Source organism: Phaseolus vulgaris, chromosome 6 (genome assembly GCF_051622355.1).
Source record: "Phaseolus vulgaris cultivar YP4 chromosome 6, ASM5162235v1, whole genome shotgun sequence".
NCBI classification, from domain to species: Eukaryota; Viridiplantae; Streptophyta; class Magnoliopsida; order Fabales; family Fabaceae; genus Phaseolus; species Phaseolus vulgaris.
The window spans coordinates 35,363,321-35,504,841 of record NC_143503.1 but is presented as its reverse complement, the minus strand read 5'-3'; the positions used below and the strand labels follow the sequence as shown (position 1 = coordinate 35,504,841).

The 141,521-nt window shown below is 31.7% G+C and overlaps 17 protein-coding genes across 45 annotated transcripts in view; 8 read left to right on the top strand and 9 right to left on the bottom strand.

Moving 5' to 3' along the window:
* Window positions 1-493, bottom strand: part of NAC025 (NAC domain containing protein 25) — a 1,894-nt gene extending 1,401 nt beyond the window's left edge. Inside the window, exon 1 of the mRNA XM_068640858.1 lies at window positions 96-493. Coding sequence (XP_068496959.1) covers window positions 96-288 — 193 coding nt within the window. The 5' untranslated portion in view covers window positions 289-493. The remainder of the gene's footprint in view (window positions 1-95) is intronic.
* An 11,789-nt stretch (window positions 494-12,282) lies between these two features.
* LOC137833183 (putative 2' cyclic ADP-D-ribose synthase BdTIR) lies at window positions 12,283-13,443 on the bottom strand. Its single transcript, XM_068641543.2, has 2 exons — window positions 12,525-13,443; window positions 12,283-12,422 (listed from the first exon to the last, which is right to left on the bottom strand). The coding sequence occupies exons 1-2, from the start codon at window positions 12,971-12,973 to the stop codon at window positions 12,326-12,328; spliced, it is 546 nt and encodes a 181-aa protein (XP_068497644.1). The 5' UTR covers window positions 12,974-13,443; the 3' UTR covers window positions 12,283-12,325.
* Window positions 13,444-24,757: 11,314 nt separating this feature from the next.
* LOC137832610 (disease resistance protein (TIR class)) lies at window positions 24,758-30,346 on the top strand. Of its 2 annotated transcripts, XM_068640857.2 has the most exons (9): window positions 24,758-25,212; window positions 25,319-25,495; window positions 26,187-26,314; window positions 26,522-26,574; window positions 26,657-26,706; window positions 26,801-26,953; window positions 27,509-27,738; window positions 27,968-29,700; window positions 29,823-30,346. In XM_068640857.2, exons 1-9 carry the CDS (start codon window positions 25,148-25,150, stop codon window positions 30,036-30,038), a joined length of 2,805 nt encoding a protein of 934 aa, XP_068496958.2. In that variant the 5' UTR covers window positions 24,758-25,147; the 3' UTR covers window positions 30,039-30,346. The 2 variants fall into 2 exon arrangements, with proteins under 2 accessions (XP_068496958.2, XP_090159330.1); XM_090303204.1 differs by lacking the exons at window positions 24,758-25,212; window positions 25,319-25,495; window positions 26,187-26,314; ... (1 more) ...; window positions 26,657-26,706; window positions 26,801-26,953 and adding an exon at window positions 27,146-27,206.
* Window positions 30,347-31,340: 994 nt separating this feature from the next.
* On the top strand, window positions 31,341-35,119 carry LOC137832609 (uncharacterized). The gene is made up of 10 exons (XM_068640856.1): window positions 31,341-31,529; window positions 31,857-31,956; window positions 32,101-32,289; window positions 32,397-32,492; window positions 32,585-32,711; window positions 32,785-33,769; window positions 33,874-34,039; window positions 34,144-34,308; window positions 34,406-34,558; window positions 34,667-35,119. Exons 2-10 carry the CDS (start codon window positions 31,891-31,893, stop codon window positions 34,865-34,867), a joined length of 2,148 nt encoding a protein of 715 aa, XP_068496957.1. The 5' UTR covers window positions 31,341-31,529; window positions 31,857-31,890; the 3' UTR covers window positions 34,868-35,119.
* Window positions 35,120-46,114: 10,995 nt separating this feature from the next.
* On the bottom strand, window positions 46,115-48,120 carry LOC137832608 (polyphenol oxidase, chloroplastic-like). The gene is given in 2 exon segments (XM_068640854.2): window positions 46,115-46,382; window positions 46,385-48,120. Coding segments are annotated over 2 exon segments (1,800 nt in total). The 5' UTR covers window positions 48,108-48,120; the 3' UTR covers window positions 46,115-46,305.
* Window positions 48,121-54,745: 6,625 nt separating this feature from the next.
* LOC137832624 (stem-specific protein TSJT1) lies at window positions 54,746-56,495 on the top strand. The gene is made up of 5 exons (XM_068640890.1): window positions 54,746-54,982; window positions 55,085-55,367; window positions 55,507-55,747; window positions 55,895-56,015; window positions 56,177-56,495. Exons 2-5 carry the CDS (start codon window positions 55,159-55,161, stop codon window positions 56,362-56,364), a joined length of 759 nt encoding a protein of 252 aa, XP_068496991.1. The 5' UTR covers window positions 54,746-54,982; window positions 55,085-55,158; the 3' UTR covers window positions 56,365-56,495.
* Window positions 56,496-58,971: 2,476 nt separating this feature from the next.
* Window positions 58,972-60,527, bottom strand: LOC137832607 (uncharacterized). Of its 2 annotated transcripts, XM_090303974.1 has the most exons (2): window positions 60,156-60,527; window positions 58,972-60,071 (listed from the first exon to the last, which is right to left on the bottom strand). In XM_090303974.1, exon 2 carries the CDS (start codon window positions 60,024-60,026, stop codon window positions 59,280-59,282), a length of 747 nt encoding a protein of 248 aa, XP_090160100.1. In that variant the 5' UTR covers window positions 60,027-60,071; window positions 60,156-60,527; the 3' UTR covers window positions 58,972-59,279. The 2 variants fall into 2 exon arrangements, with proteins under 2 accessions (XP_090160100.1, XP_068496954.1); XM_068640853.2 differs by having other exon boundaries at window positions 58,972-60,261.
* Window positions 60,528-66,494: 5,967 nt separating this feature from the next.
* Window positions 66,495-73,854, bottom strand: LOC137832623 (proline-rich spliceosome-associated (PSP) family protein). 2 transcript variants are annotated; one of them, XM_090304100.1, is made up of 19 exons: window positions 73,488-73,852; window positions 72,767-72,886; window positions 72,554-72,682; window positions 72,389-72,451; window positions 72,153-72,260; window positions 71,969-72,002; window positions 71,561-71,638; window positions 70,907-70,999; window positions 70,716-70,802; window positions 69,615-69,716; window positions 69,409-69,528; window positions 69,234-69,296; window positions 68,389-68,528; window positions 67,599-67,680; window positions 67,453-67,511; window positions 67,305-67,350; window positions 67,112-67,203; window positions 66,956-67,025; window positions 66,495-66,860 (listed from the first exon to the last, which is right to left on the bottom strand). In XM_090304100.1, exons 8-19 carry the CDS (start codon window positions 70,943-70,945, stop codon window positions 66,789-66,791), a joined length of 972 nt encoding a protein of 323 aa, XP_090160226.1. In that variant the 5' UTR covers window positions 70,946-70,999; window positions 71,561-71,638; window positions 71,969-72,002; window positions 72,153-72,260; window positions 72,389-72,451; window positions 72,554-72,682; window positions 72,767-72,886; window positions 73,488-73,852; the 3' UTR covers window positions 66,495-66,788. The 2 variants fall into 2 exon arrangements, with proteins under 2 accessions (XP_090160226.1, XP_068496990.1); XM_068640889.1 differs by lacking the exon at window positions 71,969-72,002 and having other exon boundaries at window positions 73,488-73,854.
* A 1,919-nt stretch (window positions 73,855-75,773) lies between these two features.
* Window positions 75,774-78,458, top strand: LOC137832622 (putative polyol transporter 4). Its single transcript, XM_068640888.2, has 2 exons — window positions 75,774-76,321; window positions 76,908-78,458. The coding sequence occupies exons 1-2, from the start codon at window positions 76,114-76,116 to the stop codon at window positions 78,269-78,271; spliced, it is 1,572 nt and encodes a 523-aa protein (XP_068496989.1). The 5' UTR covers window positions 75,774-76,113; the 3' UTR covers window positions 78,272-78,458.
* A 2,343-nt stretch (window positions 78,459-80,801) lies between these two features.
* Window positions 80,802-82,546, bottom strand: LOC137832621 (alpha 1,4-glycosyltransferase family protein). The gene has a single exon (XM_068640887.2). The coding sequence runs from the start codon at window positions 82,461-82,463 to the stop codon at window positions 81,207-81,209; it is 1,257 nt and encodes a 418-aa protein (XP_068496988.1). The 5' UTR covers window positions 82,464-82,546; the 3' UTR covers window positions 80,802-81,206.
* Window positions 82,547-83,229: 683 nt separating this feature from the next.
* On the top strand, window positions 83,230-88,149 carry LOC137832604 (NADH dehydrogenase [ubiquinone] iron-sulfur protein 8-B, mitochondrial). 2 transcript variants are annotated; one of them, XM_068640850.2, is made up of 9 exons: window positions 83,230-83,359; window positions 83,659-83,721; window positions 84,070-84,148; window positions 84,703-84,756; window positions 84,854-84,945; window positions 85,029-85,142; window positions 85,718-85,785; window positions 85,863-85,974; window positions 87,832-88,149. In XM_068640850.2, exons 2-9 carry the CDS (start codon window positions 83,668-83,670, stop codon window positions 87,925-87,927), a joined length of 669 nt encoding a protein of 222 aa, XP_068496951.1. In that variant the 5' UTR covers window positions 83,230-83,359; window positions 83,659-83,667; the 3' UTR covers window positions 87,928-88,149. The 2 variants fall into 2 exon arrangements, with proteins under 2 accessions (XP_068496951.1, XP_068496952.1); XM_068640851.1 differs by having other exon boundaries at window positions 83,353-83,572.
* A 2,521-nt stretch (window positions 88,150-90,670) lies between these two features.
* On the top strand, window positions 90,671-94,247 carry LOC137832603 (clathrin light chain 2). The gene is made up of 3 exons (XM_068640849.2): window positions 90,671-91,145; window positions 93,304-93,457; window positions 93,546-94,247. Exons 1-3 carry the CDS (start codon window positions 90,781-90,783, stop codon window positions 93,969-93,971), a joined length of 945 nt encoding a protein of 314 aa, XP_068496950.1. The 5' UTR covers window positions 90,671-90,780; the 3' UTR covers window positions 93,972-94,247.
* A 718-nt stretch (window positions 94,248-94,965) lies between these two features.
* Window positions 94,966-98,568, bottom strand: LOC137832602 (putative serine/threonine-protein kinase). Of its 2 annotated transcripts, none has more exons than XM_068640848.2 (7): window positions 98,273-98,568; window positions 97,885-97,981; window positions 97,604-97,716; window positions 97,056-97,266; window positions 96,705-96,942; window positions 96,318-96,471; window positions 94,966-95,428 (listed from the first exon to the last, which is right to left on the bottom strand). In XM_068640848.2, the coding sequence occupies exons 2-7, from the start codon at window positions 97,955-97,957 to the stop codon at window positions 95,129-95,131; spliced, it is 1,089 nt and encodes a 362-aa protein (XP_068496949.1). In that variant the 5' UTR covers window positions 97,958-97,981; window positions 98,273-98,568; the 3' UTR covers window positions 94,966-95,128. The 2 variants fall into 2 exon arrangements, with proteins under 2 accessions (XP_068496949.1, XP_068496947.1); XM_068640846.2 differs by having other exon boundaries at window positions 97,885-97,990; window positions 98,273-98,516.
* A 4,459-nt stretch (window positions 98,569-103,027) lies between these two features.
* Window positions 103,028-119,591, top strand: LOC137832618 (mediator of RNA polymerase II transcription subunit 16). Of its 23 annotated transcripts, none has more exons than XR_016521842.1 (17): window positions 103,028-103,548; window positions 108,189-108,257; window positions 108,973-109,061; window positions 110,304-110,416; window positions 110,769-110,870; window positions 111,393-111,483; window positions 112,670-113,263; window positions 113,515-114,133; window positions 114,249-114,328; window positions 114,517-114,575; window positions 115,306-115,542; window positions 115,861-116,032; window positions 116,432-116,949; window positions 117,107-117,283; window positions 117,703-118,068; window positions 118,421-118,787; window positions 119,214-119,591. XR_016521842.1 is itself a non-coding variant. In XM_090304097.1 (16 exons), the coding sequence occupies exons 1-16, from the start codon at window positions 103,355-103,357 to the stop codon at window positions 118,611-118,613; spliced, it is 3,651 nt and encodes a 1,216-aa protein (XP_090160223.1). In that variant the 5' UTR covers window positions 103,135-103,354; the 3' UTR covers window positions 118,614-119,591. The 23 variants fall into 23 exon arrangements, 5 of the variants coding, with proteins under 5 accessions (XP_090160223.1, XP_090160224.1, XP_068496970.1 ...); XR_016521840.1 differs by having other exon boundaries at window positions 103,135-103,548; window positions 118,467-118,787; XR_016521850.1 differs by having other exon boundaries at window positions 103,135-103,548; window positions 114,493-114,565; window positions 118,467-118,787.
* A 1,902-nt stretch (window positions 119,592-121,493) lies between these two features.
* LOC137832620 (stem-specific protein TSJT1) lies at window positions 121,494-123,256 on the bottom strand. 2 transcript variants are annotated; one of them, XM_068640886.2, is made up of 5 exons: window positions 123,118-123,256; window positions 122,718-123,015; window positions 122,306-122,546; window positions 122,041-122,161; window positions 121,494-121,865 (listed from the first exon to the last, which is right to left on the bottom strand). In XM_068640886.2, the coding sequence occupies exons 2-5, from the start codon at window positions 122,924-122,926 to the stop codon at window positions 121,681-121,683; spliced, it is 756 nt and encodes a 251-aa protein (XP_068496987.1). In that variant the 5' UTR covers window positions 122,927-123,015; window positions 123,118-123,256; the 3' UTR covers window positions 121,494-121,680. The 2 variants fall into 2 exon arrangements, with proteins under 2 accessions (XP_068496987.1, XP_068496986.1); XM_068640885.2 differs by having other exon boundaries at window positions 122,718-122,979; window positions 123,118-123,254.
* Window positions 123,257-126,890: 3,634 nt separating this feature from the next.
* LOC137832601 (acetolactate synthase 3, chloroplastic) lies at window positions 126,891-129,253 on the bottom strand. The gene has a single exon (XM_068640845.1). It carries the CDS (start codon window positions 129,122-129,124, stop codon window positions 127,178-127,180), a length of 1,947 nt encoding a protein of 648 aa, XP_068496946.1. The 5' UTR covers window positions 129,125-129,253; the 3' UTR covers window positions 126,891-127,177.
* A 5,320-nt stretch (window positions 129,254-134,573) lies between these two features.
* On the top strand, window positions 134,574-136,500 carry LOC137832617 (CBS domain-containing protein CBSX5). Its single transcript, XM_068640866.2, has 2 exons — window positions 134,574-135,108; window positions 135,385-136,500. Exons 1-2 carry the CDS (start codon window positions 134,753-134,755, stop codon window positions 136,187-136,189), a joined length of 1,161 nt encoding a protein of 386 aa, XP_068496967.1. The 5' UTR covers window positions 134,574-134,752; the 3' UTR covers window positions 136,190-136,500.
* Window positions 136,501-141,521: the final 5,021 nt, after the last annotated feature.

The window sequence follows — 141,521 nt, the reverse complement described above, 5'->3', positions numbered from 1 at the left end:
AATTTTGCATCACAAACCAAACTAATCAAGGAAATATAAAAGTGGGTTTCATGCAAGGAGGAGAAGACAAGGTGGGGTGTGATAAAGTTTCATACTTGGGAGTTCCCACGGATCGAACTTGTAGAGATCAACCTCGGCGATGATGGCAACAGGAAGAGGAACAGAGTCTGCTTTTCTCTTGAGGTAGTGAACCACTAGTTCCTCATCTGTGGGGTGGAACCGAAACCCCGGAGGAAGATGAGGGTGCTGATGAGTGTGATATTCTGAAGATGAACCCATGCTATTCATGGTGATGGTCACGGGTCTAGCTTCAAATCTCTGCTACAATTCTCATGCATACAATAAAGCAACCTTTGTAAGCCTACCTTTTTCTCCAGATTCCCTTGTTTTGCTCTCTTTCTTTACTAGGCGTGAATGAAGCTTAGGTACTAGCATTGAATGAAATAAGGTTGAGAGGGGGAGGCGATGATCGCATGACGAGGATTCGTGTTTTGTAAGGGTAGGGTTGGGTGAGATAAATGTACCAAAGGGGTGCCCGTGAGATTTGTGACACGTGGGAATCGAGGGTGGATGGTTCAACACGTGTACGGAGAACAGCAAAAAGTGATCACACAGTCTCTTGTCAAACACGTGTCTTTGGCTTAGACCAGTGTTCGTGCAACATGTAATGAATATTTTCAATTGAGAAAAGAAAATGAAGAATATTAAATTATACTATTACATGAAAATGAAGTGAATTGGGACCATAAGATTCGTGATCCATGTAATAATTTCTGGACAGCAGCAGAGCGAGGAGAATAAGGATGGTTGTCTGTTTCTGTGAGGAGGGAGTTTGGAACTGCCATTACACTTATGATGTCATGCTTTTGTTATGCAGACAAAACCCAACGTAGCCATGGCCCACACTGTTCACACAATCAAGCACAGTCCCCAACTAAAGCATGGAGAGAGAGAGAGAGAGAGAGAGAGAGAGAAAGGTGTCACGTGCGCACGTGCTCTTCTACCTGCGCCGTCTTCATTTCTTCTTCTAAAACTTTGGTAGGATTGATGTCATCACTAGGCTGTTAAAATTAAAATGTGTTTACTTTAGTTTGAACAAGGTTATAAAATGGGTTTGTTTAAGTAAAAATTTATTATATGCATTAAATCAAGTTATTTTTCATCCCAAACGTGTTTAAATTAAACTGATTTAAATTTTATGGGTCGATGTTATTCTTAGTACTAATGTTTTTAATAACTAATGACTAATATTTAATCGTGAATTAGTTTTATTTGATTAAAATATTAGTGGGTAATTATTAAAAGTTTGTGTGCAATTACTTAAAAGAGAAAAGGTGGGCGCCATAAAACCATCACTTTTATACAAGTACGAATCGTATGGTGCCAATAGGTGTGGGGCTTATTGCAAAGTTTGGTTTATTTCAATTATCTATAAAGAAACATTCAGATTAAGATTATTTATATGTACAGCGTGCGTGTAAAAATAAGAACACTTCGATTAGCTATGAATATTGGTATCAAAACCAAAAAATAAAACTAAACAATTTTCATGACAAGCAAGAACCCAAATATAATTTTCATTTTCATTTTGTATTGATAAAATAGATTGAATCTTTATTTTGTTCTAAGATTATCTATACTCAAATACAATATTAAAACTTTGCATTAAAAAAAAGTTATTATAACGTAAGCTAGTTGTATTTCTAAAACCCAACACTTGAATATCTTAGTTAACGGCTTAATTTTAATTTAAGTTCTATATATTTTTTATTAGACATATGTACAATTTATATGTTCTTGAAGGTAAAACTTTATAAAACACATTTATAAATGTGTATTAATGTATTAATTTGGTACCAGTGGTAAAATTTAGTAAAATTTAAAAAACTTTCGTTATAACTAAGGTTAACGAAAGTCGGACGTTTGGTCTTCAAGGTTCAACAAGTAAGTTGAAAAAGGGATGGAGAGAGCACGACTCTCCCATTACAATAAAGTCTCACTGAAGTTCTTCAAAGTGTTCATCGACAACAAAGCTTCCACTCAGTAGAAATCGGAAGTCTAAATGGTCGGTTCTCTAGACGGTCTAGCAATCTCTCAGTAAAATGGGATGTCCACGTCACATCACAAGTTAGGAACATTAATTTTGGTTAGGAGTTATAAAGTGTGATTAAACGCTCATTGGATATCTCTTAATCATTTTGACTGGATAAGACCCACTAGAACACTATAAATAAGAAAGGACTTTCATAGTGAAAGGTAACTTTATTTTGAAGCCTGAACTAAATCACCTAAATTGACTTCATCTAACTTGAGCGTCGGAGTATCTTTACAGGTATTCCATCCTCTCAAACATCTAAGAAGAACAACCGAAATTGAAGAAAAGACACGAGTAATTAATTGGAGACATTCAGTCTCGGATAAATTGTAAGAATAACTTTTAACATCGTTAATCGATTAGAACCCTTGTAATATATAATATATAGTGAGAATTGTTTTATATATATATATATATATATATATATATATATATATATATATATTATACACAAATGTTAAACCTGAATTATTAGATTGTTATTTTTATGAAAAAATTAATTCAAACATGTTTTTTTAATAGTAATTGGAGACTCCTAAAAACAAAGTGCAAATGATATATACTTAAACAAAAATAAGAAGAATTAAAATGAGGGTATATAATGAGTGGCCAACACAAGATATTTCCTGGTGAAACAGAAATTGATGGGAGAAAATCTGAGAGAGAAGATGGAGAGGGTGACGAAAGAAGTTGAATGGGTTTGAGGAATCTATAATTACATATGGAAAGTGTGAAGCAAGGTATTCAACCCTTATCTTAAAGGGTATAAAAGGTGATGCTTTTAAACTACATCTGCTTCTCAGGATTATCAATTCTTAAATTAACACGTATTCCATGTGAATCTACACAAATATAAACTTACACTTTCTTCTACTTTCCTCATATGTTTTCAAACATTGAATAGACATGAAAACAATTACTAAACATATCACAAAAAAATCCATATACTTATTACATTAAGATTTTGAATTATAAATAATGTTAATACTTTATACATCCTCCTTAAAGAAATCAACATACTTCACTATAGAAAGAAAATAGGCAAAAATAATATTCAATTTCTACAATATATAATGCGAATATAATGACTTTTAACTAGACAGTGGAATAAGTACTTTACACCGAATATGATGATTTCTTTTTCTTCTAAAGCGAATATAAAGATTACGCAAATACTTCCTCGGAAAATCTAGATAAAGTAAAACTAAAGAATAATAAACTCTTATTTCAGTATTAAAAATGCATAAAATTATTAAATTAATAGTTGAAATTGAAAAAAAATAATCATAATAATCAAAATTTAAAATATTTGTAATAAATTTAAATAATAATGTAAAAATATATTTAAGAATAATTAAATTTTGAAATTTGAATTAAACAATTAAAGACTAATCAAACTATATTACAAGTCGTAGCAAACTTGTGATGAAGTGGTATAAAATTCGAATTTTGCTTTGAATATGATGTAAAGCATGATGAAAGATCAATATTATAATCATATTGTCGATAGTCTTAATAATTGTTTATAGAGATGAATTATTCGAATAATATTATTATGGTTAAAAAAATTATTATTATAATTCTTCCTAGAACTAAAACTTTAAAAGTTGCAAATTAAGGACAATGACTTGCCATGCTGGGTTCTATAATGCTTCGGCTTATCAGCATATTTTTCACTATTCATCTATAATTTAATGTTATAACATAATTAAGAAATATAATTGTTTCTTATTTTATTATGAGAATATTAAGATTATTGAGCAGGGTTAATACTAATGAGTAATATTTAACTTTTTAAAATTGGATACATGTTTTAAATTAGAGATATAAGAATTAAATTGATATATTCACATATATATATATATATATATATACTTTTCAAGTATGTATAATATAACTAAAATTGTTATAATAAATATTAAAAAATTCAGTATATCATAAAAAAATTCTTAAGAATAGTGAAAAGTTAGAATTATCTAAATTTAACTTGAAATCTTACAAATATTTGAACGGTTTTGATGTATAAACAATATTTTTTACACTTATGACGAATTTCTTCCATTGTTGATGTGTTTAATTATTCTTTGTGATAAAAGTGTTAGAGATCTCACATCGACTAGAGATTAGAACATTTCATTGTATATAAGTGAGTGTAAACCTCAATCTCATAAGCTGGTTTTATGGGGTTGAGTTAAACTTAAAGTACACTTTGTAATATCTTATCAGACTCTTGACGTCAGGGATTGTATCCAATCAATTATTAACCAACATACTAATATTTTTAACTACATGTAACATTTTAATTAAACAAAAGAAACATGGAATAAAAAAATAATTTTAATCTATTATTGAAAAATAACAAAATATAAAATTTAATATATAGTTGTATAATTTTAAAAAATTAATCCATTTTTAATCGTTGATATGAAATGTCGTTAGAGTCTTAACGCAAGTATATATATGTCATTTTAACCAACTCTCTTATATAATCCGTAAAAAACGAGTGGATACAATATAACTCGATACAAATTACTAAAATTTAAATTATTTTCTTTAATATTATTTATTATTTTCACATTTTTTTTGTAATTACTTGTTTTAAAAATGATATTATTAATAAAATATTAATTATATAATTCATTATCATTTTATCCATACTCAATTATATACTTTAATTCATGCAAATCTTTCTCATCTTGTTTATTAAATTTAAAGAGATTGTTTTCTCGTTTTTTGGGTTTATTCATTCTTCTTTTATGTACTTTCTCTTTAATTCTTTATTAAGTATATATTTATTCTTTCCCTTTCTGCAAAAGCAAACAGATCCTGTAATTTATTATTTACTACAAATAAGTAAAAAATATATTATAAACAGGATATATTCAAATATATTTAAAATAAATTTATATTCATATTTATAAATATATGATATTGATAAAATAATAAATAAATCAATACACAAATAATTATATAATATAATAGTAAAATATATAAAAATATAATGCAAGTCACGAAACGAAACTTATCGGACCGCATTTTAGTTCACAAAAGGTATAGATTATAGGCCTATATGAGCTCATGGACTTCCATCTGGACTTGTTCCATACTCTTCTTTTGGCAATTTCTCTCTGCACCATATATTTTTTATAAGCACCTATCATAAGTTTTTAAATTCAACTTTGTTATTGTGACGTATTTACGTATCAATATCCAGAAGTCACATATTAACACGTCGATCAACATATTTATTATAAATTAAAAAAAGAAAAGAAAACACAAGTCATTGACTCTAGATTTTGAACTTTCGAATTCATCTTAAATCCTTGAACTTATGAATTTTTATATCCAGAATGTCTACAGATAGTGGAAGTAAAAAATTAACTATAACCTTTTGAATATAAGCATCTATGGATATAGATATTCGAAAGACACAATTTGAAAAAACTTATTGCATCGCATTATGTGTCAATTTCCACAACCACAATTCTACTCCTCCTCCGTGTTAGCTTTCTTGACTTCAGAATTCAGTGGTGTGTGTTGGATACTGTTGTGCCTTAGGGGTAAGGATGGGTGTAAGGGTTGATGTAGGAGAATGCAGTGAAAAGCTAAATTTTATTTTATTAATATACAATATACATTTTACATTGTTCATTAAAGATCCACATAATATTTAAAAATGATATGAAGCAGGAGAATTATGGGTAAAATAACTGATACCAAAAAAACATATGCTCTCTCCTAGTATACAATCCTTATTAAACAAAACACTTTTATTGTTGCTAAGACTTTATAACAATATAATTTGGTTATAAACGTATTTTCACCTCACTATAACAACGTACTTAATAAATATTTACATTATATGTTAGTTTAGAAGATGAAATTATGACGATTTCTTTTGTTGATAATAAGAAAAGGAAAACAAACAAGGAGAGTTACAATTTCTAATATGCCATTTATGAAAGATTTATTCATCTCACATTCAAAATATACACATTCATAAATGGAAAAGTTAGACTAACCTAAAATTAATAAAACTACATTGTTCTCGATAAATTATTTCCAATAATATAATAACTTCTTTTCAATAATAATGGGTTAATATAATCGACGAATTTTAAAATATAGAAATTTACAAAAAAGAGTAGTAATAAAAAAAACTCTCCATATCATTTAATTAATAACATAAAGGGTTGAATGTTTTAAAATAGAGTCTTCGTATATTTATTATCTAATTCTACATTACAATAGTTAAAAGTTTGATTAACAACATTGATATTAAGAAAGTGATTGCTAGAAATTGAATCCTGCCACTTGCTGTGGGCTTCTTCCTGGACTAGGCCTATGGGTTGAAGTAATTAAATTGGGCAAATCCTCCGTGCACCTCCATATAGTCTCCTTCCATTAGGCAGAATCTCCCTGCACCATATAATTTTTTACCTACACCCAACACTACTATGTGAAATGTCTTGTGTGCCCTTAATAAGTTATTTGAATGAAATGTCTATTGTATCCTTAATGAAATAAAATCTCCTTCTACAACAATGCATTCCCTACACCAACCTTATGCACCCAACTACCTAAGGCACGACGGCACTCAACACACGTTTGTAAGGCACGACGGCGGAGAGGAGGAGAAGAACTGTCGTTCATGGAGGAGGAGAAGAGTTGTCGTTCACGAAAGAGGAGAAGAGCTGTTGTTGTGGAAATTGCGAGTGTAGTAAGTTTACTCAAATTTAATGACTTTTGGATATCTATATCCAGAAGTGTTTTTCCTATTCTGAACGTGCATGAAAGTTATAGTTAATTTTTTGCCTCTTATATGGATATCGTATGTTTTCTGGATGTGAAAGTTTGTAAGTGCAAGAGTTATGGATGGTTCTGAATGTTGAAATCCAGAAAGAAGTCACTAACATATACATTTTTTGTTGTCTTATCTCAGAACAATTTACAGTGAGAGTAACGAGAGTAAAAATGAAAGCTTCCTTCCACCATCACAACAACCACTGCACCAGCACCAATTCCTCTATAGCTAAACGCACACCAAACACTCAATCCTCTATAACTTTTTTCATAACAAAGAGGAGAAAGGCAAAATTGGGTTTAAAATGTTATGTTGGGTGCATATAAAAAATGATATGGTGTAGGAAAAAATTGCCTTTCTTTAGTTTTAACACTATCCTTCTTTTTAAGTATGTTGAAGAGTGTAATGTTTTTTTTAGTGGCAGTGGTTGCTTGTGATGGCTTGTGATGAATGTAGGTAGTTGAAGTAAGTTTTATGATGTTTTTAGTGATAGTGATTGCGTTTTTGTTTGCTTTTTATTTTTATTTTTTTGAAAGCAACAAAACCCAGAAAAAAAACCTGATAAGATGCAACAGTGGAGTGCAAAACTCAATAAAAATTATTTTTGTATTGAAAAACATTAAATATAACAAATCTTCTTATCAACCCTCTCACACATGCTTAAATGATAAAATTACTCTATCAAACCATATGGTTGAAGAATAATGAAAATGTTGCGACTGGAAAGAATATATGGAGGTGTAGCCGAGATAATTTAAAAAAGTTATGTTATACTTCATTTAAAGTTATTTAAAAATTTAAAAAATGTTAAAAATTGACATTTCTCATAAATTGAAGACAATAATTTTACACCTGCATCCAATTATTTTGAAATATTAAAATTACTTTTTATTTTGAAATTAAAAATCTAAAATTAAAAAGTACACTCTAAAAAAAAATTCATAATAGATTTTTGTGATAAAAAACTAAATTCTAAAATAGAATTAAAAAAACAAAATTACATGTGAAAAGAAAAAGAAAATTAAAATCAAGAAACATATTGAAAATATAAAAAAGTATTCCGTAAATAAAAATCTAAAAAAATGTATTCCGTAAATATAAATCTAAAAAAATGTATTCTAAAATATTAAATGTGAAATTACACCCTTCACTCTTAGGACCGGTTTGCTTCAAGGGAAGTACTGTTCACGATGATGGAAGTGCAGTGATATCCCTTATTTGGATCAAGTGATATGCATGAAAGTGTGAGAAAGGATATCCACATGAATAATGAAAATAATATTCCTCTTATATGCAGAGATTGTTGTGGAAAGACACGTCAGCATTGGTGATTTTCCCAACTTACCACATATTTTGTTTTGACATGCTGAAGGCAAAGGAAAAATAAAAGGGATAAAAAACAAATAAAAAAAGAAGATAAAATCATATTACAAAACAAAAATACTAGGTATATTTATAAAAAAATAAAATTATTAAATAAAATTATAATAAAATATATAATCAATTGTGAATAATATATAATTGATTATGTATATAATTTCTATAAATTAATTTTTTAAATATTATTATTTTAATATTTATATTATTATTATTATTTTATTTTAAATAAATATATTAATTAATTTTTAAAAATATAAGAATAAATTTGTAATCTTAATATTTTATTAATTAAAAAAATTAAAATTTTAATCACACTCGTCACATCATTTACAAATTTATTATATTTATAAAAAAATTTCATGTTCAAATAATGATAAGAAACTAATGTTTTTTTTAAAATAATTATTCATCGAAATAATTTACAAAATTTTAATTAACTCAAATTCACACAAAAATATTTCATATTTCATTATTCAAATATTTTTAAAAACAAGGATAAATTTATAAACTTACATTTTACACTTTAGAAAAATTTAAAATTTCCCCACAGTCATTCCATCAATCACAAACTCCCATAAACTTTTTTTATAAATCCACTCTAGCATACCCCAATTTAAACAACCTCACTTTCTTCACATCCACTCCTTCAAATCTTCACACATCCACTTCCCAATCCAAATACACTCTTAATTAAAAATTAGAGAGAATAGTTTAAGTCTATAAGAAAATTTAGGTTGGAATTTGTTGTATAGAGGAAAGAATTGACTAAACTGAAAATAGGAAGAAATTTTCTTGCAATTCAATTGAGTGAGTGAATCGAATGTCAACCACCGTTGTGTTTGTCTTTGCGCGTTGCTCCTATTTCTGTTACTTCTTCTGCAAGCTATCGCGTGTCTTCCATTTTCACATTGCTACCATTATCTTCTTCATTCATGAAACAATGTCTCAGTAGAGTTTTAAGACCTCTTTTTTCCTTTATATTCATTACCCAGAAATTAGTATACGATCAATTTTTTTTAATATAGAGAATGATAGGTTATATCTTAAAATAAATATCATTATTTATAATAAGTTGGAACAAACTCCTAAAAATTTTGATAAATTATATCATAGTACCAGATGACTTAAGAAACAAAAAGATAACATCATAGAGAACAAATAATAACAAATATTCACTTCTCACTAATAATAACAAAGTTTCAACTTCAAAGTTTTAGAAGATTTTTTTTTTTTGGAATTTATATAGGCAGTATACTTATTAGTATAACATTACATCAAATTTGTCAATCATTGACTTTACATCTTATATTATCACTTTACCAAATAGTGTAAATTGTGGGGGAAATTTTAATTAATTGGTTTGGATGTTTCTAAATCACTTTAAATTAAAATATTGAGGCATGTCAATTGATAGTATATTTCTTAAAAATCGTATACATGAAATTACTTTATTTTTTACTATTTTCAAATTTTAAACCTTAAAACAATTTTAATTTTCAGTGAAGCTAATTACAGTAAGAATATATAAAAATGTGTGCATTTTGTAATGATATATAGAGTAGTGTTTCAAAAAGCAAATGAAAAATATTTTCTTTATAAAAACTCTATTAATAGAACAAGTTTTGAAACAAGTTAAAAAAAAATAAAAATATTTTTTTTCAAACATAACACATTATATATACTTAAGTTTGGTTTTAAAACTTTTTTCTATCGTCAGGTTTTAAAACTAGTTGAATTTTGGTTTGATTTGTACAAGAATGTGTATGCTTTAGTTTGCATTTTTTTTTTACAAGAATGTGTATGCTTTAGTTTGCATTTTTTTTAAAGAGTTACTGCAATTACTACAAGAAACCATTGAATATAAATCAATTTTAGAAACTAAAAATAATTAGTTGCTATAATGACTGAATTAAAAAATATTTTAGTTTTTAAATTAGTTTCTAAATTGATATCTAATTAGCTACAAAGGTTTTTCTACCAAATTTAGAAACTATTTAACCATAGAAACTAATTTAGAAACCAAAAAATATTTTAGATTCTAAATAGTCTCTAATTTAGTCACTATAGCAACTAATTATTTTTCTGTTTCTAAAATTAATTTCTATTTAATAATTTTTTTTAGTGTATGAAGAATTTTAATTATTTAGTTTTGTTTTATATATTTAAAAAATAAATAACTGATGTTTCATGATGAGTATAATTTTATTAATACTTAATAACTTTCATCATATAGATTATTAGAATATAATAATAAATAAATTAACTGTTTTAATTAAGATTTATTGGTTTATTTGAATCTTAATGATTATTTTTTATTAATGTTGTGTTTATAGAGTAAACGGATAATGAATCAAATATGCAAAAGATCAAATTATTTTTTTACATAAAAAAACAAAAGCAAATATTTGAGAGAATTTAAGCAAAGTAAAAGATATTTTCTTCATTAACTAGGAACTGAATCTTCTTTACTATATCTTCTACATCAAAAGTGGTGTCTCCACTATGGAATGTGAATATGCTTGTTGGTTTGTGTCCTACTTAAGGAGAGACATGGAAACACATAGTAGCTATCATATATAAATTTAATTAAAAAAAATATTTTAAAATAATAACAAATAAATGTATAGTATATATGAAAAATTACTATTATATAATTTTGGAATAATAATTATAAAAAAATGCAAACAAAGTACATGTATCATTATAATTTTATTTTTTGGAGACGATTTTTCATTATTCAATATTTTTCTTCCATGTATCATCATGTATAATTTGATAGTTAGGATTGATATTATTATAAATAGAGTAACATGACTTTACAACTTCAGAATCTTGAAACACTTGTATTTGAAAGAGATTTAACAAATAAAAAGTTTACATGTAAAGAAGTAATAATGCTACATCAGATTTAGATCTATAACATCATTTAACCTTATTGGAACATATTTCAACAATTAAAAGAAAGTGAACATACTTTACGTTAGTAAATTATCGTTTAACAATGTACCTAAATTTTTTAGTTTTCAGTGCAATGAAGCACACAAATCTTAAATGAGTAATAATAATAATAATTAAAAATATATATAAAATAATTAAATATTATAAGATTATAATTGATGTAAAATATTTTAAACAAATTTATTATGTTTAAAATTTAAATATTAAAATAGATCTCAACGCTAATAAAAGAATTAACAAATCTAATATTCTTTTAACTCAACAAATTATCCATTAATATTGAACGAAACTTAATTCTAATAAAACCAAACAAAGTTCATGAGTAATAATAATATTTAAAAAAACACAATACTATAAAACAATTCAATATTGTAAAAAGGTGAATTATGCAAAATATTTCAAAACAAATATATTATTTTTCAATTCAAATATTATAAAAAAAACAACTATTTAAATAATCAAACATATTTAATTTTATGATAACGTAGTAAATTACCATTTAATATTTAATATTGTATAAAAAAATTAATTTCCAATAGAATCAATAACATTTTGTAAATAAATAATAATAATAATAATAATAATAATAATAATAATAATAAAAGTAATTAAAAATACTATAATGGAGAATATATAGAATACTAGGGGAAAAATGTGGGTAACAAACTACAAATTATTGATTTTAACCTTGAGATTTGTTACAGATGTCCTATAAATCCCAAATTATGGGATGAAAACGTAAAAGGGTTAAAGCAAATTGCTGTCATAAAAAAATTAAATAGACAAAGCACCAAAAAAAATTAGAACAGAGATGATGAATGAAATAACTTTGTATTAATGAATCAATAAAAGAATGATACAAATGAATTAATCTCAGAGCACTGTCCCGTGCTTCTGTTGAATCAATTTCAATAATTTTTGTTTAAAAAAAAAAAACTATCTGAAGGCTGATCCCAATATTAAGCGAATTCAGGCCACAGAATTTGAGTGATGTTAAAGATAGCAGCTTAGCTTATGGTTATTTATATACGAAAAAAATGCAAATTTTATATTGTGGTTATATATCCAACTTATGAACATTGAAGCGTTCAACGTTGCTTCCTCGCGTGCTTCCTTTCTTCCTCTACCTCCAACAAGTTCACGATCACCGCTTCCGAAGCATTCCTTAGCAACTTTGACCAATCCCTGAAAACAAAAATCACTTCAAAATTAATAAAAAACCCAACTTCATTTAATATGATCCATTAACCCAAAGAGAGAGATGCATATGAATGTGTATAGATTTACCCGTTCAAAGAATCAAACGTCAATCCCACGGTGTTCTTTGCTTCTTCAAGTGCGAAGGCGAACCTCTGAAGCTCCATCGGAGGGCACGTTCCGTTGTCCTTCACCCTCAGTTCCGAGGGTTTCACGTCGTAGAAAATGGGAACGACCCTTTTGTTGGACTCCATCAGAAGAGCGAGCTCGTGGAGGCAGAAATGGGAGTCACAGTAGCGAGGAGAAAAGACGGCAACACCAACCTTGCAACCTAGAATGCCTCTATCAATGTTGTGGAAGAGCCTGTCCCCGGGTTTCATGTTCATGCTGTCCAAAAACGACCTCACTCCCATCCTCGTAAGATTATCGTACAGCAACCCCGCAACGTTCCTCTTCGTGTCGATTCCACGGTGGTTGATGAACACGTCGCATGCCGGGCGACCCATTTTCGCCATCAACTTGGCTGGTAAACGCTGCATGGCTCCTTCCACCACCTAACTCAATCACCAATAATTTGTTTGCTTACAAAACTTTTGTTTCTTTTGTAGAGAACCGAGACTTCAACTAGTTATGTACTTATATTTTGTTTTGTGCGTTGGGGGGGAGTTTTTAACGTAGGCAAGATCTGAGAGACAAAGATGGATGTGTATAAAGTATATATATATATATATACATATAGAGAGAGAGAGTGTGTGTGTAAATTTTGGAGAAAAGGGGTTATGTTGGACTAGAGAAAATACAAGGTAATTGAAGGGAGGAGACAGAGAACAAAAAGAGTAAAAGCATTTGAATTTTCTGGCTAACTAGGATTAAGATCTGGAACTACATTTGTTCCTTCAAACACGTAAGTACGTATCCGTAGTTTTTTTGTCTTTGTTTTTTGTTACAAAGTATCGGGGATTTTGTATTAAAGAAAAACATCGAGGATCTCGGCTACACTAATCCTCTGACGTGGTCATTCTTTTACCTTAATTTTGATGGAAATTTAGGGGTTCTTTCCTCCACGACCCTTTTAATTAATCATAAATATACTTATAAGATATTTAATTTCTACTTTATATAACGTTAAAAATGTACTAGCAATATGTACAATTATTCAATTCCTATCTTTTACTCTCATATGACTCAGTTTTAGTCATTTTTTTTTTCAAAGTAGATTAGTGGTAATCAAAATATGTTTAATCAATCCGATAAATCAGTTTTTTTAAGTGGTCCTATTTAATTTTATTGTTTTTTTTTCTGATAAGAAAAGTGATAATCAAAATATGCATTTATTGAAAACATAATATATTTCAACAAGTTTGTTTTAAATAATGTTGTGAAAAAATTCTTAATAAAAGGAAGATGTATAAGTTTAAGAGAAATATATTCTTTAAGATTGATTTTAAATATGTTTTTTTACTATTATTGAATTTATTGAAATTTTTTTTTTTTTGGAACTAATTAACTTTATATTAACAATTTCCTTTTTTTAGTTTTTAATGCATTTTAATTAATAATAAAATTTGTTACAAAATATGTTATTAACTCTACTTTATTGTTAATTAGTTAAAAGTTCAAAATATAAAATTTTACAAACAAAATTATTACATTGTTGTGATCAAAGCAAATATTTTTTTTAAAAAAAAAAACACTACAAAAAATACAAACCAATTTTAAAAACAAAAAATAATTAGTTGCTATAGTAACTAAATTAGAGACTATTTTAAAAATTAAATAAAAAATTGATTTCTAAATTAGTTTCTATTATTGCTGAATGATTTTTAAATTGGTATCGCTAACAAAGTTCTAACTACCAAATATTTAGTTTCTAAATTTGGTAGCAAAAATCTTCATTGCTAATTAGATACTAATTTAAAAATCATTTAAGAATAATAAAAACTAATTTAGAAACAAAAAAATTTTAGTCTTTAAAATAATTTCTAATTTAATCACTATAAAAACTAATTATTTTTTTTGTCTCTAAATATTGGTTTCTATTTCATGATTTTTTTTAGTAAAATCGAATATATGTTATAAAAAACAATTTGCTCGTGTTCACTATGTTAAAGTTTTATTAGTGTATATAATTCCTTTTTTTTTCAGCACTGTATATCATTCATACGTTAGAATAATAAAAATATATGTTGAACTTTTCTTTTGTTTGCTATCATCATAAGATTTATAAAATATAGTCAATAATTTTAAAATGCTTTTTTTTGGTTACTAATATTTTAAGTGAATTACTGAACTTGCGTTGACCGTTCTGATTTTTGTGAAAGAAAATGAATTTTTAAAATTCCCTTACCCAGTTATTGATAAATTAAAATAAACTAATATAATATGCACAATGTTAAGATAATCAAATATAACTATTAATGAAGTTGTAAATGATAATAAATGATAAGATATGCCAACTGCAGATGTTAATAATGATACAAAAGTTAAAAAAAAATTAAAACATGGGAATCTCCAAGTATAGTATTAGACAACTTTTACTATAGAAAGGTAAAAAGAGTAATTAATTTCTTGTTGTGATTACACTAACTTCCAATAGTAAAAATATTACTTAACTTTCGTGACAGAGCTAAGTGTGAAATCTTAAATTTCTAACTGAGATCAATGCTTGAAATGGAACTTTTTTTTTTATGAATGCTTGAAATGGAATATTATGTGGCTGTTGAACACTTTTTTTGAATACTTTTTGTTGAACTTTCTACTGTGGTCAAGTATTCATATTTGGTATCCAAAAAACCACGACATGTAGGACTCAATTGTTCCTTATATTTATTTATTTAAGTTTGAAATTCAGGGGCAATACCCTAATAGTTTAGAGCCAAACAGTGTAAAGACTAAAAACGACTATTATAGTAAATTAAAATGTATTAGGTATTGAGCTTAATTATGTTATGAAGAACACATTGATCGTGAATATTTTTCTCTTTTATTTCTTACATGATTTTAAAATACGTGTGAAATAACGTACTTTTCGTAGAGCCATTGGACCAAGGTGATATATATGAGGATGCAATCAACATCAGTTTTTGTTAACACTATAATAATATCAATTATACTTACTAGAATGTTTTATAATCTTTAGTTTTGTCTTATTGTTTAAAAGTTTATTATGTAAGTATGAAATATACTATCTTGTTCCCACTTAAAATTTAGGGGTTGTTGTTACTGAATAATTTCCCCTTTGATTAGTGGAAACTTCAGACTCTGAACATTTTAATTTTTTCTTTTCACAAGAAAGTGAACAAGGGCATGCTCCTTTTCAAAGAGCTAAAGAATTTCACAGAAGAGTTCTATAAAGCTAGATGATGAATTGCAACGTTTTAAGATATATACAAAAGTAAAAAAAAAAAAAAACTGACTCATACATAGTACGTAATTTTTTAGATGTTTTTTTTATCAACAAATAATAAATAAATTAAAAAATACACTTTAAAAATATTTTAACCCTCATATATATGCTTACTAATACATATACACATACATAACAAAATAAGAAAAAAAAAATTGATGACTAATGAAGACCTACGCGACAGCAAAAGGGGTCTACAAAACATTGAAAACATGGCATCTACATCAAGTATCAAATTAGATTTTTGGTTACACTAGATTTTTCTGTACCATATTAATTGAATTCATAAATGACTTTCTTTGAGAGTGAGATTTAATACGCTAAAATATCAAAGTGTTGCGAAACTCGATTCAAACGGTCAAGTAATGATTAATCTAAGCTTTTACTCATTATACATTTGAATTATGGTTAGTCGTTAAATTTCTGATTTCATAAATAATTGAATACTTCTGTATATAATTCTAATTTCATGGAAAACTAAAGTTCCAATCAAGATATATAATAATTAACTCGCTGGTGGGCTGTTGTGGGTCCCAATTAATTAGGTGTTTAACTTGGTGGTTTTGTTTTTTTTTTTATTTGTTTTAACAAATATAAATTGAGAGACTGAACTATAATTATTATAGATAATTTTAAAAATAAAATATAATTAATTGTTATATTAATTAAATTAGATATTATTTAACATATTAAAAAAATTATTAATAATTTTTAAATTGATATTTAATTAAAAATCTTTCTATCCTTATTTCTTAATCTCCATTTTTCTTTATTTTGCATATGTTAACTCATTTGACCTAGTCCACCTAAGAGAATTTTTTTTTTTGATATTTTTAATGTATAGATGAACAATATTTGTTAGCATTTTATACATTGAGAGATAATGAAGGAGTAAATATGACAGATTTTATTAAGCAAAATCTCTCAATCAAGATTAGTCTTTTCCTAAACTTATTAAGAACATTTTTTCAAAAATAATCCTCCTAGGATTATCCCCAGTGGTAGACTTAAATATGTAAAGGTTAGATTCATTATATTGTAATTTAATATTTTCTAAAAACCTATGTACACATTGTGTTGTATACTTGAGTCTCCTAATTTATTTTGAGGAAAGTAACCTTAAGTCTTTAGCTAAATTTATATACTTTTTATGGTTGTTACATTACAAGAAAATCATGAAATAGAAATCAATTTTAGAGACAAAAAATAATTTTTATAGTAATTAAATTAGAATCCATTTTAGAAACTAAAAAAAAAATGGTTTCTAAATTAGTTTCTATTATTGTTAAATAGTTTATAAATTAGTATTTAATTAGCTACCAAAGTTTTAACTACCAATTATTTAGAAACTAAAAGTTTTTTTAGTCTCTAAAATAGTTTCTAATTTAGTTACTATAGCAACTAATTATTTTTTATCTCTAAAATTGGTTTCTATTTCATGATTTTCTTATAGTGTTAAGACATTTTGCATGTTTTTTTTATACATGAACATGGTATTGTATACAAATCTATATTTACTTTATCTTGTCCTACCTTCACACTCTTTTATGCATTTATTTTTTAGTGATCTCCCTTAGTGTGTCATATAATTATTATCCTACTAGTGAAAACAAAATAAGAAGTCAGAAGTATCCTTAACTTAACTCATTGGATGATTAAATTTTTGGATTTAACTTCTATTTATTAATATTGAAATTGAGGAAGATTCCAACATTTTCTCATTTATTTAATATTGAAAATGAAAATTTAATTTAGGTGATTTTTTTTTAGAATACAATAATTATTATGCATTTCTATTTTATACACATAAATACAAAATAGCACTACAAGCAAAACATGAAATAAAAATCAATTTAGAAATCATTTAACAATAATAGAAACTAATTTAAAAATCAAAATTTTTTTAGTATCTAAAATGATTTCTAATTTAGTCACTATAGCAACTAATTATCTTTTGTCACTAAAAAATAGTTTATATTTCATGATTTTCTTGTAGTGTAATATATATAAATATTTAAATATATTTTAATAATAATGTCTTTTACTTATATAAGAAATGAACTCAGTTAATTTTTTTTCAATCAGAAAAAAAAATAAAAAAAATGAACTCAATTAATATTAACTATTAAACCACAACTGAGTACTTTATTGTAATACTTCTGTTATTGCAGTTGCTACATACATGTATATAGTTTTAACAGATTAACTAATAATAATTAGGCAAATCAATATACAAATCACGATCAAATCCATAAGTTAATAAACTTTATTAACGTTATGAAATTATAAGTGTTGACTAAGAAATAGCAATTAGTATCGACGGTGACAGAAGACGTTCACGCGAACAATAAATTAAGAATAATATTAAGGTGGGAATAGAAAAAAAAGATGAAATTGTATAGAAATTAAAGAGTGGTGAGTGAAGATTCTATTTGTTTACAAAGAACAAGGGAAAATCATAGTCAATATAATTGAATTTGAAATGTGTTCTAGTCTTCAAGTCACGTTGATTTCCATTTACATCTTCTCCTGCTTAAAGAATTTCAATTTGGTAAACGATACGTGTTATGTTATAGTCTTTTAAAAAAACACCACGTTTCTTAATTTTTAAGTCTTAATAACGTTAACCCTTTCGATATTAATTAAACATTGTATGAGTTTGAATTCAATCACACAATTTTGTGTGTTCCTTTCTGAATCCAACAGGGCGTGTTGATATGACTTTTCATAGCAAAATGAATGCTACTAATTCTGAGATTTCCCTTTTGCAGCACCACATTTTAAAACGTGTTTTCGCTTTCAAGAACACACTTAAATTGTTTCATGATGACGTTGTGGTAACAGTGATGAAATTTGAAGATTATTGTTTGGGTTTTGATTGAAATTTGGAGCAAAGATTGGAATGGACTTGTTCGTGCCCCTAATTTGGGTTGTTTTGTCTTAAGTTGAGCTGAGTATTGAAACTGGCTCAGCGAAACGGCACACTATTGAGACCATTCTTTGGTGGTAGAACACAAACTCCCAACGTTTTTGAAAGGTTCAAATCAAACAAGTAAGCGAGTCAAAAGAACCGTTCCACCCCGTTTTCTTCACTATTTACGCAAATCAAATCAATAATTATTAATTAATAATTCACTATTAACTCATTTTATTTTCATCTATCTTCTTATTATGCTTTAATTTGGTGACCTTTGTTTCAACGACCAAGTCATGCCTACAATACAACATAAACCCAAAATATTTTTTACTTCTTAACTAAAATAGAACTTTCCTTTCCCTTCGACTGTGGAAATTTATTTCAACTAAATTCTTCATTAACTTTTTTAACAAAATAAAAAACGAAATTTAAATTAATTTAGATAAATTTTTTTAACTTATACATAAACTAATTATTTTTAAAAAAAATCTCATATAAATGAATTTGCGGAGGTAATCTAAGCCTACCTGTATATACAATTTAACCTAAATAAGATAATTATATATGTAAATACTTTTTAAATTTCACCTATTTTTTTATTTTCATCATTTACTCGTTACATTTATTAATTACTTTTTTTGCATTTCTCTTGCTATCGTTTCCATCTATGTCAAAATATATAATATTAGTTTACATTTCGGACATTTCCCTTCGACAATAATATAACGATGGCTATATTTATTCGACTGTAAACTTAAAATAAATTCATATTTAAACTATTTTTTTTTACCGCAAATCATATTTAAATTTTTAATAAATAGTTTGGGAAATATAATAAAATATTTGCCTTTCATTAAATTAAATATTGATTATGTTATATGTTATTTTATGTTCTGGTTAAATAAATAAACCAGGCATGCTTGTCTTTCATTTAAATATTTATTATTATCATTTTCAAGAAAACAATAAAAATATATACGATTAGATTTTAAAAAGACACGTGTTCTTCATAGTGTGTGCCACGTTTCACTTTTAATTAAATCCAATTTTGATTTATTTTTGTTAGATTTACCTATGTTGACATCTGTAAAAAAATTTCTTGAAGAAAAGTGAGAGACGAGTAAATTTTAAAAAATACACCTGTGCTTCTCACAGTGTACCATGTTTCACTTCTATTTTTAGTTAAATTAAATTTTAATTTATTTTTGTTGAATTTATTGTGTTAACACGTGTAAAAAGTTTTCTTCGAAGAGAAATCTATTTATAGTATAGATAGATATGAAAATAAAATGCTACTGATTTCTTTCTAACAGTAATGTTGTAAAATGATTATTATAAAAATAATATTTAAACAATGTAAGATGAATTATACTTAAGAATGCATTTAACCGGTAAACCATATATATTCAGCAGGTAATTTATTTCACCAATGATTTTAGACATTCACCCAATAATTTTTGGAATTTCAAAATTGTCTCTCATTTGAAATTAAAATTTCGGAATTAAAAAAAGAAATTCTGAAAAGTAAAATCTAAAAACGTATTCTAATAAAGAAATTTGAAAAAAGTACATAATATCTTAATCATTTCACATTAATAATTGATTTTGTTGGGTGCAATAATCAATTCATATTCAGAAATGTGACTAGTTCAATAATACACATGACATGCGTTTTTGAGTTCGCGTTACCCACCTCTCCGTTCTCCTTTCCTTCAGATCCAAACAAACAAGTCAAAGAGACTATTTTATTATTTTAATATAATTTTATCTCTTAATTATTGAAATGAATATTTTTTATAGAAAAATTATCAAGAAAAGAGATAAATAATTTCAATTCAAATACATTAAAGTAGTTACATTTATACATAAAGTTATGTCAACTTGTCACTAACTATCCACTTTAATAAAATTTAAAAAAATTATTTATTTTGATAATTAAAAGATAAAATTATAACCATTCGTTTCAAAAATGGAATTCTGAATTTTACATTTTGAACGAATTATCTTTTTGAAATCATAAATTTTACATGCAGATTTATCAAAAATTAATTACCCACAAAAATTAGTGATGAAAAAGTAGACAAGCATTACCAATAACACGTCCATAATGTAAAAAGTTGATATTTTGAAATAATTTTCCCACATATGTAGATAATGTATTTGCAGATACATTATATTATTTGTAGATAAATTATTAAAAAATAATTTTTTTAGTTTGTCCTTAATATTGTTTTCACCGTTGTTACCCTGAGAAAGTTAAAGATGTAAAATATTTTTCCATCGTTTTTTTTTTTCTTCATACACTACATTATTGTTTTATAATAACTGTCGTTTACAATCATGAACATGCTATAATTTCATCGATTTCTTTATATAAATGAAGATAAATGTTTAAAAAAAAATATAAGATAATAAAAGTTCACATAATTTCTTCAGTTCTTTCTTTTCGCGAGTGATTTCATAATAAAATTGTCTCACTTTATTATTTTTAATGAGTGATTTACGAAACAGATTACCAAATGAACTTTTGAAGACAAAATACCATAATAGAGAAGATTAATTCTTAGATAAGCAACTTGCTTGAAAACTATTTTTGACAAGACCTCTGTTTTTTGTCCACATATTTTCCACGTTTTAAATGGATTATTCTCTTTATACACCCCCATTCCACTGTTTCTGTTTTATGGGTATTTCTTCCTGCACCCTGTCAAAGTTTTCTCTACCCCATCACTTAAGAAAAATGACTAAAATACTTATTTAATTTCTCATTATTCTTGAAAGCTCTTTTCAGAACATATTCCGAAAATTTTATTTCGGAAAATAGTATATAATACGCTATGAAAAGTTTTTTCTAAAAATTCTATTTCGAAAAACATTTTCCACAAATATATTTTATAAATTTCAGAAAGTATGTTCCATGATCATTCTGGAAAGTTAATCCAGAATCATTTAAAAAGGGTAAAACAGTCTTTTCAAAATTGATGGAGTGAAAAAAGAAATTTGTTGGAGTGCAGGAAGAAATATCCTATTTTGTCTTTTGAGCCCATTTGATACCTCATATCTACAGATCCAAATAATTTTAGAGAATAATTGATGACTGTTTCTTCCTGCACCTCCATACCTTCTTCTCTCACCTCCATATATTTTCAAATTTTTAAAAATGCCCTCCTATACTATTCCGAGTTACGTAATCCAGAAGTTATTTTTCATATGTATGATTAATTTTCGAATTTAGCTTCCGGATTATGTAATCCGGAAATCTTTTTTCAAATGAATTTCCAGATTACATAATCTGGAAACTACTATATGGGGTGACATAAAAAGGATAAAAAGGATAAAAATGTATTTTCATGTTGTGTATGGAGTTGTGTATGGAGGTGACAAAAAAAATATGGAAGTACAGGAAGAAATAGTCTAGAAGGACAAATTTTTCCTACACCCAATCTTTTTGAACTGTTCTCAACACAGTTTTAAATTTTCGAAAACGTTCTTCATTCAAAATGAAAATCCGAAATTAAAAGTTTTTTTTTTCTTTCCTTCAATCTTATTCGTCTTTAACTATATTCTAATTATTCTTTCAAATATCTTCCTTAATTGTATTATTTTAAATTTTTTTTGTTATTAAAAAAATATGTAAATGCAGAGAAACTTGTTAACTAAAAATAATATCCACATCACTTTACAAATTCTTTAAGATTTAGTTAAGATAAAAAAATGAAATCATTACAAAATTTTACTTCTGGATATAGGATCTTATAGCCGATATTTTTTGTCGTGAATATTTATTAGTGTGTCCAAAATCTAACATGAAATTTACTATTTAATAAACTGGTATTTATATTTCCTAGTGCATATAAGTCATATTTAAAAATAACTTCTTATGATAATTTTGCACTATGGTGCAGTAGTTAAAGTAAAAATAATTTTGAGACCAATCCCATTGAATCTATTGAAGTGTGTGCGTTAATGTGACCCTACATATCGGATTATTCTAAGGGTAGAGAAACCAAATGCATATTAAACTCTAATAAATTGAAAAAATAAATATGCTGAACCTTTTTTTTTGGCCATTTGTTGGTATAATTTTCTGAACCATCCATCAACTTCTGAAAATAAAGACAGGCATTTCCAGTTTTCCAAGGTTGTCAATTATTGGAAGTAAAGCAAATATTGCATTTTGCACATGTTGTGATTCTGTCTGCAAGTGCATGGTTCAATAACTATGATATGAAAACCACAGTGTTTGTTATGATTTAAACCACTCAGCATATTGATTAAAATCTCTACTTAAAGATATTTTAACTAAAAATCTTATAACGAAAGGAGTGCATAAATTAGGAAAATAATTTATAATTAATGAGTGTTAAGAAAAAAAAAAGAGAATTGCAGAGGAAAATATCCATGGCTTGGTCAAGTTGCATAAGAAATTTTGTCGCCTTGTTTTAGAAGGTGTTGATGTGAATGTCACAACACAACACAACTCATGGAACCCCACACATGCATTTTGCCTTTTTTTCCAGCTAAAGTGAGCATTCCAGCTGTTTGATAGTTGGCTTCAGATCAGATCCACCTCCTTTTTTATTCAACAATATCATCTCACACATTCACCCCTTTATTCTTTTCAACCATTTTTTCCTCACTCCTGTATTCCACACACTAATACTCCAAATCATTAAGTTGGGTTTTGTGTTATTTAATATTTCAAGACTTTATAGCACTTTTGTTAAATGTTAATTACAAGCTTCTTAACTTAAGTATAATATTTTACATTTTAAAATGAAATGAAATCAGCAAGTTGCTAGTAAGAAAATCTTCAATAATTCAAACTCAAATTCTGTAAGATGAAGTTAACAACCTAATCATCCTTGTATATGATATTGCAATAATGATGAAAGATATAATTTGAAATGATGAAGCACTGAAAATTGACACCTAGCACAGCCCACCTTGTACTGAAAATATATGCATAAAAAACATTTGTTTTGTCCTTAATGAAAACTTAAAAAAACTAAAGAGGTAAATGTATGATCAAAAGACAAAGAACTGTTTTGTCTTCATTATTAATTTTTGGTTTGTCGTTAAAAAATTGTCATGGTTTAATGTGAGGCTCCTATAGAGAAAAGAAAAGAAAATAATTGTATGTTACTGTGGATGGTTCTTTAATAAGAGTCTCATTTATTAGGTGAAGCATACATAAAATTCAACTGAATAATCTTAATGCAGACAACAATGGCACAGAGAGAGAAATGGGATTCAATTTGAAGAAGAAGAAGAAGCCATTAAATCCGAGGAACATATTCTTTCTCCAAACCTATAATTAATGACCTTCTTTAGCAAGACCAAACGTGACCCACCAAACAGCGGAGAATGCTTCCAATAATGTCTTTTATCAAATCATAATCTTTTGGAAACTCACGCCCCCATCTCTCTCAACTTTCAAAACCCAACACAAACAAATAATTGCACGAGTTAAAATTTCGATTAATTGCTATCAAACTATGAATAGTAAAATAAAATTAAGTTTTTATAAAAGACCAAAATTTATAAACCACACAACACAACTTATAAAATTTATGGAAATTGTTAGTTTTTTCTTGTTAGGGAGATGGACTTAGAGACCTCTTGAAGTCTTCATCTTTCTTCTTTTTTTGGGTAGGTTGTTAGGACTATACTGAGATCCTTCTCGCCTTCGTGTTATTCTTTCGATTCTCGGTTTCGGATGAATGCCAAATGGGGGAGGTACCTGTAGAAGACCCTCCGACGCTCAAGTTGGTAAAAGGTGTTCGACACTCGGATAGGTGTACAGTAATAATGACGGACATTGTTCCTTGGGATGCGTGTTATTTATATTTTTTAATGGACTTAACTGATTGGGCCTGATTAGTGGAATATATCACACTTATGGTTGCATATGTAATTATTGATGGTAGTTTAGTTTCACTGATCTTGATTTGAACATTAATGGTTATATGTGTCGATCTTCTTAACCTCTCGATCGGTTAGAGCGTCCAAGATACTCGGTCGGCTATGCCAGTACAAAAATTAAACTTATTAAAGAATAAAGGAAAAATATAGCAACTTATTAACCTTTCTTCACACTCTTTGATAACATTTTGATGAGTTTATCTTAGTTGATTTTTGTGAGTGAAAAGAAAGGAGTTAGATACGCAGACAAAGCAGAAGGTGTCGCTATGGCATGTGATGAGGGCGTTGAAATCCTATAATATTATTGCCCCACTTCGCACTCCATGTGCCATGCTGCACTGCATTCCCCTCCTCTCTCCCAAACCCTTTCTCTCACATTCACACAACAACAACTAACGTTCTTCTTCTTCTTCTTCTTCTTGTTCTTCTTCACTTCACGAAACATCCATTCCCTTATGCTCTCACATGGCTTCCAATTCCAAGGCCATTTTGGATTATGCTTTGTTTCAACTCACTCCCACCAGAACCAGGTCACCCTCAACCCTTTCTTTTTCCTTGTTATTTGCTCTAAACAACTCTTACTGGGTGCTTTTCTTTTGCATCTGTGGTTGCTTAATGTTCTTTTTTCTTTTGCAGATGTGAGTTGTTAGTCTTTTGTGGAGGTGCTAATCAGAAAATAGCTTCTGGGTTGTTTGAGCCTTTCGTTTCTCATCTCAAATTCGTCAGAGATGAGATCTCCAAAGGTGGATACTCCATTAAGCTTCTGCCTCCCTCCAACTCTGCCTTCTGGTTCACCAGAGCCACCTTTGAGAGGTGATTGCTGCTTCTATCGATTTTTTACGTTATCTTTTTTGGCCTCTATAAGTGATTATTATCAATCTCTTCTTTCATCTCAACAACTTTCCTAATGTTTTCCAATCAAAATTGAAGATCCCGTGAATCAATACCTTAATAATTGAAGCCTGTAATGTGACATAATTGAATGGGAATGGTATGTAAAGAACTTTTAAATTTTTATCACACAATTAGTACAAGGGGTAATCATTTTCCACTCAGATTACTACCATGGATATATACTTCTTCATGGACCTCTGCAGCGCCAATGATAATAGAGGTCACTTTTTGTTTGTCCCTACTAATTATTATTTTATTTGACACCCATCAACTTGTTTAGTTAAAGTACATGATATTGTCAAATCAGTGATTGATTAACAAATTGCAGCTCTTGAATGATAGCTCGTGATTTAATAATCGATTTAGTTTACGTGGTTTTTATAAATTTAGGGAAGAATTTTTTTGGGGGTGGGAGTTATTGAAAACTAGGACTCAGTTAATAGAGGAAGGACTCTGGAAATTATAAAAAAACTCAGGATTTTCTGTATTTTTATCTCGTGTTCCTCCTTTCAGGATCCACATTCATCCAATTTAAGATTTATGATGCTGATTTTGCTCACTTCAGTTTTTGTCTTCTCTCTTTCCTTTTGGGGTGGGGTGTATTTTGCAGATTTGTGCGTTTTGTCAGCACACCGGCTATTCTGGAGAGGTTTGTTAGCCTTGAAAACGAAATTCTTCAGATTGAAAGTTCATTTCAAGCTAATGCTTTATCGATGTCCAATGCAACTCCTGATGAAGGTACGGTTGGAAGCTGCATCTTAAACATGTTTTATGGATATTGCTGCATGAATTGCTCAGTGTTAGGTGCTATAGTTAAATTTCAACAGCTGTACTTATTAAGTCAAACGACCATGAGGGAATGAAGTATGTGCGCATAATATTCACACCTAATCATCCGTTGCTTAATTGGAACTATTTTCTTACTAAAATTTTATTGTGTATTAGGAATCGTGCCACAAAACAATGGCAACACAAGGAGGTTAAGTGATTCTGCGAAGGTACTTAATTTCTTAAAGAAATGTTAGAATTACTTAATAATCTCTGATTTATTTTCTTAATTTACATTTTGTTTTGTTTCAGTTAAATGATGTACTCGAAGGTGTTGAGATCAAAGAAGAGGAAAGCTCAAAGTAACTGTCTCTCTCTTCAATGGTTTCTGCTGATGAAATGTTATTTTTATTTTTAAAAGAATTTCCTAACACTTCCTATTGCTATAATGGTAAGGGTTTCCCTGCATCGTCTATTGGAATCTCGAATAGCACTACTCCGGAAGGAGCAAGCAATGGCTTATTCACGTGGTCTTGTTGCTGGATTTGAAATTGACAGCATTGATGATCTCATATACTTCGCAAATGCATTTGGAGCAATCCGATTAAGGTATGAACTGGAACTAGTTCTTACTTGTACACCGTCAAAGGGAAACTTTAGTCAATTCAATTCTTACTCATAACATCAATGCTATTTTTCCTGCCTGTTTTTGTAAAGTGAGTTTATTTTCCTCAAAAGAACTTTCCCCTGCTTTGCCTGACTTAAAATTATTTTAACAATTGACCCTACTTTGTAGATTGTGAAATTTCACTTGTCTAAGGGGATCCTTCTTTTTGCTATGGAGGTTCAACTACCTTTGGATGTCAGTTCTCTCATTCCTTATTTTTCCAAGGATCATTGAGAAATGAGAACCTATTCTTGTGAATATTTTAGTTTCCTTTAAACTCTAACTGTCATCCTGTATGTCACACGTACTAATGGACTATGCCATACCACCATATCAGACTAGGGAAATTTCTGCAAAACGTACCTGTTTTCTTACTATGAGATATGATAAATCATTTAAAACTAGTAACCTATGGTTGTGGACTGGGAGATCTTGCCTCATTGACATAAGACCTTTAGCTTCAAAATCAACTCAGTCTTGATATTCAATGTATGTAGGGAAGCCTGCATTAATTTTAAGGAATTATGGAAGAAAAAGCATGCAGATGATCTTTGGATAAAAGAAGTAGCTGCTATGCAGTCAAGCTTGCCACCGGCACTCTCATTGTCTGGATCATCAGGAATTATACTGGCAAATGATATAACCGCCAATGACCAGAATAGCGTTGCTTCTGGTGACGGAAATGTACTTTCTGAAACATCAAATTCTACTTCAAACAAAAAAGAAGGTAATTTTTTCAACCCTTCCTTTTCCTTTACCTAGTCTATATTATGTATTTAGAAATTTACAGAAACCTTCACCTCCAAATCAAATCTCAGAAATTTAAATTTGATAATCAGAAATCTGCTTACATAATGATGTCTGCTGGATGTCATAAAGCCATATTAAAGAGAGGATATAGATATCATTTACAAGCCATACAATGTTTATTTAATATCAATGAATGTCATGTGCAGATGTGAACCTGGCTACTCCAGATCAGAAACCTTCACAAACAGCAAATGTTCATATGCCAATGCCCTGGCCTTACAATGTGCCTCCGTATATGTATAATCTTTCGCAAATGCCTTCGTACCAAGGATATCCTATGAATAATATGCAGACTGTTCCTCCTTACCTTCTACAGAATTTGCAATGGTCTTCTGACCCGGGAGTGAATCAGAAACCATCATCAACCAAAAAGGATAAATCCCATAAGAAAAGGGCAGATGAATATGAAGAAGACCAGCAGTCAGAGTCCAGTGATCCTGATTCTGGGAGCGAATCTGATTCAGATAAACAGAATTACTCCAGTCACTCTTCGAAGGATGATGTGAAGAGGAGAAAGAACAGAAGAAAGTCATCTGGAACAGTTGTGATTCGTAATATCAACTACATCACTCCAAAAAGGAGAAATGGAAATGAGGACGGAGGCTCTGACGAATCTTTAGAAGATGATGATGTCATAGATGAACAAATGATCAAACAAAAGGTCGGTGTTGCACTTGAATCTTTGCACAAGGTCCATAAAGGTGAAAAACACGCTAATGGAAAAAAAGCAGCAGCCGGGCACAAGGTAACTAAATCAAGTGATGCGACTGAGGAGGATCTCACTGAAAACTTGAGTGATGCATCCCACGGAGGAAACAATAATGAGAACTGGAGTGCATTTCAGAACCTTTTGAAGATAGATGAGGGTACTGGAATTGATGGATCAGAAAGGATGAAGTCAATTGATGTCCAGGATGAGCATTTTACGGTGAGAAACTCAGAAGAAACAATGCCGTATGCTGCTAGTTCAACTCCAAACTTGGATTTCAAAGAAGTTCTCAAGAATCCTAAAGTTCCAAATGACTCCTTTATTGTGAGTCGGAGAGATGGAGGAAATGAAGGCGGATCCAAGCTGGATGAGTATGTAGACAACTGTGGTCCAGTTACAAAGAGCAGGGACAATGTGGGTGAAGAAATAGTGCTGTCTCATAGATCAAAAGAACCAGGAAATAAATACGGTGATCCATTATCTACTTTTGCTGCCGACTCATTACAAACAAAGGGCAGAACATCAGATGATTGGTTTATTCTTGAAAATTTGGAAAAGATGAGGAGCCCCGATCCCGCAATTGTGTCTGCAGCGTTTGATGGTGATTTCACTTCTCCAGTGAATGGTCATTCCCATTCCGAGAAAAGAAGTGAAAGAACTCTCATTGATGATTCCTTCATGATTCAGGGTCAATTAGTAGATAACGATCTTTCTGGCTCCCAATGGAAGAGGGACTTGAGTATGGTTGCAGATCTAACTGTTGCCAACAAGCCTGAAAGTGATGCAGCTTCTTCAAATGAGAAGCGTGCATTATCAAAGAACCAGGAGCCTAACGACCTCTTTGTAGTTCTACAACGTGATTCTGGATTTGATTCTGTTGAGGGCTCACGGACAATGGACTATGAAATTGACTTTTCTTTAGCAGAAACTGATAGAAGATCCTCCTCCTTTGACCATTCTCATGACAAGTTGAATGACAACCTTCCTGCTAGTCCTGTGAAAACCAATGTGAGCAAAAGCAAGGTTTCTGGATCAAGAAGTTCAGAAAAGGATGAGAAATCAAAATCCTCGCGCAGTTCCTTCGGAAAGGGCAAGCCTGAAATAATTCCCAGGGCCAGAAAGCCATCTCTCCCGAATAGGCCTATTGTTCAGAAGAGCAAAAGGGAACAGGTATCGTGATTTTTCCATTGTTCAGTAGCATTGTTATCTTTTGAAGATGCTTTGTTCACCTAATTCTTTTAACATAGCATGTATTAATCCTAACTCTTAATGATGCTTATGACGGTAAACAGGAAGATGAGACGAGGAAGAAGATGGAAGAATTGCGGAATGAACGTCAGAGGAGAATTGCTGAAAGAACTGCATCCTCTGGTCTTGCTCGAGGTGTGCCCAAGAAAGACCAAGTTGAAGGTAAAACAACAAGGGTTTCTCCTAAGAGTGACAAGAACAAGACTCAACCTGCGAGAGAGACAAACAGAATCAGTTCTGTCAATGTCAGGGGAATTTAGCAAAACTCGTGAGTTCGATGTGGATGCAGATTTTATAAGCTACATGGTAAAGTGTATTTAAATAAGCGATGATTAAAATGAAATGAATAGTTTCGTTTTTTATAAAGTGTAAGTTATTGCATGTTTTGTTTTGTCTCACGGTTGTATATCAATAGATTCTTTATCGATTGTAGATGAAAACTTGTCATAAAGGTTTTGTTGGATAAATAGATATTCAAGTTTAATAGGTTGTGTGGATTGTATATCCCGGCATTCTTTGTTCTATGTAATGTATGAAACCTTTATGAATAATTCTATTCTTTTGCAAATAATTCTGAATTTATTTTTCTGTCTGATTCTTTGTCATTATGATACCACTAGGAAAAAGAAAGTGAACAAAATTCACAACTTATTTCTGCAATGTTTTTAGTTATATCATTAATATTCAAATCTGTATCTCAACTAAATATAAAAATATTTCATTGGGTATAAACATGAAGAGATCTATGAAGTTGAATTAAAAGTCTTTTCAATAATATTTTTTAGCAAATTTTAGTATTATTTCAGAATGAGTTTGTGAAATTTAACTCTACAAGATTAATTTTAGTAAAAGTTGCCTTTGTCATGTTTATTTTGGGACTTTACCTTGAAGAACAATTTGAGTTTTTCTCTTCAATAGCGTATATTGTTTGAGTTCTCCATCCTTTTGGACATAAATTAAAAAGATAGAAGCTTATTTTAAAAGTAGTTTATTTTTTTTTTAAAGTTAGTGTTGCAGTATATAAACGAAGTTTCTACTTTCATATCAAACTAGTCTAGAAGCATTTCGAGAATTTCGGTGAATAAAAAATTGAAGACAAAAGAAGATTTTGATTTAAACTCAAAGATCGTTGCCACGTGCTTACAAGTAAAGAGAAAAAAAAATATTAGTTCCTTTTCATACGATACACTCAAAATTAGAAATCAAATAGTGAAAGAATCAGTAGTTTTAAGGCGAGGGTTTATTATAGAGTTGGGGCAAAATTATATAAAACTGGACGGACAAATTGCTAATTATGGAGAACCAAAATTATATAAAACTGCTTTGTTACAGTATCAGTTTGTACCTAACTCACTCAGAACCAATGTTAAGTAGTTTGTTAAAACTTAAAAGTGGGAACTCAACAAAATTATTGAGTTGATTAAACATAGAAAAATCGAAGAGACATGTGAAAGGGTCGAAGCTGTTTAATATTGTCTTGTTTTTAGCAATGAGCCTGCCCATAATATACTTTACAATGTTACAGGAAATTATTAGTTACAACCTCACCTATACTTTACACTGCTATTCTGTTTACTGTTTTAGTGCTCAACACAACTACTTATATATTTACTTCAACTTTTCTGTGTATCTCTCAGTTCCTAAACGATCACTTTCCTTGTCGCGTAGTAGTTTACTATGAGAACACGGCATAAACTCCAACACAATGGCTGAAAGCAACTCCATCAAATCCAAAACATAGGACTGAAAAGGTACTTATTTTTCATCCTAGCTCTCTCACGTTTGACAATTTTCTATTAGAATTCACATTATTTAATGATGATGCTCCACCATTAGGTCTAACCTCCTTATTGCATGCATGTCGCTTATTTTTTTATTATAATGTCAATTTGAAAGTTCATTTCTGGATATTTTATTTCTTCGCAACAAAGGTTTGAATTCTGTAGCAAATTATTCTGTAGTTTTTTTGGTCTTTTAATACCTTCAATGGACTTTCATTTTGAGCTGAACATGTCAGCTTGTTTATACACACTTTGTGAAGTTGTGGCTCGCACATCACAATGTTTTTTTTAATTCAGGTTTTCAAGTCAATATAAGCAAACCTACTAAGCCATGTCTAACGTGAGATTATGTGGTTTGATGCCATTTCGCTTTGGACGAAAGGCCTGTCTTTTTGAGGTAAGATTCTGGCCTTCTGACAAAGCAATTCCCAATGGTTTTGTCATTGTATTTTGCATGGCTTGGTTTGTTCCATGCTTAAATTTGGAATTGTTATACTGTCATAACTCCTTTCATTCATGATACACAATTTATCATGTTCAGTCAATGAAAAGCTCAACGACGTCCAAGAAGCCTTCTATGGCTCATAATGAAGGGAAGGGAGGGTCAATTGAGTGGTCATTTGTTGGTGCAGACCAATTGATATCAATGATGAAGGTCCATAAGAAGATCTTTGTCTTTAGGGATATCATGGACCTTGCTCCTATCAATACTTCTGCTTCCTTGCTTGAGGTATTTCATCTTTCTGAACTATGTTATGGCTTTGCCTGAAAAATGTAAATAAATAAATAAATAAACATGACTTTGCCTCCCTTTGCTTTTCATCTGTCATATTTTAGATGGTTATTACAACCTTGGAAGATCTTCAAAGGCTTTACCCGGGGATCATACCAAGCAAAAAAGTGTCAAATATAAAAAACAAGCCTATAAATGAGGTTTTCAACTTGCAGCACTTGAAAGTGTCTTAATTAAAGTTACTTCATAAATTTGTATCCTAGAATGCTAAATGTAGAAAGTTTTCTGCTAGGGTCTTGCCTACTTCTGCGAGGCTTTAGAGTCTCTTGGAGAATCTTGGATGATTAACAATGATTCTATGGAAAAACACAGCTATGAGTTACCAGCGTGTAAAGATAACACCAATATGAAGCAACTGGGTACATCATATTTCACAATTTCTGTCCTGTCTCAGTTGAATTTCAGTTAATTGTTATTTTATTTGTTTCGCAGGTGAAACTATGTCGACCACACTTGATTGTTTGATTAAGATTGCTAGTGAGAAGTTTGATATTATGGAAGAAGATGACCCAAAAAAAGTTCTACCTTACAACTCCTTTTCAGATATGAATTATTCCCCTGTCACACCAAAATCTGTCCTTCCAGAATCCATGACCCCAGCATATTCTAGTACCATTCCACTTTGGTCTCCAAGAGCTGTGGAAAAGCTGAACCCAATTGATTTAAAGCGTTTATCTTACCACATGTCATCACCACGCATGCAAACCCACAAGATAAAGAAGGAACCAACTATGAACATGGAAATAATAGATCCAAAAGTTGAAAACCCAGAAAACAAAATATCACAAGATATAGTTCTTCCCTCGGGCACTACTAGTGATCATGGAGAAACATATGATAATCCTCAAGCAAAGGAAGATGTGGAGAAACTTTCAGTATCTCCCAAACCATTACAAACACCTACTCTGCAACAAAAAGCACAAGGGTCGGTAGCATCACCGTCATCTCCACTAACACCTCCACCACCCCCACCACCTCCACCCTCACCCCTTCCGACAACATGCACTATCCCACCACCACCTCCAACATCATCACCACCAGTGCTGCAACCAAATAGGGCACTACCCCCGCCGCCACCACTACCTTTGAGCTCAAGTTTAGCACTAGTACCACCACCTCCCCCACCAATTCCCTTTAAATCTGGACCAGCTCCGGCACCTCCACCATCAATGCCACGTGGAAGCGGAGCTGCTGCTCCACCACCACCTCCACCTGGAGCAGGGAGATGCTTGCGGCCAAAGGCAACTACCAAACTGAAAAGGTCAACACAATTAGGCAACCTGTATAGAACTCTCAAGGGAAAAGTGGAAGGATCCAACATCAAAGGCAAATCATCCGGTGGGAGAACCAATGCAATTGGAGCAGGAACTAGTGGGAAACTAGGAATGGCTGATGCTCTAGCAGAGATGACAAAAAGGTATACGTTTTTAGACACTCCATTGGCTTGCTTTTAAGCCTTGAAACCAGATTTCTCACCACTTTCTTTTGTTATTTTTTACTTCAATTTTTGGTTTTTACTAGATCATCTTACTTCCAACAAATAGAAGAAGATGTTCAGAGGTACACAAAACAGATCATAGAACTGAGATCAGCTATTACCAATTTCAAGACAAAGGATATGATAGAACTTGTTAAGTTCCACAAAGATGTTGAATCCGTTCTTGAGAATCTAACTGATGAGTCACAAGTGAGTTTAGAAACCCCATTCATCTCCATTCAAGTTAATGCACTGCCATGTATTATTTTGCTTGTTCTTTCGATACCATGATACAAAACTCCATTGCTATGTAGGTCCTATCTAGATTTGAAGGCTTTCCCTCGAAGAAGTTAGAAGCTATAAGAATGGCAACCGCACTTTATCTTAGGTTGGATTCAATTCTTACTGAGCTTCAAAATTGGAATATAGTGACTCCTGTTGGCCAGTTCCTTGACAAGGCTGAACGTTATTTCAATAAGGTGATTCTCAATCTTTTGGTTTATTATCCCCTCATTCATGACATTGATTCTTTTAATGTATCTACATTCGTTTCTAACTTGCAACACCAACATACAGATAAAAACAGAATTAGATTCAATGGAGCGAACCAAGGATGAAGAATCCAAGAAATTCAAAAGCCACAACATCGAATTCGACTTCAACATCCTTATAAAAATCAAAGAAGCCATAGTGGATGTTTCCTCCAATTGCATGGAACTAGCAATAAAGGTCACACAACAACAACAATCACAAACAAACCCTATTTAGTTTTGATGATTCCACCTTAGGACATTTAGTATGATTGACTTGATGTGTATTTGCTTGAACTGAATGCAGGAGAGGCGCAGTGATGCCGCCACCAGAGTTTCAGGATCAAACATTAGTGATGGAAAAAGAAAAGAACATGGTAAGTTGCTTTGGAGGACTTTCCAGTTCGCATTTCGAGTCTACACTTTTGCTGGTGGACATGATGATCGTGCTGACAAACTCACAAGAGAATTGGCTAAGGAAATAGAGAGTGACCCGAACCAGCCATGACCTTCCACAAGATTTCTTATAAAGCATGTCACATGCTTCATACTACAATCACCATTTTTTGTCATGGACAACTTAGACGTAGCTCCATAGATGCCTTGCTGTTATTCTCTTATGAAAATCACAGTTTCACTTTTCTGAAATGTACAATTAGACAAAGTATGAACTTTAAAATAAGAGGATAAAATGTTTATATATTTCAAAATAAGAAGACGAAAGTCACGAATTGAATAAAATGGAAGGATTGAAATCACAGTTAAGCTACATTTTTATTGCACAGATCATTAAAGTAAAATTCTAGTTTTTGTCGGAGAACATGAATACCTATTCAATTGTTTGTAACTTTTTTTTTTCACTCAGGAAGCCCCAAATCATTGTTTGACCAAAAGAAAACAAAAAACTGGTTTTTTGTTCTTGTCATGAGAGAAAAAAAATTGTTGGGTTAAACAGAGCTATCTCTCAATATTACATCACTAATCCTATCACACAATTTTTCTATTTTCTCTTTCGTGTCTTATTATGGTTGTAAAAAAATTATACAAAACTATCGTATAAAAAATCTCTTTTAAAAATGTACCACTGTTGATACAATGTTTATTTTTTAAAAATAATTATATTTATTATTTGAAGAAATTAATCTTTCCAAAATAAGCTTTAAAAATTGAAATTTTAATGTGAATACTTTATAAAATATTATAAGAGTTATTATCATTATAAAAAAGTTTATATATGCTTTGTACTCTGAAGCATTATTGTTGTGTACTATTGTACTTTCTGTACTACATGTACTGCAGAGTGGAATTTGCCACATATATATATATATACATATATGTATATATGTATATACATATATACATATATACATATATGTATATATATATATATATGTATGTATATGTTTTGTAGTAGCATTTCACTCACAACCAGCAACCTCAATTTCTTATTTTGTAGCAGTTTAGTTCAGAGTACTACATTTTCTCCTAACTTTGAGAGCATGGGTAACTTCTATTTTCTGGGTATTCCAGGTTTCTTCTGATCCTTTGTCCTAAAATCCTAAAATAGTGTCTGTTTCTTCTTGAGGTGTTTGTTGAGGAAAGAGAAAGGGTTTGTTGGGAACGGTACGAGAAATAGAAGATTCCCATGTTCTCACGGTTAGCAGAAAACGGGATGTCAGTGGAAGATGCCAAGATTAATGCGGAGGTGCAAAAACAAAAAGCTAACAGGCCTTCGGTAGTTGGGCTCTACAAAATAGAGAACAGCCCTTTGGGTTTTTTTTATGCTACCCTTCTCTTCGCACAACCCTGCGATTTCTTCCTCCACCTCCATACAAGATGTGAAATGCAACTTTGCCCTTTTTTTCATCTTCTCATAACATTTCAAACTCCATAATTTAAAATATAATTTTGTATTGTGAATTCTAAATTTTGAAAATTATTTTCCAAATCAAAAAATACATTACAAACTCTAGAATTGGGATTCAAAAATACTTTCGAATTCTATAATTCAAAATAGGTAAGATATTTTGAAACCTAAAAAATATCTTCTGAATTTTAAAATTAAAAAAATACTCCAAATTCTAGAATTTAGAATATATTTTCTGGGTTTTGGGTTTGAAAATATTGAACTCAGAAATTTGGAAATAATTTGAGTTTTTAACTTTTGTGTTTAAAAAGTATTTTCAAACCACAAAATAGATTCTGAAGTCTAGAATTTGAAATTTGAAATTCTAAAATTCAGAAGGTATATCAATTATATAATTCAAAAGTGAGAAAAAAAGTATACACCTTTTGTCCTATGATAATTTTGGAATTAAAAAAAATATGGAAATACTGAAAGAAACTTTGGAGGTGGATGAAGAAATTCCCCACAACCCTTTTTATAGCAAATGAGTGAGGAAGGGAAAGAAAAAAAGTATTCTCTAAATCAACATCAGAAATGGTCCAACAAGCAACCAAATTGTGATCCTTTCATAAATTTTGTGAGCCACACGTATAAATTAATAAATTAATGCTTTTCTCTTCAAAATTACCATTCAGATTAAATGGTCTGCTACTTGGTTATAGTTTCAAATTTGCTACTTTAATATTCAACAAAATTGCACTAGGTCATTTTTAAGTGCAGTTATGATCAGTTAGTGTCGTGCAGGGTTCAATTAGGTAATCCATATTTTATTTGAAGAGTTTCTTATGAATATTATATTTATTTTAGTTTGAGTATTGCTTAAGAAGGTTAAGTTTCAGATTGAATTCCTACACCTTTTAAAATTCTTATAGATAGATCTATATACATATAGTTTAAAATCATACATGAGTTTTCATGACTTCATCTTCTTTAAAAAAAAAAGTATAGTTTCTTACTAAAAGATGAATAACTTCGGAAAAAATTGAATTTATATAAAAATTCATATATGTACTTTTCAAATATTAGAAACATATGTAAAATATTTCAATAATGAGATTATGTGTACTGCAATTTAGATTTGAATCCCCCTTATCTTCTAAACTCAAGAAACTTTGTGGTTTAAAACAAATATGAACTAATTTTAAAGAAAAAATAATAATTAATTATTATATTAACAAAATTAATTTTTTTTTATAAACTAAAGTAGTTAATTAATACAAATATATAAGAGGATTTTTATAGGGTAAGTCTCTTAAACTGTCTCAAGTGCATTATCCTTAATACGAGAAAATCATGAAATAGAAACCAATATTTACATATCAAAATAATTAGTTGCAATTGTAACTAAATTAGAGACTATTTTATAAACTAAAAAAAATATGGTTTCTAAATTAGTTTCTATTATTGTTGAATAGTTTCTAAATTTGTATCTAATTTGCAACCAAGGTTTTAACTACCAATTATTTAACCTTGATTGCTAATTAGATACCAATTTAGAAATTATTGAAGGGTAATAGAAACTTTTATTAGCATGGGTCAAAAAGGGACATTAGCTATAATAAATGGACGCAAAAGTGTAATTATCATTAAAATTTGGAAGCTAATATGTTCGACATAAAAATAGTGGCAGGTGTGTGGGACACAAGTGATGTGTTTTTTGAGTAGGCGTATCCTACATGCTACCCACACAAAATTATATTTTATATTGTTTATTCAAAGAAGCTTGGGCTTAGACAACGGACTGGCCACACAATTTTTAAACAAGTGTGGGTTTAACCTTCATAATTTTATTACATATTTAAATTTAATTTGAAATATATATATATATATATATTATGTTTGCGTGAGCTTAACCTACAAAATTTTAAATTTTTATTATTATTTATTATTTATAGTTTCAGTTGTGACCGTTTGACCCACGCAATTTTTTCTTTCTTTTTTTTAGTTTATGTCGATATAATCACGCTTACCCACGTTTTATATTTTTTATTATTTTTAATAATGAAGTCTTAGTGAACACTATTTAGGGTTCCTAGCATCACCTTCACTTTCTTTTGTAGCTAATTTTACTTGTTGGTGTAGTGATTCTTATACACAACATTAACTAGAAAGCGAAATTCATAATAAATCTTTTATTTATTTTGAAATGTGATTACATTAAATGTTTGTTTATACATATTGTTTTATCCATGTTGAAATGGTTTTTTTTTTCTTTTTTGTATTGTTGGAGTAATCTAAGACAGTTACGTGAACCTTAATCAGCACGATCCCTTGTCTATAAGAGAAGAAAAATGATTTGTTGACACCCCATTTTTCCTTTGCTCCAAATTACACCTTCTTTTAAGTGTTGGATTACTTATGTGATAGGGGTATTTTTGTAAAATAATAGGCATAAGATGGATGTAATTTGGAGCATTGAGTGTCAAATTATCACTACTCACTCATAAGAGAAATGTACGAGGTCATTTAGTCACCGAAAACTTGAATAATTTATTGGTGAAAATCCTATCGTAAACTTCGCAGGAGCATCGAAATTAAGGATCACGCATAGATTTTATTCAAACTTTTTGAATCCCAACTAACATCATCGTCACTTCAAAAACTCTATCTTGATTCCTCCAACCATGACATGCCCCTTCCCACACTTAGGCACCAAAGTCACCAATACATGCTCGTAACCTTCAGCATCCAAATCCTCCAACAATTCCGTTATTCCAAGCTTTAACTTCGTCTTCATCTTAGTGTGTTTGTGTTTATGCTTATGAGGCACGTTCACAAAGCTCCCTGTAAATTCTATTAAGGAAATAATAATTATCAAAATTATATGCATTATTGTACGATATTCTATCCAATTAAATGCAATTAATTTAATAATGAGAGAATCTCATTATTAGTATCACTTCCTAATTAGATTGTAATTTGGAGAGAGAAATTTCCTATATATTTCCTAGACATGAAGTGATGTAACCATACACATAAGAATAAAAAACATCTCTTCTTTTTACCATTTTTTATCATTTTCTTATAAATTCAGCCTTACTTGGCTCACCTGCCACATCGTCTTCATCATAAATATACACATCAAACTTCACACCCAAATCTCTCTCAAACTCAATCGCTTCTATCACCAACACCTTCTCCTTCTCTTCCTTTTCCTTCTCATTTTTATTCTTCTTTGGTCTTTTCACCATGGTGCTTACACTTACACTGAATCCAAAACCACAGGAAACTTTGTATTTTGGGAAGTCTCAGCAGCCAACGCTCTACCAGCACCAAAATAATTCATTGCAATTGTTCTTCGAAGACGTGGTTTAGGCTTAGGTTCTAACCACGGAACATCATCTTCTTGATAAATATATCCAAGCTTTCTAGTATCAAGACAATCTTTCACCTTCACACGAACTAGCTTTTTGTTCTCATCATAGAAAACAAAACCTATAAGAAAATGATAAAAAATGGTAAGAAGCTAGTTTTACTTACTTTGAGTGGTGCATTGATCCTAATGCTTGTATGTTTTCAATAAAGTGAGCTTTTATAAGAGTTACTCCTTCGGTTGGGTTGTTTGTTATTTTAAGCTTCTGTTGTTCGGTGCATTGATCCTAATGCTTGTATGTTTTCAATAAAGTGAGCTTTTATAAGAGTTACTCCTTCGGTTGGGTTGTTTGTTATTTTAAGCTTCTGTTGTTCGTTGCAAAGAGATTGTATTGGGTTTGGTTTTGAGTTTGTACGGGTTAGATTTGAATTTGTACGAGTTAGTTTTGAATTGGTACGGGTTAGTCTTGAAAGTAAACGGGTTGTACGGGTTTTTAGTGGTAGATTTGTTTGTGTCTCTATTTGTTGGTTTGGGAGACCAGAGAAATTGTCTCATATTTTTTAGGTATGTATAAGGGTTGAACCCTCCTGTTATTCAATCATTTTTGCTGATAAAAAAAAATATATCGTACAATATTGCATACAATAATTGCATATAATTTGATATTATTATTTCTTTAATACTCCCCTCAAGTTGGTAAGTGAAGATCATGAACTTCCAACTTGTGTGTCGTAGCGTCAAAATATCTGCAAGCTGATACTGTGTCGGTACATATGAAAGACTAATTATCCCAACTTGTAATTTTTCTAGCACAATGTGGCAGTCTATAGTTTTGTGCGTTCATGAAATACCACGTTTCTTCTGTCAAACACCAAGCCCTCTTCTTTGTGCTTTTCTGCTTCACCACCCTTTGTGCCTTTGCATGACACTCTTAGCTTTGCAACTTTTGGGGCATTCAAATTCTGATTTCTGAACAAGCTGATGGAAGAGAAGTGGTTTGAAATGGAAAAGTGTGGAGGATATAGGGAAGCCATTAACATAGCTAGATGAATTTTGGTGGTATTGTTGTGGGCTTAGAGATTGAGAAATAATCTCTCTCATTTTATAACTAAGTTATGTGAGCTGCTTTAATTATGCTCTCTTGGTTAAATGGAAGTGGCGTCTTATGAGTGAAGAAAGAGGGATATGAAAAGAAGTTTTACACTCTAAGTATGGTCATGAGAGTGTGCAAACACACACTCCTATAAAACATCAGTCTAGGTGGTGGAAAGATTTACTAAAGGTATGTAGTGTAGAAGGTATGACGGGATGGTTTCAAAAAGCAATAGGGTGGAAAATAGGAGCAGGTGACAAAGCAAGATTATGGGAAGATTCATGGTATAATAATAATAACATTTTCAAGTGTGTGTATCCCAGGTTATACTCGATGTCACTAGATCAAGGGCTAAAAGTGGGAGAAGTTGGTGAGTGGGTTGGTTCAGTGTGGCAGTGGAACTTAAGATGGAGGTGTGATGGATTTGTATGGGAAACATCCTTACGAGAAGAACTGATGACATCTTTAAATAACGTCAAGTTAAATAGGAATGAGAAGGACAAGTTGGTGTGGGAGGGTCAGGATTTCTCGGTCAAGTATGCATATGATTCGTATGGGAATGGGACTTATGGGAAACATTCTTACGAGAAGAACTGATGACATCTTTAAATAACGTCAAGTTAAATAGGAATGAGAAGGACAAGTTGGTGTGGGAGGGTCAGGATTTCTTGGTCAAGTATGCATATGATTGCATCATAAATAGTAATCGAGGTTGTAATAATGTCAATTCGCTTCTTAATCAACTATGGATGCTAAAGCCTATCCGAATGTTCTAACTGTAGCATGGAGGGCCTTACTGAACAGATTACCGACACAAGAGAATTTATCGAAAATGGGTGTTTTAATAAACACATTGGTGTGCGCCCTGTGTTAGGACGGGGTAGAATCATCTCAACATCTATTTCTGGAATGTCAGTGTGCACAAAAGATATGAAACAATTGTTACAGATGGATAGTGCAACACAAAGACTTGAAAAACCACTTTAAAAGCTTTACTTTAGATCACATCAATTCAAAACAAAACCTTGTATGGAAATGAGTATGGACGGCCATAGTATGGAGTATCTGGGAACAAAGAAATAGAGTAGTATTTAAGCAAGGTAAAGTTGATGTCGAGGAAATATTTCATTTGGCGCAACTCAAATCTTGGTTATGGCTTAAGTATAGAAAGAAAAATTTCATGCACTCCTTTACAGAGTGGATTATGAACCCTAATTTGTGCATTAAGAGTTGCTCTTAAAGAGAATGGTGGGTGGGATTGAGGAATAGAGTAAGGAGTTGTTGGAGTGGGTTAATCTTCTGGGGGAAGGGGTAGCAAAGGAAGTATAGAAGGGGTTGGAAAAGAGTATAATGTCTGTAATGTTAAAACTGGGTTAAAATCTGGTTAATAGCTAGGTTGGGAGCATCACACATGGCTAAAACCAATGATAGTGATGTGTTTAATCTAGTTTTGCCAACTGACATCGTCTTAGCTAAAGGCTAAGAAAGGGTGTTCTGTTATGCAGGTTGTGACGGTTCGAAAGAGGGGGACTATGAAGCAAAATGAAGCCGAACAAAGTAAAAGGGTGTGGAGTGGATGACTATAGATATCCATATATGGATCAGAAAAGTGTCGAATGGTAAGCTAAATGGATATCTGAATCAAGCCATGGAATTAAAATTATGTAGTAGTGATAAAGGCCCAAGATGGAACTATTGAGGTTGAAACTTGTTTGTAAGGGTGGTGGTCCCGGGACTGAATTGAATATAAATCACCAATATGATGATTATGTTGAAGCTAGTCTAGTTTGGTTGATAGGTAGAAAATGTAAATTTGTGTAGTTGCGCATGTTGGAAAACCATAGAGAAAATGAAGGTGTAGTATGGTGGGTGTGGGAAAATAATAACATTCTTAGATTATGTAAGACATTCATCACAAATTGATTGTTGTGCAGGAAAGGGTAGACTATATATGTGGAGAAAAGTCCTATGGAATAGAAGGGGTAAACAAAAATTCTACAGAGCAAAAACAGGATGATGAGCAAAACTATATGTGAATCAATTTTAGAGGTGTTAGTTATGTACTTGTAATCAATTTGCTCTACCTGTTTGTTGTAGGCTTTTGTATAAGGGTTGAAACACCAAAAATATCTCTTTAATTAAATTCAATCATTGCTGATAATTTTTTTTTTTTTGACTATTTTCTTCTCTTTCGTGATCAAAATAAGATAAATCTATGGAGATTAACGTGACGTCAATTAATAATCACGTGGATGGAGATCAACTATAGTGTTATTTTTTTATTATTTATGCAAAGTAATTTCCATTGCTGTGCCAGTTTCTATAATCTTCCCTGACGAATTCAAATTACAGACGAACGAAATAATAAATAATAACGATGATGACCAAACTTTAATATGACGTATAATACATGGTTCTATTTGTATTTTTTATTATTGTTTTGCATGTGGTATGAAATTTTGGATACTCTGCATGATCAATCAAGAGACACCAATTTTCCATGAAATAGTGTGCAAATGTCACAACTCCAGAACATTTTATCTTCTTTGCGTAACCAGCTTGCTTTAATAACTATTAGACCATCTATACAATGCAATTATGTGAGTGAGGGTTATGGGTTAATTCCAACAACCTTGAAGTTAATTGACATACTCTCATGAATACCGTGAGTGCAAAGGCAAAGGGTAAAAGAAGATGAACAGTAAAAAAAATAAGAGAAAAACTGAATATGCAGTTTTATTGAGTGAGTCGTTTTACACGTTTTTCACACTCTGCCTCTTTCATGAGCAAAGGAATATATGGCTGCTTCTTCCTGCACCTCCATACCTTCTTCTCTCACCTCCATAGATTTTCGTATTTCTGGATTATATAATCTGGAAGTTATTTTTCAAATTTGTAATTAGCTTCTGGATTATATAATCCGGAAGTCTTTTTTCATATGCATGATTACTTTCCGGATTACATAATCTGGAAGTCTTTTTTAACTTCCGGATTATGTAATCTAGAAGTCTTTTTTCAAATGCGTTTCCGGATTATATAATCCGGAAGTTATTCTATGGGGGTGGCACAAGAAGGATAAAAATGTATTTTCATGTTGTGTATGGAGGTGCCAGAAGAAGATATGGAAGTGCAGGAAGAAACAGTCGGAATATATAGACAAAAAGGAAGAGAGAAAAGGGCTCCGTTCAACTAAGAAATGAAAAAGCCCAAAGAAAAAAAAACGGAAAACATAAAAAAAGTTGTCCGAATTTATGTTTAATATTTTTATGTGTAGCTTGTGCGGGAAAAAAGATGAGACTTCTTTTCATCCGCTTTTCTGTTGTTGCTTCACTTGGTTAGTGTGGAGTCGCGGTAATGCGTGGTTAGAGTTGAAGTCGGTTGATTCTTTTAACCCTCATTCTCATTTCTTGCAGTTTAGCGTGTGTAATGCACCTAATTCTGTTAATTTGGTAATGAGAAATGTTTGGATTGCGGTAATTAGCGAGATCTGATGTGTTAGAAACAAAGTCATATTTAATGGTGGAGTGACATACTATGCAGAGACTTTCTCTCTGGCTCAATTGAAGGTTTGATATTGAATTTTCTTTAAAATTTCATCTGTTTGTTTTTCTTATTTAGATTGACCATGAACCTATGGTTTGCCATTATTCAATTTATATTTGGTTCTAGATTGTCAACTTTCTGATTTTGAGGTTTATTGCTTTAGAGTAGTTTGATTGGTTTTAAAGTAGTTTTAATATTTTATTAGCCGACTATAATTGATGAGTTGTATGAGAATTGGTTCATGATCCATATATATTTATTTATTGTTGCTGAAAATATATATATATATATATATATTAATAAAATAATATTTTGTATTATATAGTATTATAAGGTATGTAGTTAAATTTAAATTTTTTGTAATTTACTATTTATTATGTTCCAAAATATGGGAAGACGTACACCTCTGTATTTCCTAATTAAAGCTTTGTAATGGTGAAGTGGTACCCTTTTAATTTGTCCACAGTTATTATCTTTTATATTCCAAACTACTAATCATCGTGAACCAGGGACAGTGGTCTATATCCTTTTGTGATCAAGCATACCCTAATGGATTCAAATACTTAAAGCATCGCAGGTGGAAACTGACTTATTAAATAAAACATATCAGAGACACTGAGAATATCAAAGTAACTTAAGCAACTAAACCCATAAAAAACGACACCATATCTATATTAATCACGTCTAAAACCTAAAAGGGAAAATCACATCTACCCCAATTAAAGATCCATAGTTAATATCTATTGTTTTTGTGTCTGAAAGTTAATCTTCATATTGATTAATTGGATAAAATACTCCACTGTAAAAGGTGGGAGTGAACTCAAACCACTCTAGCAGACACTTTTGGCAATAATTTCTTCTGTTACTAGTTAAATATTTTATCAGGTTTTAAAAAATTAAATTAGTTAATTTATTGTACAGTATTAAATGTATGTTTTACAAAGTTCCTGGCATTAACGAGCTTTTTTTTTATTATAATAACAAATATTTCTATTATTTGTAATTTTTTTATTCTTTCTCAACATTAATACATTTATTTTTTAAATTTATTTGGTTGTAAATGTTAATAATTAAAGTAATATTTTTTTTATACAAAATATAGTTATTCTACTTTCAAAGAAACTAAAACATTAATTTATCATGTATAAATTTCTGAGAGGAATTTTCTTGGGATACAACTATAGTCACAATGGATACTTGGGAAATTGTAGTAGATAAGAAGAAGATAAAGTCTTTCTTTTGAGCTCACATGCTTATATTCTAGAATTTGACTAAATGGATGGATTTTGGATTTTTTTATAGATAATTTGATTAATGTATTAATATCCTGATTTTTTAAAAAAAATTTATGCTTATCTGAATTATATGTGAATATGGTTATGTTTTAGTGATTTTAACATGAGTTGAGATATCCAAGTACTTATATTTATTATATTTTTATTATTGATTAAAAAAATGTATAGATTTCGAAAAAACACTGGAGATAGTTAATATAATATAGACTATGAGTGGTGATATGGTAACAAAGAGTAAAAAACATCCACTTAACAAACTATTAAAATAATATTTTAATCATTTTTAATTTAATTTTTAATTTAAAATATAATTATATTATTATAATATGATGTCATGTATATATTTTTTACTGTATCTAGTGTTAAATAAAATATTTCTTTCCTATAGGCTATATTAAAGACTTGACCAGATAGGTACAAGTTGTTTATACCTTGGGAAATTTTTCCATGGTAGACTGAGGATGTCGATTACTATACATACCTATGTAAATATTTGAAATTATAAATAACATTTTTATGTGTTTTTTATTTTGTTAACACAAACAAATATATTCGATAAGTATGTAAGCAAGAAAGATAAGATTTATTTTTGAAGCATTTTATCCTTAATTGAAGATTTTTTATCGTTGATACATGGGTTAAATGATTATAAATTGAACGAGAATGTTTACAAACATTTTTATAATTATTTGAAACAAAATTTATTAAAGATTTACAAGAAAACAGTAAGAAATGGAAACTAAAGAAAGAGATAAAAGTGTTTAGATATTCCAATCCTGATTTTGTTGAATATTTTTCAATCTGAAATGAGCTCAATTTTGATGTTTGTGATTTTGACAAGTCCTTTCCCATACCTGGGAACAAGCGTCAACTAACACTGTCATCATCGTCAGCTTCCAACTCCTCTAACAAATCCGTAAGTCCCAGCCTCAAACAAGTTTTCATACTCTTGTTTTTGTGCTTGTGCGTATGAGCCACACTCACAAAACTTCCTGCAAATTCTGTATTATCTGGTCGAATGACCTTATCATCTTCGTCATTAACAAACACATCAAATTTCACAGGTGTGTTTCTATCAAACTCAATCCCTTCGATCACCAAAACCTCTTCCTCCTCTTCCTTCGCCTTCTTGCTCCTCGACTTCTTCGGCCTTTGAACCCTTGTGCTCACAACTGAATCCAACACCAGTGGGAACTTCACATTCCTTGAAGTCTCAGCGGCACGTGCTGCACCAACACCAAAATTTTGTGTCACTGCTACCTTCCGAGCCCTTGACTTAACCGGTGTGGGCCTGGAGTTTAACCATGGAACGTCAACATCTTGGTAAACATACCCTAGTTTTGTGGTGTCAAGGCAATCCTTGACCTTCACACGCACAAGGTTCTTATCCTCATCGTAGAAGAGAAGCCCAGATTCTAACCAATCCGAGTCACTGAAATCCCTTCTTTTCCCACCAAGTGTTTTCCATATGGACCACATCCTATCTATATTGGAATGATGAGAGAAGAAAATGGGGTCTCTTGCAGCCGAATAGAAAGTTCCCATGTTCTCAATGTTGGGCTGGTCGATATCACCGGTCCATACATGAACAGGTCCATGTGGAACGTTCTCTACGGATCCACCACCCGGGTCGGGTTCATCTCCAGCACGGTAAGCATTTCCAAGGAACAGTCTAGGAGTTTTCCCATTAGACACAACTTGCCTATACATTATGGTAAGGTTGGAGGAGATTTTTCCATCGGCATCAGGATCCTCAATGTCGAAGTCAAGGTCAACGAGTGTTGGAGGTTGATGATTAGAATTGCGAAGAGGATCATAGAGAGGTGATTTAGGGTCTGCATAAATGGAAGGAAGTTGCATGCCCTTGGGAGCATCCCAGTTCCAAAACGGGAGGGCGAAGGTTGGGTCGTTGATCAAGCTCCCCAAGATTCTTTCGTAGAAATAGAGATACCATCGATGGAAGGGAAAGAAGAGCCAAGAGTTGTGGACTTGGAGATCAAGGTCAGGGAACCCAACTTGGTGATATGCACCGTCACAATAAGCACAGTGGACGTTGGCTTGCTGCATGAAACTACGTGGGTCATTGGATGGGAGTTTTTTCATTAGGTCAAGAGCTTTTTTGTATTTGGCTAGGTAGTCATCAGTGACCAAATGTGCTGCTGGTCTGACACGTAAGGGTTGGTTAGAGGGAGGGAACTTGAAATCAATGATTTTGGAAGATGGGGGGCAACAATTGATGGGTTTTACACCTTCGGCTAGGTCTGGTGGACCACATGTGGTTAGATCGGGAGGTAAAACCGGAGCTGCAAAAGCAAAAGGGTTGTTGTTGAGAGTAACAGCTCCACAAAGCCCTCCTAGGCCAAGTAGAACGTTCCTCCTGTTTTCTACAATATGTGGGAGTTGTTCTTCAGAAGGGTTTGGTGTTTGATGATTCGGATTTCCTCTGCATGTCACTCTGGGAATGTGATTGTGCTTTGGCTTTCTAGTTTTAGCTGATTGGAATTGTGAAAATGGATGCAAGGAAGAAGGGGGAGTGATGGAGTTGGGAGAGACGTTATTAACTGAGGAAACAAAAGAAAGATAAGAGATAGAAGCCATTTTCTATCATAAAAAACCACACCTTCTCTACCCTTTTATAATGAACTACTCATGAAGAACTTTCTTGAGATTTCGTAAACTTTTTGAACTCCAAAGCAAATTTTTGGTAACGAGGGCAGAAAAAATAGGTTGACGTTCGTGGTTAAAATTGGTGGTTGATAATAGTTGAATTTAACACCAACGTGTGCAATTTGAGCTCTAGCTTGTACTGGTTTGGGGACCTCATTGATTCAGATTTAGTAGGCATCTATGTAAAATCCATGTACACATATTCAAATCATGAAGGTTTTGCACGCAAACTCCAACTAATCGTGGAACGAATATTCAAATTACCATGCATGCATGAACCAATATGTAATTGAAATAATTATGTTTCAAAATATTAAGAACTGAAATTAGATTAATTCAATTTTAATTTTATAAAATATTAGATTTAAAGTTTACTTTTTTTTAATATAATATCAGAATTATTCAAACTATATTTTTCTTATTTGTATTGTTCAAAGTTTCCTTTGCCAATACAATGGGATGGTTGAAGAGACTAATTTTAGCGAGTGTTTATGTTGAATTTATTGTGTCATCGGTTATTACATCGTTATTGGATTATCCATAAATATGTAATCTCAAATACAAATTGGTTGGTATGAAGGATAGAAAATAAATTGAAGATCTCGACAAAAATATTAATAGTATATAAATGAGGGTAAATCTTAAGTATTATATTCGCTTTTTAATATAAAATATTATATTTTATTTGAAAACATGAATTGTTTTGAGATATTTAGCAGCAATATTTGTCCTTAGTCTTATGCATAGAGAGAAAATCCAACTCGGCGGCTTGAATGGGACTCTGATATAAGCAATCTGTGTTTTCTATTTGAATTTGGATTGATTGATAAAGAAATGAAATTTGGATTCTAAGAACACCAATCTTACAATGCAGCATGCACCTGTGCTTTGCTGTTACCATAGATTAGCAAGTTTGGCACGTGGATTGACTTTCTGTTCAAATATTTTTAATTTATTTCCATTCACACACATATAACTATAACAACTTATTCTTCATTTTCCTTCTTTTTACGAGATACAAAAGACTTATTTCCTGTAATTATTAAATTAAAAAAATTAAAACAATAACTCTCTTAAAATTATTATTAAAATAATTTCATCTTATATATACTTGCGTTTTAGACTTATCTTCTTAATGAATTCATATTTTAAAAACTATGTCAACTCGCCTTTTCATTTTTTGTGGATGGTTAAGATTAAAAAATTAAATAAATAAAGTATTTAATTCATAACTTCAAATTTTAAAATTAATTTTTAGGTACGAATAATTTCATAATAATTAATGAACATATGTTTAATTAATAATGATAAAATAACTAAGAATAAAATATGTTTTTCAGATAACACGTATTGTATGTTTTCAATTTTAGTATAATAATAACAAATTAATTAATCTTCGTACAAAAATTTAATTTTGTTTAGTTTTAACTCCATCAAATAATTATTTCGTTAAACATTACTGTGATATGGTCACATAAAAAAATAATAATATGAAAATATTATTGATATCACTTAGTTTTACTTTCATTGGTTAACCAGTGAGGTAATTATTTATGAAGAAAAGATATTACCGCACGAAGAAGATAAGTGTTCCATTAATGGGTCTTGATTTTTGTTAGTGTTCCAGCTCTGATATACTCAAATATAGTTTAGGTGTTGAGTTTAAGACACATTTGGGAGCAATTTTGGAAGTTTTATTAGGTTTGTTTAAAACTCTCTTTCAACTTTTAAAGTCGTTTGTAGGTATAGTTAAATCAGGAAATAACATAGAAAATATGAGAAATTTGAGTTATTAAGAATTTACAAATAAAATATAGAAATGTTGATATATATTTAAGACTTTATTCAAGCAAATAAATATGTGTAACATATTTATAAGTCTAACAACTTCAGCTTTAATAAATATAAAAGATGAAACAAATATGTATTCTAAAATAATTGTATTAAGTATATCACAAATTAAAAATTAACATTTATCTTATTATAAAAACTTTTAATCTACAGATAAACTTCAATTATATAGTATAAGTTAAAAATAATTGTACAGTGAAAAATATGTACTACATACTAGTGATATAGATTATAAGTGGAACAAAATTATCTCTTTTTAACAATGAGTTAATGTACTAGATGTCATAAAACCACAAACTAATACAATATACTATATCAGGTATCTAACTCTTCTCATCCGTTTAAAAATTAATTTTAATCCACTTATGCATATATGAAATGGGTCTATTTGACAATATCTTTGTGCTTTGTTATGATAATAAACAAAAACCAAGATCAAATACTTATTTTTAATTTGTATTACGAAGTTGACTTTAAACCTAACTCAACCTCATAAAACCGGTTTATGAGGTTGAGGTTTGCACTCACTTATATACAATGAAAGAAGACTATAATCTCTATTCGACGTAAGATAGACTCGAAATAACTCTGATACCATATTAAGAAGTGGACTTTAAGCTTAACTCAACCTCATAATTTATTTTTATTTATTTGACATATTCTTAATTTGTTTACTAATAATTCATATAATTTTGATTTATAATTATAATTGATTCTACCATCATTCTTAATTTTAATATATAAATTTATTATTATAATATTATCATTTAAATATTAAATATTTAAAATATTTCGTGCGTTGCACGGGTTAATAAACATATTTAAACATCTACAAATTATATATTATATATTTCAATACAACACATCTGATGAGCGAAATAAAATTTCACAAAGAAATTTTTTTTTCATTACTCTTGGATTGAGATTCGTTGTGAAAATTATCATTCGTGTGAGAATTATCATTCACGAAGCAAAATGAATTTGGAAATTATCATTTGTTTTCTTGGTAAAATTTACTATATAAATAATAACTAATAAGAACTGAACAAAAAAAATTGAAATCTTATTTTATTTTTTTAAAATCTCGAATTGATGTTCCTTTATATCCATAGCATAATGAATACCATCTTCAATAGAAAAACCTTTTTTAAACCATAAATATCTATATTTATTTACAACATGAGGAGGCGTATAAAATATGCAATGAATTATATTTTGTGTGGCATGAGCACAGCATTGGAGAGTAGCACAACGATATTTCTCAAGTAGGAGAAGTCGTGTCAAATTCACAAGTGCATGGTTTGGATTTTGTTGGAAAAATATATATTTAATAATTACACACGTGTATCATTTATTACATTACTTTCCAATTCTTTTAAATCCCCTCTTCATTTTTTATATAAATTTTAATTGAAAATAAAATAAATTTGATGTGAATATATATTTTTTTATAAATATTTAGACATTTTAAATTTACATTGAAAAATAGAACAAAAATAAGATAGATTTGGAATTGGTGGGCCAAACCAAGGGTATCCTAAATATATTCAACAACGAAAATGTCGGTGGGAAATGTCTTCCGTAGCAAATTAATATACTATCATTTTGAAAAAGACAAATTCATTTATTTATAGAAACACAGTTAAATTACATAAAAAAATATATATTTACGGTTTAAATTATAATTTTTTAAATATGGTGAAGAATAACATCTATTTATTATAGAAAAATTATTAAATAAAAATTAATTTTAAAAATTATAAATGATTAGTTATTATATTGATTAAATTAAATATTATTTTATAAATAATAAATTATTAATATTTAAAATAATATATACTATTAATAAAAAAATTAAATTAATTTTTAATTAACTATCACATTAGTACTTTATATTTTAAAATTAATAATTAAAAATTTAATAATTAATTAAATACCAATAACATAATTAAATATCAATTTTTAGTTTATAAATAATATATAATTTAATCAATATAATAATTAGTTATTTTTTATTTAAAAATAATTTTTATTTAATAAATTTTTGTGGTGATTTTTTTTTATTTTTTTAGTAAATTATAAATTTGGAATATGTGGATGTTAAATTAAATAATACTATTTTAATCATTATGATCACTATAATATATTAAATAATTAAATTAAATTCTTAAATGCATAATTTTTTATAATCAATATTTATTTACGTTTAAAAATATTATATGATTAAAGTAAAGTTATAAAATGAAATGTTAAATAATTAAAGTTATTTATAAAATTAATATAAGCAATAGTATAAAAATATGAAAAACAAACAAGTTAACTCCCACTTGTCAAATAGAAATGTAAATGTTTGAAATGATTGAGATGATATCTAAAACAGGTGGTGGATGATAAATCAAACTGTATTAAAGAGAAAAACTCAATGATTTTGACTTTTTGTTTGGACAAATTTTTAAATTATAAGTATTTAATCTTCCAGGTAAAACTCAAACCAACTTATGACTTTTGAGATTAGACATGACTAATACCTAAAACAAATTATTATTAATAATAAAGCTTCATATTTAAAAACATTAAATGATTAATTGATTAAATCAATATTTTTTGTTAAATAATAAGTGTGAGCATAAGTTATATTTATTAAACACATTGTAAATTGGATTTTATTATATTAGTTTAATAGTATTAATAATGCATATATAATTCATTGGTTTGAATATTTTTTATTATTTTTATTATTCTTAATTATTCATTTTTGTATTATATTTTAAGAAAATTATTCAGAAAACTATAAATATTATATAATTTTTTATTGGATTATTTTATAATATGTAATATATATATATATATATATATATATATATTGAAAGGCATGCGAAAAAATTATGAAGGTAATAGGAGTTGAATTAACAATTTAATCTACTTTAATATTCATTATCAGCCTCCAAACTATTGGAGGATGTACCCTTCTCTATTTTCTAACTGCACCTCTACGAGACTAGGTCCAGATCTCTTTGCATAGCCCATTTTTAACCTTGTTTCAGGTGTTTCTTCTTACACCTCAACAAATGTCTTTCTGCACCCCATCATTTACAGAAAATATTGTTTTACCCTTTTTAAAAATGACTTCAGGATATTTTTTTTTCAAAATATTTCTAAAACATACTTTCCAAAACATATTTTATGAGTTTCGAATTGATTACTCTGGAAATTAAAAAAAATATGTCATAAAAAGGATTTTCTGAAATGATTTTTTATCTTCCAGATTTTCTATTCCAGAAATATTCTTTAGTTAGGGAACTCCTATTTCAAAAACACTTTTTACTTAGGAACTTTTATTTCAAAATTATCCAAAATTGATAAGGATAATTTTAATATTTCAGATAATGTAGGGGTCTAGAAAGAAAAATGTAAGGGTATAGAAAGAAACACTCTCTTTTTCATTCACAGAAAACTTACTCATTTAATACAACCAATCAAACAAAAACTACTTATATGTATTTCACGGATTTATTCAGCAATTTTACCAACTATTTTTTCTAAATAAATTGATTTTTAATTTAGAATGTTTTCAATAACATTTTTTAGGTGGTTTCTAGACCAAAATTTGTTTGAAAGAAACTTACATTGCCTGGATTGAATTACCAGACAAAATATAGAAGAACAAAAATAGATTATAATAGGCAGATAGATGATAGAATGTCAAAATTGCATCTTCCAGCAATCTTCAACAAATGAGAAATTATACTTTATCTCTTTCAATAACAAAATATTTATTCCATAGATCAGATCACAAAATATTTGTAGTCTTTGTTAACTTTTTGTATTTAGATTTTGCGATTTATAAAATAAATTAATAAATTTTATCATATAAAATTAATTAAGTATCGAATACGGAATAATTTATGTTTTTAAAATTACCTCTCTAGTTTAAGGACATAGAATTTTACATAAAATTAATAATACTAAGAGTTTTTTACTAGATAATAAACTTATTTATAAATATAAAATAACATAAATAAATATTAAAATTAAATAATACTAAAAATGTATTTTGTAGACAAAAGTATATTATTGTATAATTATAATTGTATACTTTTTAAAATAATTTATTTAATTTTTTTAGTACTTTTGTTTATTTTAAAAAGAAACTATTTTGTTCTTTTATTTGAGTAAACATTTTTTAAAATAAATTTATCTATTAAGTATCAATTATTTTTTATTTTTTATTTTTTAAATTTAAATATTTTTATTTTAAACATATAGTGAAATATCAGTTATAATATTAATTACGTAAAAAAATATAATCTAATAAATATTAAAAACAATATAATAACTGCATTTTTATAAAATAAATTAAGAATAATAAAAAATATTAAAATAAAGAAAACTATTGAAAGGAAATTTAATAAATTAAAAGGTAAATAAAATATTTTATAGTTTATAAATTAAAAAACGCCTGAAAGAATCTGAGATGTAACATCACTAGGAGTCAAAAGATAAAAATAAAATAATATAGTTTGGACAGGAAATGGTGGAGGATTTGGGTGGTGGAGAAGGACCATGTGAAATAGCTGAGTCAGATCATTGTCATCTTTGACTCTGAAAATGGATAAGATTTCACTAATTTTAATGATTCCAACACATCAATGCCACGTGCCATCTTTCTTTTCCCCTTTTTCACATATATTCATTCATTAACTACACTTTTATTACTCACTCAAATCTATTATAAACAACTTTTCATTTTAGCACCAAAATTAATTTTTTTTTTATGTATCAGATCTCTCTTACTTTATATCTTATCTACTTTTTCTGTTCGGATAGAGTTACCACGTTGACACGCGCTTTCTCTCTTCCTATTGCAACTATATATATTCAACATCAATCACTCATTCTTCATATCACCATCAAATCTCATTCTTCACCTACACCTGTTTTTATTCCTATTTTTGGTATGCTACGTCCCCACTTTTTACATTTTGTATACATTTGTTCATACCATGATCATTTCTTATTGTTCAAAAGTTGATAGTTTTTTCATCTTCATTCTGCAGTTAAGTATCTTACAGATCTTGGTGCGTTTCTTTGAGAGTGCTCATTGGAAGTTAATTGATAGACAGAGGAAAAGATGTTGGGAATTTTCAGGGAGAAGTTGGTTAATGCACCCAAGGAGCTGAACAGTCCAGCTTCTTTGAATTCGTGCACTAAGCCCAAGCTAAGCAATGAAATCCTGAAGGATTTCATGTCTTGCAATTCCTCCAATGCTTTCTCCATGTGCTTTGGAAATGATGCTTTGCTGGCCCATTCCCCTTCAAACAACCCCTCCATTCATCACAGGTATGATTATTGAAGTTCTTGTTATGATGAGTAAATTCCCTTTTCAAATTCCATGGCAGATGTTGTTAATGAATCTATTTGAGAAATGGGTTTATGAATTTGTGAGCTGTGTCGGTAATAGAGAAGAAAATTGTGACAGGTTGTTTAGTGGTTTGGATGACATATACTGCGTTTTCCTGGGTGGGTTGGACAACCTTAGCAAGGTGAACAAGCAGTATGGGCTATCAAAGGGAACAAATGAGGCCATGTTTATCACTGAAGCATATCGCACACTTCGAGACAGGGGTCCATACCCTGCTGATCAAGTCCTCGTAGAACTCGAAGGAAGTTTTGGATTTGTGATCTATGACAACAAGCATGGAACAGTTTTTGTTGCATCTGTAAGTAGTCTCTTTCCTTCATCTCTTCATAGTAGAACATGTATGTTGGATTTAGAAAAGGAATGTATGATTTGACAACAATGTGTAGCATAAGATTGTGCAGCTAATTTTTGTGGACTTACCCAAATGTTGTATGTGTTTGATCAGGGTTCCAATGGCCAGATTGGGCTCTACTGGGGTGTTGCAGCTGATGGTTCGGTAGTAATCTCTGACAATGTGGACCTTATAAAAGCAAGCTGTGCTAAATCATTCGCACCATTTCCAACTGGTATGTAAATGTGATTTCTCTTTACCTTTGGAAAATCAGGTTTTGTAATCTAGCATTTGGAATTGTTTTTGTGGAAGTAATGGAATTATAAGATGATGGTAAAATGGTGCATTTGAAAGGGTGTGTGTGGAATTTAAGCATAAGTGGGGTTGGAATTGCAGGGTGTATGTTTCATAGTGAGCATGGTCTGATGAACTTTGAACATCCAAGGAGGAAGATGAAAGCAATGCCAAGAATTGACAGCGAGGGGGTTATGTGTGGGGCAAACTTCAACGTTGACTCTCAAGCAAAGATCCAAATGATGCCGCGTGTTGGAAGTGAAGCTAACTGGGCTACTTGGGGAATATGATCAGACTCACTTTTGAGTATTTTGTTTTCTTGTTTGCTTCCATTACTGTGTAAAGATTCAGGCTTCAATGTTGAACATGACTTCTGTAATGTCTAATATGAATAACAAGAAGTTTTAGTTTTGAGATCTAATTTCCAATACTTGATAGGTGTGTAGGAAAAAATAATAAAGGTGCAAAAAGGAATTGGTGATGAAGCCCAATCAACAATACTTATGAGGCTGCTTCTTCCTGCACCTCCATAGAATTTAGTATTTCTAAAAATGTTCCTCTGTAATATTCCGGATTAATCCAGAAGTCATTTTTCAAATTTGTAATTAGCTTATGGATTATATAATCCAGAAGTCTCTTTTCAAATGCATGATTACTATACGAATTACTTAATCCGAAAGTCTTTTTTAACTTCCGGATTATGTAATCCAAAAGTCTTTTTTTCAAATGTGTTTCCGGATTACATAATCCAAAAGTTATTCTATGAGGATGACACAAGAAGGATAAAAATATATTTTCATGTTGTGTATATATGTGCCAGAAGAAGATATGGAGGTGCAGGAAGAAACAGTCTACTTATGAATATCACACGTTCAGTCAGTCCCATTTAAAACATGTTCGTCGTATCAAAGCTAGAAATCATTTAATATTCTTAATCGAATCCGAAACAACCTATATTAAATGTAATAAAGGGTGCTAATGTTGATTAGTGTAATATGCTATACAAAAAGTTAATTGGATTAGACGTTTCAATCTATTGCTCATCTCACAACCTCAGTAAATTTTTCAATTATTCTAATTATTCATTGCTATGTCAAATATAATTTAATATTTTTATTCATTGTTTTATTAATATCTACTACATTATTTTAATTATTAATAAATATTGATTGCACTGAAAATTATGAATGTTATTGGTTTATATTTGTATACTTACATGAAAATCTACATTTTAGTTCTGGTTCGTTCTACTTTAATATTTTTTTCTAGCATTTTTCTATTTACTTAAAATAAAAATAAAAAAAAATTAAGTTTTTGAAATTGTTTAATTCTATTTTACTTTCAGGAAATCCTTCTTTCTTAATTAATTGTTTATAATAATTTTTTTTTTCAAAACCGTAATATATGAAGGGAACTACACCAGATCTGTGAAAAAACCAATTTTATACATATCAACCCATTCAATCTATGCCAAATCCGAAGCAAGTACACCTTGTCACTCCTAATCCATCTAATAGTCAACAAATATTGTTTTTCTGTTTACTTTACATTAATGTGCATTTATTGAGATAAATACGAATGCTTTAAAGCCTTACTGTATAACATTGTTGCACAAATTTGGGTAGGAGAAGGGTACTTGCAATATAATTCACTAGTGATACAGTTATGGAAAAAAGTTAATAAAGATTTATGGAATGTCAGTACATATAAATAGGACAATGCATAAATCAATAGATCAGAGACAAAATCCCACCCCTCTCATTCTTCCCATGGAATGTCATCAACATTTTCTAATACTGATTTACACATGATATAATTACTTTGTGTATAACATTTTAGTATAATGTACCAACAAAAAGGTAAAGAAATAGAAAATCATATAATCTTGTAAGAGATGGAGTGGTCTTTTGATCATGTACATTGTATTGGTAGGGTGCGCACAACTGAGACTCTAACATGACATTCGATCTAGACCAATCGACAATCGACATTATTAATAACGAAACTGATTAATATCTAGCATTTGTTAATTTGGTTTTATTAGGTTCATTAACGATAAAAGACCCACAATAATTATATAAGTAAACACAGATTCAAAAAGTCAGATACGCAATCATCTAGTATTAAATACTGAAAATCAAGTGTAGAAGTTTAACTTGAGCGTCAGATTGTCTTTTGCTGGTATCATCAGCTGATTTCAAGGAAAGGAGGAGGAGTGGAAGAACAAGAATAGCCGAAGTTCGGTCTTTCTTTGATTCCAAATCCATTCAAGAATATATAATATAATATAGGTTAAGATACATAAAAAAAAAATACATTTTTGTGTAGTAGCAGGTTAAATGAAGTTAGGGAGAATATTATTCTCCAAATTAGATCTGAATTTGATAATTACAATTAAAAAACCATAAGGATATCTTCTCTCTCCGAAAATTCATATATTAAAGGGTTCTACTATTGATCCGTGGCAATGCAATGATAGAAGAAACGCCAAGCAAAAACAAACCTCGAAAATAGAGTGGGCCAAGATGCCATACACTGTTGTATTAAAAAGGAACAAATATGAGAAGAGCATGTGAAGTATAAGCCCACAGATAAACATCCTTGAGGTATATAACAGTAATAGAATATCATAATATCAATAAACAAGTCTGCAACCAGAATTCCTTATGGCCCAGAAGCAAAGAATGATTCTCAACCAGTGGTGGTGATCAATCTTGCCCAATCAAATCCATCTTATATCATTCCAACACATGCACATTTACATATCCACAAGAATCTTCCATCACATTCTGTCACTTCAGTGTGCTGGAGCAGACCCCGTATCCATAGTCCTCCCCATTACAAATTACTCAGAAACCATTAAGAAAATACAACAAAACAAACAAAATTCTCTATACTTTTGAACAATGTTAAGCTACTTGCATACATTAGTGTAACATTTTATTACAGGAAATGATAGAGAGATGCACAGGCAAACTCACTGGGTTACAGTTAATTGGACCCTCTTGCTTGAATCTGAAGCTGAAACTAAAATAAGACAGCTCCAAATACTTCTCCTTATAAGACTTATAAGTGCAGAAAGACAAGTGGATATTATGATCCATCTGAAAACAAGAACACTTTTTTCTATTCCGTATGAAACACAAACACCACAAATAACTAATCTATGAACATGGGTTACCATTTCTTTTTATACTTCCTCTTATCAGGGTTTGATGTCAGAATCATCCCAAGGATTATTTGGATCAGTTGAGACCAACGAATCAATGTCCTCCCAACTCCAATAGTTGGACATTTCCAAACCAGAACTTGTTGCTGCTATCTCCCATGGCTGTGTCCTGTTGCCACCACCACTGCTGGGAATTGTACTGTTGACGGTTGGCTCCTCCAGTATTTTAAACTCTTCACCGTAGTTATACACACTGGAAGATTGCAAAGAGTTGGATACTGCACATGTGTTTGTGTCAAAAGAGTTTGAGGTTGTGAAAGGGAAGAGAAGGTTTTGGTTTTGAGGTAAAGGCAGAGTTGAACTCAGAAAGATTCCATTGCCAATAGCAAAGTCTCTGCCTTCTGAAACTTTGGTACTCGTCAGATTCTGTTGTGGCAAGCACAAGGATCGGTAGAGAGGGGAAGGTGTGGTTTTGTGATCATCCACTGCAAGAGGAGGAATTGTGAGGTGGGTTGTCAACTCACCATCCATGTTGCTGCCATTTGAGGTGGTGGTTGTAGCTGAGGTTGATTTCTTGACTCGCTTATTCTTTCTACCACCACCAACAGGAACGTTGCGCAGAGTTCCACCTTTAGTCCAGTGCCTCTTGCAAGCTCTGCAGAAATGGCGAGGTTGAGACTTGTTGTAGTTGTTGTAGTAACAGAATTTGGTGTTAATGGAGTCACATCTTGGACAATTCAAAGGCTCTGATGGCTGAGTTTGTTGCTGCTGTTGTTTCCTCATAGGAGTAGGCTTTGGGAGCTCCAAGTTTTGAGCCTGCAACAAATTCTGGTCCCAATCAAGCCCTCTATTAGAAACCTGCTTAGAACTCAAGCCCATATCTTAAAGTCACCCCCCGAAAGCACTACTAACCAGAAAAAAAGGAGTAGTTCTTTTGTTGTATGCAATTAGATCAGAAAGGTGGGGATTTGGCAAATTTATCCTTTTGATCTGAAGGATAACAAGGGAATGAGATTGCTGCTTATAGCCCAAACCCTGTGAAGGTCTAAGGAAATTGGTGAGTGAGAGTGGCTTGATAGAAGGAAAGGCCTAGGAAGCTGAGAAGAAGTGAGCATGTCTTTCTCTAATCTGTCTACATCTAATACCTATTTATGATCTTATCTATCTGTAAAGGATCAATAATTATAGGAAGAAGACCAGAAAAAAATTACTTGAAGTGGTGTGTGGTAGTAGTGGAGGAAAATGAAACCACATAAAACTTATGCAGAGTATAGTAACCAGTTCAATTTTGGTTTTCTCCATACAAGTATTATAAAAGGGGAATGGGAAGATGCTTAACCCCTAAGGTGAAGGTGGGTGGGTGGCACGTGGAGGGTTTTAGGCCATTGATAGTGCTTTGTGTTTTGGCTGTAAAAGGAACGTAGATGTGCATGATGCTGTGCTATAATAATTTAAGTAGCAAACTTGGCCACCAATAAACACAAAGTTGGCAAAAAAGAAGGCAAGTACACTACGGTCATGTTTCTCTTAAGCGATTCACATTAGGGGAAAGGGAAGTGAGGTAATAGTGGGGCCTAAGATTCTTAGGAATGGTAAAAACAGTTGGCAACACACATGCTTTCTTGTGGGACACAAGGGAAAGAATCCATCTAGTTTATGGACCTATGTCATGTGATTACATGTTGTAAGTTGGGTATATCTCTATGTTGCATGCACGTGTTGCTCTCAAGTCTTTGCCCTATCGCTCTTCTTCATTCAACCATTATATCTTAGCTCTCTGCATTTTCATTTCTTCTGTGCAACAAAACAACATTATGCTTCGTTTTGTTTTTACAAGGTGTACTTGCTCTGGTGTTTGTCTTCAGCATTACAAATTCAAGGGTTCTGTAAGTGTACATTTGAGTACAAAATCTTCATCTTAATTTGTATTCTAGCTCAAGGATTTTTGGTCAACAAAAACTTCATTAATATCATAAACCCTAGGGGCATGACCCACACCATACACAATGTAATAGACTAACAGATGTTTAAACCCTCTAATAATGTAGGAAGTTTGTAGTTTAGGAAAGACCATTATCAGCATAAATTGTGTATGGTTAAGAAACCTATAACAAACAAATTTGATTGAAGTATGCTCAGATATCAGTCTTAAAATAGTGTAAAAACAATTGAATTTTTAAAATGACTAGTGGAAAGTGTCATATCTGAATGTCTTGGCACCAAATCATATACAATGGACTCACACCAGCCGACACTTGTGAGCAAAGAATAACCCAAGTGTCTCACACACCCTCAATAATGTGAATTTCAAGTCAATTACTACTTCAATTAGGTGATGGAAAAAAATTAAAGAAAAATTTCTATTAGGACTTTGGTTTAATTCTAATTCATCCTCTTAAAATTCAGTTTCTAAAGTAAAAGTTGTCCTCACTTTATATATTTAATTGTAAAATAATGTTTTTTTATCAATCAAAAATAATAAATAGATAATCATTTCAGGGTAGATCAACCCTTACATCGACAAACGCCTTCTCTTTCTAAACAAACAAAAATCTGCAAAAATTCGCTTACAACCTAAAACAAAAACGCACACAGTTAAAAACTTACCATTGAGAAATCCGTCACATAAACTAACATCTCTCACAGTCAACCGACGAACCTTATGATTGTAAATTGGTATTAACCGTACATAAGAAAAATAACATGTTCAATAAATCTCAATAAAATAGATTATGATATCATATAAAAAATAAAATAATTCATACATTCATAAAAAAATTATTAAAAGAAAATAATTTATTACTAATTATATATAATATCTAAAAATTAAATAAGTATATATAATTAAATTTTATTGTAAAAGATGATTAAATATGATTGGAATTTTTCTTTTATTTGTCGTGATACATTCCAAAATCTCCTGGTGCAGATAGAAGTGATATGAGTTGTGGAATAAATGAATTGAAGATACTATTTTGCACATGGTATTTTCATCCTTTTACAAGTTATTTCCTATTTTGAATTTTGAGATCACCCATCAAAGAAAGTCATAAGAAGTGGATGGAATAATATATTTCACGCATGAATGAAACGCTAACACTTAATCACACAATAATAAATTTAGTGGTGGTGGCTGTCATAATATTAATTATTAATGTTATTATTATTAGTAAATCAAAAGCCACATGCAGATGTATAATTAAGGCACGAGTAGGAGAACAAAGATTACAAATAAATGTGCGCTTGATTGCATTTACAATTTTAAAAGATGGATTTTTGTAATAAACTAGTGTCTTAAGGAATCGATAACAATAAAGTACGTTAATAATATATTTTTAAAATTATTTAGGGTAGTGATTAATATTTGAATAAAAGATTAGTAATTGAAGGAAAGGAATGATGGTGGGTTGGTTAAATAGTATAGTGTGATGAAGTGGTACAAGACAAAACAGAGAATGTTTGTCGGACAAATGAAAAAGGAAACACCCAATTACATCTAAGTTCAATCGTAGTCACTTAACACCCCCAAAGACTCAATGATGCAAATAATTTAAAAAATATTTTTCTTAAAGTTAAAATGGGTGTCATATTTAACTCGTAATCAAGTGCACTTTAAATATTTTTTTCCACTTAACGGATCTATTAAAATATGTATTTCTTAAAGATGAAATTTGACAAAGTTTTAAGTTTTAAAGGGAATAATATTTTATATATATAATTATGTAGTACAAATATCGATATGGACACTGACATGACATGAATACGGACACGGAGATATGTATAATCTTTAAAATGTAGGATACGGGGACACGGATCTATATATTATATAATTTTAAATTATATAAATTAAAAATAAATATTTATATGTAAAAGTATATTTCAGATTCTTTTGGAAGTAGAAAGATATTTTTATGACTGGTTCAAAAGAATTTGTTCTTATTTTTAAAAAAATGTATTTATACTTTTTAAAATTGTGTTAGAACCGTACTAGAATTTTCAAAAATTCAACAAATATTTTTTTAAATTGAACATTTTACCGATAAGTATCCTACGAGTGTCGACACGGATACGTGTATCCGATACGGATACACCACTTAAAAAGAAGTATCCGAACCTATAATGATATTATTTTAACGAATTTAAATTAAAATATGGAGATTCTTCATGCAAATTGGAATAAAGTTTTAGAAACAAATCCTTCTAAATTGAGGAATTTAGCTCAATAATTTTATATTTTTTTAGGAGTAAGAAGTCATTAATACTCTAAATACACATCCTTTTCTTAATTTACTGAAACGTCTCTTAACAAATAAAATCGTAACAAAATTTCAAACTTTAAAATAAACCATACTTCAAATACCACAATCAATCCTAAACGATTCTATGTCAACAAAATTAAAATCGAAAAATATATGTCAATATATTTAAAACTGCATTTTACTTAAAAATATATAAATTTTACGTAACGATCTTAACAATCATAAACTCCTTATAATTTAAGTATTAATTGATTCGGATGTAACAGGTGGAGCCAGGAAGCACGTGGGTTTTAGTTTGGTAATGGGTCATCGCGGGTTATTTAAATGGCACTGATTATCTTAAGAAGGACACGTGTCGCGCAATCAAGGGGCAGGTGGGCCACTTGATTAAACCATTTGGGCCATTGATGCTTTCAAGATCATCCACCGCCACTATCCTGTGTCTATATCTTATCGCCTAAGAGACTCAATTTCACATTTTCCTTTATCTGGAGAGTTCATCTATTTTTTTATTTCAGGAATTATATTTAATTATGTATATTTAAAATACAAAAATTTAAATACGAGGATATTTTCAAAAATAGTGTCACCAAATGCGATTAAATTAATTTAAAAATATATATTTAATTTTATTATATAACTATCGTGTTCCTTTTTTAGTCCAAAGAAACTAATAGTTATTATTGTAGAAAATTTGAGACGATAACCTATCCATCATAAAAATGTATTTGAGATTAATTAATAAGCGAAGCGATAATATAAGTTTATAAAAAACTATTTTTTCAAGATATTATGATTTACTTAAGTGATTAGACTCTTCAATACATATTTGTTGTCACCTCTATTGATATAGAAAAGAACTCATATTGATTTTCTTTATGAAATTAGCTGTTATTTTTTTAAAATTCAAAACAAAATTAAATACTCTTTTTGTAATAATTTATATATTTACCCTTCATCTAATTTTTAACCATTTTATTTACTTTATTGTGATAAAAATGAAAGGCGTAAAATAAAAAGTTTATAATTTTATTGAAATAAAAAATGCATTTTTTTTTACAAAAAACAGCACTTAAAAAAAACGGAGAAAATACATGTTTTAAGAGATAAATTATAAAAAATAAACAACATATTTTCGTGGATTATAGACTGCATTGTGTAGCATTTAAAATTTTGGAATTGTGAAAGTAATAAAGGGGTGTGTTTTGATTTTTAAAATAAATAAGAAAAAAAAGTGAAAAACGTTGATAGGAAAAAGTGGTGTGTGGAGAAAGTATAATCCATTGTGGTATGCAGAGAAACATAAGGGATTTATCTTTTGAGGTTTTTATTAGAAGATGAAAGTGACATACTGATTGTCTGAATGATGAAAGAGGCAATACGTACAAAACTCTGAAAGTGACACTAACGATGCCATTTCAGAATATGTTTAAATCAAATCAACTATCTTTCTTCGTGTAAGAACCAAAATAAAATCTCACAAGTTTGGAAAATAGACCCCTTCTACTGTGCTTTGTATTTCTGTTTTATTTCATGTTTTTAAAAATTGATTCATTTAAATTTTCGTTTCACCAATTTGATTAGTGGAAAAAATTACTCTTCCACAACGTGGTGAAGGATGTTTAAATTCAGTTCAAAAAATAATCTTCAATTTAGTGTTTCACCCTGCCTTGATTAAAAATGTTTGTAAAGGAAACTCTTGAAACTAAAAAATTGAATAAAGCAATAAAATATTATAGAAAATGGAGTGATTTTGTATATATCAGCATTTATTCCATCGAAATTCGTCTTAAATTTTAGTTTATTTGCATAGGGAAAAGATAGATAGAGGAAGAAGAAGACAGAAAAGGGAACAGGAGAAGAAAAAAGTTATGTGCAGAAATATAGAGTAAAGAGAAAGATAAGAAAGTATGTGATGAGAGAATGAGATGAAGACATGAAAAGGAAATAATTTACCCTTTCATGTTTGGAAAATTTTATAATCTCGCTTCTAGAAAGACACATTTTATACTGCTTGAATATCTGATGAAAGGTTTCCCCGCAGTGGACAGCTTTTCTTTTGGACAAATATCAACATTAATTAATATGTTAATTTTTGTTAACAGAGAATTCGAAGGCATCATTTTCACTATATTATCTTAGTAGTGGTCAATGTAGTGAGAAAAGATAGAAATATAGGTTGGTGAGTGGTGGAGTATAGTAGCTCCATCTGACGGAGGGATAAAAACCATTACAAGTCCTAGCGAGTTACCAGGACAAAATAATTGAGATGGTTACCAATTAATAGAGACGATGATGAAAAAAATTAACAATTGAAGTGCTGACTTACAAAAAAACATATGTTTTCCATCATTCGTTCAAGTCACTTCAGAACTCTTAACAAAATTCCATATCCACAATTATACACTACATTTTCTTTAAACAAAGCCATTTTCATAAAAAATAAAAATAAAAAACTATTATAAAACATTTCAAAATAATGTAACATATTCTCCGAGCTTATCCTTAGCCGAAAAGATTCTCCTTTGTCGAATGAAATTTACCAATAAAAAAATTATAACAATTCATACATTTATTAGTAGTGCACATTTATTAACAGTGTAGAAACATGAAGAGAAAATTAATATCGTTATTTTAACAGAAAAAAAATAATTTAAGAAGATAATAAAACCTAAATTTTATTTCTTTCTCGGATATTTTTATTTATCTTTTTATATCTTATTAATTTCATCTAAATTATACAATATTTAAAACATTTTTTTCTCTATTTTTCACTTTTTTTTACTCTAAAAAACTAGGCTTTCAATTTTATTTTACAACTTATCTCATCACAACTTTCATCCTCTCAATTACTCTTCTCACCCAAACAAGACAGTACCGTTCAATCAAATACTCTCTTCAATTATCCTAATTTTTTCTCCTAAAACAATAAAAGAAATCATTGGCATAAATATTAATAGAATAAGGGGAAAGAAGCAAAATAAGACGGTGATTGGGGTCAACAAATTATGTGGAAGGTAGCGCGGTGATGTATTGTAAAGCCTTGGAAGGATTGAATTCATTGTATTGAATTTTGAATTAAAGCTGACTACCACTTGCTCTGCGTAGAGTCCTCATACATATATATTCCTCCTATCCAAAACATTAACACTTCACTTCCAGCCAATAAAATACAGTCGCGTTAAACCGCTGCTAACAACATATTCTCAGCTCATGGGATGTGAGAACTGCCCCAGTAGAGGGTAGCCCAGCCCCATTTTCCAGCAATAGACGAACAAGGCGCACCCTAAAACTTAAAGTCTTTCTTCTTTGACTTGCCCTCCTTTTCTTGCATCTTTCTCTTTCTCTTCTTCTCGTTCTGCACCAGACAGATAACATTACCTAAGTCACATTTACAACTAGAAAATCTAATATGCATGTATGTACACGATTTGAAGGGTGAATGTAACACACCTCTGCAACCATATCACTGAAATCTTCACGCTGACTACGCAACTTCTCCTCCTCCCTTGCTTCTTCGTACCTGTATCCAGTAGAGGTAAGAAATCACTTCCTCAAACCTGACCCAACTAACCAACTCTAAAAAGTTAGAAAAGATAAAATCCATACTTCGCTGGCAAAACATTTTCCATTGCTTCCAACTCTTCAGGCTGTAAAGTGACATCCACTTTATCTGTTTTCTGACCTCTAAGCAAATCAACCTGAAAGTGCCATAACCAGAACGCATGAAACATGCTACCCTTGAAAACAAAACGGATAGCATCATCATAAACAACCAACCAACCACAGAAAAAATTCTTACCCTTTTAGCCCCAGACTTGTCCTGTGCGCCAGTGCCAACAACATAACTGCAGAGTGGAGAAAAAACGTGGCAACTCAACACACAATCGAGGAGGGAAAAATAATGCTATTCAAATAATAATAAAAAGGTAGGTGCAAGTATAGCATACGTGTGTGTGGTTCCAAGCAAAGTTCCAGGAGCAATTTTTTCTTCCTTCTCTTCAAGTACCTACATAGAAAACAACAAAACGATAATTACATAGCAAGTCAAATCAGAAGCCAAGGCTAATGAAAAACAGCAATAAAATACACTCACTTGATAAAGAGGCCTCTCAGGCTCCTTCCTCTGTTGCTTCCGGAGGTCAATAACATCAGGTGTTTCCACTCCCGTGGGAGTGCTGAGGTGAAAAATGTAAAGGAAAATAATCAAGAGATGAGATGAAAGGAGCAGTACATAATCAACCGCCACAAAAAAAAAAAACTCTTCTCAAATCAGTCCACACACGTACACCCAAAATATTAAAGGGAGAATCATGAGCACAACAATGGTACAAGAAATTTACATTCAAATATCTGTTAACTATTCTATCCATAAGATTAGTTCATTTTGGGTGGTAAATGTTCCATATATTTAATACCAACCAATCATTAACTTCAGTGTAACAATTGGAAACCAGAAATATTAAATGTTCAAATTAAACTCTACAAAGCCATTTTACAAATTCTTGATCATCATTTCATTCCTGTTTCCTTTTCTGTTTGCTAAATGTTTTATAAATTCTAGGAACCCATTACATAAATTCTTAACCATCATTCGATAGTTTTTGTTTTCTTAAATGTTTAGCTAGTGCATATTTGGTTGTGATTAAATCTTTGGGGCAAAATTCATTCTCTTCATAAAGATTTGATAGTGCTTTAGGTGACAAAATTGGCTAATCCAAAGACATAATCATATGCCAAATCATTTGTAAATGATTTTCAAAAGTTTTATCATGAAGAATGGTAATGCAGATCACCAAAAAAATGTTGATTCTCAGGCAGTTCAAAACGTCCATGCTACCATCATAATATATAAACAAGAAAATAAAATGGTAAAATAACAATACCTTGACAGACTATCAACTGACTGAATACCATCTTCAAGTTCCTCCTCCTCCATTTCTTCTTCTTCTTCCTCCTCCTCCTCCTCTTCTTCCTCTTCCTCCTCCAAGTCTCCCCAATGTTTGGTCTTGTCAACTGGCTCTTCCTGCATAGTGAGAACACTAAATATGAAAATGGAATACCACAATGAATTTAAGAAACATTTTATACAACATATATTGCAACAGTCCTATGTAAAACAATTATCTGTATTCGTTACCAAACGACAGATAAGATTGCATTCACTCAATGACATGACTGTCTCTTGAGAGTTAAATGAGATATATTAATGCAATCCTATGTAAACTTTACACATTCCTCACACAAAGAAAGATTGCATTGACAGGACAGTCTCTGAAGAGTATATTGCAAAAAAAAAATATTATTGTGTTAAATATAAAACCATTAATGTGTCTTCACCGTCGTGAATTATTGATTCATGACATAGGATATGTGTCTATCGAGGCTCTGACCACTAGATCTAGGAGTTTAATCCCAGCTATCCTAATTCTTATAAATAGAAGTCAATTTCCAGAATAGGGGGGTAGGGTGGGTCTGTCTGTGCATTATCAAGCCTCAAGCCCAAAAAGACTTCTTAGGTGGCATGTTATATGAAAAACCATGTGAGCTTTCAAACAGCACAACTTTTGGGACTGTGAGTTCAAGATAATAGGAATGGTGGCAAGCAATAAGACTTTATATACTGTTAATGTTTTTCACTTCACATCATAAGAACCCAACGAAATTCCACATGAAACAAGAAAGAATTCCATAAGCTTTAAGGTAATTCAACTCTGGCCTTAAACCAAACCTCATAGTTAGGCAGTTCTTGCTGTTGAACACCAAAAACATCTCCATACAGTGGACGTCCATACTGTTCAGATGAACACAAGTAAACAGGTCAGTGAGATAAAGAGTGGGGGGCTCTTAGCTGAAAAAAATAATCCAGTCCCATCCACAAGTAGATATGTAAAAAAAATATATACTTCATCAACAGGAGGCTTGCCCCATCCACCAGGATGATAACCAAAGCTAGCTCCAGGGGGGATAGGAGCATTCAGTCCAGGGATCTTCAGATGAGGGTATGAGGGTGGAGGACCATATCTCTAAAAAAACATATTTGTGGTCAAATGGCCAGAAACAGAATAATATGAAAATTGCACCAGAAGTCAAAAACATATAATGTTATTACCTGCATATTTATAAGCCAAGGAGGAGGAGCACCCTCAGGCATGCCAAGAGCTTCTTTCAATTCATGAGATAACATGCCAGGTTTCATCTCCCTCAACTTCACCTGTGCACCAAGCAATGACATCATATAAAATAAGAGCAATCTCAGTCAAAAGATATGCTTAAATAAAATCTAACAATCAAATTAAAACTGGACAGGATGCCAGGAACCCTGACACTAAAAACAAATGAATGAACGCCTCTATTAAAAGGACAAACAAAGATATCCAAAGTCTAAGACGAGAACTTCAAATTGAATGCTCATAGAAATTCAAATCCAAACCCAAAAAAAAAAACATAACATCCTACCAAACAATATTACAAATGAAAGGAGAAAAAGACATTTATAACATATTTCCCAACTATGCATGCCACTGATAGGCCCATTATCAAAAGATATAGAAGCAAAGGGAAAAAAATGAGCCAAAGGAATTGTCAAGGTGATAAATGTGCCCGTGAAAACAAGGCTCTGTTAATATTCTCAGGGTTCAAGAAAAGAAAAACTACAGAAAAAGGTTCACTCTTGAATTTATTACTCAACCAAAAAAAGCAAAACAGATTACACAAAGGAGTTGCCTCCTTTCATACTGGATTAACCCAGTCACCACAAATTAATATTCCAAGATGACCCCACTAAAACAAACAGATTAATTTCCAGTTTTGCAGCGAGATGTACTCCAATCATTGTTTTAGTTTTTATTCAATCTGATTTAGTTCATCCCTTTGTTATATATTCAAATTTCCTTTTCAGTTTGTGGAATCACAGCCCCGCAATAATTTTATTTAGCTTCCATCATTCATAAAATTTCCACTTATCTAGGAGTGGAGATGGTACACAGAGATTCCTATCCTAAATTACAAACACTATATTCCAGCTAAACTTAATCAATAAATTGACCTACTGCTCCAAATTAAAGACTCTCACCCAACTAAAAAATAAATAAAATATTTTAACACTTTTCTGAGTCATAAGTTAATACAGCAATATTAAAACGAAAATGGTTGCAACAGAAACAAAAACAGAAGTTGATAGCAGTTAAAATATTCCCACGCTGGGTAATACCTCAAATTCTTTTCCTTCATGATAAAGGTCTCCAAGAGATGTCAGTTTAGGCTTTGTTTGGTATTTAAAGAATGCATCGTGAAGAACCTAGTAACCAGGAAAAACTATTAGAAAGAATGAAAATGGTTCTGGCACTTGAGTAAACAAACAACCAAATAAGCAATGCAAATGGTGCAAAACACAAATGAAACCTGATAATCTATATCCATTTTCCCCATTTTTGGTTGCATGCGCTCCCTTTGCTTTTGTTTCAGCTTCTTACTGTCCTCTTTCTCAATATAAGCCTGCATGAGACAACATATGACAGTTAAAAAAGCAACTACGGCAAGGATTTAGGTAAATTAATTAAAAGACACATATAAAGATCAGACAGAAACTTACAATATACAAATGTTAAGTTGTTGGGAACAGAAAATTTTAGAGAGGACACGTGAAAGGAAAACTATATGTAGCACAAGTCACTCTCACAAGGCTATCCCCGTTAATATCCCCAATATTATCAATCCATGCTACAATGAGTTAACAATGTGCTAATTTTATGAAAACACACCAATACTTAGGAGGGATGCAAGCTTCTAATCAAAACCAATAACCATCAATCCATCAAATATAAATAACAAAATTCTAAAATAAAAAAGAGATTCTTCCCCAAATGGGAAGCTTGTAGTCTAATATCAGGAATAAAAACAGTAATAGCTTATGATATTACAGAAAAATGTAGTTTCAAGGTCACAAATAGCATGTAAAATTTGTAAGGAAATTCATTTATTTTGTAGGTCACTCAAAAAATTCATAGCTCGTAAACACGAGATTTCTTGAAAAGCATATGTAAAAGATTGTATTACCTGTCTGATTTTCTCAATTCCAGTGGCAGCAATGAAATCAGGAAGCTGAAAGGGTGGTTTCTCTATACCTCGTTTACCCTGAAAACCAAAAAAAATACCTTCGATGAGATATAAGTACTTTCATGTGGACATACACTATGTAGTTGGCTAAGTTATATTATATCAGTCATAAAAATTGAAGATAAGAGGAATTCAGCCCAAGCATTAAGCCCAATGGAAAGGTATCTGAAAATTCAAAGCAGAACTATTAGCATCTTTATCACAAATAAATGCCCATTTACATTATGCAAAAATGTCATGATTGTAGATCCCCATTATGCAACATAATACAAGCCACATATTCCCATTTGATCTAATAAAGGTAATAAAAGAGAAATGACTCAAGGTTGCCCATTGCCAAACACCTACAAGTCCAGGATTGGTGATTGCCACAGCAGCTCCCCTGCAAGCACCATATACATACAGATAAGAGAAACCTTATCGACGTTATCTTCCTCACCCTATCACTACATCCCTCATGCAGGCTACAATTATCATATATGCTTGCATTGCATCTTGAACCGTTATTTATAAATTTAGAATGCATATTAACCTGTAAAAATTTTCTCTTCTGACACCAATGCCTGGGTACAGGTACAGTGTTCCGATAAGACTTCAAAAACACCAGCAACTTTGGGTCTGATGCCGTGGCATCCCATACCTTAAAAGTGGAACAATAGAACAATTACATGACTTTGAAAGAGTGACCGTGAGACTAAACTAATAGTGGGAACTGGGAAGGGAAGCTGAACAATTTAAATCTAAACAAGCTACACAGAACGTTCCTACCTCTACAACATCTGGCCTTGAGCAAATTTGTTTTAGTTCAGCAATTTTCATCCTCCGTTGAAGCTGAACAAAGAAACCAAACTTATTTCAGAATATTTATCAAAAGGAAGACAATAGTAAAAATTGAATAAACAAAAAAGGAAAACATGTTACAAATTGCTACACCTTTTTCCTCTTGTTAGAGATGCCTTTCTCTTTTTGCTCATTATCGTTTTCTTCTTCTTCAGAATCATCAGAATCTGCCTTCTTATTAGTAGCGGCATTCTCTTCCGAACCATTCTTCTTATCAGTATCCTAGTTGAATGATAATAAACCTCCAGTCAAACAGTATAGAAAGAAGATACAACGAGAAGAAGACAATTGAAACATAAGCTTTACCTCCAAAGCAGTAACATCAGCGAAACTAAATTTCTCGAAGATTTTTCTAAACTCTTCATCCATGCCTTCTATTAACTCGGCCTTCTCTGGTACATACTCAATCTCCACTAGTTCAACAACCTGCAAATGAAGAAAAATAACGGCATAATAAGTGCACTAACGACAGTATATTTCAAATGACATCAGGGAAATTTCAATATATGATTAGAGGAAACAACTATCTGCTACGACACCTGATCTAATCACCTAAATACCTTTCAAAACACTAAAAATTGACAACATGACACTAAAAACTGCAATAATTACAGTGATTATTCCAGTTTAAGAACTTCGATCAAAACAAAGTGAACCTGCAACCGAAGAATAACTAGTGCAATGTTTGGCACGGGAGAAATAACCCACGTTCCATGTACATGAGCCATGTCTTGTCCAAATACACAGATCATTTTGCTATATTCTCTCCAACTCCCTTTCACCCGACAGAGCCCTAGAGATTCTACCGCTATACTAAAAACTCTGAAACGCCAAGTACAAGTACGAAAACCCTAATTTCGCTGCAATATTGTTGCAAGAACACACAAATATAAACAGTCGGAATCTAACTATCCTTTCCGGCAATAAAGCCGCTGTCGATTACGAACCTCTAAAGGAATAGGTACAATAAACAACGCACCAAAGCCTGAGAAACCGTTAAAGTAACAGAACATAGATGGACAAGAACCTGATTTGAATCAGTGGTTTCTTTCGCGTCGTCACTATCTTCGGCAGAGTTAAGCACCGACGCCTCAGACGCTTTGTTGATCTTCTTCTGCTTCCGGCGACGGCGACGGCGCTCGCTTTCCCGCGATTTTTTGGTCGTGGCGGTGGAGTCATTGGAGTTGGCAACGACGCTCCCATTCTGGTAGGGAAGCGTTTCCGCGGCCATCGTTGAAGGGTTTTGCGAAATCGAGAAAGTCGATTAACAAGAGAGTTCAGTTGGAGGGATAACAATGAATCGGAGTGAAGAGAGGTGAGAGACGCGAAGAAGGAGACGAAAACGGATTAATAATAACTTGGCACCCAAACAGTCTTCGAACCTGGGCACGTGCAACGTTGTGAGATATTTAGGCCTTTTGAGCTTTGAGGTTGGGCTCTGTAGAGAAATATAGCCCAATAAAGGCTTTTACTTCATTCACCCCTTATTCATCCTCTAACTCCATAATCTATAAGTCTTTATAGGGAATGTCTTCCAAATTATATAATCTATAGGTCTATTCTATATTTGTGAATGTCTTATGATGATACAATCTAAAATATATATAAATTCAAATAATTTTTTTTAATTGTATAATAAAAAAATAAAAAATAAAATATTTTTTATTTGTATATTTTATAATGTTTTTATGTTATTTTATAGTATATTGTATTTTTATTTTTATTTTAAAGTATATGGCTAAGTGTCTTTCAACTCCATGAGACTATATATTAGGTAGTGTGATAGTGGATAAAATAAAACCAACAAATTATTATTATAAATTATTATTATAATAAATTCTAATATCATTTTAATAAGTAATCTTTACGGTTTAAATATAAGGTAAAAAAGTTAATCTCTTTAATTACTAATAATACTATGTTTGGGATACCTAGGAATTTAGGCAAGTTGTGTCAATTCGGCACGACTTTTGCGATTTTGTCATTTATAGGTAACAATGTGTGTGGCCCCAGTATACATTCTGCACAATATTTTAAAGGCTTATGAGGTCCAATTTAATCCAGTTCGAAATCATGATTATTGGTCTACTTAAACGGGACCAAATTTCTTACCTGACCCCATCATGCGTCGACATCAATCAGGAAGACCTAGCACTCAACGCATTCGTAACAAAATTGATGATTCAATTCCAAATAAGACAAAAAAATGTTCATATTGTAAAACGGAATGTCACAATAGAAGCAATTGTCTGCACAGACAAGTTTAATAATAAAATTCAATTCAAGTTTAATTATTAATTTTCTCATTTTCTTTATATATGTATTTTTTCATTCATAATATTCTTAGAACATTCATTTTCTTTATCTATGTATTTATTCATTTAATTCAAACATGATTCATACATGATTATTCAATTTTTTATTCCTTAAAACTAACACTCCTAAAAAACTATGTATCAAAATAATTTTTAACATTATATAACTTAATATCCAATATATAAACAATAAAATTTAACAAAAAAATGATGGAGTGACAGAAGTCGTGCCAAGTTGTCACGACTTCATTATGATAGGACAGAAGTCGTGCCAAATTGACACGACTTCAGTATGACATGACAAAGTCGTGTCAAATTGGGACGATTTATGCATAAGAAATCGCGTCAAATTGGCACGACTTGCCTAAATTTGTATTTTTTTTAAATAGACTCCATTTTGTTAAAAAATAAAAAATAAAAAATAACACATCATGGTCAAAAACCCTATATTTGAAATATGGATTTCAGTTATGCTTCGGACTTTACTTTCTTTAAAATATTTTAACTTTTTAACAAATATGTATTAATAAATGTTTATTTATATACTATACTTACACTGATATTATTTATTTTGAAATAAACATGGTAAATATTATAATTTAAGTTTTCATTTATTTTATTATATGAAATAACTATACACATTATTAATATTCATATGTTGTGACAATCTTTTAAACTGATTTATTATTACCAGTCAAATACAAATCTAATACGTAATGTTAATGATGTTTTTTTTTACATGATATAGAAACTATGTTCAACACTAATAAGTATATTTTACTTATAAAAAAATTAGGTGCATCTCACTGTTAAAAATACTTGCTACAATTTGCAAGCATAACAGTTATAGTTGTAATGTTTTACTGAACAACTTTGTCTTTCTAGAAATACCCTCGCTGACGGTGGAAGCCTCTTCACACAGCTCAGAAATACAAGGTCTAAATCGGAATTCATGAGGAAATCAGTAACAACAGCGACACAACCTTGGACATGTTTCGTTTTTCCTTCTTTATCTCAAACACGTATCTTTGAAATGAAAGAAAATTAGAGCCACAGGCACACTGTGTTGACCCCACTAACCCTCCACACCATAATGCGACAATTCTTTGCACCCAAAATCCAAAGAAAACTAATTTTTCCAATGGGGTGTCTGTTTCTCCTCCTCAATTCTTCTTCTTCATTCAATCGCTTTCCCATTTCAGATAGAAGAGTTCAACATAGCCCATTGACAATACAGACAAAGGAGCAGTGATTGGTACTTGATCAAATGAATGTTATCTTTTATTATTGTTGTTGTTATTGAATATTCGAGGGTGGCGAGACAAGAGAAGGAGTAGAATGGGGTTATCTGAGGTCCAAGAAGATAGGAACTGTACCGGAGATGGGGTATCTGAAATTCCGTCGGGTACCGAAACAAAATACACCATGGTGACCTCTGTTCCAGTTGAGGACAATGAAGTTCTGCAAAACAAGAAGCACCAGGCCAAGAAATATGTCTTTGCATGTGCCGTTTTTGCCTCTCTCAATTCCGTGCTTCTCGGCTATGGTAGGCAATTCTAATTCCTTATCTTCCTTTTATGTCTAATAATTCGATTCCGTTATTTTATTTTATTTACACCCGAAATATTCCCCAATACGTGTCAGTTAAAAAAATCTAAAAACGAAAAATGATTTGATTTGGTATCGTCTTTTGTGAGATTCTATACTTGTTTTAAGGACTTCGATAAGTTAACTCTCTATCACAGTGATGAATATAAAATCCAGTGTTGTTTGTCAGTTTTTTTATTTTTAGGTTGAAACTTTTTCGATGGTCGCTCATTATTCAAGAATTGAGAGTGGCTCGGAAGAGATATATGTGTGTGTATGACTAGATGGATTAGTCTTATAGTATCAGATAGCAGATATGTGTGTTCGAATATGATGAATAATTTTACTGTCAGACAAGCACTAAGGATTGAACGCAGAAAACTTAAATCCTAGTCCAACTATTAGATGAGAACCCATTGGTTTGTGCTTTGTTTGCAGCTATGTTGTGTATTGATTTATTTTATAATATTGACTGCATAAATAAACGAGTTTATAGGAACCAAAACTAAGACCGTAGTTGGTTGTGTCTGCTTGTCATTTTGCAGATGTGGGTGTTATGAGTGGAGCAATTATATTCATTCAGGAGGATCTGAATATATCTGACGTTCAGCAAGAAGTACTTGTTGGAATTTTGAGCATAGTATCCCTGTTGGGTAGTTTAGCAGGTGGAAAGACATCTGATGCCATTGGTCGAAAATGGACAATTGGTTTGGCAGCCGTTGTCTTCCAAACAGGTGGAGCTGTTATGGCTTTTGCTCCATCCTTCAATGTATTGATGATAGGAAGACTCGTGGCTGGGGTGGGTATAGGTTTTGGTGTCATGATTACACCTGTCTATATTGCCGAAATTTCTCCAGCCATTGCTAGGGGATCCCTTACCTCTTTCCCTGAGATATTTATAAATTTTGGAATCCTTCTTGGCTACATATCAAACTATGCATTTTCCAGGCTTCCAGCACATATAAATTGGAGGGTGATGCTTGGAATTGGACTTCTCCCTTCGGTTGTTATTGCTCTTGCACTGTTTGTCATACCTGAATCCCCAAGATGGCTAGTGATGCAGAATAGGATTGAAGAAGCTAGAGTTGTGCTGTTAAAGATAACCGAGAGTGACAAGGAGGCTGAAGAAAAGTTGCAAGAAATTCTGGTAGCTGCTGGGTCAGTTAATACTGACAACAAGTATGAATCAAAAGCCGTTTGGAAAGAAATATTGAGCCCTACTCCTCCTGTTAGAAGAATGCTTATAGCTGGGTGTGGCATTCAGTGTTTCCAGCAGATAACAGGCATAGACGCAACTGTGTATTATAGTCCCACAATTTTCAAGAACGCCGGGATCACTGGCAACTCTGAGCTTCTTGCTGTAACAGTTGCTGTTGGATTCACCAAAACTCTGTTCATTTTGGTAGCCATATTTCTTATCGACAAATTGGGGAGAAAGCCTTTGCTTTACGCCAGCACAATTGGGATGACAATAAGTTTGTTTAGCCTGAGCTTGTCTCTGGCTCTTCTGAGTCATGCGAAAATTGGGATTGCGTTAGCAATTCTTGCAGTTTGTGGAAATGTAGCTTCATTCTCAGTAGGAATTGGCCCCATATGTTGGGTCTTGTCAAGTGAAATATTTCCTTTGAGACTCAGAGCTCAAGCATCAGCTCTGGGAGCAGTGGGAAGTAGGGTGAGCAGTGGTGCAGTCTCCATGTCCTTCCTCTCAGTGTCTCACAGAATCACAGTAGCAGGAACATTCTTTGTTTTTGGCGTTATTTCGTGTTGTGCTGTTGTCTTTGTTCATTATTGTGTTCCAGAGACAAGAGGAAAGACTTTGGAGGAAATCGAAGTACTGTTTAAAGATGAAGATGATTTGCAAGAAAGTGAGGTGGAAATGGGAGATGTAGAGCGTCTGGTGCAGTCATGAGTTGTTGCCACACCAAATCTTTAAACTAAATTCCTAGGTATTCCAAACATAGTATTATATTCTATGGTTCTCTTGTATATATTAATGTTTATAACATGTATTAGATTATTTTTAACACTTTGTTGATATGAGTTTATACACTGTTTCATGTAGCCATAGTGGATAATGTGTTGTCCCTTTCGCATCACGTGGATACATTGTTTTATTTTTTTCTATGGCGCGATTGTTGCTTAGTTTACTAAAGAAGTGAACAATTTCAACTTTCTGATTGTTCACTAACCCTTGAACATAACATAATTAGTTAACTATCTCGGTTCAATACTAATTTAGGCATAAAAATATAACAATAATTCACTTTTAAAATCTTGTTATCAGTTGAATAGAGTTATTTATGTCTCAGTATACGAAGAGATGTGCAATCTAAAAAAAAAAAATGAAATAAATAGGTAAAAAAAACATTAGAAATTATATCATAGAAAATACATACTAAATATATAAATAAAGTTAAAGTAAAATTTAAGATCTGTCTCGAGTTTGAAAATGTGATCCTTTTTAAGTTTTGATATTTTGAATCTTCGTTTTTTTTCACAAATTTGGTAAGGAATTATCTACTTTAGTACTTTCCCACCTCATTTTCTATTAATATTTAGGTTTGGAAGTAAATGATTCTTAAATATTTGTACTTATAATTTCAATTACTGGTACGGTAATTTGTTCATTTAAATTACTATAGTTTGTACCAAAAAGTATATAAGAAATAAGACTTGGCATGGCTCCTATTCGAAATTTAGTATATATATATATATATATATATATATATATATATATATGAGAGGAGTTTGACTTAAAATGTAAATTGTTAGTTTAATAATATCAGGTTACATTTTTTTTAAAATGGTTTCTTGATGATATCTTTTATTCAATATAATATTATATTTATCGTGATATTACTTACTTTAAACTTTTTTAAAAAATACTTTATTTTAAATTTACACTTTTTAAATACATATTTCCATTTTTTATGAATTGTACTTAAATTCAAATACATATTTCCATTTTTTATGAATTGTACATAAAATTTATGATTAAAATTAGGGGTGACAATACGGATTGACCTGTCCCATGCGCACTTGGCCGGCATATAGTGGACCGGGTTGGTTTGCCCCACATAAAATTTGTGGGCTGATTTTTCTAACCGGTTTCGCATAAGGGTTAGCCTGCGGGTCTCCAGGCCAACCCGCATAAGAAATATTTATTAAAAAAATAATTTTTTAAATATAAATTTTGAATTTCTTTTATTCAGATGCATTAGGTAAATGGTCTCATAATATTATTTTCATAAAACATGCGTAATAAGATGTTATTAAAAATTCTGGAATGTAAAATAATGAGGCTACATGAAGAAAATATGGAGGTATAGAAAAAAAATTATACATTTTAAAGTTATGCGGGTCAACCCACACTACCTCACACTTGACCCGCACGGGCTGCGGGTTATGCAGAGTGGACCTAAGCGGGTCAACGGGTTAAAATAAGTAACTCATCCCACGTTTTTTTCAACGGGCCACAGACCGGTCCGCACGGCCCGTCCCACTTCGTTACCCCTAATTAAAATGAAGGAATAAGAAATGACACCATATCAAAGAATATTGTGACCAAATTGATTGTTAAGGACTTATTTATTGTAATTTGGTATATGATATATACACTTTGATATGTTATAAAATATCTTTCCAAAATAAAAGTTTTTAATATAAAAAAGTAATTTCTTTTATTCTTATAACTTGTATAAGACCCAGTATCATTTATATGTCAAGATACTCCAAATATAGATGTTTTATAACACCCAAATCTTACTCTTTATAACCTTATTATGTATAAATAGTGCAAGAAACTTTGAAAATATCAAAATAAAGGCGTAGTAACAACCTCTTCACGTTGATAGCCACATCGCATTTATGGGTTTTATGTTTGAAGATGTTATGGGATATAAACAATTAAGAAAGAAATCTCCACATTGAACAAACCCACCATTACAGAGATGTGGTTCCATTTCCACTTCTGTAGTATACATTCTTCTGTTACAGAGTGGAGAATGATTATTAATACTATAATGAGAATTTCTCAAATTTTGTTTCCAATCCCCTAAAGATGAGAGTCGGCAAGAAGTATGTGTTTGAACTAAATAGGTGAATCACCTGTCTGTACAATACACGAAAAACACCCTTCTTGTCTCTTACCATTACCATGACTGAACTCTAAATTTAGAAAATACAACAAACTTGCATGATTTGTATCTTTTAACACCCTCCATATCTGGTTTCATTGGTTTTACATATTTCGCACCTTAAACAGCTGCACATCTATTCTTAAACACACGTTTTCACCTTTTATCTAACCATTAGTGAGCCAAACATTTAATTTGTAAATTGGATTTAGAAGCTGCTTTGGATCTTCCTAAACATATTCACAAGAACTATGACTAGCAAAAATGAAAGCAAGGAGATTGGGACAGAAGGCGAGTGTCACATGGAAATAAAAGTAGGTGCTCTATTAAGATTGGAAGCTGAGAAATCACTTTCACAATTTAATTGTCTCAAATAACAAGACAAATATCAATCAACTTTTACTTTTCACTTGTCAACTGCAGGCCAAAACCACAGCTAAACATGCCACCCTCTTCACCATTCAGTGGGAAGGAACGTGTCAGAAAATTTTCACATCATATTCCTCTCAGATCTTTCGAACAGATACAACAAAAAGGATCATACATTGGTCCAAATTCAAACCTCCTTGTACTCTATCAAATATATTCTTTTATTTTTTTATACTTGCAACACAAACATTGCTTATAACTACTTTAATTTAAAACCTATCATTCTAAGTCACTAATTACAATATTTAATCAACAAAAGTAAAACTGCAAACTTGAAAGCTAAGTGTTGCAGAAGATGCAACAAGCAGAGATGATACTATCCACAATGCTTCCCTTAACTACTTTAAGTTTCCTACTATGCCTGTTCCACAAGTGCACTGCAAAGCTTTCTTTGCGAATTTGCTCCATTTTATTCACCAACCATTTGGAGGGAATCTCATCTCTAAACAAACCTCCAATCCCTCTCCAATCCACAGGATAAAACGCAGAAGGAGGGAGCACAGTGAAATTGAAGCCCGGTTTCCCATTCACCCTAGACACTACCCTTGAGATCAAGTAAGGACCATTATGCCCCCACTTGTTCCCATCAAAGGTGAGTGCAAACTCCTCGATGAACTTGAAAAGCAAAGGGTGCTTCTTGTCAAATATCAACACTGCATTGTTCAAGCGGCTCCATTTGCCGGTTTTGACATCGAAGTTCTGTGCACCAATGGTGTTTCTCAGCTTGGAGAAACTCTTCAAGACTATGACATCTAAGTCAATGTAAGTGCCTCCAAACTTGTACAACAGAGCAAGTCTAAGCAAATTGGAGAGGTTCTGCCCCAAAGAGACCTCACCGGGATTCACATTCCCTTCCTTCAAACGGTTAAACCATAATTCGGCATGTGTGTTCTTGAATATGTAGCCAAAATCTGGAGCAATGGCCATGACCCTGAAGCCATTACTCGCAAACGGTTTCAGAATTCGAGTTCCAGTGTGAGAATCAAGGGACTTTGACACTATGACTAAACAAGCTTCAGGGTGAGACTTGAACAAGCTCTCTATAGAGATCAGCTCCCTCTCACCAAATGCTTTCAAGGGAGAAATCCAAGTCATGAAGAACCTCACCCGGCAAGGAGAAGAAGAAGAAGAGGTGTTGAAGAATGTTTTGAGTCTGGAATGAAAAAGTGAAACAGGGGAGCGAGGTTCTGAGCGCACACTTCTAAGGCCACGCTTGTGCTTCTTCACTCTCTTGGCCCTTTGAATGGAGAGGGAAAGGCTTTGAGTAGTAGTAGTGTTTGGAAGAAGGGGCAAAAGGGAGTTGTTGAAGAGAGGTGAATTGGCGGAAGATGAAAGATTGAAGAGTGTTGGAGCAGAGCGTAGGAGAGGGGACTTGGGGAGATGGAGAGAGAAGACGGTGAAAGCGTTGTAGGAGAGGAGGAGGAGAAGGAGGAAGGCGAAGAATGAAGTGGGTAGGGAGAAGAGTAGAGAAAGCATGGATCTTTTGAGGTGAAAAAAGGGGAAGAGTTTTGCGTTTTGCTCCATTTGGTGAAGCATGAAGAAGGAAAGAGAGGTTCAAAATGTTAAGCACGTTTCACGAGGAAACAGAGAAAGTGGGAGAACATTTGCATTGAATTGAGAATGGCAGAATGAGTGGAGTGAAACTACCTTTTTGTTTTAAACTTTTCCACCCCCATATTCTTTTTTTTTCTTTTTCGGTTTTGCTCACGTACTCTTCCTGTATTACAAAAGTATATTAAATTAACATTAATGTAAAATAGGAAAATTGTTATAATATATCAATTTTAACTTAATAAAAATTAACATCAATATTAATATCCATTTTCACAAGAACAATTTATTACATGTATTAATGGAAATTAAACTTTAGGTAAGATTAAACTAGGTAACGCAAATTGTGATATTACGAATATAAAATCTACTTAAAAAATCACATTGAAAATTTGGGTTTTCTTCTTGCAACTCTACATTTTTATTCTTGCACTCCTATATCATTTGAAATACCAAAATTATTTTTGACAATTTTGAATGATTTTAGAAGGATTTCGTAACTAAAAAATGTTTCCAGAAATACAGATTTCATAAATAAAGAGTGTTTATGGAAAAGAAAATCAAGAAGGCAAAAAGTTATTATGAAATATTTGTTCAAAAGACATTTCAAAAAGAGTAATCCAAAGTCACTTTTAAAAGGAGTAAAACGGTCTTTTCAAAAAATAATGGGATGCAGGAAGACATTTGTTGGGGTGTGGAAAGAAAGACTCTCAAAATTTAATTTCATTTAAAAACCCATGACAATAAATGGGTTGGGCTGGACTGTTTTGCGGGCCCGTTGTGTTGTGCGAATCTCAACACTAAAATATTTCCCATTTCTTTTCCGTTCTTCTTCGTATGCTTCTCCTCAGTTCTTTTTCTGAGATCAGTCTTTGCATCAGGTATTTTCTTTGTTTCTTTTTCCTTTCTTGAGCATTTGAACCGCCAATGTTAAAAGCGGAGCCCAAACAAATCTTTCTTGTCTTCTATTGCTTCAATTTTCGCGCTGTTTCTCAATATTAACCTGTATTTGGTTCAACCACCACTTGTTTACCCCTTTAAATTCAATATTCTCTTCCCACTTTTTCGGTTCCTGTTTATACCTTTGAATCCTTGTAAATAATTGTTTCGCTCGAACTTAATTATTCAATTTGAAAGCAATACTACACTGCATTTGATTCTTTAATGTTTTCATTTCCAGGTTTAGGGAATGGCTGCAAATTTAGCTCGGAAATCACTCCTTGCTCTTCGTGCCCGCCAATTGGTAACATTAATCTGATTTCGATTCTTCGTTATTTGTGGAAATGAAAGAAACAAGGAAAAAATTACTCTTTATAAGATTTTGATTCAATCAAGAAACTAAATTTTATCCGAATGCCCTATATTTCTTCCCATCTCTTCCTTCAAGCTGTGAAATGGATTCTTTTTTTTCTCCTTTTTGCTGTTATTCTGATTTCTGTCTGGTTATGTGATGCCCTGGTGCTCTTAAATTATAATTTACTGGATAGTATTGAAGAGGTTGCTGTGAATTAGATATGGATCATTTTAAATGTAGGATGCCCAATGTTTAGGTTATTACTTAATACTATCCCTTGTTGTTCTGCTTGTTTAGGCTGTAAGCGGTCAAGGGCTGCACAACTCCCAATCCTATGGGCTTCGATTAAGTGCACACTCCTACTCTACCAAACTAGGTCTGTTATTTGTCTTAACATCCTCATGGGCATATTTTCTGCACTGCTATAGAATGGTTAGAATTAGAAAGCAAAATGATTGAGGACTGGCTGAATATGAATTTTTATTGTTTCCTTCACCAAATTATCCATTGCATAACAATCATGATCCAGTTTCAATAAATGAACTTCTTGAAAGCGGATAGTGAGCTGGGTTCACATGTAAAAATAAAATATATATTTAATTATGTATTCCTTGAAAACACTACAATGCACTCCACTCTTCCATCCTCAGGTGATACTGGTGCTGTGAGTTTTTACCAGTTCCCGTACTTTAACACACCCTCCCCCTCCTAAAAAGGCAGATAATTACGTGGGTCAAAGGAACAACTATTCAGAATTGTGTATAGTGAACAAACACGACATTTCTTTAACTTTGCAAATACTTTCACTAGCATGACCATTTGTCTGTCAATAGTAATAGCCCTTGATCTCCATTTGCTTTTCACTTTCATGTGTTATGTATTCATGTCCTCCTTCACATATATCATAATTCTGAGATGCACTAACTGCAGAGGATGAACAAAGGGAGCAACTTGCAAAGGAAATTTCAAAGGATTGGAGTGCTGGTATTTATTTTGAATCCTTTATTTTTTAGTTTGATTGTTGTTCTTTTTGACTTTTTCTATAATATAACTAATTCATTGCTGGTATTCTGGATGACAGTTTTTGAACGAAGCATCAACACTCTCTTTCTCACTGAAATGGTTCGAGGTCTAATGCTGACTCTGAAATACTTCTTTGAAACAAAAGTTACAGTAAGTGTCTTCTGAAACTGTTTGCTATCCAATAATGATGGATATTCTAATTAAATGCTTAATGCACGACACCTTTAATGCAGATCAATTATCCATTTGAGAAAGGACCTTTGAGCCCTCGTTTTCGAGGTGAACATGCACTCCGACGATATCCAACAGGAGAGGAACGTTGTATTGCTTGCAAACTTTGTGAAGCTGTAAGGCTTTGATTATTTATAATTTTGGTTCGTCTATGATCCTTGAGAGCATGCATACATACACCAAATGGCATATAACCACAGGACAACATTTTCCTGTTTCTTTCATAAACTGAACGAAGCTTGCAATTTTTAAGACTATTTTGTATATTCCTGTTTGTGTGTGTATGTTACGAAGTGTTGTTTCTACATTGGTTAATGTAGAAAAAAATGTGCAGCTGTTTTGGTATTTGAAAAACACACACTACACAAAGTGTAAGAGTTAGACCATTGGTAGGCTTTGAGCTCAAAACCATGCGGCGGTCTCTAAATAGTGAAATCCAAATAGTTCTAGAAGAAAGGACTACAGGGGACCAGCTAACAGCTAACCCCAAACAAATGAGCTATGCAATCTATACATGAATACCCTAATTAATAATTACAACCAATGATCGATCCATTACATATTTGCATTGTCCTAATATTCCTTTTCCAGGTTTTCTTTCTTCTTTTTTATACGTTCCCCATTTCTCTCCTTCCTGTCCGTAGAGTCAGCAGCTGTATGTTATTGTTTTCTCTTAATATTTTCTTATTAGATATGTCCTGCACAAGCAATCACAATTGAGGCTGAGGAGCGGGAAGATGGCAGCCGCAGGACAACTCGGTAAATTACCTGCCTTATCTGCCCCCTCTTCTCTTAGCCCACTCCATTCTTGCTCTCTTATCTGTTAAATCTTTCAGGTATGATATTGACATGACCAAGTGCATCTATTGTGGATTTTGTCAAGAGGCATGTCCTGTTGATGCCATTGTTGAAGGGCCAAACTTTGAATTTGCTACAGAGACTCACGAGGTTCATTTTTATTTCCTTTATGCTGAATTATGTAAATATTAGGGGTGGTCATGGATTGGATTAAAATCCAATCCAAATCCAAATAAATAGATTGGATTTAAAATCCATATCCATTTTAACTAGATCAAATTTAAATGGATTTTTTTTTTAAATCTATTTAAAGTGGATTAAATCTAGATTCAATCCATTTTGTTAATTAGATTAAATCCACTTTGTCAATTACATTTAATCCATTAAATCCATTTTGATATGGACACAAACTAACTTGACTCGAATCGGGCCTAAGTCGACTCAACCTGAACACAGATCAACTCGGTTCGACATCGGCCCGGGCCTAGACGCCTCAACATCAGCTTGAGCCCGGACGACTCAACATCGGCCTGGGCCCAGACGACTCGACAATTGCCCGAGCCTGGATGATTTGACATCAGCCCGAGCTCGTTCGACAAGACATCGACCAGGGCCTGCTCCACTCGACATCAGCTCGAGCTTGGATGACTCGACATCGGCCCGGGCCCGTTTGACTTGACATCGGTCTGGGCCCAATCGACTCAACATCGGCCTAGATGACTCGACAATGGCCCGAGCCTGGATGATTCGACATCGACCTGAGCCCGTTTGATTGGACATCGGCCCAGACCCGCTCAACTCGACATTAGCCAGGGCCCCAATCGACTCAACATTGACTCGAGCCCGCTCCACTTGACATCGGCTCGAGCCCAGACGACTCGACATCAGCTTAAACTCGGACGACTCGACATCGGCTCAAGCTCGGACGACTTGACATCGGTCCGAACTCGGACGACTCGACATTGGCCCGAACCCAATCTACTCGACATCAACCCGGGCCCAATCTACTCGACATCGGTCTGGGCCCGGACGACTCAATAATGGCCTGGGCCTGGATGACTTGACATTGGCTCGAGCCCGCTTGGCTTGACATCGGCCCGGGCCCGTTCAGCTAGACATCGGCTCGAGCCTGGGAGACTTGACATTGGCTCAGGCTTGGTCAACTCGACATTGGCCCGGGCCCAATCTACTCAACATTGGCTCGGGCTCAATCTACTCGACATTGACCTGGGCCCGTTCGACTTGACATCTGCCCGGGCCCGTTCGACTTGACATCTGCCCGGGCCCGGGAGACTCGACATCGGCCCGGGCTCGTGAGGCTCAACATTGGCCCAGGCCCGTTCGGTTCGACATCAACCCGTGCTTGCTCAGCTCAACATTGGCCTTGCCTGTTCGGCTCGACATCGACGCGGGCCCGGCGACTCGACATCAGCCTGGGCTTGCTCGGCTCGATATCGACCCGGGCCAGCTCGGCTTGACATTAGCCCGGGCAAGCTCGGCTCGACATTGACTCGGGAATGCTCGGCTCGACAACTGCCCGGGCGCACTCAGCTTGAAATCAGCCGCTTGGCTTGATATGGGCCCGGGACTGCTCGATTAGACATCAACCTAGGCCCGCTAGGCTCGACGTCGGCTAGATTGTCTTGGCTTAACTTGGATCGGACCTGTCAAAATCCATCCCAAAATGCAATTTGGATAATCAAAAAATGTATCTAATCTATATCTAATCCATATCAAATTAAATGGATTGGATTTGAAATCCAAAAATATAGATTTGGATTTTAAATAAATCCATTTAAATGGATTAAAATTAATAAGGATATGGATAATTATGGATTGAATTTTGTAATTTGTTTTTTGCCCACCCTTACGATAATAGATTCTCGCTAACAATTGTCTCTATTGTTCTTTACTATTAATTATATGTTTAACTACTATTTATTATTCCATGCAATTAATTGTTTACTTGCATATTTATTTACTTCTGGTCGTTTTTACCTGTTCTAGGAGCTTTTATATGATAAAGAGAAGCTGCTTGAAAATGGTGACCGATGGGAGACTGAAATTGCTGAGAACCTGAGATCTGAAAGCCTTTACCGCTGAAATTTTACCATGTGATCATTGCCTGTTGCTTTTTTCGGTCTTATTAGGCAATGATGAATAAAATGACCACCTGAATGGTTTTAAAGAACTGTATGCATTCACGATTGTTACGTCAGGTTTTTTCTTGTCAATGTTTTGCATTGCTGTTAAGTATACAATATTGTTGACGTTTATCTCATTGAAATATTGAACAAATATGAAAATAATTGAATTTTGAGCAAATTGGCAACTTGTATGCTTGTGTTGGCGTAATTGATCCTTAGAGGATGGAAGTACTGATGCAGTAGTGCAGTTTTCGGATTCGATCATTGCGAGCATGTAACATTTTTTTTACGAGGTTGTATAAATTCTTGTGAAATAGCAAAATCACTTTTTGTTGGGAATTTTAACACTTAGCAGGGTTGATATTGGTCCTGCTTAATTTTTTTTTGCTATTTAACCAACATGATTTTCTATTTTCAAAATTACTATTGTTGAAAGAAACATTTTCTATTGAGTATTTACAAAATGGAAATGTATTTTAGTTTTGTCATTGAGTGTCTTGCTTTTATTCAAATATGCTTGTGTTGTGTGACACTTACTTGCTTTTTATTTCCTGGTTTTATTTTTATTTTTAAATACAAAAATAGAATCATATTTTTAATCTGCTTTTCAATTTGTACAGAAAATAGAAACAAATATTTTTGGCATTTTCTGTACAAATTATTTAGAATAGGAAAAAAACTAAAAACAGTTATATTAACACTTTTTTAAAACAATATTTTTTAATTAATTTAGCTCAAATTTATTTTCTATTTATAGAATTTTATTATATAAAAAGTTACACGATTTAGTAGTGTTATTTTTTCACACAGCTTATGAGTATATTTCCCTTTTTATTCTTAATTTTCAAATTTAAAAATTTAGACTGCTCATTGTTGTTATCATTATTTTTTTTCTTTTCAAATTTAAATAAATAATTATTTTATTTTAAAATTCCAATAATAAATTTGATTGTATTTAAATATTATATAATTATATTCTAATTTAAATAAAATTAAGTGTACTTTTATATCAATTTAATTCATGAAAAATATGATTTGGTAAATTTAGTGTATATTATTAAATTATGTATAAAAATGTTTACTTCATACGGATTAAAATGTTAGTAGAATACAATTTCACACAAGCTAATCAAAGTTGATGAAAACAAAGGAAGATTGAGAGATAAAAAAAACAATTTTAGTTATTTTTTCTATTTATGGATTTGTTTATTCGATAATTGACAGGGAATATTTGTTTTTAAATCTTGCTTAAAATATTGAATTTATACATACATATATCCTATTAATTTGTGCGGAAGATTGCTGTTGTATAATTTTTTCATTTCATAGAGCCTGCAATGTGATCCTCTAATATTAATTAAAAGTTTTACTTATATGTTTATAATTTATACACTTTATAATTAAACATATTATTAAAAAAAAATTATAATAATTTAATCCCGATTCAATTATAATAAAATGAATAAATCATAAGTAGCTTTTAAGTTTGAGTTGATATGAAGCTCATCACTGATATTTGTCCAGCTCAGTCAATGATGAATTTTTGAAGGATATCATGTTCTATCCACCATATTAAACATCATCACTTATTGTTGCAAACTACTATTTTAAATTCTAAAACAACTATGCCATTTAAGATTCTGTATAAAAATTAAAACACCAAACACAATATTTTTATATTAAAATAAAATTTCTTACATTAAAAAAATGCATTTGCAAAACTCCTAAAACAATATTGTAATTACTATTAATATTAACCACTGGAAATATTTTTTATCATAATCAAAGTAAAGTATAATTGAAAAATGAGTTATTATGATAGTTATTTAACTGATATTAATAAAATTACTAACAAATTGTACAGAGAAACCGTCAAAAAAATCTTCATTATTATTAATTGTTATAAATAAAATATATTGAACAAGTTTAATTAATATCAAATAAAAAAATAAGGTATCTCAATTATAAAATAATGGGTCAATAATAAGTTTCTTATCTTGGTAATTTTTTTCATAGTTAATTCTGTCTAAATAAAAAAAAATGTTTTTTACTGCCCTGTGCATATCAATATTTATTTTCCATTTTAAACCTTATTGTTCTTCTGATGGATTATTCATTTAAGTGATTTTTTTATTAGAATATTATATAAATGTTAAGCTAATTATTTGATACGGTGGTTTAGTGAGATGATAAAAACATGATATTCTATTATTTAAAAACAATATATTAAGATACAATAAAATTATTTAAAACCAACATGTTAAGATACAATCAAACTACAAAATTAAGTTGTGAAGTAATAGCTTTTCATAATTATCAAGATTAAGCATAAAATCTCATTTTTTTTTTATTTTAAAAAATAGAACATAGACTATCATTATATACAGTTTTGTAGTTACAAAATTATAAACTTGGTATATGGTAAATTTGTTTTTGTAATAATTATCATAAAAATCTATTACTTTTAATTGGTTGAGTGATAATTTCTTAATATATTTTTTTACTCTTTCAGTGTACAATAATTGAATTTTTGTTTTAACGTGAAATACTATACTTTTTATGTAAAAAAAAATACTACATCAACTATTAATCAAACTTAAATTATTTAATTTATATATATTTCATAATATTAATATTTATAACTAGATTATAGATGAATTTTAACATTTTATTTTGTATTATTTTCACCGTTAAGTATTTAAAAAGTGGAAGATAGTTTAGTGGCAGTGCTGAACCTCCGTCAAAGCAAAGCAACAGTGTTCCCATCATTTGCGTTTCACAGAAGAGAGAGAAAATCGCAGTCGCAGACATGTCTTCCTTCGATACCTTCACCGATGACTTGAACGTCAACTCTTCTTCCACTCACCAACACGACGACGACGAGGACAACTTCTCTGGCTACGCCGGCTACTCTTCCTTCACCGGTGATTTTTCCGCCGATGGAGATGTCGCCGTCGATCACTCCGCCGCCGCATCGCCGGAGATCTACGGCTTTACTGATCCGACTCCCGCTTACTCTCAGTCTCCCTTCGAATCCGCCTCCGTAGAGAACGGGAACGAAAACGGAAACGGCTACGGTGATGGCGACGGAGTTTTCGTCTCCGACGGTCCAGTGCTACCGCCACCGACCGAGATGGAGCCGGAGGAAGGTTACGCTCTTCGCGAGTGGCGCCGGTGAGTGGTTGTTTGCAATTTCATCTTCCGTTTCGGGAATTTGTTGGATCTCGTTTGAATATGCTTAGATCTGCGATGATTTTGCCTTAATAAAAAAGTTTCCTCGCTAAGTGTCTCGCGGTTGCTAGTGACCAATTAGAACTGTGAATCGGGAGTGGGAAAGGTTGATCTTACTTGTAGAAAGCGAATTGGTGAACTTAGGTTAATACGATTTTACTTCAAGCAGTTAGTTGAGCTGTGGCATGATATGTGATTATTTCGCTGAGATTTAGGGTATCGGTTTTTGTATGCTAGGGAGTTGGGTGGAATTGATTTATATCCATCAATTGTAAGTCTATGTTTGGATGGAGAAAGTTTGGAGAATAATGAGCAAGGATGTTTGATTTTTCACTCATTGATGTTGGATTTCTATAGTCTATAATTATTTTGAGGTGAGGTACTTTTAGGGTAAATTGCATGGTGTGAAAAATTTAAAGTTGCGGTTCGGACTGAATTTGTGATTTGATGGTTTTTAGGGTTTCGTCTCTGTGATCACTTAATTTGACTAGATGTTGGCTTGACAATAACCATTGTTTGATTCCTTCTCCTTGGGAATGAGATGATCATATGCTAAAGTTGACCCCTGTTGACTGTTGAGCTTAGGGCAGGCAAGCTACTTATGCTGAACTTAAACGTTGATAAATGTTGATGGGGATTGTATAGGAATGGGATCCTCTTGATCTTGGTTTTTTGCGTGTATGCTACGGAAGTTATATTTTATATTTATTCAATTAATTCAGTGTGCTTCTTATATAGACCGAGATTGCATAATTTTATCTCCTTTTCTTTTCTTCCCTTGTGCTTGAGGGAGTAATAAGATATTTAGCTATCTGGTTATGCAAATAAGCTTGATTTATCATGTGTATAAAAGCTAAAGAGGAAATTAACTCATGTAAATGTATGTTAACTGATGCAACTATCATTTCTTCATACCCTTGAAACATTTTTGCTTGCTCTAATTAACCTGTGTGTTCCACATTCTTTGAACAGACAACTGAACTTTCCCTCTTTGATTTATATGGGTTTTAAATGTTCTCTTCTCTAGTATGATGGTAGCTCTCATAGTAGTCAATGGTGTGCTATAGTGGAGTATTAGATTAGAGCAAACCAGTTTTCAATAGCAATCATTGTGGCTGTAATAGTTGTCAAATCAAAATAGCAGTTTTGTGTGTTATGATGATATAGGGAGTCCAAAAACACATTCTTTTACCCCCTTACACAACTTCAAAAGCATAACAGGATTTGAAACCCTTCTTCCTTGACCATTCCCCAAAACTTTATCTTTTTTTTACTTGTGTCACTTCACACTTTACCGGTCTATGTTTTCTTGTGTTCCAATATTTTTCTTTCTTTCAACTTCACTTTCTGCTAATTTTTTATTTAATTTGTTCTTTTTCTATTTCATTATTGTTTTTTACTTTATTATTGTTATTAGCTCCTAGACTGATGGTGATTGTGTGCATAAACTTTGTCTAACTAGTTTTCATGAATTTCTTTAAATTTTTTGTTTGCTTTTGAATATTTACGTGTAGTATAGACTATTAGTTAGTAATGACAATTAGTAAGATATAAAATGGCAGACATCCCAGTATCTCTATAACCTTTTGATATGGGAATGAAAATCTTCTAATGTTTGATTTATCACACGCAGCTCAACTGATCGTCTTGAAAAGAAAATACAAAGCATTGTTTTTTCTTATTTACCATATAATTCTGGTCGATTAACAATTCTGAAATTAGGATTTCTAATATTTATGTTAATTGTATGGTGCACGACTTAAACAGGCAACAAGTTATCTTTTTCTGAGCCTAGATAAAGTTTATAATATTTTAGATGTCCAAACCAATTCTGTTGGAAATAAATGCGTGAGATAATATGTTAATGTCACATTAATAAAGTTAATACCATTAATTAATTTCAATCAAAAAAAATAATTGTGATTAATCTAAATCTCCACTTTATATAGTTAGTTATCTGGGACAAAATAGTTGTGAACTTGATGAAAGAACATCATTTTCTTAATCTCTCATCTTGGGCCACTAAAGTTTAAGATCTTTTGTAAGTTTGCTGAACTCAGTTATGATAAAAAAACGAATGCCTTTGGCTTTCCTTGTACAGTCAAAATGCCATTCTGCTAGAAGAGAAGGAGAAAAGGGAAAAAGAGATGAGATTGAAGATTATCGAAGAGGCTGAGGAGTATAAGCTGGCTTTCTATGAGAAGAGGAAGGTTAATGTTGAGTCTAGCAAGGTTCAAAATAGAGAGAGGGAGAAGGTAAGTTTTACTTGCATGAAGACATCATCTTTCGCCAGATGTATTTTTTTCCTGTTCTAATAGAGAATGAAATTTGTCTGTCGAGCAGTTATTCTTGGCTAATCAAGAGAAGTTTCACAAAGAGTCAGACAAAGCTTATTGGAAAGCAATTGCAGAGCTCATTCCTCGTGAAGTTCCCAACATTGAAAAGAAAAGGGGCAAAAAGGATCAGGACAAGAAGCCATCAATTACAGTCGTTCAAGGCCCAAAGCCCGGCAAACCCACGGACCTGTCTAGGTTGCGGCAAATACTGTTAAAACTGAAGCATACACCACCACCTCACATGATTCCTCCACCACCTGCTCCTGCTAAAGAGGCCAAAGACGGTAAGGATGGAAAAGAGAAAGCATCAAAAGCAACTGGATCTGCAGCAGAAGGTGCAACTGCATCACAACCAAAGGATGCTGCCTCTAATGGCTCCGCAGATGAACCCCAGAAAGAAGCTCCTGCCACTGAGGAGCAGGCTGCTGCATGATTTTTGCATATCATACTCAGTTCCCCTTCAATCTTTCTTCTGCCATCTCTTTCTCCACCTGCTGTCTTTAATGAATCTTTTTGCCCTGTTACTAGTTTCTAATGCTTATTGGTTGCATTTTATTACCAACTTTGAGGTTCTGTATGAATTAAATCCATTGACCATCATGACGTAGAGATTCAATGATCATGGGTTTAACTACATCCTTTTAGACAGAAAGTACTTGTTGGGATTGCTGACTGGTGGTGTCAAACAGACTCTTTTCGGCTGTTTAAATTTCTGTTCATATATATGCACCTCATCCTACTGCCCTTACATGTGCTGTAAGATTAAGTTTTATCAGCCTTCATTAAATTTGGTTTTGCATCTTTAAAAATGGTTGATTTTGGTCTTTAGAATTTTTAAATTTGTGATAAATGATTTATATCATATTTATTCAAGATATGTAATATCTACATGTTGCGCACGTTATTTTAAAATCGTTAAAGCTATTGTATGGTTTTATATTTGTGCTCTGTAATTGTAGGAATTATTTAAAAGGTTAAGAAGACTAAAATAAATGAGAAGTTTAGATTAAAATTAAATTATATTTATAAAGATTTCAAGTATATTTAATCTTATTTGATCAGGTAATTTATTGACAAGGTAGGTGAGTCTTTTTCTCTCAAAGTAGATTATTACAAAGTTAAATGATGCAAATTATTATCATGTGTCAATAATATTGTTGTAAACTCATGTCGTCTATTAACAGTGAGAATGATTCAGGTTTCAATTTTTGTCTAGTTGCTTGGCTTCCTAAGAGTAAAAGTTTTAGGATTTGACTTCAAAATGAAAGAATATTCATAAAGTGAAGGTTGAAAATGAATCTACCTTTTACTTAAATCAAAATATCTCTTTAACTTTTAATTCATTTTAAATTAATAATAAATGCATTTTTCTTTTCTGTTTTACTACCGTTGAATTTTGAAAAAGTAATCAAATCACACACAGTCAATAAAAGTAATGCAAGATAATCAGACATACTATACAGGTTTCAATATGCAGGAGCACGAGATTGCTTTCATGCCGAGTTATATTTTTTTATAGCTAAATTGAAAAGAAATAACATAAGAAAGTAAAACAATATTTGAAAAACAAAAAGTACTCTTGAATAGACATCACCTTGGGGTGACCTGAGTAATAGCAACATGAGTAGAGGTAATAAAAGGAAGAGGGTGTTTTCGAGAAGATTCTCCTTCATCTGTGAATAATCCTGGTGCTGTAAGTTCTTTCTCATTGAGTTGGATTGTCTTTGATAGCATACTAACAACTTGTATCATCAAAGGCCTTCTACTTGCTGCTGACTGTGTACAGAAAAGTGCAACCTTCATGTATCTCATTACCTCTTCCTCAGGAAACTCTTCCATCTCTGGATCCACAAACTCCAACAATTTTCCTTCTTCATAAAGTTGCCAGGCCTGTTAGATCAAATAATAACTATCATCATGTCCACTCCAAAGTTTCACACTATGAATACCATACATCTAACTATATAGATAGACACGGACACTCATATGATACAAACACATATGAAAAAACGTATAATCTCTAAAATATCAGACACGAAACACAGATCTATATATTATATATTTATAAATTATATAAATTAATAATAAAGATTTATGTTCATAAAGTTTTTCTTGTGTAGCATAAAGATGTTTCTCATGACTAGTTCAAAAGGATTTGTTATTTCTTTATATAGTCAATAAAAATTTATACTATAAATTTGAGTTTTTAGAAAATTGTATATTTTCTTTATAAAATTGTGTTAGAACCGTATTAGAATTATTAAAAATTCAACAAATATTTTTTTGAATTAGACGCTCCACCGATACGTATCGTACCAGTGTTGTGTGTCCGACATGGATACACCATTTAAGTGGCAATTATTCAACTTTTTTTTTTCTATTTTTTACAATTATTTCAACTCTAGATTTCTTTTTGGGAAATTGAAATCCCATTGTTTTTGTCCCTAATAAATTGGACCATATTTGATTTTAGTCTAACCTTTTAAAATTAAATGTTTTTGTTCCCAATTTTTTTAAATATCCAAACTTTAGTCCCAAATAAAACCTCACCCAACAGTAGTTGTAAAATATAATGGATGGAAACTCATGATCTTAAAGAACTAAATCCAAAGATGGCCATTTTTTTAGGAACACACCAATGTATTAGGGTTAGGTTACAAGGGAAGTGGAGAGATATATAATGAATAAACAAGGTAGTGAATAAAAAAGATATGATAGGATTTCATAGACTAAATTATATAATGTTGCAAAGTAACTCATAAAAGTAAGATTTATGTACCCATTCCAAGAGAAATTTGTGTGATCCTCCTCCGTTTGTTCTCCTGGCACTGCTTCTGCCACTAACTATTTCAAGCACAAGAACCCCAAAGCTGTATATATCAGCTTTCTTCGTTAACTGGCCACCTATTGCATATTCCGGTGCTAAGTAACCACTGCATAAATATAAACCTTACCCTGTTTAATGAGTTTCATAATCCACAGTTCAAGTATAAATCTTGAAATGCAAAAAATTTATAAACTAGTGGATAAATTAGAACATCCCAGTTTTTCAAGCAAAAATTGAAGTATGCTTAATCCAATAACTGTATGTAGAGATGAGCAACCAACAGAATGACATAAGAAAAATAAAAATCTATTTTCATACTCTCATAGACTATTTACATACGCTGTTCCAGCAATTCTTGTGCTAACGTGAGTGATACCATCTGGAAATAGTTTAGCCAACCCAAAATCACCTATTTTGGGATTGAAATCTTTGTCAAGTAGTACATTACTAGCTTTGATGTCTCTATGCACAATTGGTGGTGAAAGTTCTTCATGCAGAAAGGCAAGACCCTTAGCAGTACCTAAACAGATACCAGATCTTTTTCTCCAGTCTAGTTTAATCTTTTCATTCCTTGTGCCTACAGAACACCAAAAAGAACAAAAAAAGGTTACATGCATGTTTCATTCTATCATCTGTATATGGAGTCAATTCGTGACTTCATAATTTACTGTAAGCATTTGACATATTTACCAAGTAGTGCACTATTAAGGCTTCCATTTTCCACATACTCGTAGACTAATGTACGACTAGGTCCTTGGATGCAGAATCCAATCAATTCAACAAGGTTTGCATGTTTAACATTTGACAAAGTTTTGATTTCAGTCAAAAACTCACGAACACCCTGCTTTGACCAATTTGAGAGAGTCTTCACTGCTATACGTCTTCCATCTCTTAAGGTTCCCTAGCAAAATTGTCACATGAGTATTTAGAATGGCTTAACATCAATAAAAAAAACTAATGATACAATTACTTGCTACCTTTTACTCTTCAATAGCTTAGCACATATTCAGTGTTCTTGAAACTCAGACAAATTTTTTACTAAGTGTGATGATATTCTTAATAACCCAAAAACAATGTATTGACTTTTTTCCATTGCAAAGTATGGAATCCTAGCTGCTCTCAGATTGTCTTCTACTTCAGACATGGTTGGTCTCAGTGAAGAGTTTGAGTAGGTAACATTCATATTGATTTCATGATTTCATGCATGCAACTTATACAAGCATCAGAACTCTGAATACCTGGTAAACGGTTCCAAAACCTCCTCGTCCTATCTTATTGTTTGAGTGATAATTATCAGTTGCCAATCTCAGTTCTTTATCAGAAAATTGCCTAACATTAACAAGGGGATAACCTGCACAACAAAAGAATACATATGAATGAATATAAACGGCAAGAGAAGAATTCTATAGATAAACATATTGCTTGTTAATAACCGTTGACCACAAAACCATTAAAACGAATTTATTTACAGTATTTAACACACATAATTGATAATGAAATTGCCAAAACTTTCTCTAACCATCAATTTCTCCATTAACATTAGAAGAGCGTCTTTTCTTAGCAGATTTGGCTCCAAAGCAGCCACAAGTCATAATGATTCTGGTATACTCTGCAATCTGCATAATCTAACATTCTAACATAAGACTATTAAGAGACAAAGATATGCACTGGCACGGCCACCCAAATGAAAATTAGACCTTTTTAAATATTTTAAGATACAGAAAAACGGTCTTCAAATCAAAGAATCAAACACAAAACTGAAGAGCAAAACCCAGAAACCTCTTAAAAAAAGATTTGGAATTTTAACAAAAGCAAATTCAGAAAAGTTTTCTGTTAATCTGAAACAAAGTAAAACATTAATTTTTTTTATATAATTTCACAAAGAGTGTTACTTCTGAGATGAGTACCTTATTTGGGTGATAAGAAAAAGGAGGTGGGAACAGAGGTGTGGTAGTGATAAGTATGGCTTAAAGTTGAAAGAAGAATGAGAAACAAAATGTGAAAATAGAGTTGATTAGTGGTGACATGATTGAAATTTGAAAGCAAGGAAATGTGGCATATAGCCGCCAGCCGGCAGTGAATATAAAAATGGAAAATTGAGAGAGAGTTGTTTGGTGCAGTTAGTGTCTGCCTTTTCTGTCGCTAATTCTCAATATTTTTTTCAAAACGCATCTTTCATTCATATCTATCACTTCAATCTTATGATTTTTGTTCTACATGAGACATAGACTAAATACCGGTAATGGGAATTAGCTGACTATATTCTACCACTTCCGGCGATCAACACGTTTATTCTATGTCACACCAAATAATTAAATATATTCTAGACTAGATATTAGGATATACTTTATAATGTAAATTTTATTTTTTTATTAGTAAAAAAAATAAAAATATGAATATTTTAAGGGGTGATCAAACTCATATAGCTACTAGCAATTCTATTCAAAAGAGAGACTTTGTAATCATGCTATAACCTACCAATTGAAAATCAATGTAGACACATAAAAGAACACCATAAAACCAAACTACTCAAACTAACAAACTACTATCAAAGACTTTTGATCATAAGCAAACAAGTCAACGGATTAAGACATCAATCAGAAAAGGAAAAACAAGCCGAACCAAAATTAGAAGTAATCAAAGACCAAATCTTTAATATAACGAAAGAAAATATTTCAGAATGATCAATCACTCCACTTTTAAAGCTGATGCAAATTTTACTTTATAAGACGATATAAGATTGAAGTAGACTTAAAAGTCCACTTGTTAATATGATATTATAGTCATTTTTTGGTCTATCTCTATAAAAGTTTGTTGACCTTATCAGATCATTCGTTATCGAACTGTATCGTATCACCTTTATATATCTCCATACACGAGTTGATCGTCTCATTCCACCTCATGTCAAATAGAGATCAAGACATTTTATGTATATAAATGATGTAGACATCACTAAGTCAGTTTTATAAAATTAAATTAAACTTAAAAATTCATTTCTTAAAAATAATATTACGTCTTAATCATCCTGAAATTATTATTAAAAAATATTTCGGACATTCTTCACAAATCCTTACACGTAAGGTCCATAAATATTAATATAGGTAGATGGATGTTTCAATGTAAATTTAGTTTTTCTAATTCAATAGAATCATTTTGTGTAATTAAGCTTAAAATTTCTTACTTAAATGTTAATAGTTCATTTAACAGCCATATATTACAATTATTTTTTTATAAATTAATCAGAAAAATGAAATGAAAGTATAAACAGTCTCATATGTCAGCGCCAGTTCCCACCTGGTCACACTCTAGTGGAAACTCATTTTTGCTCTTCTAGTTAAAGTTCCACTATCGTTGGGTCAATGCCTGTAATATTATTTTTTAAATAAATCTTATTCTAATAAATTAAATTATCTATATCACCACCTTCTGTATATTCTATGTTTTATTATTATGCATCAAGGTTTTAAAAAATGGTTTGGTTTAAGGAAGGTCACAGTTGAGATCATATAAATTGCATTTGAGTGTAATTTTTCTTAACATTTCACTACACTTCTTTCTAAATATTTTTAGAAAATAAAAATAGAGTTCTTTACACAAAATACAATAATTTTATATATAAAAATGCACTGTGGTTCATAATTCAGTGGTCTTTTTCTTTACTAAGCTCGAACATGGGAGATTTTTCTCTATGATTTTTTTTTTACTCTTATACTTTGGGATTCTACTGTTGAAAGGGTTGGTGTGTTTCTTCATGCATTTTTATTTTTTTTTTAATTTCTTTTTGTTTCCGGAATGTACAAAAGGTGATTAAATTTTTTATAAAAGGCAAGAATCTCAACTCATGGGTTGGGGTGGGCAATACCTTATTGGGCTTGTGGGCTTCATTACTTATTGGGAATGACGGTTTCTTCCTGCACCCCTACATTTTTCTTCCTGCACTCCATAAGGTTACGAAAAGACAAAACTGTCCCTATAAACTGTACATTTTTTTTTTATTCCAGATTAAGAAAATCCGGTAAATTTTTGGATTGACACTTCCGGTAAATTTTCGAATTGGCGCATCTGGTAATCTCCTGGATTGATACTTCCGGTAGTACATAGTGTTAATCCAAAATCAAAAAATGCAAAACATCATGAAAAAACCACTCCGGATCCGTCAATTCGTAATTCAAAATATGCATTCCGGATTCAGAAATCCATAATTGAAAAAAATCATTCCAGATCTACCAATCCGTAATAGAAATTAGACTTCCGGATTCAACAATCCATAAATCAATAATTTATGTAAAATTTGCTTACAGAATGCAACATAATTCACTTTTGGATTAATGAATCCGTAGCACACTTCGAGATTTCAAATTTAATATGCAGTCTGTTAAAATAATTGTTTAGAGATTAAAAGGTATTTAAAACACAATTAAAAATAAAACTAAAATCAATTAAACTAATCCAATTTATTTATTTGTTATGGTATTTGGTATGGGTTAAAAAGAAATAAAGAAAGTAAATGAATTGCGTAGTGTTGTTGGTCCCATGAACTTGTGGCGGCTACCATACTTGAATACTTAATTACTATAATCTTGCATTACCATTACAACAATCATTTTCATTCAAATTTCAAGTTTTTTGTGCACCTTTAAAATAACATATCAACGTAAAATTTCCCATTATAGTTTAGTTAACCTATATATTTGACTAATGATATTAATTCTGAATGCTGAAAATAGCATTTTCATAGTCAAAGGATATCAAGACTTAAATAAACAACAATTTCTTTGTTTTATTAAAATATGCCCTCGTGTTTCAAATGCTGGAATAAATGCTGGGATAATACACCACCTTATTCCTTTAATTTTGTTTTTGCTTTTAATATTTTTTTCCTTTGTGATTTACTCTCTTTTTTATATCAGTGAAATAATTTAAGTTTTTTTTAATTTTGTTAATATATTAGTAATTTAATCTAAATTTATTTTAATATTAATTTTTTATTAGTATTAAAAAATTTGCTTTTATAAAATTATAATAAGAAAAATATATATTTTTTAAGAACATAAAGCTTTTAAGAAAATTACATAGTAAAAATCTGAAACTTAAATTAATACAATTTTTTATATTTATATAATTGATGGTATTTTTGGATTAGGGAGTAAACGTAGGAAATGAATTTGTGATGATTTAAAGGAGAAAATGTGAGGTTATTTGGATTAAGATAAATATAGTAAAAAATGAAGAAAATAATGTATGAAAGGTTGTAAGTGATACAATGTAATTAAAAAAATAAGAACAAAATTAAAAAAAAATAATACTTTATTAATAATATGTTTAATTACCCTTTTAATTCCTATATCAAGAATCAAAAGTTGATTCGGTTATGAATTTTTTTAAAAATTCATTATGATCATATTTCTTTAATAAACATTTTAATGTGTTTTTTTTTTCTGTGAGATTATTCTCATTTAAACATATTTACCTTAACATTTATACCACTACACAAACACATTTGCATTCAATAGTTTTAAAAAAGTTTGAAACAATCACATTAAATTAATTTTAAAAAATTAAAACTACATTAAACTTTTAAATAAATACTGAAACCGAATTAAACTTTTTTTAAAAAGTTGAAACTTGAACTTTTTAAAATCTGTGTGATAAAATTAATTTTGAACCTTTAATATATATATTAAAAAATAATTAAGCTTTGATAATAATACAAAAATAATTATCTCACAACAATACCTTCACAAATATCACAACTCTGTATATAAATTTTATAAAAAAAATCATTCAATAAATAACTCATAAAACAATTATAATAAACAGATAGACAATCTAATAGAGCATCCTACATAATTGAAACCCAAATATCACAAGTTGTATCATTCATGGACCCTACATGATTGAAACCCAACCATCACAAGTTATATTATTCATATATATTATATTATTGATGACACTTTGAATATGAAAATATTATATAGCTATGCACATACTTCAAAGCATTGAAATGGGAAAGGTTGAATGGGTTGACCAAACAAGAGTCTTTCACAACGCTTTTTTTAACATCTTGTCTTATTCTACACTTCTTTTATGTCAAGAATATTCACCTAACATCTTTCCCAATAAAATATTTCTAAACTTTTTATTTTACGTTTTTTAAATGAATATTTTACAATACATTCTGTGCTCACAGTACAATAACAACTGAGAAAATCAATTTAGTAACTTTTATGAAATCAATTAAATTTATTTAGGATGAATTTGATGTGAAATTGCATGAATACGATGAAAGTAAAAGAAGAAGGTTGGTTTGTTGGTTGGCAGTGAGAGAAAGGATGAAGCCGACACATGCTTCTGCCGACGACTCCTGTACCCTCTTTTGGTTGCAATAAATAAGTGCCACACATGCGAAAAAGTTATGTAATATTTAAAAAAAATTAAAATAATAATATTAAGAATTATAATATTGTATAATTAATTTTTATTTTTTAATATTTTTTTAAATAAAAATATATGAATGAATTTTAAAGTATTTAGAGATGAAGGTGGTTTGAATAATTACTCAAATAATAATGCAAACCAAATTCTCAAAAGTTAAATTCACTCAATCTAACCACCAACTTCAACTTCTCTATAAATCATCTTCTTCATCAGCAAACAAAAATGTTACTTCAAATTAAAATTCATTTGAACTTTTTAAGAACTTTCTTGTGAGTGCTTACCAAATTTTGTAGTATGGTATATATATATATATATTTGTGAATGTTATTGTAATTTGATGATTTGAAATTAAAGTGAAGTAGCACACAGAGAATAGACGAAAAAGTGTGTAAGAGTGCTAAATGTAAATGCACAGTAACCCCACTCATAATCACGTCTTTTCTTTCTCTTCATCCGTCGCCATCAATTGCGACTTTCCCTCACTTCCACCTCTTTCTCTCTTCCTTCCTGCATAAATATTATATATACATCAGAGCCTTTTGTTTTCGGTTATGAATCAAATTGCTGCTACAAAGGAGCCAGAGGAGGGTTCCCAGAAGACGAATGAAGCAGTGAGTTGCGAAGAAGAGGATCCAATGGAGCAGGAATCAGTCATCCCTGCCACCGTCTTCTGCATTAGGCTCCGCCAACCGAAGTCCAATTTGCTCTACAAAATGAGTGTCCCTGAAATTTGTCGCAATTTCAGGTATCTCTGCACTGCAGTGCCTCAAGATTCGTTTCATGGATTGAATTTTACTGTCAGTGTTGGGTTTGAATAAACTGACTTTCTATATATCGGATATAACTAGCTTTAGTCGTTTTTGTCATTGAACTTGGATAACCGTAAGTATAGGAGTAAGGCTTTGCTGTGTTTTAATGTTCGTCTGATTTGGTGCATGTGTTGGCTTCAAGAGTTGGCTTTGTGGACTAACGAAGTGGGGAACTGGTTTAAACTGAAGATGATTGTGAGGATGTTGCCAACGGAAATATTTATTGTGTTTATTAAATAATTGCATAGTGTTGTTTAAATGAAAGGGGAACAAAAGGAGAAAATATTACGTATATAATTTGGAAAATAAAAGGAGAGTGTTTTTTTATTGGGTTTGTAGATTTTAAATTTGGAAAGGATTGCTAAATAGCTTGAAAAATTACTGCATTAATTGGTTACGAAGAGGAAAAAAAGTGCCTGCGTGTAATTGGAACTGAGAAAAATAAATGTTTGATGGAAATCATGCCAAACAGTTGATCTGCGGTTTCCGTTGAATGATTTTCATAATATTTAGTAATTTTCTTCTGAATAGTTATGGATTTGGTGCTTATATGAGGGGAGAATATCAAGAAAATTAGTGCAGTGCTGTCAACGGAATTGATGATATGCTGTTTAAAACTCTTAAATGGTGTTTGAGATGACACCTGAGTCTTGCTCTGATGGTGTACCATGATGATGATGGAGCAAAGGGGTGATCTACCAGCAAAGGCATTTCTGCGGTCATGTCTGTCAAGGCATGATAAGATCTAAAGTATTAAGGGTGAACTATGTGCAGCCAAGGTCTTCAAAAAACTGTCAAATAACATCATCTGTGGATGCAGCGTCAGGGTTTTTTTGGGGTATTGTGAATGCATCAGCCTCATTTGTCTACATTTTTCTGCCATATAAATGAGGACAATGATGCAATGGAACCAGAACAAAACCTAGTGTGTAATTGATAATGGAGGGTCCCTTTTGTAACATTTTAAAACCTTGGGAGTAATTGATAATGGAGGGTCCCTTTTGTTACATTTTAAAACCTAGGGAGTAATTGGTAATGGAGGGTCCCCTTTGTATAATATGGTAATTGTGGGGTTGAGTTAAGCCCTAACTCCAAGTTCTAGAACCATCTAACAATAGGAGATTTGACTACTCTGTTTCCTGATTTATGCCATGTAGATGATCGGTCTGGGATTTGGATCCCAGATCCTACCTCAAGGTATCCAGTATCAAGGGATATTAATGCCAGAGATTCTTGTGCCCCAGCTGTATCTTAGTTGTGTGCCCACAGTGGGATGGACAAATTCGTCTAGTCATGCCTAGATTCTGGTATGGAGCAGAACATATGGTATTGAGGGAGGATAGGAACCACAAATAAATTTCATTGTTGTTGTAAAGCTACTTAATAGGAAAGAAGCTGCTGGTAAAGAGTAGGATGAAAATGAGAGTATACCACTGGTCTTCTAATAGTATAGGAAAGAAGAAAGTTAATTACTAAGTTTCAATTGTCAGTGAAATTGTACTTGATTTAAATTAAGGTTCTAGTATGTTATTGTTCTGGTATATTTTCAGAAAGTATCCTTCTATCCAAAACTGTATTCAAGAGGTGCTTGGGGGCTTGCTTTGACCTTAGGCTTTGGAAACTTCAAAGTTCACTTATTTATTATATATGTTATCTGGTTGCTGAAAGAAGAAAAATTATTAAAGGGAAAAGTAAACAGGAAGCGTTAATTAATACATAATAATGCTCCTATCTCTCTGCTTGTCCATGAAAGATATTTGCTGAAAAGAATCTCTCAAAAGACCATTTACATTTACTACTACGAAGCTACAGGAAAGCAATGCCATAGAAGCACAGACATTTCACCGCAACCAAATACACCAGAGAACATCATAAAAGACAAACAGCCACAAAGTTCTATCTTCCTTACTCTTGCTGAATCCATGGATAAGTATTATATGAAACTTTCAAATTGGCACACAATAGTAAAGAAATATGTACCCATTGTTAAACCAACCTCAGACACAACACAACTTATTTACAGTGGTATACACAGGTTGATGTGTGGTCACCAAATAGAGAATTTGACCTAGAAGTTCCTTTGACAACCAGATTGGTTTGTCAAGAAGGAGGTTTCCGTGTTAGAAATAGTAAAACTTTAAATAGGATTTATAACAATGCATACCATGAGTGTCAGAAGTCCAAAATATTGTATTTTGATAGGATGACAGCCATACAGAATCATGTTGTGTGGAAGGGGTTATAAATAATGCTTCATGTCTGAAGGATTCCCATTTTGTTTGACCACTTTGGTGATAATTTCCTTTTATGTATTCTGGATTTTGTTCATCTCATGGATAACCTTTTTAGTTTGGGATACTTATTTGGAGATACTGGCTCAGTTCATTATTTTCCTTTTAAGGAAATCATAATTTTAATGTCTGGGGCAGAGAATCATGAAACAATATTAAATTTAAAGTATAGTTTTTCTTGAAAATGTGAATTGAGAAAATTTCAGTTTTTATCTTGGACTAGAATTTTTCAAAGAAATATTATTCATGCATATTTGTTTGATTGCTCCAAATTATCAGACGAAGATATTTATGGAGATTGTACAACCACTCAAGTCATTATTACCTTTCTATGTTGCTTGGAAATCAACATAGTAAACATCTTTTCTTTGCTACCCACAGTGTTTTCATTTCAATAGTAGTACATGAGGGCACTGCATCAGTCCATGCTTATGCTTTTGCTATCATTTTCTGTTGGAGTTTTATTTTTAGCATTTTTTTATCGCTGGCAATAGAATGAAACTGTTTCATTTTTCTCCATATCGATATAAGCTTGAAAATCTTCATCTCTCCCTTAAAATAATTATATAAGCCTCTTTGGAATCTAGAAAATATGTAGATGGCCAACTTCCTTTTCATAATGGGGACACTGGCTTACCAGTGCTAAGTAGTAATTCCTATGACTGGGTACGTGTTAGGTTACACATAGAGGAGGAGGAGTTAGTTAGAATTAGAATAGTCATGAGTTTGTTATTTGATTTGCTAGTTAGATATAAATAAGAAAGAAGGAGAGGGGGAGGGGAGTGTGTAATATTTTTGTAGATTGAGCTTTAACTCTTTGTGAAGGGGAAACCCTTGGAGGAGAGAGTGCTCTCCTATTTCTTGTTCTTTTCTTTCTATTCAATAAAAACCTTTCTTTTCTTCTCTTTATAATTCTTGGATCCTAACAAATTGGTCCGACCTGCCGGATCTGAACAAAGAGGATGGAACAGAGGACCGCTGCATTGGAGGAGTTGACCAGCGAACAAGGAAGATGGATTGCGGAAATGAGAGCAGACATTACTGGGTTGAAGCTGGACCTGAAAAGAAATGCTACTGGACATCAAGAAAGGGGACAGAATGTCTGAGGGAGGAGAGAAATCTGTTAGAGCGGACACAATGTTCTTGAAGGAAAGCCTTCTGGACTTGAAAGAAATTAAAGAATTGTTGTGGGACATCAAGAAATGGGACAGAATCTCGGAGGGAGGAGAGAAATATGTTAATGATGAAGAGAAGAGGATCCAAGATGTTGGAGAAGATTCATATATGAAGAATCACATTCTCTGCAGCGAAGAAAAAACCAAAAATGAAGTGAGATTTGCAAGAGAAACTGAAATGATAAGGGTAGAAGGGATGCATCAATAAAGAAAGTGAAGACTATGTGCTGTAATGATCTTTTTCTTGAGAGGCCAATTATAGAGCTATCCAGTAAGAAATTTGAAGGTGGAGATGCAACCAAGCATCATTTTTTCTCAAATTCAGATTTACTTCATAAGCATAAGAAATCATTGTGGAATCAAGATTTGATAATGAAGGTGGCTAGAACATCAATGACATCAGAATCTTGGAATTTCAACTTACTGGGTGCATAGACTTTTATACAAAACCCCCACTCATTCCCACCACCACCTAAGCCTCCAGACCTGAATTTGCATGCAGTAGCCAATGGGTTCCCTCCCTAAGATAGATAATATCACAAAATACTTCCAGGAAGCGTACATAAAGATCATGGTGTTGAAGATGAGCCACGGAGAAAAGGTTCCACTGTTCCAACCTCGAGGACAAGGTTGTTTTCTGGAAGAGTGTATTGTTAGGTTACACATAGAGGAGGAGGAGTTAGTTAGAATTAGAATAGTCATGAGTTTGTTATTTGATTTGCTAGTTAGATATAAATAAGAAAGAAGGAGAGGGGAGGGGAGTGTGTAATATTTTTGTAGATTGAGCTTTAGCTCTTTGTGAAGGGGAAACCCTTGGAGGAGAGAGTGCTCTCCTATTTCTTGTTCTTTTCTTTCTATTCAATAAAAACCTTTCTTTTCTTCTCTTTATAATTCTTGGATCCTAACAGTACGTGCTGATTACCTCACAAGTCACAACAATTTCTACGTTAATGTAGGCTGATGAACCTGTTGTAATGAAATTGTGATTATGTATTTGATTTTTCTGAGCATTTTAGTAAAGGGAATTTGTTTGGCTATTATTTTTGGCTTGTGCTATTCTAATTCTGATGTTGTCCCTTTTTTTAAATAACTTCTTGATTTTCTTTCTAGTGCTGTTTCCTGGTGTGGAAAACTGAATGCTATAGCTTGTGCTTCAGAAACGTGTGCAAGAATACCAAGGTTAGTTTTATCCATTGATCATATTTCCCGGCTGAAAATCTTTGATTATGTGCTAAATAATCATTTTTGATCCTTTGCATTTTAGAATTTACAGATAAATTCAAGACAATTTTATTAATGTTTCGAAAATCAAACTTCCACCATTGCTTTTATTCTATTGTGGTACTCTGGCCGGAAGAAGCACTAGGAAAAGATATTATGGGCTATATTTTTTTTGTATATTTACTTATGTGCCTGGTTCTTGGAACTTATTTTTTTGATTGATTTACATAATATTTTTCTTGCTCTTACCCAGTTTACTTATTTATTGGCTAATGAATTTGTCAATTAACTGTAAGTTTTGTCTTGCTTTGTTTCTACTTTCTAGAAACATTTATAGGGTTCATAAAAAAAGTGTTAAGAGAACGGCTGCAACCAGACGTTCTGATAAATATCAGAATATATATATATATATATATATATATATATATATATATATGTATTATGTGCATTTTATACATATTCATTTGTTAAGCAGACCCAAATGCAAATTTGAATGGATACTACTGTTGGCAAATACACTTATTCACATACTAAATAAGCTTTGCATAATGAAGTCTAATGTTTATATCTTTTAATTATTATGCTTCTAATATTTGTTGGCGTGCTAGCACCCTTGTATGTTTGCTTTTGCTGGCAATTTTGTAATGGTTATTAGTGTTTCTTTTCTCCAAAGCTCAACTGGAAATCCACCATTTTGGATTCCTATACACATTATGATCCCAGAGAGGCCGACTGAGTGTGCAGTATTCAATGTCATTGCAGGTATATTAATGTTAATCTTCCTTCTATATTCATGGATGTTACAGTTTACTGTTCTATTTGTGTTGTTTGATCTTATTTTAAACCTGACAGGACTGTCAGAATTGACTAACTGCTGTAAAATTAGGTGTTTGTCCTTTCCAATTTCATTGTGATATTATTGCAGTCAAACAGATTTAATGAACCTTCAGTATTCTTCATTTGCGGATACTGATACCATATCAGTGTACTATCAACACCTCTGGGTGGATAATGAGAGGTAAATACTGAAAAAAAAAACAGAAACAGATGAAGCAGGTTATGTGAGAAACCCTGCCCTCTCCTTTGATTTCTTCATAGCATTCTGTTTACTGATATCCCCAATCCCCTTGTTTGCATTATTGGCAATCTGTCACATCATTTCTTCCTGCCTGAGATTTCAATACCTCTTGGTTTGTCTTTTATAAATCTAACATATCAAAGGCCCAGATCCTCTATGCCCCTTCCTAATGTAACCCTCGGAGATTGGTGGTTTCCTATCACATTACCGGCATAAAGGTTCTGCTAAATCCATGAAGCTGTTTGACCATGTAATCCTGCACAAGCTAATTATGGATTTGGTAATATAAAATTCAGGTATAAGGCCGGAGGGTGGAAGAAAAGAAGAAATCTTTTAATTTCCAAAAGTTTTGGTTTTGAAAGTTAAAAGAGTTATCTGGATAGCCTTTAACCATAAGATTTAAGATGTTATTGAAATATCTGTCCACTTTATATGGTGGTGTTTTACAATCAGAGGGGCAATATAACTAATTTCAACAGAAAGTCTGAAGGATTTTCATGATGGGAATATTTGAAAAATTGTCATCATTATCGTTATTATTATTGTAATCACTTTTACATGGAATATTTTTATAAATTGCATCTCATTTGTAATATTGGTAAAACGAAAAAGTGGTCAAACTGAATCTAAATAATAAAATTTAGAATATGTAGGAAATTGAAGTCCTCTGTAATAGTAGAGAGATGGAATCATTGAATAAGAAATGAACTCATCTGTAAATTTGTTCTTGCTGTTAAATACGGGAATGCTGCTTTTGTTTTTCTTAAAGGCATGTTCATAATATGGGAAATAACATTTTGATGTTCTTTCTTGTCTTTGTTTTTTTCTGGGGTTTTTGTTTCTGAAGTGAGTTGCTTTACTATATATGTATGGTTGTGTGTATATATGTTTCAAAATTTGATCATTTGAACTGTATGCCTACGAAGATTCTCCTCGCGATTCTGTCCAGTTCATTGAATGGTCCCCCACCTGTTGTCCCCGTGCATTATTGATAGCAAATTTCCACGGGAGGGTAACTATTTGGACTCAACCGTCTCAAGTAAGTGAGAGTTATTGCATATCATAGTTGTGCAGTGTAATTGCAAGTGCTCTGCCATTGATTTTTACCTGGCCGTAAATTTAATTACGAGTATTGATGTTTGTCTATAAAGAAAACATGTTACTAAAACCTACCCCAAACTCTATAGCTATGTGTATAATTGAGGTGGTTTTTCTATATCACGGAATGGGCAGTATGACTATATACTATATCTCCCACAGGGAGGTTATGTACTTAGCCCTTGTGTATGCCTGTGGAATGATCTTTTGTCCAAACTTTAACCATCTCTGGCTTCTCCATTATTCATACATGTTTTTCTTATTTATCTGTTACTGATTTCATGTCCATTCAGGGGCCAGCTAATCTTGTACTCGATACTAGCTGCTGGCTGCGAGAGCATGAGTGGCGACAAGATATTGCAGTTGTTACAAAGTGGCTCTCTGGCGTCTCCCTGGTATGCCAGATAATTTCTTTTCTGTGATGTTTAAAAGTTTAGCACATCATTTTTTATAATCATTTTATTTGTCCAATTTTTCCCTTAAACAATCGTCTCTTAAAATCCCTTTAAAAAACATACTCTATTTTTTAACATTTGTCTCTAAAATAATTCTATCTCTAAATATTGTCCTCTAAAAGTTGTTTGAGAGAGAGAGAGGAGAGAAATTGTTAGAGAAGGTGTTTTTTTTTTTCTAGAGAGAAAACTTAGTTTAGAGAGACAATTTTTAAGCTAAATCAGTAATTCATTTTTCCCTAAAAAATCCCACAATTTGGAGGAACTTTTAATTGTTAACAAAATATGAACAGAAGAAAGGTTTTCTAGGGTTAGTGAAAATCGTAATTCTCCTTTAATCACAATGTTGTTGCATTTTCTAAGTTATAACTTCTACTGTAGCAAGCTTGCGTTGGATCTTGTGTAATTCAAGCTAGTAATTCTGATTCTTTTTAATCCAAATTAATTGTTTATTTAAAAAATCAGTATAGGTGGTTTTCATCTAAACAAAGTGCTCCTGCCAATTCAAGGTCAACATTTGAAGAAAAGTTTCTTTCACAACAATGTCAAACGTCAGGTCAGTTTTATTGAATTTGCTATTATGATTGCCTTTTATTTTCCAGTAAAATTGTTCACTGTAAGATATCAAAAGAAATACTACCATTGGCGATTTTTTTTTTCATTTTTTGTAATATTTATTTTCTTTTGTCTTTTTTCAATGAAGTATCTGGAAAGGCATAAGTTAAAATTGCATCTTCCATGATGCAATCTAGCAAGATAATTTTCTTGCCAGTTTGAGTGTCATATTGATACTCTGTCACTTAGTTGATCATAGTGAATGATTCTATTTCACTGGAGTATCAATTTCTCTTCTAACTAATTTCCACTGCACATTGGTTATAATAATTTTCTGTTTTGTGTTTCTGATTTAGTCAATATAAGTATCTTCATAAAGACAAGTAATTTTGATGCGAAGCACCATACTTGATCTTCAATCCAATTCTGAGTTTGTCTATTATTTATAATACTCAATCATCTTAGTGACTGGCTGATGCTTTTCAAGCCCAGATTCCTCAAGAGTACTATGCTGTATCAGACACCGTCTCATGATGACATTTGTAATAACAGGGAGACACTTGCCAGATTTGAGGCCATGTGTGTATAATGTACTCCATCTGTGCCTGTTAGTCTTATACTAACACAATTACACAATTTTACCAACATAATTTGTATGTTGACAGTGGTAATGGTGGTGACTATCATGGCAATGCCTGAAATTAGAACTTTGTATCCTCTCTTTATTTGATTGCTTCTTTCAGTTTTTTTAATAATTCATTTTACATGTTCATTTGTTTTTTTCTAATTATAGTGCAATAAGTATATTATAGTGAATGGCTAATGCTTATGAAGCCCCCATTCCTCAAAAGAACTGTGCTGTATTAGACACCATGTCATGATGACATTTGTAATAACAGGGAGACACTTGCCAGATTTGAGTCCATGTGTGTATCATGTCCTGTATCTGTGCATGTTAGTCTTGTACTAACGCAATTACACCAACATAATGTGTATGTTGACGGTGGTGGTAATGGTGACAACCATGGCAATGCCTGAAATTAGAACTGTTTATCCTCTCTTTATTTGATTGTTTATTTTAGTTTTTTAATAATTCATTTTACATGTTCATTTTTTTTCTAATTATAGTGCAATATGTATATTAAAATACCGTGTTCTATTCTGTCTGACACATGTTGTCTTTTCAGCTAGATGGCCCAATTTTCTCTGTGTCTGCTCTGTGTTCTCATCAGGCACTCTTCAACTTCATTGGTCCCAGTGGCCTCCTCCGAATGCAACCCCACCCAAATGGTTTTGCTCTAGTAAAGGACCATTGGGTTGTGGCCCCAGTGGCATTATGGCTGGTGATGCTATCATTACAGAGAGTGGTGCCATGCATGTGGCAGGTGTGCCAATTGTTAATCCATCCACCATTGTTGTTTGGGAGGTTATGCCTGGGCCTGGTAATGGTTTCCAAGTAATTCCAAGAACAAGTACCAATAATAGTGTCCCACCTCCTATTAGCTCACCCAATTGGATTGGTTTTGCACCTTTAGCTGCATATTTATTTAGTTGGCAAGATTATCAATTATCCGAAGAAAAACAAGGGAAAAACCAGACAAACCAAAACCTTGGTGGTTCTATACCACTTCACTGTTCACCAGTTTCAAATTTTTCTGCATATGTGAGTCCTGAAGCTGCAGCTCAATCTGCAGCAACCACTACATGGGGCTCTGGTGTAACAGCAGTAGCCTTTGATCCAACTTGTGGTGGTTCTGTGATAGCTGTTGTGATAGCTGAGGGTATGGAACTGATTCTTGATCTTTCTTTCGCACTTCATATTTGTTATTTTCTATGAGATACCTTCAGCTTTCGCACCAAAATGTAAAATACTGGAAAGACCGTATATTTTATCTATCTTTGCATCTCTACAGTTTGTGACAATGCTATATGTGATTTTTCATCAAACAGAATTTATGCCAGAGTTTCTTGGGGATTGAGCTAGGAAATTGATGCTATATTTATCAGTGTGTAATTTATTTTACATTTATAGGACAATACATGTCCCCTTACGACCCAGACGAGGGTCCATCAATCACAGGGTGGAGAGTGCAACGCTGGGAGTCATCTTTACAGCATGTTGTACTCCATCCAATATTTGGGAATCCTACTTCCAGTATGGGTGGACAGCCTCCTATGCAAACTGTATGGCAGACCAAAGTGGACCTGAGCATTCCACCAACAAATGATTTCAAGAATCATCAAGCACCTGCAGGTGGAATGAACACAGATATACAAAAGGTAGCAGAGTTTGGTTTTGATAAATCAAAAAGGGTCTATTTTGATCCTTTTGATCTTCCAAGTGATGTTAGGACACTTGCACGAATTGTATACTCTGCTCACGGTGGTGAAATTGGCATTGCTTTTTTGCGTGGTGGAGTCCACATCTTTTCTGGTCCAAATTTTGCTCCTATAGACAACTATCAGATTGGTGTAGGATCTGCAATTGCAGCTCCTGCTTTTTCTTCAACAAGCTGTTGTTCAGCTTCTGTTTGGCATGACACAAGCAAGGATCAGACAATTTTGAAAATAATCCGGGTTCTCCCTCCTGCTATTCCAAGTAGTCAAGTAAAGACCAACTCGTCATACTGGGAGCGTGCAATTGCTGAAAGGTGATTTCTCAGTACAAGGCTTTCTCACTTTTTACATAAACTTAGTGGAGGTTGTGATTTATTTCCCTTTTCAATGGTTTATTTTTTTGCTAACTGACATCTGTTAGAAAAGCAGGTTTTGGTGGAGCCTTTTGGTTGGAGTTGATTGGTGGGATGCTGTGGGCTGTACACAGAGTGCTGCTGAGGATGGTATTGGTAAGGAGGTGCAAATTATTTAATCTTGTTGAAGTTAGTGCCAGGGGAATTAGAGAAAAAAGATAACACAATTTGCTTTGTTTCAGATAAGCATTCTATATCTTCACAATGTGCCATTGATACTCTATATTAATGAGTTTGTGTTTTTCCTTTTCCTGTTTCAGTTTCACTTAACAGTGTTATTGCAGTCTTGGATGCAGATTTCCATTCTCTTCCTTCTGCTCAGCATAGACAACAGTATTGTCCTGTATATTTCTGTGAACTATCACCATTAACTTTCATAGTTATCTTTATTGTTTTTTATTTTTGGGATGGAAATCTTCTTCATTGTTTTTCTAGGGTGTGTTTTTATTTTTCTGTTATTTCATAATGTTTTAGGGATACAATATTACCTGGATAATGGACCTTGCAGTAGATACTTGTTAGTAGCAAGTTTATCCCTATCTCACAATACATAGGCACAATTTATATTATTTGTTCTAATTGAATAACTTGTTGATAATTAAGTTCTTAATTTATGTTCCACTGCTCATAACACACTTCATTTGAGGCTATTTTTATGTTATAATACTTTAAAGATTGGCTTCCTTATGGGACTTTATGCTAACACAACATGAGGTTCATTTTCACCTGATGAGATCCTGTCATCCAGCTTGGTTTACCCTCCTTGTTTTACTCTGTTTCCAGCTGGCACAGATCCCCTTTCCCTGGTTCTTAATGTTCTAAATTGACACTTTTTAATTACTTTTAGCCATTGGATTGCTTCAATTTACGCTGGTCTAGTCTGAATCTGATTTTAAAACGTCTGAGTTCCTTCTGAAATTCACTTGAACTAAACTTTCGCAATCCCTGTTCTGCTTCTTTCAGATGGGACAGGTGTTGTTATAATTTTACCTATAGTTTCTCCTGTTTTTCTAGTGTTTCGCATGTGGAAATGGCAATTGGGCTAAAAATAATTTGATTTTCTATTATTGCAGAGTCTAGACAGAATAAAGTGTAGGCTGCTTGAAGGGGCAAATGCTCAAGAGGTCAGGGCAATGGTTCTGGATATGCAAGCTAGGTTGTTATTGGATATGCTTGGGAAGGGAATTGAGTCTGCTTTGATAAATCCTTCAGCTTTAGTGCCCGATCCATGGCAAGTATCTAGTGAGACATTATCGAGCATTGACCCTGAAGCAGTGGCTGTTGAACCTGCACTAGTTCCATGTGTTCAGGTTTGTTTGGTTAACTGTTGTAATCATGTTCTTCGTATTTTGTTTGATGAGAAAATCAAAACATGGCAATTATTAACTGCTGCATTGTTCAGTCTGCCGCACACTCTTTTTTGTAGGACTTGCCATGCATTTATTTATATTCACCAGTGTAAAAGAATTTAATTTTTTCACATAATTAACTGTTCCTACCTACCTATCTAATATGTCATATTATTAAACCCTTTGTTTTTTCTCTCCTTTTTCCATGAGCTGACATTTCCTTAATTTTCTTAACATTTGACTGCATATACATCTCATGATTGTTTCAATATTACGCAGGCTTATGTTGATTCAGTTCTCGATCTAGCTTCACACTTTATCACACGGTTGCGGCGCTATGCTAGTTTCTGCCGTACATTGGCAAGCCATGCTGTGACTGCAGGGTCCGGAAACAACAGAAATGTGGTTGCTAGTCCTACCCAAAGTTCTGCAACTCCTGCAACAAGTCAGGGTAAGTGTGCAATGATATGAAATTGTATTGATTTTTTGAATAGTTTCTTTTATATTAAAATTTATTTCATTTTTTTTAACAACTCATATATAGATCATTTCTAAAGTTGTGTCTTTATGGATCTAATATTGAAGCATAGATTTGCTGCTCTTTGTTTTTCATTTGTCACAAAAAACTTGGTTGTCGTACTTTGAATACCTTTATTCTTTATATTACATGTTGATATAGTTATGTTTTTTTCCTTTCAGATTTTAATAGTTTTCTAGAAGGTTGAATAGAATAAAATCAGATTTGATTGATCCTTGATTTTCTCTCTAAATCAATGAATAAGAAAACCATTCTCCTCTAAACTACATTTCAATATTAAGTACCAACTAAAGCAAAAACAACGTTGTTCAGGGGGTCAAAATGGGACAACCAGTTCTAGTGGAAGCACACAGATGCAAGCTTGGGTACAAGGGGCCATTGCTAAGATTAGTAACACAACTGATGGAGTATCCAACCCAGCTCCTAATCCCCCTATCAGTGGTCCTTCCTCTTTTATGCCCATTAGCATTAATACAGGAACTTTTCCTGGAACACCTGCAGTTCGACTCATAGGGGACTGTCATTTTCTCCATAGATTATGCCAACTGTTGCTCTTCTGTTTTTTCTTCCGACGGACACAACTACCCCGATATGTGGGGGGTGTACAGAGAACTACAGACACAAATACACAAAAGCCTCAATCCAGTGCTTCTGCTCCTGGCAAGGTGGAGGAAACTGTAAAACCAGGGTCAACTTTGGCTAGGCCAGATGATGGTCAGGCTGGTCGAGTTAATCAGCTTGTGCCTGCACCAAAAGGAGGTGAAGAACCATCTCCAGGGCGTTCAAGAATTGGTACTGGAAATGCCGGCCAAGGATATACATTTGAAGAGGTATAACTTTATTTATATGGTGTCTGAAAGCTCTTATTTCAGTGATTTTTGACTGAATCTGAGATAAATGCGTTTCAGAAGTCATCATAATTCTCTCTTGAAATTACAGAGACTAACTATTAATTAAACTTATGGTCTTCCTATACTGGTAATTCAGGTCAAGGTTCTTTTTCTAGTACTTATGGATCTATGTCGCCGAACTGCTGGTTTGCAACACCCATTGCCAGTTTCTCAAGTGGGGAGTAATAACATTCAGGTTCGGCTGCATTATATTGATGGAAACTACACTGTACTGCCCGAGGTTGTGGAAGCATCCCTTGGCCCCCATATGCAGGTACTTTCTATTTTCCATTTCGAAGTCAGTATTTTTGGGAGACCAACAAAACTAGTTATAAGTAGTATTTCAAGAAGATGATATATTATTACCACAAGTTTATGATGCCATTTAATCATGATTTGAAAACGTGATGATAGTGATAGACATCAGTGAAGTAGAACAACAAAGGGCTCTATTGTTTTTCTTTAGTAATGATTCCTTTTATAGAAGATATTGTTTCTGATTTCGTGATGGAGCACGCTGTTAGAATATGTAGGAGAATTTAATGATTAAATTATGTGGTTTTGATAAAAAATACATATTTTTGTTCGTTTTGGATGCATTAAAATGAGTTTCTTTCCTTGGATTAAATGACTGACTTTCCTGTGAATGACACCTACCCTCAAAACAAAACTAAAGAAAAAACGGCTTTGCAGAACATGCCCCGTCCTAGAGGTGCTGACGCTGCCGGTCTTCTACTACGTGAGCTAGAACTCCATCCTCCAGCCGAAGAGTGGCATAGGCGGAATATGTTCGGTGGACCTTGGTCTGATTTAGATGATTTGGATTCTACAAATGAAGCACCAAAACTTGTTAATCTTGATTTCAGCTCATTGAAATCTTGTGATGTCTACGATGGTGCCAATGGCTTATTGCCAAGGAAACGCAGGATGTCTGAACGAGATGCAGCTTTTGGGTTGAACACTTCCGTGGGCCTGGGAGCATACCTGGGTATAATGGGATCTCGAAGAGATGTTGTTACTGCATTGTGGAAAACTGGCCTTGAAGGAATCTGGTATAAGGTATGAAAAGAAACTTTCGGTAGGCATTTTGTGTTGTTTTCTGTCCATGCGTGCACATAAAGTTTTATAAACCATTAAATGCTCGGTTTTGAGTACAGTAAGAATTTTTCTTCTGTAATGATGTTAATGCCCGGTTTTCTCTTGAAGGATGTAAGACAAATTGCTAATTGTCAATCATGTAAATGTCGAGTGATTGCAAATTTTAGAGGTCTCAGATTTGTTATTTGGATAACATTGACCAAATCTGTAAACAAAGCCATTCTTTCAATGCTGCATATAAATTAGTAAAAGACACTTCTGTTTATTCATCTTGCTGATCTCCGAACTAATTTTATTATCCACTTGCATGTAGGTACTACTTAATTTTCTCATCTCTGTTTGGCTTCTGTTTGGTACAGTGTATAAGATGTCTGCGGCAGACTTGTGCTTTTGCCTCCCCAGCCTCCACCAATCTTCCTAGTCCAAATGACCGGGATATTTGGTGGATCAGCCGCTGGGCTCATGGCTGTCCAATATGTGGCGGAACATGGGTTCGGGTTGTATAGCCAGGCTTCAATACAAAATTGTCACGTGAGTTTCTCTTTTGATCAGGGAAGAATTGCTTTTATTTGTTGCTAACCACAGAAACTGAAGGTAGATGAAACACTGGAAGGATTTGTACCGGAGAGGAGACATGTAGATTACCTGACAGGTTCTTTATCATTTTGTTATCATTAAAGGTAGGTGACCAGACAAACTTGGATTCGGGTAAATATTCTACTAATCACTTTGTAAAGTTCCAAGAATTTTCAAGTAATTCCCCTAGATCATGGTCATATGATTTGTTGTCACACCGCCAAAATTAGGTATTATCCTCGTAATGTGTGTAGTTGCTGTTGCTCCTTCCAGAGATATATAGTTCAGGATTTTTAACTCTTAAAATTGACTTGATATCAAGCATATAGTGATATCAAGCAATGCATATTAGTTTTCCTTTCTTCCGTGTTTGGATTAACTTTTTTCCAGGTCATTGAATTATTTTTAATAGATTCTTGAGTGAGTGAGTTTTTGAAAATATTTCTCCAAAAGACCTGTTATCAAACATGCAAAAATATTCTGTTTTTTTTATAAATTATTGAGCTGGGGAATATATTTGATGCATGCAGATGCTAGTCCTTTAAGATATAAGAGGGTGGTGATGGTGGACAAGTAATTGGGAATGTCCCTGATTTATCCCAGAGAAACTTCTGCATGACTTTCGGCAGGTACTATACATCAGTTTCTCCATTTCTTTTAACAAAAACAACATATGTAATTAAATAATCAACTATGTATGTAAATTTATCAAGTAATTTTTTTAATTTGTGCGGGTGGGGGCAACGTCATAGGGTTATATTTATGGCAGTTATAGATCAATTTTCTGTACTCTTTTATGCCTTATATTTGCCTCATTCAGTCTCTTAGTTAATATTGGTAGCCACCATATATATTTTACAAATTACTTATATATATCTTATAAAACTTATAATTTTTATATTTACAAACTTTATGCTTCTGATTTCTCTTAATTTAGTTTGTTATTTATAGTATTCTATAATATTAAAAATATAAATTTAATTTCACGAGTTTGGTCACAATTTATCCAAACCATTACACTTTTGAGCCTTAAATTGTCTTTTCAATGCTTCAATCTTTTGTTCAATTTTTTAAGCGTGAATCAAAATAGTATATAAATATATGTTAACAGATTAATCTAAATAATTATATCTTCATTTTGAATATAAAAAAAATATCTCAATGAAAATATATTTTTTTCATTGATGTTTTATATAAAAATTAAGATTAAGAATTGAACTTAATCTAATTTTTCAATTCAATTAAAATTTATTAGCTTGTTGCGATTGTTTTTTTTATTATTATTTATCAATCTAATTAGATTAAGGAATTAAAAAATGTTATCATATCTTTAACTCTCAATAAAAAAATACTTCGAAAATAAGATTTATGATGTCTTTTTTTAAGATAGCAACATTACTTTTAACTTAAATATAAACAATAGATCTTAAAACTATTTTATATAGCTTATAAAATTCGATCTCAATTAAGATGTAATATATTTACTCATAAAAGCATGGAGGAAGAAATATTTACTTGCAATATTCATAAAATAATATTTATATGGTGAACAATAAAAAAAATGTATATAGTAAAATTGTTAGACAATTAATAGTTTTATAATTTTGAATGTGTTTAGTTTCATTAAGTTTGAAACTTATAGACATATTCAACTCAATTATAACTAGACCTATAAAACAATACTCTACTTACTCAGTCCATCCTAAATTAAAACTTATTAAAAACCCAATTTTAATAAATAATAAATAAGTAAATAAATAAACAAGTTTCAAGGCACGAAGGTTAATGGAACCCTAAATGAGATGTTTGGTAGATTCCCATGGTTGGTGAAAAGACAAAGTGTTCCTCTTCCGATTTAAATTGTACATTCTTAATAGTATTTCTAGATTCAAAATTACATTTTGAATTGATCTAGAATGTATTTTTCATTTTTTATTTTAAAACACAACTTGATATTTTGGAATAAAAAATTGAAAATGATCATCCTAAACCAGACCGTAAATTTGAAAATTTAAAATGTATGTGGTGGAGGTTGAAATTATGGGAGTAAGGATACATTAGTCCAGGAATATGAAGCTGAAGAATCATATGAAACCTTAGAAGAATGCGAAAAAGATGATCAAGTTGTTCAAGAAGACGATAAGAATGAAAAAAAAAATATCACTAAAAGAAGAATAACAAATACAAAAAGTTTGATAAATAAAATTAAAATACAAAGCAAGTAAAACCTGACTACATCAGAGCAGAGTATCTACAAAGAACATGAAATCCCAAAAGTCCAAGAAAGAAAGAAATTATGTAGCCATATAGAAAGATCTTAACAATAACAATAACTCTAACAGAGAGTGCACAAATCTATCTCATGGCAAAAATGGAAGAAATAGACCATGAGGTAGAAAAGCTACTATCTTACTTTCTTAAGATTATCCTCTCAAAATCGAAGGACATCAGCACATTAAGTTGAGAATGTCAGAACGATATTTTATACAGATTTCTTCCTATATGATGTAACATGTATTTCCTTTTCTAGATTATTCTAGTTTTGTTTCTTTAAGGCTTTGTCCCTTTGTGTCACATGAAGTGTGGGCAACATGAACATGTGAATACTGGAAAATTCACATCTTCAAGCTATTTTTAGTGTGCCTTCTTGGGACCCCAAAATTATATCACTTCTATTACTAAGGACCAGAGGAAACGTTTTATACTCTGTATTCTTATAAATTGATGTGAAAATAAAACTTCTAATGCTCGACTTCATTTTGTGAAGAAACATTAACAGCATATGAGGAAATCGAATACATGCCTAATAATTTCAAATGAAAAACTAAAACCTCCTGTTATTCATATCAGAAACTACCACAGTCATGTTCAACATTGCAGCATGAATATGTACACAACTATGGAACCATACGACAAAAACAGGACATCCCAAAAGGGCTAAAAGCAAAAGTCACTTTTTCAAAAGAAAGTTGGACTATGATAAATCAGCCTAGTTTATTAGCTCCAAGTGGACCAATTAGCTTCACTTCCAACACGTGGCATCACTTGGATCTTTGACTGAGAATCGACATTGAAGTTGGCCCCACACATAACCCCCTCGCTATCAATTCTTGGCATTGCTTTCATCTTCTTTGTTGGATGTTCAAAGCTCATGAGACCGTGATCACTATGAAACAAACACCCTGCAATTTCAGCACCAGTCATGCGTTAGATTCTATACAGAAATCACCCTTTGAAATGTATTTACTCTTAACTATAGTCCACACTTAATTTTTCCATTATCTTATAATTGTGTTACTCTAAAAAAAACAAGTAATCTAAATGGTGGTTTAGAATCGAAGTTACAAATTTACATACCAGTTGGAAATGGTGCGAATGATTTAGCACAGCTTGCTTTTATGAGGTCCAGATTTTCAGAAATTACTACCGAACCATCAGCTGCAACACCCCAGTAGAGCCCAATCTGGCCATTGGAACCCTGTTCAAACACATACAACATTTCGGTAAGTCCACAAAAATTAGCTGCACAATCTTATGCTACACATTGTTGTCAAATCATACATTCCTTTTCTAAATCCAACATACACGTTCTACTGTGAAGAGATGAAGGAAAGAGACTTACAGATGCAACAAAAACTGTTCCATGCTTGTTGTCATAGATCACAAATCCAAAACTGCCTTCGAGTTCTACGAGGACTTGATCAGCAGGGTATGGACCCCTGTCTCGAAGTGTTCGATATGCTTCAGTGATAAACATGGCCTCATTTGCTCCCTTTGAGAGCCCATACTGCTTGTTCAGCTTACTAAGGTTGTGCAACCCACCCAGGAAAACGCAGTATATGTCATCCAAACCACTAAACAACCTGTCACAATTTTCTTCTCTATTACCAAAACAGCTCACAAATTCATAAACCCATTTCTCAAATAGATTCATTAACAACATCTGCCATGGAATTTGAAAAGGCAATGTACTGATCATAATAACAATAACTTCAATGCCATTCATATCTCAAAGGCAATTAAACTAATCATACCTATGATGAGTGGAGGAGTTGTTTGAAGGGGAATAGGCTAGCAAAGCATCATTTCCAAAGCACATGGAGAAAGCACTGGAGGAACTGCAAGACATGAAATCCTTCAGGATTTCATTGCTTAGCTTGGGCTTAGTGCATGAATTCAAAGAAGCTGGACTGTTCAGCTCCTTGGGTGCATTAACCAACTTCTCCTTGAAAATTCCCAACATTTTTACCTTTTTCTATGAATTAACTTCCAATGACACAACTCTTGTTTCTTTTCCTAAAGAAATGCCAATTATATCAGTATGACAATTAACTGCAGAGCAACATAAAAAAAAGCATAAACTTTTGACCAAAAACAAATTATGATCCACTTGAACAAATGAAAAAAAAAAAGTGTAGAGAGTGGAGAATGTACCAAAAATTAAGAATGATGGTAAATGGTAGGAGATGAAGAATGAGATGTGGAAAGAAAGAGTGGAACATGGTTTAATATATAGAGAGTGGTATTGGTATTAGGAAGAGAGGAATGGTGTGTCATATGAACGTGGCAATTCTATCCAAACCAGAAAGGAAGATTAGGAGGAAAAAGGTAACGTACAGAATCGTTTCGTTTATAATATGAAAGTGTCAGAAAAGTCATTTAAAATATTTATTGGTACAGAGTGATGAGAAACCTATATTAATTACAATGAGACTATGGATGCAGTGATCTTGTGGGCCATATTATTCAATGCTTTATCTAGAAAAACCATTACTTTTACACTTCTAAACAAATACGTCCAATAAATATTAAATATTGTGTCGTGTTGGGATGTCAAACGAATATTTTTTCTCTTAGTGATACTGAAGTTGTCTTTGATAACGGAGAGAGAATATGTGACGATTTATGGCAGTGAATGGGTGAGAATTTGAGAGAAAAGTTTTAAGAAAGTGTGTATTTAAATTTGAGAGAAAAGTTTGAAGAAAGTGGGTCTGTTTGAATTGATGTATGGTAAAGTAGATTTGTGAGGAAAGTTTATTAAAGGTAAGTGATGTGATGGTTGTAAGGTTTTTTTAATTTTTTTTAAAAATATAAGTTTACAGTTTTATCATTGTATTTAAAATATTTAAATAATGAAATGTGATGTATTTTTGTGTAGATTTGAGTTAATTGAAATATTTAAAATTATTTTCAGAACAATTGAATAATTTATATCGATATTATTAAATAATTAATTTTGAAAAAAATACGAGTTACTTAATATTATCGAAACATGAAAATAATCATAAAAATATTATCTAAGCATATACAAATTTATTGTTATATTTATTTATACATTTTGAAAGTTTTTTATATTCATTTATTTAAATTGTATATGGATACATAAACATGTAGATATTTTAGATGACACTTTATAGTAAAAATTATTATATAGAAAGTGAATTGTACAACAAGTTTATTTATGAAGAAGATAAAATATATAGAATAAAATATGAAATATCATAATATGATAATTATGATGGAAAAATAATAAAAATAAAAGGTACTATTATATATATTATTCATGAATGACAAAGAAGAAAAAAGTTAAAAAGGAAAACATCATCATCCTATGTGGTTTTCCCCTCAGATATTTGCATATGAGGAGAATGAGAGAAATCACTCTTCATGCAGATTCACCCTCCATTTTCTCTTCACGTTCCTTGATCCAAACCATGAATATTCATTCATATCCTTCCTCTACAATACAACCCTTATAGAAAAAGAAGAATAGTTGATACCAATTTTATGTATTTGAATTAAAAAATAGTTATTTTATTTTAAAAATTGATTGTTAATGATTGTATTTTAGTATTAGAGTGTTAAAAAAATGTATATAAAAAATAACATTTGAATATGTTAAGAAGTGAACTTTAAACTTAACTTAATCTTGTAAAATCATTTTTAAGGTAAAGTTTTTACTCACTTATATATTATGAAATATTTTTGTCTTTAGTCGATATAGACCTTTAACATACTCCCTCCTGCCAAAGGTGTCACCTCGTAAGTGATACTATATTTTGAATGTTTCGATAAGAAGTTATCTGATAAGTCCAACAAATATTTGCTAAAATAGACTATAAACGACTCTGAAATCATAATAAAACATAGATTTTGAGTATAACTCAATATTATAGAATAATTTTTAAAATAAGATTTATATTGATTTATATATATTATAAAATATTTTTATTTTTAATTGAAGTAAGATAAGTAAAACATAAATATTTAGCAAGGTGGCAATGTGTTGGAAAGTGAATTGGAACAAATGAGGAAACAAAAGCAAATCTCTTATTGATACTCCTCCACTCATTTCTATGCTATCACAATCATCTCACTCAGCTGCTTCCACATCAGTTTTTGTCATCCACACATCCAAATACCTTTTTGTCTTCCTTCAATAACAACATTTAATAATACATTATTTCTGTCAAAGTGCCACTTACTACTTTATCTTCCTCACACAAATTTAAATATTATTTTTATTAATATTACTGTCTTTTTTAAATTTTAACACTTCATACTACTTTGGAAAATATTATTTAATACAATATTAAATTTTAAGATTTGTATTATTTTAACAAATTTCAATTTTACATGCCGCAAAAACTAAACCAATTGGCTTGATTTTTATTTTTATTTTAAAATTAAAAATTTATACATTATTATTATATAAAAGTAAAGCAGAACTATTGGTAATAAAAGTATTAATGTTATATTTTATACTTCCGTAAAATATATGATTTCATCGCCATAATAATGAATCAAATAATAATAACACTTGGTATATTTTTACGTTCAAGATCTATTAAAATTTAAAAAGGTCGGTGCATTAAGATGAAGTTAAAGATACAATCCATTATTTTTTTTAAGTATATTTGAGTTAATTAAATTTTTGTCAATTATTTATAGTACCGTTGAATTAATATTTTTGAAAAAATTAGAATCAATTAACATTGACGGAATAAAAATAAATAAAACACAAAATCATACTCATATAAACATAATTTTAAAAAATAATTTATTTATTTGTGATTTTTTTATTTATTTTATAGTTAAAATATTATTTTTTGAACTATGTTAAAACTAACTTTCTATACAAAATGCAGATTATGCCAATTTGTAAGAAAATAAAAATTCATTATAAAATAACTGTGTTTGCATTAAAAATCAAATTTCAACTTTTCACATTTCTAAAAATATTTAGGTAGAAAATTATTAATATATGTAAATATTTAAATTGCGAAATTCAAATAAATAAATTTAATATTCATAATTTTATAAAATATAATTATGACCATAATTTGTATTGAATTTAAATAATATTATTAATTATAAAATAATTTTTATAATAATAATATTAATTGTAAAATAATTTGTTATAATAATAAAATAAAATAAAATAAAAATAGAAACAAGTCCAAGAAGGTGAAATACAACCACAATCACATAATTGGAATAATAACTATCTCGGTAATTATTTTTCTTACATAATCGAGTATTAACTTTTTTTTTTTACGCAATCTATTATTTCATTAGTTATTTTTCATATATAATTAATTATCAACTATTTTTAGACACATAATTGATTATTTCAATAATTTTTTTATCACACCTAATCGATTATCTCAATAGTTCTTAGATCGATTATCAGTTGTTTTTCGCACATAATGGATTATGTTCTATATTTAATGTTGTAATCGATTATGTCTTCGTCTGTGTGGAAATGATGGCACAGCATGAAAAATGAAAACCAAAGTGCACCTACACACTCTGACTGAAGATGAAAAACAACGGTAAAAACATAATGGTGCACTGGCCAACATGGCTTTCCGCAGTTTTGGTTGTTGAATAAGGAAACCATTGAGCTTGAGCTCGTCCAAAAAACGACATAAGAACAAGTTAGAAGCTCTTAAAATGAACTCTACGTTTTGGTTAAAAAGCCACAAATGCAGGATCGTCAAGAAAGTCTTGGCAACTTGAGACACCATGAAGACAAAGGTGAATCTTGAAAGGAATCCATGATCGAGAGGAATATTAAACAAGCTGTAAAAACGTTGAGATATGGTTGTTGAATCGGTAGGTACATTCTCAATTTGTTACTGGTCTCATTAAAACAATTATCTCCCGAGACACTTCTAATCTTACTCAGAAAAACCAGTTCTGCATTGGTACAAAGAAAATTGCTACTAAATTTTTATTTCTAGTATTTTCCTCACTAAGTAACCATGAAATATATTTTCAATACAGTTTCCGTGACAATCAACCAACTAACTAAACTAAGGATAGATCAGATAAGATTTGCAAAAAGAATACTACTACCACTGATTATCAGTAGGGGATACATATAATAAGTAAAAGGAAGGAACCTTGTACGGAAAATTTCTTAGTCTTCAAACCCAATAGATTACTATAATTTTACAAAACCACCATGAAGATAAACTTGCTCAGGAATTCAGTTACTTTTCCTGCCATCACCCTCAGTTATCACGTCCTGGAAGGTTCCATTGCTAGGAATCATGGGCAAGACATGCTCTTGATGGGGCACAATGACATCAAGAAGATAGGGGCCAGGGGTGTCCAACATTTTCTGAATTGCCGCTTTAAGGTCTTCCTTCTTGGCCACACGAGCTGCTGGTATCCCACAAGCATCTGCAAACTTCAAGAAATTTGGAAATATGGCGCTTTCATTTGAGGGGTCTCCCAGATATGTATGACCTCTATTAGACTTGTAGAACCGATCCTCCCACTGAACAACCATACCCAAGTGCTGATTATTCAACAACAATATCTTAACTGGGAGCTTCTCCACTTTGATAGTGGCCAGCTCCTGAACATTCATGATAAAACTACCATCACCATCAATGTCAACCACAATCGCGCCCGGGTTAGCCACCGCCGCACCCATTGCAGCCGGCAATCCAAACCCCATGGCACCAAGACCACCAGAAGTTAACCACTGCCTAGGCCTCTTGTACTTGTAAAACTGAGCAGCCCACATTTGATGCTGCCCAACTCCAGTACTCACAATAGCCTCTCCATTAGTCAACTCATCAAGCACCTGTATAGCATACTGAGGAGAAATCTCTTCCTCAAAAGTCTTGTAACTCAAAGGAAACTTTCGTTTCTGCTCATTCAGCTCTTCTCTCCAACTTCTAAAATCAAGCTTCCCCTTAGCCCCTCTGCTCTCCAACACAAGATTAATCCCCTTCAACGCCAACTTTATATCCGCACAAACCGACACATGAGGCTGCTTGTTCTTCCCAATCTCAGCCGAATCAATATCAATGTGAACAATCTTAGCCCTGCTCGCAAAAGCCTCGAGCTTCCCAGTGACACGGTCATCAAACCTCACCCCAAAGGCAAGCAAAAGATCACTCCTATCCACAGCATAATTAGCATAAACAGTTCCATGCATCCCAAGCATCTGAAGAGAATTCTCATCAGCAATGGGATAAGCACCAAGGCCCATCAAAGTACTAGCAACAGGAACACCAGTGAGTTGAACAAAACGCCTCAGTTCCTCGCTAGAGTTCAAACAACCACCACCTACATACAAAACCGGTTTCTTCGCTTCAAAAAGCAATCTCACAATAAGCTCCAAATGCTTCTCATTGGGAGATTTAGGCAACCTAGACATGTAACCAGATAACCTAATCGGCTGATCCCAATTAGGAATGGCAAGCTGTTGCTGAATATCTTTAGGTATATCAATCAACACAGGGCCAGGTCTTCCTGAGGTGGCCAAGAAAAACGCTTCGTTGACGATCCTAGGGATGTCATCAACATCAAGAACAAGGTAATTGTGTTTTGTGATGGAACGTGTTACCTCAACGATGGGGGTTTCTTGGAAGGCGTCGGTGCCAATCATGCGGCGGGGGACCTGACCGGTGATGGCAACGAGGGGGACGCTGTCGAGGAGGGCGTCGGCCAGGCCGCTCACGAGGTTGGTGGCGCCGGGACCGGAGGTAGCGATGCAGACGCCGGGGAGGCCGGAGGATCGCGCATAGCCCTCAGCGGCGAACACACCGCCCTGCTCGTGGCGCGGGAGCACGTTGCGGATGGTGGCGGAGCGCGTGAGCGCCTGGTGGATCTCCATGGACGCGCCACCGGGGTAGGCAAAAACGTCAGTGACGCCCTGGCGCTCAAGCGCCTCCACGAGGATGTCGGCGCCCTTGCGGGGCTCCTCGAGGCCGAAGCGCGAGAGAAAGGGTTCGGCGGCGGTGGATTTGGCGGCGGCAGCATCGGAGATAGCGGGGGAGATTTGGAGAGAACGTCGTTGGGAGAGTAAGGCAGCGTTTGGGAGTGATGAAAATGGGAGGGCGAAACGGAGAAAGGGCTTTGGAGTGTGTGATGAAGGGAAGGCGGTGAACGCGGGTTTTGGAGCAGTTACTGCCTCCATTTTCCGATTGCAGAAAACTAAAAAAGGTATACGAAGCAAACAAACGCAGACCCTAAAGTAAGGATTAGAATGAATCTAGGAGTGGGATACCACACTTATAGTCTGCTTGTGGTTTATAACCATTATCTTAATTTAGTTTTTTTTGTACTCTACGTTTAAGTTAAATCGTTCTTTAATTTTATTCTTAATTTAGTTTTTTTATTCAAAATATTGGTCTATGTGCTACTAACACATGGACTATATATAATTGCATATAAAGATTTTAATACATCAAATGTTTTTTTCATATAATTTATTGGTATTTTGTGATATTTTGCTAATTTTTTTTCTCATTGTGACATTGGGATGGTCGTCATGAATGGTTGAAAAATCATAACAAATTCTTCTTATTTGATGTAGGTACAAAATGGACACTTGTGAAAGTAATAAGTATATAAAAGAAAATAAATCAAAATAGAATAATGATACCGATAATTTTTAACGTGAGAAAACCTTTTTAACTTGAGAAATAAAAATTCATGGAACCTAATTCAGAAAATGTCTACACTATAAAAGTAAGATTACAACACTTAATCTCGCTCAACAAGGATGGAATATAGAGTCTCTCTAGCATCTCACTAAGATTTTTAATCTCACACCATGGTGGATATCTATTCTCTCATTTCTCTCTATGTTGTTTTCTCCCTTACTTGTCTTTCTCTTCCACAAGGGTTCTCTTTATATAAAGAATAAGATAGAGGTTTCTTCATAAAAAGATAATGGATAATTAATAACTGTCTCATTTTCAATATACCTTGAAAATACTATCTTCAACTTTCTAGGTTAAGCTTCAAAGTCTTCAAAGAGATATAATTCCAAGACATTGGAATGATCGTCGTTGAATACACTCAATGAATCAATTACCAATATTCATTGGTTATGATCTCCGACTAAATTAAGAAGGGATTCTCAACATGAACATTACCCAATTAGAATAAATGTTGTTTGTAAGATGATATTTTACAGTAGTTGAGGCTCCATTGTTAATAAATTACACCATAGAAGTTTAATTTTGTAAAATATCATTAAACAAAGGCAATTGATATAATATATTAACATAAGTTGAATGGAGTTTCAAGATATATATGTCAAATGTACAAGTTTTCATAAAGAGACAATTTCAAGTATTATTCTGAGTTTGTGACATTACCTCTACAATATTAACCATTGTATGCGTACAATACAATAGATTAAATATAACATACCTAAACACTTGCATATATCTTAAGTTTATGGTATGCAATTTATGTCGATAATATTTTGCCTTCAACCACACCATTTACAAAAAAAAATAAAAATAAACATTGAATGGTGTATATTCTTCGATTGGAAAGTATTCATGTTAAAATAAAGATAGTAGAATAATTTATTTAATTTGGAAATATAAATTTGTGATAAGTAATAACAATATTTTGAAGTAACAAATACTTTTTATTTCAAAGACTCGTCAAAACTGTTGTATTATACTCTTTACTAAATCTTTGTAAGTATTTACTGTGTTATTTTTAAGTGATTTTTTAATAGATTTGGTTGAGAAGTGAACTTTAAATATAACTCAGCCTTATAAAAATTCAGTTTATAAGCTAGGGTTTGCATTTTCTTATATACTATGAAATAGTCTTATTTCTAATCGATGTAAAATTTGGATGGTCCGTGAGTGACATGGTAAGCCCAACAACAAATTTTCGTTATGATAAATTTTAAATGACAATGATACTATATTAAAAATATAAACTAACTCATCACATATAAATATATAACAATATCTCATAATATTTAATAACATATCTGAATCAAAATTTGAATCCATTTGATAAGTAAATAAAGACAAAATAAATTCAGACAAAGGAAGCATTTGATAATTTTTTTTTTAAAAAAAACTGAAATAATTTTGCTAATTATATTTATTTGAATTAATAAAAAATTGGAATGGGATAGGAAATTTTAATTCTGAGGTTAAAAATGATAAAAGAAGAATGAGGTTTAGTTTTGAGTGACATTATATTGTTTCTTTCTTTGTGATAATTATCTTTTCCTTTTTTTGATGTGTGAATCCGTGTGTGGCAATAAATATTAGGAGAATGATTGGGCAAGAAAGTGAGGCACAGCCATATTTGAGCATACAAACACTAAATTGGTTCTGTAAGATTCCCTGGTCCCAACCCAATTCCTGTGCCCTTTATAAAAACACGTGACCAATCTCCACAATTCCCACACACCACACAAAACAGACCAACCAAACCATACTAAACAATAGATATTTTTATTTCTTCACTTTCATGCTTTTACGTATAATTCCAACACCCACCTAACAATTCAAGGAAAAAAAAACAATCTTCTGCATCTTACTATTTCCACAAACGTAATTTTATAGTTTTTACAACTTAACTTACAAAACCTTTTACCTAACTGTAATAAAATATAATTTAAGGAATTCCACAGGAATATAATTTTTTTAAAACATGTGGTGGTTGCCAAGTATGAAAATTGCATGGATTAAAGTGTAGGGTTGAGTTATTGTCTTAATTTTAGTTGAACCACACTTTTGAAATCCAAGAACAATGTTGTTGCTTGTGCCTGTGGGGTGGAGTTTTGTTCTTTATGATCATAGCAAAACAATTTTGTGCTACCAAGTGGGTTGGCTCTTTTTTACCATTGCTTAAATTTTACATTGTGTGGTTTATAGAAAGTTTCTTGTTTCTTCCTTAGTTTTAACATTTTTGTTTAACTTACTAAACAAAATCATACTTAACAAACAACTCTCTTTTTTCAAAATAATTTTAGATGTTATCCTCGTAAACCTTTTCACATAGCTTTCCTTCAAATGTCGTTAACTTCTATAGGATTTTATTGGTCAGACAAAAACACAGCCTGGGATTTTCAGAGCATCATTATCCACACGTTTTTTCGGAACGACATTAATGACCAAAAAAATTCTATATATTACTACTCTTAAATAAATGTTTTTATATCAGGAATATTTTCAAATCAAACGTATAAAATGACGTAATTCTTTAATATTTGCAATACTAATAGTACTACTCTAAATGTATTATTAGTTAGAAATCATAAATGATTTTTCAAAAGATCGCAATAGTATTGTGTTAAAAATCTTGGTGTATTTATTTATAAATAAATGCTTTACTTTCAATATCTTAAAGAGTGTTCTAATGACAAAAGTAGCAACAACATAATGAAAAACAAATGGCATTAGCTTTGAACTACGTAGTATAGACACATTTGTAGTTTTCTTTTTGGATTTTAATTGGAAAGAACAACTCATAAATATAGGTCATAAGTATATTGTAGGACTAGTAATCTATAATTAGTAACAACATAATCTAACATTGAAGGAAGCATGGTATCCAGAAAACGACACAATGAGCTAGTCGTTTTTATAACACTACTAAAATAATTAATGTCCCTGTAATAGATATTCAATTTTTAGAGTTATTGTAATCAAGTCAGTGCACCCTTTTAAATTAAAAACAAATAGTTAACTTGTTAAATTTAAGGTCAAATTTTTTAATGTTGTTTCTATTTCTTGCAAAAATATTTATTTTATTAAACTTTATCTACGTCGAGTCAGAGATTAATATAATACAAAAGCTTGAAAAGATCGTGCTAATCGACAAAAAAAAAAATATAGTTCTTACGAGACTTCATAGAATAGAAAATTAGAACACTTATAATTTGAATGATAATTTTATATGAACTGTCAAATGATGAGGCAGATTCAAGAAGAAAATATATGCTTTGGGTGATTTATTCGAATTGATGAACAAAATATCTTTTAAGTAACAACTTGGTATATTTATATTGGTGTTAAAAATGGGGTAGCGGTATTAAAATTAAACGCATAAATTCCCGAAGAGTTTTATAAACACAAGTTGAAAATATGTGAACAATAATACAGACAAATGTTTAGAATACATTGTGAATTCAATGCACCATAACAAATTTCAGAGAGCTAAATTGTGAAGAAAACATTTTTACTTTCATACTAAAAGTACTTTTAGATTCTTTTGAACTTAATAAAGTACACACTTGTATATTTCCTTAATCTGAAAAAGTGGTTCCTCAACTTTTTTTTGATGATGACACAAGTGTTCTTCATTCTTCACCAAGCTAAATGTCACTTGATAATTTATTTTAAAAATATTAAAATAAAATTAAAAAATAAGGACTCTTAAAAGTTTTTAAAAAAATGTTTCTTGTGGAAGAAAAAATCTTAAAAGGTTGCTATGGAATAAAAATTGTCATTAATTAACGGTTATAAAAAATTCTATCATTTAATGTGAAAACAAATACTATCTTTTGAGATTACTGTTCTAATTTATTTAATAAAAATGAATTTTCATTTTAGCTTATATTTAATTGTTTTTAAATTTTGCACTGAACGTGTTTTTAAAATATTATCTACAGAGAAATTTAGAAAAAAATCAACCTTTACGTTAAAAAGTAAATTCAGAAAAAAATTTACGAAATACTTGTCTAACTGTTTAGGAAAAAAAATTATGGAAGCATATTCATTGTAATAATGAAATTATTGTATTAATGAAACTATAAATAATGGATCAATTGCATGCTTGAATCTGAATTAGGAAATTTTATTTTAAACTTAAGGACAACTTTTTTTTATACCACAAATACAGTAAAGTACATATACTTTTACAGCTTCTTATAATAACATAGTAATATTTTAAATTAAAAATAAAATAAAAATCATTAAAATATTAATTTATTAGAATGTTAGGTGCATATTTTTATTATAAATGGTGTAAATATTTCAGCATCTAAATTTAACGTTAAAGAGCTGACGTTGACCAGACCGACACGCCATACATGGTACCACTGTGATGGTTTACAGAAGGTGGATGTGGATGGTGGGGGTAATAAATTATTATTATTATTATTATTATTATTATTATTATTATTATTATTATTATTATTATTATTGTAGTAAAGTAATAATAGACTTCGAAAACCCAAAATGGGGAAAAAATAATGGAGATAAATAAGAGAGGTAGTTGTAATAAGCGACGCCCAAAAACGACACAGGATTGGTTCCGTCATTCTCTCCTAATTAACCATTCTTCGTCATTCCTTTCGTCGCAATTTTAATTACCAACGTCCTTTCATTTTTTGAGAACTGCTGCTATCAATTTATATTTTTTACATTAAACAATTTTTTTATGAATTTACTTTTGAGTAATTTAATCTTACAATAGCTACATGATTTTTGCATATTTCTTAATAATAAATTTACCTATGATATATAAAGGGAAATTAAGAAAAATATATATATAAATGGTTGAAGTGACATTAGAATTGGGGGGGCTGAGATAATGGTGCGTTGGGGCCACATCTCGAACCCTACATTAGACGTAGTATGGATGCGTGCATTACCGGGTATTCCGGTAATAATCTCCCTATAAATATGACAAAGTCTCCCCTGGTTCTGGGCCAGAAGGAAAGAACTCTCTCTCTCTCTCTCTCTCTTCCCACAATTCTCGATCTCCAAAAATCTCTCTCCCTCTCTATTTCTCTCTCCCTTCCTCAGCTTAGTTAATTGTTCTTGGACTGTGTATGGCAGCTAGATTGTCAAGGCATGAGTTATCCGATCTCTGTCTTGGGAAACCGCCTCTCAGGTCCCTCTCCGTCAACGACACCGTAGCCGACGCCCTCGCCGCCCTCAAAAAGATCGACGACAACTACGTCACCGTCTGGAACTGCCACCACTCCTTCATACGGAAACAACAAACCGCCATTTCCAAATGCACCACCTGCGCCTGCATCGGTAAGGTTTGCATGGTCGACATCATCTGCTTCCTCTCCAAACCCCAAAACCTCTCCTCCCCTTCCGCCGCCCTTCATTCCCCTCTCTCCGCCCTCATCCACCAAACCTCCCCCCTCCTCGTCCGCCACCTTCCGCCCACTGCCAGGTATTACTTCCCCTTTTATTTTTCTTTGACTTGGTATTATTCAACAAAACCTAACCTTCCACGCTTTTTATTGACTTCTTTATAACTCAACAACACTTGTTAATTATAATTCTTGATTTCTTTTTTTTTCTCTTATCTACTATTAATTAATAACTGTGCTACTATTTAACGTGGTTTTCTTTTTCACCTTTCACAAACACGAAGTTAAATTCGAATTTTCTGTCTGGTTCTTTTTTCGATGGATAATATGAAATGATGTAAAAGTGTTGGTTGCAGTTTGGTGGAGGCTATAGATGTTATGCACGAAGGGGTGCAGAACCTGGTGATACCAATACAAAACCTGTTCGAATGTTTTGACTCAAACACTCTGCGCCACAATAACAACAGCACCTATTGTTGGATCACCCAAGAGGACGTCTTCCGATTCCTCCTGAACTCGATTGGGGTGTTTTCCCCAACACCAGCCAACCCCATCAACACCTTAGGCATCATCGACACGCAAAACCTCTTTGCAGTGTGCTACGACGACCCTGCATCCTCTGCTTTGGACCTCTTGTCCTTGTCCCTCATATACCAGAGCTCCGTCGCCATTGTCGACCCCAACGGAAAATTCGTCGGCGAAATCTCGCCATATAGGCTCAACTCCTGCGACGAGGGCGTCGTGCCCGCCATGGCAACGCTCTCCGCCGGCGACTTCACCTCCTACATCGACTGCGGCGGCCCACCGGAGGACTTGGTGCAGCTGGTGAAGGAGAGGGTGGAGGAGAAGAACTTGTTGGAGCTGCTCCACGACGAAACGGGTCTTTCTTCATGGTCTTCTTTTTCTTCTAGTTGTTCCTCGGACGAAGAATCTTGCTCCGGAAAGAATTGGAAGCTTGGAGGGTACTCTGGGAGGGTGGGGAGAAGGTCTGAGGCGATCGTGTGCTACCGGTGGAGCTCTCTGGTGGCGGTGATGATTCAGGCTCTGGCCCATCGTGTGAGTTACGTGTGGGTTGTGGAAGAAGATGGAACCTTGACGGGCATTGTTACATTCCAAGGAATGTTGAAGGTTTTCAGAGACCACTTGAAATCCATGTGCTAACAGTTACTACAGTACATACACGATGATGCAAATACCCTGTGCTATATTACCTCAGCTAATTTGTTGTTATAAGAACCAAGAATAAAACATAAACTAGGTAGCATGGATCTGTGTTTATGCCCAGATTAATCCAAGAGAGATGTTACTTGTATAATATTTGTACAACAATTTCCATAGCCATGAGAATGAGAGAGAAAGGGAGAAAAGAGAGAGAGATCTGAGATTTCATCTATCATGAGAGAGAGAGAGAGAGGGGAAATGATCTTTGTGTTGCCATCACATCTCAATCAGTTTTGCTCTTTTTTTGTCTACTTCTCTTCTTTTTTTTTACCAAAATACTGAAATTTTGTTTTGAAATTATTGCAATTTTTTTTTAAATTATGAAAATACTTAAAAATACGAATTATATTTATATTAAAAAAAACTAATTTTAATTACTTTGTACTATTTCCATATTTTTTTATTTTTTTATTTATATATAATTATGTTTAATATTGAAAATTAAATAAAAGATATTATATGTATCATTTATATATTTAATAAAATTTATTAAAATTAAATTCATTAATTAAATATAAAAATAAGAAATAATATATTTTAATAATTTTAATGTCAGTAACAATGTTATATATGAATAAATACAAATATATATGATTGTATATTTTTTTTTAATAATTTTTTTACTTACATGAGAATAAATAAATGAATAAACCCTTTTTCATTTTTATTTTTATGAATTCTCCTGTAAGTTTTATTTTACCTTCTCAATTAATAATTTCTACACTTTCGAATCAGCTCCTTTAGATTTGATTTTCATATTATAGAATTAAAAAAATAAAAGTGAATAAAAAAATGACAGGAATATCCAAGATAATAATAAAATAACAAAAAACATTTTATTATATATTTATAAAATAATAAAATAAAATATTAATATAAAAATAAAATAGAAAAATAAATTTCTACACCAAAATAACAGTCACGATAAGAATCCTCTTTATTTATATTATATATTAATAACTATTATTAATATTAGAATGCTTATTGTAATAATAAGATGAAGTTAGTAGATCCTACTGACTTAATTGGATAAGAAAACTTATTAAAAGAGAGCTTTAAATTCAGATAAATCTTTATACATTTATAAATGACAATCTTGAACAAAAATCTGTTTTTAAAAACAATGCGGAAATACGTATAGTTGATGGGCACTATTTTATGCCAATTCAAATAAGAACTTTAAAATTTCTTCAAAACTAATCATGTTCCATAATTGAATAATAATGTGATTTTTTTGGGTATTAACTAATGCTCTTATGGCCTTTTTTAGTCGTGTGAGAATAAAAAATAGATAAAAGAAAATGGTGAAAATAATAAATTTTATGAATTTGTTTTAAAATGGTTTAAAATATTGAAAAAAACCTAAAATAATTTAGTTTAATGAAGAACAAAAAAACGAAACAACATGAATAGTAAAATATTTATTTGTCCTGAGTAAATAAATAAATGGCCACAAACGTAGCTCTCTACTTTATTTGCATGGGATGGATTAGAGGAGACATATGTTAGTGAGTTTGTTTAAGTAATTTGTTGCACTGGAAACCTTCCTGCAACTATCTCCTTCACTTTTCCCAAAATAAATCAATTTTTCCCTTTTTTACAACATTTACGTAAATGCTGTCTTAAAAATATTACGTCATCTAGAGAAAATAATTGACAAAGTGAGAAGAGTTAAGACTGTTATATTACTTAATTAAAATAATTTTATTCATCATTACAAATGTCTGTACTCTATAACAAAAAAAAAAACTAGCAAATTTATCCTATGTCATAATGTGATATCGAATCGCAGTGTAACTTTTATTTTCTTCATTAAAATTTGCTTAACTTGAAAATAATATTAACAAAAATATTATTGTTCTTGAATCGGTTAAGAATAAGTGAACGATTGTCTTTCTTTTTTGTCGGTCGGTCTTCTACTATCTCCTCTCTTCTTAAAATAATTTCATAATTTTTTTTCCGTTTCTCGTCTTTGTAGACTCTAAGCTCGATTGATACTTACAAAATACTCTGATGCTTAAGTAAGATCTCGAAGTTCGATGTAATCAATATGTGATGATGACGTACCTTTTGCTTAAACCGTGTGACTATTTATATGATTATCACGGACCATTTGTTATTGAGTCGGATTAAGATTTTGATCATAGTTAATAGTGTATTGCCTAATGCTTACTAGTTTGATTTTGTTAATCTTCTTTTAAGCTTAATAATTTTGATCGTGTCAGTAGACACTAGGATCTCTATCAGTCGTCTAACTCAGCACATTTATATTATTTTCATTTTGCATTCAAAAGTTTGTATATAAAAAAGAAAAACTACTAAATAATAAAAATTATTTCATTCATTTTCTCAAATTTCTAAAATACAAATACAGTAAGGGTCTTGTAGTCAATAGAAAAAGTTGAAAATAATAAATTTGATTGATGTTTGAATCAGGAAAACGCAGACAAGCTGAGGAAGAAAGGTAGCCTTTGAAGATCTACATTATTGCATATATTTGTATGATAAAAGTTGAAAGGATTTTTTCTCACTTAGGCTTGTTACCACAAAATATGAAAAAACTATACAATATTCAATATTTGGGTACTTTTATTTCATTAACAAAACAATGACGTGATAGAGTTTTATGTTCTATGTTTGGACATTATGTGCATTGATTTTATCTTTAGGTCACATACACACATTTTACAGAATGAGACACTTTATGATCCACAATTCTTCCAATAATTTTATTTATTTATTTTTTTCACACTTTTTATTTGAGGAAAACTTGTCATTTTCAATGCCACCTAATCAAAAGTAATTGTATTAATTCAAAATGTCTTTCTCAAGGAATTCAATATTTTTCATATATTTCTAATTACTGCTATTACCTCCATTTTTATCCTTCTTTCAATGTTTTTTTAGGAAAAAAGTAAAATATCTAATCAAACTTTCTTGATTCTAATTAATATTTTATAAAAATTAATTACGTTTTTCTTATTTATATCCCACAGTAAATTGTTTATAAAAAATAAAATAGAAAATATTTTCCCACAAATAAAATGATCTCATATATAAAACTATTTTTTTACAAAACTTCACATCTCTCTCAACACACAAAAAATAAATATTTTACTTAGTTTCTATAAAATTTCATTTTAATTGATAAACGTGTTTTTTATTTATTTATTATGAAATTCATCGATAAAATATAACTATTTTTTCATTGAATTATTTAAAAATATAACTTATACTCGTTGGTTAAAATATTATTCCTTGAGTCATAAGTAGTGGTATTATGTATAATCATCAATTAAATAAATTGATTTTATGAATATAAAAAAAATGATATATTATTGATATGAACTAATTTATTATTTACATTTATCTTGTTGAGTTATTGAATATATAACTCCACACTGTTTTCTCCTTTTCCTAAACCACAAACCTAACCCCTTTTTAAGGTTTTCTTCAAGAAAGTGAATATTGTTTCCTTTCGAAATTGAGAAAAATATCCACATAGAAAAAAAAAAATACTAGCAACACGTTTTTACACATATTGTTTGAAATACTATTTATTATTATTAATTTAAATTCATTAAAAAATATAAAGTTTTGTAGATTTTTACGTTTTATTTGATGAATATTATTTATATTTTTAATAGTTTTTATTCAATAGAAAAAAATCTATTTGCAGCACTCTTCACGTTGAAAATACCCAAAGTAGCCGAGAAAAATCATAAAACAATATTTGATTAATATGATAAAATTGAACAAAACTAAGTATATGACGTATGCATTTTAGTTTCACAAAAAAAGTGGAAAAAAAATATTGAAACATTATTTAAGAGTTTTTTATAATTAAAAAGTAGAAGCATTGTTTATGAGATAAAAAAATTATAATTAAAATGTAAAAGTATATTTTAATCTTTTTCTATTAGTAGTTGGGATGTAAGAAGCAAAAACCGACTTATTGTTGTCAATGACTGTTTGAGCCCATATAGACTTTCATATAAGAGGAATTGGACTTAGCCACTGGCCCATATTTTTATCTTTTTAAAAGACAAATATTTTTTTGGTCTATGATAAAAAAAATTGTTATAAAAAATAAATAAAAAGTTTACTTTTATAACTCAGGAGGTTATTTAAATATAATTTACTAAATTCATGTATTTTAACATATTTTAATAAAGATGTCTATGACTCCTTTAATGAAGATATCCTAATAAAATTATCAATCATGTAGAAGCTATAAATGTAAAAAATGTTAGAAAATAAAATTAAATATTCCCTTTTTATTCTTATATTAATATTTTTTTTTGGTTGATTAGGATTGAGCTGAAAGCTACTAAAATTATTTCAAAATAATTATAACTATTTGAATAAGATTGGTGTTAAATGAAAGATATTTAGATAGAGACTGAGAGAAAAATGTCTAGTTGAAGTTATGTCAATAATGTCTCAATTGATTTTACACATATAAAATCATGAGTGAGGTTAATCTAATATTGACTTAACTCAGGTTTAATTGACAATTATTTAATCAAGAACAAGCTAATAATAATTTAATTGAAAACAAGTGTATGATCTTTCGATTGACAACGAAGCAATTATAATTTAATTAAAAATGAGTTGATGATAATTAAGATAAAATATGTTCGTACAAAACCAGCTTAAATATAGCAAGGTAAGTATTAAATCTCATATTAATCTTATAAAGATAAAGTTATAAATATATGACACCAACAACACATGGTGATAATATTGTAGCATGGATGTGGATTGATAACATTCCTAAAAATTAGTTTTAGCATAAAAAAAGGTGGATTTGATTGCATTATAATCCTATAGTCTATGATTGAAATAATTTAATAAGATATGGTTCTTATTACACTGTCCTACCTTCAAAAACACTCAATCTCAATCAACACAATCACTCTATTAGATTAGATATTGTGTGCTTCTAATCATAACTTTCAAAAAATATAACACCTTAATATCTTTCCTTCTGTCACTGTTTTATCTTAATTATTTTCACCTATCTATAATATCTCTTTTTATTTTCTTCTAATTTTTTTATATTATGTATTATACAACTTAACATCTCAAACTACACATGAAAAAAAAATCAATAAAATTCACTCTTTCAATTTACAAGATATAAAAAAGTACATAATTACATTAAATTTTTAAAAAATATTAAACTGAAATTATAATAGAGAAAATAGAAAAAAAATACAAATATTCATTAAAGATTAAATAATCTATGAAATCAACGGAACTATTTAGC

What these genes read in the sequence shown, in the direction of transcription:
- LOC137833183 (XM_068641543.2), bottom strand. Translation starts at nt 12,973, where the DNA reads ATGCAGCGTTTACCAGCCAAGTTGATGGCGAAAATGGGTCGCCCGGCA. An exon ending in ACGTTTGATTCTTTGAACGG is followed by an intron (nt 12,423 to 12,524) that starts GTAAATCTATAC and finishes TTTTGTTTTCAG; the next exon opens with GGATTGGTCAAAGTTGCTAA.
- LOC137832610 (XM_068640857.2), top strand. Translation starts at nt 25,148, where the DNA reads ATGGCTTCCAATTCCAAGGCCATTTTGGATTATGCTTTGTTTCAACTC. An exon ending in CTCACTCCCACCAGAACCAG is followed by an intron (nt 25,213 to 25,318) that starts GTCACCCTCAAC and finishes TTTCTTTTGCAG; the next exon opens with ATGTGAGTTGTTAGTCTTTT. An exon ending in CAATGCAACTCCTGATGAAG is followed by an intron (nt 26,315 to 26,521) that starts GTACGGTTGGAA and finishes ATTGTGTATTAG; the next exon opens with GAATCGTGCCACAAAACAAT.
- LOC137832609 (XM_068640856.1), top strand. Translation starts at nt 31,891, where the DNA reads ATGTCTAACGTGAGATTATGTGGTTTGATGCCATTTCGCTTTGGACGA. An exon ending in AAAACAAGCCTATAAATGAG is followed by an intron (nt 32,493 to 32,584) that starts GTTTTCAACTTG and finishes GTTTTCTGCTAG; the next exon opens with GGTCTTGCCTACTTCTGCGA. An exon ending in CTGAACGTTATTTCAATAAG is followed by an intron (nt 34,309 to 34,405) that starts GTGATTCTCAAT and finishes ACCAACATACAG; the next exon opens with ATAAAAACAGAATTAGATTC.
- LOC137832624 (XM_068640890.1), top strand. Translation starts at nt 55,159, where the DNA reads ATGTTGGGAATTTTCAGGGAGAAGTTGGTTAATGCACCCAAGGAGCTG. An exon ending in AACCCCTCCATTCATCACAG is followed by an intron (nt 55,368 to 55,506) that starts GTATGATTATTG and finishes AAATTGTGACAG; the next exon opens with GTTGTTTAGTGGTTTGGATG. An exon ending in GAACAGTTTTTGTTGCATCT is followed by an intron (nt 55,748 to 55,894) that starts GTAAGTAGTCTC and finishes GTGTTTGATCAG; the next exon opens with GGTTCCAATGGCCAGATTGG.
- LOC137832607 (XM_068640853.2), bottom strand. Translation starts at nt 60,122, where the DNA reads ATGGGCTTGAGTTCTAAGCAGGTTTCTAATAGAGGGCTTGATTGGGAC.
- LOC137832623 (XM_068640889.1), bottom strand. Translation starts at nt 73,691, where the DNA reads ATGGCCGCGGAAACGCTTCCCTACCAGAATGGGAGCGTCGTTGCCAAC. An exon ending in ATGAAGGAAAAGAATTTGAG is followed by an intron (nt 69,717 to 70,715) that starts GTATTACCCAGC and finishes CTTGGTGCACAG; the next exon opens with GTGAAGTTGAGGGAGATGAA. An exon ending in GCAAGCCTCCTGTTGATGAA is followed by an intron (nt 69,297 to 69,408) that starts GTATATATTTTT and finishes TCATCTGAACAG; the next exon opens with TATGGACGTCCACTGTATGG.
- LOC137832622 (XM_068640888.2), top strand. Translation starts at nt 76,114, where the DNA reads ATGGGGTTATCTGAGGTCCAAGAAGATAGGAACTGTACCGGAGATGGG. An exon ending in TTCCGTGCTTCTCGGCTATG is followed by an intron (nt 76,322 to 76,907) that starts GTAGGCAATTCT and finishes GTCATTTTGCAG; the next exon opens with ATGTGGGTGTTATGAGTGGA.
- LOC137832621 (XM_068640887.2), bottom strand. Translation starts at nt 82,463, where the DNA reads ATGCTTCACCAAATGGAGCAAAACGCAAAACTCTTCCCCTTTTTTCAC.
- LOC137832604 (XM_068640850.2), top strand. Translation starts at nt 83,668, where the DNA reads ATGGCTGCAAATTTAGCTCGGAAATCACTCCTTGCTCTTCGTGCCCGC. An exon ending in CTCTTCGTGCCCGCCAATTG is followed by an intron (nt 83,722 to 84,069) that starts GTAACATTAATC and finishes CTGCTTGTTTAG; the next exon opens with GCTGTAAGCGGTCAAGGGCT. An exon ending in TTGCTACAGAGACTCACGAG is followed by an intron (nt 85,975 to 87,831) that starts GTTCATTTTTAT and finishes TACCTGTTCTAG; the next exon opens with GAGCTTTTATATGATAAAGA.
- LOC137832603 (XM_068640849.2), top strand. Translation starts at nt 90,781, where the DNA reads ATGTCTTCCTTCGATACCTTCACCGATGACTTGAACGTCAACTCTTCT. An exon ending in GCTCTTCGCGAGTGGCGCCG is followed by an intron (nt 91,146 to 93,303) that starts GTGAGTGGTTGT and finishes TTCCTTGTACAG; the next exon opens with TCAAAATGCCATTCTGCTAG. An exon ending in AAAATAGAGAGAGGGAGAAG is followed by an intron (nt 93,458 to 93,545) that starts GTAAGTTTTACT and finishes TCTGTCGAGCAG; the next exon opens with TTATTCTTGGCTAATCAAGA.
- LOC137832602 (XM_068640846.2), bottom strand. Translation starts at nt 97,987, where the DNA reads ATGCAGATTGCAGAGTATACCAGAATCATTATGACTTGTGGCTGCTTT. An exon ending in CCTTAATAGTGCACTACTTG is followed by an intron (nt 96,943 to 97,055) that starts GTAAATATGTCA and finishes GGTGTTCTGTAG; the next exon opens with GCACAAGGAATGAAAAGATT. An exon ending in ACAAGAATTGCTGGAACAGC is followed by an intron (nt 96,472 to 96,704) that starts GTATGTAAATAG and finishes ATATTTATGCAG; the next exon opens with TGGTTACTTAGCACCGGAAT.
- LOC137832618 (XM_068640869.2), top strand. Translation starts at nt 103,355, where the DNA reads ATGAATCAAATTGCTGCTACAAAGGAGCCAGAGGAGGGTTCCCAGAAG. An exon ending in ACGTGTGCAAGAATACCAAG is followed by an intron (nt 108,258 to 108,954) that starts GTTAGTTTTATC and finishes AATGGTTATTAG; the next exon opens with TGTTTCTTTTCTCCAAAGCT. An exon ending in GGCTCTCTGGCGTCTCCCTG is followed by an intron (nt 110,871 to 111,392) that starts GTATGCCAGATA and finishes TTAAAAAATCAG; the next exon opens with TATAGGTGGTTTTCATCTAA.
- LOC137832620 (XM_068640886.2), bottom strand. Translation starts at nt 122,926, where the DNA reads ATGTTGGGAATTTTCAAGGAGAAGTTGGTTAATGCACCCAAGGAGCTG. An exon ending in GAACAGTTTTTGTTGCATCT is followed by an intron (nt 122,162 to 122,305) that starts GTAAGTCTCTTT and finishes GTGTTTGAACAG; the next exon opens with GGTTCCAATGGCCAGATTGG. An exon ending in ATTCGCACCATTTCCAACTG is followed by an intron (nt 121,866 to 122,040) that starts GTATGTAAATTT and finishes CTGAAATTGCAG; the next exon opens with GGTGTTTGTTTCATAGTGAT.
- LOC137832601 (XM_068640845.1), bottom strand. Translation starts at nt 129,124, where the DNA reads ATGGAGGCAGTAACTGCTCCAAAACCCGCGTTCACCGCCTTCCCTTCA.
- LOC137832617 (XM_068640866.2), top strand. Translation starts at nt 134,753, where the DNA reads ATGGCAGCTAGATTGTCAAGGCATGAGTTATCCGATCTCTGTCTTGGG. An exon ending in CACCTTCCGCCCACTGCCAG is followed by an intron (nt 135,109 to 135,384) that starts GTATTACTTCCC and finishes TGTTGGTTGCAG; the next exon opens with TTTGGTGGAGGCTATAGATG.